Source organism: Aythya fuligula, chromosome 6 (assembly GCF_009819795.1).
Source record: "Aythya fuligula isolate bAytFul2 chromosome 6, bAytFul2.pri, whole genome shotgun sequence".
Taxonomy (NCBI): domain Eukaryota; kingdom Metazoa; phylum Chordata; class Aves; order Anseriformes; family Anatidae; genus Aythya; species Aythya fuligula.
In genome coordinates, this window is record NC_045564.1 from 14,826,122 (window position 1) to 14,970,300 (window position 144,179).

Here is a 144,179-nt window from a genome sequence, read left to right on the forward strand (position 1 = left end):
TTAATACGAGCCAGTTCAAATTCTATTACAATTGTTTTAAAGCACTGTCCTGAAAGTGTTTGTACGGATATAGGAATTTAGAATGGCCCTACATTTTTATTTTAAATAGATATATCATGATCAGCCTTATAGACAAATCTGAGGCAATCTCTCCTTTTGCATTTAGAGTTATTTTTGGAGTTATTTTTTCTCTTTCATTTTTTTTTTTTTTATGAAACAGAAGAAAGTAATACTGAAGCAGATGGTCATGGCAGAACACTGACTTCAAATAGGCGAGTGTGAGTCAGCCTGTATTAAATGCAGACAGGATAGATTAGGGAAGAACAGTGACCTCGTAATCAGGAATTCAAAACCCACATGAAGGGGGAGTCTGTGGATGCTTGTGGGTATTTTGGACAAAGTGGGAAGCAGTGAGGTTGTCACTGGGAGCCTAAGTGAGCAGCACTGCCCAGAGGGGAGGATTTTATGGGTGCTGGAGAGGGGCTGCAGCGTTGTCCCAGTTCCACAAGGGAAATAATGGTGAGAATCGTGAATGGAAGTGGCTTGCTCTGGGAACTAGAGACTTGGACAGTAGGAAAGGAAATCTTAAACCAACACTCACAACCAGCTGATCTGCAGAGACTGGACAGTCTCCCTGCAGCTCAGTGTGATGTGAAATTGGTGCTGTACCACCTGGAGTCTGTGATCTTAGCAGCTGGGTTACCTGGTAGTGTCCTTTCCAGCAGGTCAAATGTACATGACTGTATGGAAGACCAGAGTACTCTCTCCTGGAAACATACTGACCTAATACAAGTTTCTGTAGTATCGGTATAGCAGTTGATTTTACAAATAATCTTTGCAATGGTGAAAGTACATACTGAAACCTATGAAAACAAAACTAAAGGTCGTTTTAGATAACCAGATACAGACCATTTCTAGCAGTAGTTATAGACTGAGATGAATTTATCTTTGTTAATACCTAGAGGAGCACAGGGAAAGAAAAGAAGTGGTGCAAGCTGCAAGGCAGATGTATTTGAAGGACTTCCAGTCCTACAAAAGGAGGACTGGGAATGAGGGAAGATCCATAAAATTTCCTCAAGTACAAGCTTTTTGTGAAAGCCAGGTGAAATAGGAGGCAATTCAGAAATTGGTTAGAGAAAACCATATTGTCCTTTCAGTCAGACAATTCCTGGACATTATGATGAATTCATCTCACAGGTAGCCTTTCCTCTGCTATTCTTCATGAGGAAGTGCACCTATAAATCATGTTGCTTTGTGAGAGCAAGTATTACAGCTCTTGAAATGTTGAATGCAATATTTTATTAAAATTCACACATCCATATTTTTTGCCTTTCAGAAGTAATATATAAATGCAGATAAGGGTCTCAGCTTGAGGAACAGTCTAGAATGAATTAGCAAGAGTTCCCTACCTTAGGTGTTTCTCTGTGCTGTATATTTCTGTGTGGGAAGCCAGAACAATGCAGTATTAATGACTACAAAGTCACACTTCCTCTCTCATGCCTTCTGTAAAGATATTGTAGTGAAGTCTGGATCTTGAAAAATACATACTTTTTTTTTTTTTTTTTTTTTTTTCCTGCATTTACACATTTGTTATATGTTCAGGTTTCTGTATACTAAGGTAGCACATTCAAAGATATTTTGCCAGGTTAGTTTGGACATGGCAGAAAATATTTAAAAGGGAAACAATTAAATATTATTAGAAAGTAGACTTAAAAAAAAAGCAAGTTTCTGTGTTCCAATTTGTCAGTGTATCCATGGAGCCTGAAGCAGAAAGGACCATCAGACACTGCTGTCTCACAACCTGTTAAAAGTCCGTTTACCCAAGGTTTTGAGATATACTAATATGTAACTTGCATTTAACTAAAGCCTATCCTCCTGCAGATCATCCCTTCTTTATCTAAGGGAAACGTGACTATAAGTACATGACCTCCAAAGGCAATTCAGTCTGGTGATTCATCAGATAACATCTAATGTTCATCTAAGGTTCATCTAGCATGCTTCATTTAGATTCACCTGGCTTCAGCTTCCAGGCATTGCTTCTTATGATGGCTTTTTCCACTAGGTTAAAGAACGTGTGATATGAATTTTGTGTTTTTATGTGGCAGCTACACATGCATAGGAGTCAAATCACCCTTTTCCACGAACAGACTGAATTCCCTGCTTCTCTCATTGGAAAGCAACTTTTCTTGCATTCAATCTTGTAGCTGTTTTTGTGCTTTCAATACCCGTTGAAAATGTGGATATTGAAATTGAATTAATCATTTCAGTTATCAACCTTGTAAACACCAGATTCACAGTTAAAATTGTTTCCCTTTCACTTTCCCCCACGTGTATTCAGTGACAGCTTAAGGGTTGTCCACTCTCTGGTTGTCCACTTTCACCCTAATTCTCCTTGAAAGTCACTGCTTGTTCTGTAGGAATAGCCCTTTATCCTGTGTACGTGGTTTGCATTCATTGGCCCTAGACACACATTGCATTTAGATGTATTTGAATATTTGCTTCAGCTGGCCAAGCCTTTTTTAAGATTCACCACTCTATTCATCTTTCTGTCATCTGTAAATTTTGTTCACCATGATTTTATATGTACTTTGCAGTTTGTTGATTTGAATATTCAGTACTGGTAGGAATGGTACAAATCCTTGTAAAAAAAAAAAAAAAAAAAAAAAAAAAAGCCATCATGCTTAAGTCCCAGCTGAAAAGTTAATGCTCTACTGTATCAATAAATCACATACTAGATGGTTTTATTAGACAAATCTAAACAAATAGGTGTCAATAGGAACAGCATGCCAAAAGTCTGATTGAAGCAAGTACCTTTATGTAGTTACCAGCCACATCTTTAAGTTGGTCAGAGACTAAAATCAGGTTTCTTGGTTTCTTGAAGTAATGGGACAATATGGACATTTTCCAGAAGGCTGAAGAGGAATCTTTTTTTTTTTTTTTTTTTTTTTTTTTTTCTTTAAGCCTCGGTCTGTGAGTATAACGCTTCTGCTCATGGCTATGCAATTTCAATATTTCACTCCTAAAGCTGTTATGAAACTAGTGGGTCACTGTAACTGAAAAAAATCCTGTGTTAATTATGAGAAAAAGCCATCTGCAAAGGTTAGCTTTCAGATCAGAGGAGGAGGGAGAGAAAGGGAAGAACTGAGCATCCTTCAGTGGAGACAGCATGACTGACTAGCATGTTTGCTAACACTTACTGAGTTGAATCAGTGTTGGTAAATGTCTGTTTGAGTGAATTTAAGAAATAAGCCTCGTTTAAATGTAACGAGCAATAAGAAAAGTAATAGGAAGCCCACTAGAGATCTACAAGCTGTTTCACTGAAGCCCACTTCAGTCCTGAGCCCTCCAGAGCCAGAACAAGCAAAACAGCTCCCGACTGCCAGCCACCTCAAAGTTACAGGCCACTTAGCATCCCTTGCTTGCAAAAGTGTTCACCAGGGGTTATTTTGATGAGCTGCTTTCAACATGTTTGTGTCTAAGATTTCCGTTAGCTATCAAAGGGCTATACCTACCTTTAATGCAGTATTTGTCAAGCTCTGCCTTTTTTGGATCATTGTTGCCAGGTTTGAGTAATGTTGTGAGAGGGCTCTTAAGATTATTCTTGGTCCTCCTGCTTTTAACATTTTCCTGCTTGCTAGCTTTCTAGCTTCTTGTACCATGTTTTCATACTCCGTAAGTCTTTTTTTTTTTTTTTTTAACTGGCTCATTTTTATTTTTTACTTTTCTTCCCCAGTGAAACAAATGCTCTCTTTTCTTTTTCTTGGAATAAATATTTCTCGTTTTTCTCCTTTTCCTCAGATATAAGACATTATATACACATGGGCATATATAATATGGTTCAAATAAATATGTTTTTATGTGTGTATGCATACAGTCATGTTGCTGACACTATCATGTTTTCTTATATAAATCATCACCAATCTATTAGAACGGACAAACACTAACCCCAAATCAAATGGCTCATTTTCTGTTATCCATCACAGTGATTTTCTAAATAGAATAAATTTATGCTGAACGAAATATCATTTGAGTAGTTGACATTTATGACTAGTTGTTCAAGGCTTGCAGCAGGAGCAATGGTGCAACCTGAAGTATTTTGCAGCAATGCATTAGAGCATCATGTTTCAGCCCTAGCTCATCCTTCCCTTCTCTCTTCTGGTTACGAGAGTCTGCTGAGAACTCTTATCTACATGAGTCAGCATCACACATTTACAACCAGTCCAAAGACAAAGATAGGACACTACATTTGCCTTGATCATTATTTTGTGGGATTTCCTTCATCCCTACATTTCTCTAGGATTAGTGAAGTCAAACTCCTACAGATCCTTTCACATTTTCCTTTTGAACTGAACCAACAGAAGTCGTATCTGCCTTCTGCTTTTCATCCAGAAGCTGATTCAGCTTCCTGAAAAATAAATGCCACAAAAACTAAAATGCTTTTCAGATCAACAGAGTTTTGAGAGGAGACAGCATACTTATCCTAGATCTTTACTGGTAACAAATTAACATTGAAAGTTATAGGTGTCTGATTACAGGGGCTTCTGATCAAATCTAAGGCAATTTTATATCTTCTGTGATGTGTATGATTGTTCTAAAATTTCACAAAAGGCAATTTTATTTTATATAAAATTTATTTATTTATTTTGCAAGATCTCAGTGTACCCTGGCTTGGGACATGCAGGAAACATGATCATCTGTTCACACATTCTTCTGAAAATTTCATTTCTAGCCACAAATAGTAATAGAGTGACAGTGAAATATCTTTAAAAATAAATGCTTAAAGCTCATAAACATTCACATTTGAATGAAGATATAAATTCCTAAATAGAAGAAATAATAAAACTTTTTAAAGAGAGTTTTTATTTAACAGAAACCAAGTAATATAGCCTGTTACATACTCCACAATAGCTAAATCAACCAGTGTTGTGCTTTTGCTCTGTATTAGAGACCACATTTGTGGTATACAAGTAACATAAACCCAAATAGCTGTATACAAGTTAATCAGTATTACTGTTTTTAACCAGAATTTTTCCAAAGTTATTCTCCATAGTAGAAGTTTTGGATGTTCAATTTATCAAGAAGATGAAGGGGCATTCATTGTGAGATTAGACAGAGAATGATTTTTTAAGTACACATAAAATCCATGCTTCATAACTTGGAGGGTTTCGCTGTGTGATTTAGTAGGCTTTTGTTGGAGCTTTGTCTTGGTGTAGGCTTTTGTTGCTTTAAATTTCAATATTTCTTATTCTGACAATTGCTGTCGCGTGGGTAGAGAACAGGACCCTAATTCACACAGAAAAAATCAGAAAAAAAAAAACACAGGGATTAGAAGGCATTCATGCAGGGAAACCAATGTCCTCTCTCCTAGGATTCTTTTAAACTGATACCCACTTAAATCTCTTTAGGCTGCTGAGAGCAAATAAACACTAAAACCTCTTTTTTTTTTTTTTTTTTTTTGTCTTTTCCCTTTTCTTCTCTGTAAATAAGGGAGCATCCATACTTACTTGGGTTGAAACACTGACTATTCATTCCATAATAGCTCTTTCATAGCCCACTGTGGACAATAATGATGCAATTACAATCCTTTCAAGACTATATTGTCTACTTGATAAACTAGCAATTACCTGATTAAACAAATTTTGAAGACCAATATTGGGTATACAATAGACCACAAGTCTGGTCAGTCATACAATTATGGAACCAACACTCACACTGTTCCTAACCAAAATTATCTAAAAGCAGTGCTTTGTGCAAAAAAAGCATAACCTGTCAGTCTCAGTTTCCTTTAATAATATTAAGCAGTAACAGATGTTAGCTTGTGTCGAAAACTCTTTTCTTATTTTGCCCATTTACTTTCAAATTCATTCTAGTTTTACACTAGTGTAAATCTGTTTTACCAGTTGATGCCACTTTTAACCCAATTCACTTGGAGGGATGTGATGGAAGTGTATCCAGACTTTGTAGATGGCTTGTTACTGTGTGAGGTCAGGGTAATCTATCCAGAAGGAGCTTCTTGAAGTCAATAAGCAAGAATGTTATTAACATGCTGATCTTTTTCCCATGTTATACAATCTAAGGCTATAAAAATATCCGTTTCACTAGCAAGTACATTCCCTGTTGGAGACAGATCATTAAAGTGTTGGTAACGCTGAAACTGGTGAGGGTGGCAGATCTGATGAATAATAATTAAAGAGACACAAATGAGCAGGAAGTTTCATATGCCTGACTGAAAAACAACGGTAGGTTGGGCATCCTTTGAACAATTCTGCCCTGCCTTTCCCATGAAAAGGAGTGATAGATGATGAGGGGAGACTGGAGAACTACACAGACCCTGGGTCAGTGCTTAAAACACATGGACCTCCTTAACCTTTTGGGTTGAAGTAACCTGAGGCAACTTCTGCAAAGTGAAAAGATTCCAAGCCACTTCGAACAAACCTAAAAAAAGTTTTACAGTCAAATAAAATAAAATAAAAATCCCACTCAACTCTCCTGAAAAACTAAATTTAGAGGAGAAGTAAAGAAAGAGATTGAACTCCATTTTAGGTCCAATAGGTTCCTATCTTTGTCTATGTTCTTCAGTCTCTCTTCAGTCAAGGACTTCAAGGATTTGGTAGATGTGCAGTCTCTGGCATTATGCCATTTTAACTCACAGCAAAGCTGTCAGGACAGCAAAATTGGAAAACTGGAAGCTGGAAATACGATTAAATACTGTTAGTGTGGGGAAACATTTAGGTAAAGCATTAGACGTGTCACGTAGGAGGAAAATAATTGGGCTGTAATAACAGGGGAACTGAAGGAAAAAGTGACCCCAAATTGGAACCAAGGGAAATGTGTTAAAGGAAACAGAAAAGCAGTATGTCTGATATCCATAGCAGGAAACCTAAAGTAGCATGAGGCATCCCAGGAGAATGTGGCAGGGAAATAACTGCATCATGTGGAGACTGGCATACCCTGAGGAGGATGCTGGGACTCAGGGAACATCCCCACATTGGCAAAAGACTGTCTGCCTGTGGTGGCAGACCTGGGGCTGCGTGGTTAGCTGATGGCTCTGGAAGCCATAGGAGAAAAGTGGCTGGGCATGGGCAGCTGGGGCGGGATCACCACAGTACCTGTCTGAGCAAGTTTCCAAAATGGCCCTGGTGGAATCACCTGAGTTCTACTGTTGAAAAAGTTTCTGTTGCAAACACACTTCACTAGAACAGAAATAATCTGTCATTTTTTCTGATTTTCAAATAGCAGTGAGCAAGGTCAGTGGGAAGAGTAACTACCCGATGCATATGAGTCGTATATCTGACTCTGGGCTGATGTTACTTAGTGTGCCACTGTTACCTGCTCACTTTTGTGGTCTCAGATCACTGAGTTTTACATGCAAGTGACTGTAGTAGGCAGCATATATGAAGATGTGATGAGGAAAGGAGTTCATTTTAATTCCAACGTCCTTTTCTGCACCTGAACCATAATAATAACAACTCTAATAATTGTGCAATCCAACTGAGTTTTTAAAAAACCCTCTCACAGACTTTTTAGTGAGCTGTGTAAGAGAAACTGTCATTTACAAACATATTTTTATAAAGCAAAATCATACCAGCTTCAACGTGAATAGAAATGTATGATCCTGTATCTTGGGATTTGCCAGCATGCTGGGAAGTGCCCCTAGAACATTTCTGCAGTAAAACAATTTCTGGCCTGGGTCTCCAGCTGTATTTGGTGGTATTTCCTATTTGTGATAGAAACAGGCAACTCTCCTACCATCCACATTTGTGAGTTCATGAACTATCAGAGGAAGTTTTTATATTATGAACATCTGTTTTATCCCCATTCAGCTGTACAGCCACAGCTGGGAAAGACATGAACTGAGCTGTTAGTCATTTCTGAAATAAAAATAGATATAGTCTATGACTATAGGCTTTGGCTATGAGCCTGAGACCGTCATCATCTCATTATTCCATTGCATTGCATTATATTAACTAACCTAATTACAGGCTCTTGATTTAAGAAAGCATTTGAAAATAATAGAAGAAAAAGCACAATATTTTATGACAAACTAAAACACCTTTTTAATATGCCGTCTTCCAATGATGTATATTTTTATAGCACTACTCTTCAATCAGTGACTAGCCAAGACATCACAGAAAACTTATCCAAACAGCTGAAAAATTGGCATGCCAGTTAATCTTGTTCTTGGAAACACAGATTTCTGGACGTCATTCCACATAATGATGTAGCAGCTCAGGTGTGTGCTCTCCCCTGTAGATTTAGCACTGGGCAGTACAATGGCATGTAAGAAAAAAAAAGTCTGAGAATCAATTATATAATAAGTAGTGCTGTTTGAGAGCTAATTTCAACAGGGTGAGTAGAAGACATTCACACATTCTTATGAGGAAATAATGGTACCGGGCAAGTTTATCCAGTGAAGACACACAAGGAAAGATTGCTTTCCAGCCCACCCAGATCTGTTGCATTACTTCTTCCTTTTCTGGGAGATCTGGGCATCTCCCTGGTGAAAATGGTATGAGCCAGGAGTGTGATCAAGGAGAACAAAATTATTTTTCCCATGAAACTAGCAGAAAATTTTCAGCACAGTTTAATCAGCCTAGGATTTGTTAAATTCCCTATAAAGCTTCCAAATAGAGGTGATTGCTGGAGTCTTGCTCTGGGTTAATCCAACCGTGGCAGCCTGACTCTCAGTAAACTGTCTTCACTGAATGTCACAAATCTCACCAGTTGCCAGGTGAAACCTCCCCCAAATTCTGCTGAGAAAATCTTCCCATCCACTGATAGCTCACAGCCAATGTTTTTTGAAGGCTATGTTATTTTATTTCTACCTTCCACTTCACTTTGAATAATCCTTTACCTAAATCCAGTCCATAAGTAAACTGGTTTTAGGTGATTGCAGGTGACTTAGGTGTTGCTTTTTTCATCATACTGCTCTCCCACTACTAACTCTAGTGGCAGGAGTATTTTTACAGTTTTACAATGACCAGTGTCTTCAGCAGCCCAAATCAGTATCTTCAAGCAGCCCAAAAGATATCACACAAGGTGCCATGACAGCAAGTATCAGCAATATTCTTGTAAACACAATCTAACAAAAAGATATCTTGTATACCAACAGTCTCAGTTGGTCTCAGTGTTGGACAAGATCAGATGATGGGCCACAGAAATAGCTGTCTGAAAATGGACCTCAGAAAAAGAAGTGTCACTGATCTGTGAAGGAGATACTTCAAGAATTTGCAGACGTGGTGCAGTCTTTGCAGATGTGGTGCAGTCCTATTTTTTACTGGTACAAGCATATTCGTTAGTGATTACATCTATCATTGTACAAGCCAATCAAGTAAAACTTCCTGCTGTCTCTGGCTGGTATAGGAATGTTTCCCGCCTAGACAAATGGTGGCCTCACCTTGCATAAGTGCCTTCTTCTCTAGCTGCATGGAAAACAACAACATGTCTGGTCACAAAACTGTGAGTCTTTAGGAAACATTAACAAAGAACAGAGGAGGGTGGTCCCCTAACCACTCATCTTCCAGGGACACTGTTCCCCTCTCTCCACCTTCCCTTCCTCTCTGGAAAACCCAGGAAGAGGCTTGAGGCTGACAGCAGAAATCCCTACCATAGGGCAAGAGTTCACTTAAGCAGAAATCAGAGCTGCTCTGAGTAATCCCAGATTAGAGGACAAATCCCCACCAAGCAGAACAGCCACTGCAGACCTCGCTGCCCTCTTCTTGGGAGAAAAGTGCAGGTCTGTGACCTGTCTTCTCTAATATAGGCACAGTAAGGCGGACGTGTTTTGTTTCAACAGAGAAAAATTGAAAACTCCCAAGCACTCATTTTTTCCATTAGGGAGAGAAAAACAACAAAAAGAACAGCATGTGGTAGATATTAGTCATGTTACTTAGTACACTACTTTGACTTTTTTATATACTGTGGTGGCAGGCATGGTGTTAAAACTTGTATAATCTGCTTTGAAAATTCACCTTAAAAAGGAAAGCGGGGATCAGCCATTTCTTCTTTAACATTTTCCTGTAAGCGAGTTAAATACTGTTTCTATTTACAAAATGTGTGAATAAAACACAGAGCGTGTGAGAAGTCATCACAGGAGTGAAATGGGAATTTGGACCATGATGAGAGCGTGGCAATCATTTCTACCCACTGGCAAGGATCAGCTGTCCTCCCTCCTCCTTAATCTTCCTCCTTCTGCTCTTCCTACCCCACTTTCTACTCTCCCACTGTTCTCTTATTGTGAATTCTTCCATATGCTTCTTGTTTTTACAATTCCTCCCTCTCCTGGAGATTGAAGATGATTATCTAAGTTAACTCCAAAACTCTTCTCTTGAAATGCAGTTCTTCTGAGGTGCTTACAAGTGACAAGTTGTATCGGGGGGGCAGAATATGTCAGAAAATAAATAATTTTCTTGAGTTATCAGTTACTGTGGATTAGAGAAAAAGAATTAATTGTGTCTAGCTCCAATAGGGAATTTTATTTTGCTGATTATTTAATTGTCTCCTGTCGGCTCACTGAAAGATAACAGACATCGTAAGGTAAAGAAATTAATAGCCATTCATGCACACACTTCTAAACCAATGCGTGTCATCATTTGGAGGTTCTATGCATTGGTACCTTAGCCCAGACCTGCGAAACAAATGTAATCTATGTAATTCAAAGTAGGGTTGTGTTTTTTTGTTTCCCCCTTTTTTTTTTTTTTCCTCCTATTTCAGCAAGAAGCTGTTTCTGTCTTGCTAGCTACTTGCTTGTAAATCACAACACATACCCCCAGCCTATTTCTCTAGCTGAAATGCAAACATGGTGCAGAAGATATTGGAATTGCTTGTGTCCTGTTAACAAGAAGAAAGATTCATTGATAAAAAAACACTTTTTGGAATAATATGGATATATGTCAGCACGGTTGTGTTTCTGTACAGTGTAGCCAGCTCATGGAAGGGAGAAGCTGGCTGGTATTGATGCACTACAGGAAGCTGTAGTGAAAGAAAAGGGTGATGGAGAGAAAATTAGGTGCTACTGCAGCTGTGATTAGTGAGAGCAAAATATGCAAAGCCATGTATTGGTATTTCCTCTGATACATCTGCCTGTATGGCTCCCAAGACTGGAGCATCTGCACAAACTCTCCTGCTTTTACTACCAAGATTACAACAGCTGCTGTGAGAATTGCTTTGTTTTCCTGCAGTATAAAATATAATCTTTATTCAGCCCAGTTATTTCTACCGAGTATTACACAAGGTTTGAATGCCTACACAGATTAAACAGATAGCATTTCTCTGCATATTTATCAGCAGAGCGCACAATGGCATAATGAGTGTGTGGAGCTGCTTTTTGAACAGACGCCATAGTGTTGCAACTTGAAGCATGACAAAAAACTCAAAACAAACATTTCCTGAGGTTCTGAAAAAGTCAAGCTGTCTTTTATGAAGTTGAACTGCTCCTTTTCTTCAGATTCTATCCCAGTCTTGATGAAGACTGTAAGACTCTGGAATTGGAGAGGTAGCATTAGCTTCTTACTGTGTGTGACCTATGGGTACCCTAACTCTTTTGCAAAGCACATTTTGGACAGGGCATATTGCATACCTGACCCAAAGGGAAACATGCACAACTTGCACAGGAACACAGCTTCAATTTCCCTGCTGCAATTATCTCTTCCATGAGCTCCCTGTGGCTGTACCTTCTTTGGATGCAATGGGTCAGCTCTTGAAATCCTGGTAGCTGCAGCCTTTAGATTTTTATTTTTTTTAAATACATCTCTTGATAGCAAAATGAACTGTATCTTCTTTTCCAAAGTGTTTAAATTCCTCAGAATATGGGATACACCGACAGAAATTGCAACTGGGAGACTAAAGAAGCCCAGTCAACCATCTATGGCTTCATCACACAACAGGCCTGAGGGCACCTCCAGAGCCACCAACAGAACTGCCTTGGGAATCCGTAGAGAAACCAGATGCATCTACATGCAGGAGAAGCCCCTAGGCTTCTCTGTGCTCCAAGAGAAAGCCACACTAGGACAGTACATCTGCAGCATCCCTTCTTTATAAAATATACATCATTAAAAGACATCTCATGTTCAGAAGCAGAAAACAAACAAATGGATCAAAAACTGAAAAAGGAAAGTACTGTTTTTTGAGATATTGCTCTTCTGACTACTTAAATAAAAAGACAATGGAGATGACAGGCTCCTTTCAAACTACAAGGAAACATATGAAGCAGAAGAAGGTTCCAGGAAACATTTGGAAATGCTCTGGTTCCTTTTAAAAGCACAGATTGGAAAAAAGGTCATTCCTTGGTTACTGAGGAATTTTATCACCATATAGTTTCAATGTATGAATTATATCCACTTAATTATTTTTTTTTTGTGATGATTTATTTACAGCTGTGACTATCTTATTGCATGAAGATGATTCTTACATTCTTGAGAAGATCTCTGTTGAAAGTAAGAGCTTGCTCTGAACTTTGGTGTTGAAAAGCAGCTGTGCTGTCTTAATCTGATTTTCATCTCTGAGTTTGCTTTGATTTTGGATGTTCAAAATCCAAATCCATCTTTTTGTGCTGTGTTCTGGCAACTAGATTTCTACAGCTGTCTATCATCACAGCCATCACTCATCTCCATTTGTTCAAATGCCAACTTTTCCCCAGTATCATCTCCTAAATCATTCTCTCATATGACCATCAAGAGGTCTCAGATTATGATCAAGGCACATGTCATAGGATTGACTAACCTCTGCTCACCTTTCTGGTTCCCATTGGACAAACTTCCAATGCAGGGTCTTGAATTTTTATTTTTATTTCTTTCTCTCAACAGCTGTGAAGTTGTCCAGCAAATATCAAATACTTTTCCAAAACATAGTCCCAAGAATAGCTCAGATTCATTAACAAATTAACAAATCTTTTAAAAAGGTGTTCTGGGCTGATATCAGAAGAGAATGGCTTTTTCATCTTATGATCTGCAACTGAACATTTTTTGTATGGTCCCTGACCATTTTTCCAAGGTTGCTCAAAATAATTTACCAATTCATATTACAACTATGGATCAAGCACAGTGTATTAGTTGTTTCATTTAAGATTTGAAAGGCATTCATTTCTTTTAAAACCTTGTGAAGTACATGATCCTTATAACTGAAATTGTTGTGTTGGTATTTGTGTTTCATCATTCAAAATATAGTTGTCTACAAAAACGTTCTAAGATTATTTACGCAGATAAATTTCCTGCCAAAACCCCAAGGGTGAAATACTTTTAGAAGCACAAGTTCATAAATGAATTTCTATGAAACTTTGGAATTTTTCCTTGAGTAATGTAGAAAAGACTTTAATCCAGAAAGAAGCTGGTACACTAAATTAAATTGAAATGTATTGGGAACAAATGAGAAAATTTGAATTACTAGATAAAGATTTACTTGAAGCATTTCACAAAACATAAATGTATGAACATTACTTCTAACATTTGTCTGTGCTGCTGATGTCCTGGATCAGAGACTAAAAAATTATCTCAGGCCATATAGAAATTAAAATGTCTTCAGATACATATGGGAAACATCTCTGAGAACAGAGCAGGGATTTGCAGGCTGACATTACTTCCTGTGTAGAAAGAAAATCTTTTCTACAGGACTTGTCCTTGTCCTGGGTGTATTGGTTATAATCTGCTAAAATTTCAGGGAAGAGAATGCTCCTAGAGACATGTGAATAAAATCCAGGAAAATGGAAATGAATGTTTCTGGTGCTGTCCACAAACAGCAATGAAGGAATGTTCACAACAGAAAGCTTGCTGAATTCACCAGCTAAGATGGCTCTTTCCTTATCAACTAACTGCTGATCATCAACTTCCAAAGGAAATGTTTTAAATCTGAGGCTGGTAACATGTGCTTCAAGACCTTTTGGAGCTCCCTCTCAATTCCTGCCAAATTTTACAAATTAAAATTCCAATAAATCATTCTTAAATCTCTCCTAATATACTGTATTCATTGCATGCATAGCATGTTGCACTAACTTCCTTTGGCTGTCTGTTGTATTAACAAATAACACATAGGTCAAATTGTGTTAACTCACAACTCAAATGCAGAGCAAAGGATGGTATTTATATTACCTGTTCAGATCTGTTCTAAAGTGGGCTCAAATCTGCTCCTTATACATGTCAAAGAGCAGCTGCTTTTGTTCCATTTCAGCTAAGGTTAGAGGCTTTATTTTCAACTAACCTGAAGGCTTTGCTTTTGTGCTCTATCATGGAGCTCTTGTCTGAATACGGCAGAGCCATCTAAGTTATCCTGGTATTTTTAAAATATGGGTTTCTTCTTTTAACTTGTTTCCAAAGTTTTATATTATTTGGATAATTTTTCCTGTGCCTACTTGTCATTCATTAGACTTTCATACTGACTGTAGCATTTCTATTGACTAGTTTTCTTTCTCCAAAGAATTTTTTTGAATTTTGTTGCAAAGATGATATCCAGAGATTATATCATTTTTCTTCCTTCCTCTGCTGTATCACTGAAATGTTTAGTCACATGGAATAAAACTGTTTACCTAGCTCAAATAAACAGCAGACTAGAGGCAAGAGAATATGGAAGTGACTGAAGAATATTCCCAGTGTCTATCACTACCACTCATCCTTTCACACTAGGCCAAACCATCAAGATTCACATCCTTCTATGACAACTTGGTCCAGGGTACAATCTGGCATTATTGTTAGGCTTGGAAGCCCCAGGCGAATTTTGGGCTCAGGCTTCTCATCTGCTGGTCACGCTCCCTGTGCCACTTGCTGCCCTGCCAGGCACTCATGCTCAGCCTGAGACATCATTCCCCTCAGCTGGCCTCATCTGCAGGATGTCCCTCTTTCCTCTTCAAGCCATTTAGCTTTTCGAATAAATTCCATGAAATGAATTTCATGATACCTCAAAAAGATCTAAGCTGATGAGAAGGCAGACATGAAAAAATGACATCAAGCTGATACATGGTTTCACTTCTTTCAGCCAATTGCTGGTCATCCAATTTGCAAACTGACTAGTTTTATACACATATCAATGGTCTCATGGTGAGAAAATAAGTCAGCTCCATGCCTCTTTTTATTATACAAAGAACAAACACAAGGTAGCAAGCTGTCTTCTGCTCTGACTTGGTGGTTTAACATCTGTACAGTAATGACTTAAGAAGTTGATTAAAAATCTGGGTTAAGATCAAATTTCCCTGAAAAATCAGCCACCCAGGCATGTCCCAGGAAAGCAGAGCTTTAAGGAATCATTCAAGCAAATAACAAGGTTCAAGGTTCTCTATGTGGAATAAAGGAAAGGAAAAAATGCTCTTCAAAATGACTTTTAAAATCCCTGTTTGACATGAAGTAACTTCTCAGCTCTCAACCTGGAATCTTAACAACCCAATCTCAGTCCAGTGAAAATGTTACCCCTTCTCTCCAGTTTAAGTGACTGAATTATTGCTGAAAGATAAACAATAAAATCTAACAACAAATGTATCAGAGATATGATGCTGAAACAGATAACAGCAAAAAAAAAAAAAAAAAGTATATATATAATGTCCCTTTGCACCTGCACAGTCAAACAAATGTCATTCATTTTATAGCAGTTAATATGTTTGCTTTTTCTGCCTTTAAAACACAAAGCAAACAAAAACCCCACCTCAAAAACAATTTCCAGAAGATCCAGGCCTTCAACCTCCTGAGTGAAACCATTGTGGTCTGTGCATGCTTGCAACAGCAGCAGGAAGCTGTAGGCTGGCAGCGCTCAGGCTGTATTAGCTGGCAAACCCTCAGTTTGAAAAATATAACAGCCTTTGTTATCGCTCCTGTACATACTGAAGTTCCATGATAAGGCATTACAATTGTGGGTTTGCAGGGAAGGGGACTGCTGAGATGACTGGAGAGGACAGAGGAGGCACAGTGCTGTGGCAGCAACCGCTTTCCCACTCCATTCTGCCTCAGTGCAGCTGTCTGGCTATGAACAAAAATTGCCGGTTTCACTTGCTGATAAGTTCAACTTTGTACTTCAGGGCCCACATGGGGAAAAGAAAGTGGAGTAAATTGTTGGCTACCAGTCATGCTGTGAGTTCTGCTAGCTGTTTTCCAAGCAGAACGAAAAGCTCATCCTTCCTCTCAAAACATTGGTGTGCTCAGTAAGAAACAAATACAGCAAATTTATCCTTTGCAGAATGATTTTGTTCATATCGCCGGTACTTGTACACTCAGTAACAAGTTTAAAATGCTGACAAAGATTTATTTTGCCTCACTTTTTCTATTAAAAAGAATATTAACAAGAATAAAACTTGTGCCCACTTGGCACTTTTTACCTCTGCCTCTCAGCTTCAAATTTGGTACCTGAAGGAAAAATTTACGTAGAGGTTTTTCTGTCTTAACACTCTCCTACTGGTTTTGCCACACAGCAGGAAGCAAAGTGCTGTGACTACATCTATATTGTTTGGGGTAGCACAGACAACTAGAGCAACTGAATTGTGCCTGATCCTGCCCGCTCCCATCCCCACAGCTTCAGGACTGGGCCACTGACATGCCCAAAGGCGTTGATGTAGCCAGCATGGGTAGTGACAGCTTGTCTGCCCGGTACTGGTGCCCCAAATAACTCCTCTGACACCACCTCGGCCTAACATGGTGCCAGACGGAGGTGTGCATCAAGTTAAATACGTGCAATGGGGCTAGAGAGTTGGGGCTCTGGGCTGCACAGCAGTCACTCCTGTAAAACCCCAGCAGGACACAAGGTGCCATCCTTCTTGCCTTGTTGGCAATGGGGCGCGCAGGGATAAGGACTCAGCCACCTGTGGATATCTACTGGTTACTGAGGAGCTGAAAAATTAAATGTCACAAGACATGAAGCAAAGCAGAGACATGTGCATCGTGCTACATCTGGATGTGTCAACATGCATCATGTCACGTGGTGCTCCGTAACCTGGTGTCAGGCTGCAGAAGCAGCTTCCTCAAAGCAGACTTAAAATGAACAAAAGAACGGAATTAAAAATAGCTACCAAGTCAAGGAACCCAGCAGAATTTGCTGCATTATCTCTGAGAGCATCAGCTGGGACTGCTCTGCTCACAGAAATGCTGCTTTAGCAAACCACCATTTTGTCTCGCTCATATCTGATCCCTATGAAGTGAGGAGCTGGAGTTTGTTAAGCAGGGGAGGGAAAAGAAATATGATCAAACAGAAGTAGTGTTTTTTTTTTTTTTTTTTTTTTTTTTTTTAATTCAAAATGTTTGGGATATTGGAGGCTTTTTACTGCAAATTGTTCATTTGGCTGCATTTCACATGTATGAATGCACATTTTACTATAGTAATGTTCAACAGACACATTCAAACACTCATTGTTAAAATCTTGAATTTTAATTTCATTTACTTGATGTTATTTGGATTGCAGAACTTGTCTATTAAACATAGCCTGGTGCTTGTTTTTCCACTCAGCATTTTGAAGAAAAAACCCTGCGGGTCTCAAAAACACCTAAAAGGCCCCCGCTGACCACTGAAGCCCATATATCACTGAAATACCTGCTCCGGGAGTACCCAGAACTGTCACAAAGGGCTGAATTAAATGCCGGAAGTAAACAGTAATGCGGTGTGGTCGGGCTATATTTGTGACTGAAAATCGTAAAACCAAACCTTTCTTTTAAAATAAAGACTAATATATCTTTGAGCCCCACATATGCAGTAGAAATGGGAAGGAACTCTGCATTTTTCTCCATTCACGGCATTATTTCGCTGGGTTTCACATGGCAGCGTTTCCTTGTGAGGGCTCTCCCATGCTGTTCTCAGGCTCCTGCCTGCAATTAGCTCAGCCGCAGCCCCAGGGCTTCCTGTGTCCTGAGCAGGGGCACAGGACACCACCATGCAGAGGGACTTTACAGCACTGTCATAAAGCTCGGGGAGCTGCAGAACTGTTACAGTCAGATTATTATCTGACCAGAGTCAGATAATACAGGAGAAGCAGGGTCTGCAGGCAGAGCCAGCACCTTTTATTAGGCCAGCCGCAACCACCAAGTGAAAACAGACACATGTTCAAGCCCACAAGTGTAAGGTTAAATTGAACCCAAGGAAGGATTCACACACCTGCATTTTTGTCCATTTTCACAGAGTGTTTTACATTTCTTTGAGGCGTTCTAATCATAAGTTAAACTTCCCAGTAAAAAGCAAGGCAAAAGCAGCGTATTCCAGTCACGTACAGACATCAGAAAACCTTTTGGTTACCTTTCCTTCCCGGCCTGCCTCCCTTCAGCTTTGGCAGCAGGCACCTCACAGGAGGACCTCACTGTTCAAGGTGCTGCCAGACAGCCCTTTCTGTCACTCTGGAACAAAAGAAACCCCTGCTGTTTTTGCTGTGGAAAAGAATGAAAGCAAACATGTTCCTTTCAACCCAGAGCAAACATCCCCTGTTACTTGCACCTAAGCATCAAGAGTTTGACCCTGAAAGGGATTTTTTCTTCAGTCTCCATGCAAGTGGAAATAGCATGCATAGTATGTAACTGGATGTGTTGTGTTGGGCTGCTTGTTCCTTCATGAGTGTAGATCAGAACATATGGATTCTAACTGAATCCTTATGTTCTAACTGGTATTGCTTTGGTTTTGAGAATCAAAACCAGATAATGTAAAGATATAGAAACGAATCCTCACAAATTCATCACCTTCTTTCAGCTTATTTTAGCATAGTCTCTAAAGAAAATAGAGAAGAAAATGTGGTACCACTTCTCTTTTTCTGCCTTTTTTGTACCAAGAAGTTGCCATACAGTAATGATAGTTTTATGTGTGCTTGTGATAAACAGCTAGTGGTAAGTTGTGGCCAAGGAAGTGGTTTTCTGTTCCATATAACAGCAGGTACAAGCAGTGCAGCTTGAATCAGGCACAGAACTTCTATAATACTAAGAATGAGAAGTCAAAGTGAGTTCAGAAGCAAGAATGTAGAGTTTCAAGAATGTAGAGTTTCACCTTTCACACTGTGAGGAATTTGCTTGGTCCTAGCCCAGTGAAATAAGGATGCAGCCATTACTTGCTTGTAGCAATTGCCACCAAAAGCCGTTTGGTTCCCCAAATGTAACCACACTTCAGTTACTCCTCCCTTCCCCATCCCTGGCATTGCCACATTCCCAGGCTGTGCAAATGCAGCACTTCACACCACCCGGAAAATTCACACATACATTTGCCACCATTTAGCCCCAGCTCATCAAAATATACATGCATGTCTTTCAACAGGATTCAGCTCTGATATTTTACTACTTCAAGACTGTCCCTGTTTGGCTATGTTGTGCTTATTTGCACCTCTAACAGGCCACAGTAAAACCGTAATTTGCACCTTTTGAGGGAGGAAATTCAGAGGCAAAAAGAGAAAGGTGTTACTGTTCAAAAGCTGTCAAAACAGAAACTTAATCAGGGAAATCCATATAAAAGGGAATGTGGGACAGTATGTGATGACAGCCTCTTGTTACAGTGCCTGTGCACAGCATGGGGCTTCTGGATCACACTTCTGACGCAGCTGAGACACACGTTCTGCTTTCCAGGTGTCTGAGCTAGGTAGAGCCTTCTCTTCATCATCCCGCTTCCCCCGTAATGTGATCAAATCCATCATTCCTTTTGTTATCTCCTTTTGTGTTTGCTTTGCCCTGCAGTAATTTGCTAACTGCAAAGGAGGCAAGTGCTCTGAAAACACACCAGCCTGCTGCAAGTAAGTCATACTTATCAGATGTGCTGGTAGTGAATCATGCTGACAGATTGGCTCTGTTTACCTCAAACAAACTGTCAGAAATGTTCAGTACCCGAACCAAAGCATGGAAGAGGCTTTCAAATACACACGCAGATCAGATCATAGCCTAGCGCATCATAGTTTGCATATTTCATAAGGCATCACATGTACGTTTGCATGTAACGGTCTGAACGTGCTGTTTACAGAGATATTCGATATCTCTACAAGAAAAAAAACTATTAAGGCACATGTATCTGATGGTGCCGGAGCAGATTTTCTCCAGCTCCTGCTGCCCAAGCAGTGAGCAGGGCTGTGCTGCCCGCAGCATCCCATCCCCATGCACCCCATCCCTATGCCCTGCATGGGGCTCTGCTGCTCCCTGCCAAACACTGCAGGGTCAGAGCAGCCCTGGCTGCAGAAGCACAGCACCCACTTGCCACAAGCCAGGAGTGGCACTGAAACATGTCTGCTTTACACAGCCTGGGAATTTCCCCCTACACAGCAGTGGGTGTATACAATGATCTTGCTTTTCTTTCTCCGCTTCAGCCTTGCTATTTTGGTGGTAGGTTAGTTTTCCTGGCAATTTTAGAAAGTTTCAAACTGAGTTTAGGAAGACACATTCCCTCAACGTGATCAGGTTTCCAAAGTCATAAACATACACAGGTAAGGGTATGGTTTCTGTCAGCAATGCTTATCAACCTGCCAGAGACCCCTCTGTGCACGGCTGTAGTTTGGGAACCCAAGGTGAAGTTTAAAAAACACTTAAGTTGATTCCATTCCTGGTGCCCCTTTTTTTGGTTTAAAGAACTCTTAACATGGTCTAATTCCCTCAGCAAGACTCAGAATCAAAACTAAAATGATAAAAAAATGCTTGAAATTTGTAAGTGCACAGTTTAAAACTGTAAGATCTAGGGAACTGAACAATTCATATTGAACAACTCACCACAGCCTTGCCCAATGTTTAAATGGAAACCAAGTGGGACAGTCTGCGGTTAGGTAGAGAGAGCTGCAGAGGCTTGTTTTGCCTTTCACCTCTCCTCTTTTCTTCTTTCCTAACCTGCAGTGCTGTCAGAAAGAGTCCCCCTGTAGTTGTAAGCCATCATTTCTAACTTCCCTGAGCAGGGGCAAGGCCTAGATACTCCAGACCTGGCCACCATTTATCATGCATGCAATGTTTCCCATCAGAAGTAGCTACAAGCCAGGAGTTCAGCAGCAGGAGCTCACTGGTGAGCAAGGCAGCGCAGATTACAGCCTCTCCGTGTACACAGGAATTCAGCCAGGGCTGCCCAGGATACCCCCATGCATCCCTGCACTGGAGTGACTTAACAAAAAGGCTCTGCGGGGCTCCACTGTGCTGTGAAACTGGCCTTGGGCTGATGAGCCTGTCCTGTGTGCATTCCCCAGGAAGGAATTGCCTGCTTACATCAATTGCTATTTAACACAGCAAATAAACCACTTGGAGGAGTGCTGTCATTAGACTCACCTCAGGTGAATGTGATTCTGCACATAAATACTCAAGTCTGTGAGGGACACTTCATCTGCTTGCTCCCCCATGGCTTGCCATTAACAGACTCCTTCCTTGCTCTTGTGTGTGTGTTCGTTTAGCCTTGCAGTGCTCCTGCATTGGTGGTGCATCTTCTAGCAACACCTCACCTCCCCCAAAAAGAGGGGAGGGCTGAATTGAGATGGATTTATGCTGATTTGTCAATCAGTAGAAGCTTAATTAAGTTCTCATGGTGTGTTTGAACCACTGACAACCTCGTTCATGACTAACCAATGCTGCTTTGTGTTTGTGATCCAGGCCAGGACTATAAATTGGCATCTGGTCTTGGTCACACCTGACAATAATTAAGTAAAAATTCATTCCCCCAATCTATTTTAGTGCTAATGAAAAAATCAGTTTGTTTACATAGAAACAAAAGGGGGAAGAGAGAAAATTCTTGACTTTCTAGAGAATCTGTTAAATTTTGTTTTCTGCTAGGTGGACAAAGTTCCTGCCAATATTTCTAAACATCTTACACACTGTGTGGTTTTACAGCCGTGTCACCGTGTTTGCAAAAGGGAAGGATACTCTGAGATGATAACTTTGCTATTAATTTTTGCACTTGACTTTCATCGTGCTAGTTTTGCTTCAGCATTACTTCTATTATCTGCAGCCATCACCACTTCAATACTTGCAAAGAACGAGAAGGGAAATGACAAGTGGCACCTGCAGTACCCTGCCTGCTAGCAACTTCACTCCCCTGCTCTGATGAGTAGTGGGTACGCAGGGGGAGACTGCACTGCTAGAGGACAAGAACCAGAGGGTCTAGGGAGATCCTTGTGGGTCTTCCAGATCCTTTCGCAATTGCTGTTGCTTTAAAAGGATCTATGACCTGCTGAAATTCATTACAAAGATAGAAATACAGGCAAGCACAAAAGCTGCCTGAAAGATTTTTTTATAGAGATATTTCTTTCTCTTTGTTTCCAAGGCATTTAGCAGCAGCATTTTATTCTTGTAAATATGGCAGATTTTTTATTTCTTTCTATTTTTGTACAGCTTTTCACCTTCATAAATTTGGAACTGATGTGCCACTTGCCAACTCCAAATGAACACACAACCTTCTGTTCCCTCTTGAATAGTATTATCTGTGCCTATAGTAGGACAACAGGAGCGGGGGAAAGCAGCTTATTAAGACATTCCTGTTGCTCTCTGATACTCAAGCAAACTGCAGCTACATTAAAAATATTCCCTTCAGAGTATTGGCATGTTATATAAAGGCCCTGGAATGAATTGTCCTCAGATGGATGATATTTTTAAATGACAAGCTACAGCAACCAAACTTTCTGATGGCATTGCCAGTGTTCTGTGAGGCAGGGCCTACTCACACCTCAGCTCTGGGCTCGGCAGTACAGTGACCAAACCTGTCAACCACCAAAGGGCCGGGGGCTCTTTTTGTCACCTTGGCTTTGTTGACAACAGCTCACCAGGTCTGCAGCACACAGATGCACCACCTACACAACCAGATGTACGCAAAGCATGCAAAGTAAGAGTCTTTGAACTGCATTTTGGAAATAAAATAAACACAGTTCCTTCTGAAAGGATGACAGTAAAACTGTCGAGGAATATTTGTATTGTAACAAGTATATTTACTGAATTGTTCCTTCCTGTTTTTCTTAGTGAAACCATTTTTATTTCATTCCCTGATGAAACTAGTAAAAACTGAGCTCTGGGACATCAGAATGGGCCATCTTTTACATCAGCAGAGAAAGAACGTGATCAGAAGAAAAGGCTTCAGAACAAACAGTCTGCCGTGCAACGGAGACGCTAGCATCTGACCCTCCATCTCTCTATCTTCATAATCTATAATATCTAGCAGTTTCAGTGGAACCTTTCAAATCTTGTCAATGCTGTGGGATATCACAAGCTGCTTATACAAAAGAAAGATGCTGTGAGTCATCAGTCTCCTTTCCAGGCATGGAGCTGGGTAAGCTCAGAGGGTCTGGCTGACCCCTGGCTTATCAGGTTTCTGTCATATAAGACACAGGAGATGAAAACATTCCGATTTGTTTAGATGCATTACCTAGTCCACTGGAATTGCTTGTGTTTCAGACACAAACTTCCTTGCACTAGCTGGAGATGTCACGTGTCACATCTCTGTTCACGCACTCATCATAGAAGTGTCATTTTTTGCATGTTCTGCAACCCCCTAATTCTTCCTCCCTCCCTCATTTCCCCACCACCACCTTTATAAAGTAGCATTCTGCTTTCCCGTGTTGCTATGACAACATTTACACTTGCCTTTTGAAGGCAAAATATGTGGCTTCCTTCCATATTTTTGTCAGCGTGCTCTTGTGTTAGAGGGACACACAGGGGATGAAGACAAACGCAGATAAAGCTTTATGCTGCAGGCTGCAACTTTATTTCTTACATAAAGGGCATTTATGCAGTTCTAGCATAGATTTACCTACGATATAATTCCTCAGTGTACCCCTAAGACAGCTTCATTCGGTTTAGTGTTCTGAATCTTCTTCCTCAGTGCAAGAGAAAATGAAAGGAGGCACTGTGAGAACAGCCCACCAGCAAAATCCACAGTGGCCTCTGCTGCTAGGACTTGGCAACTAATTCTGGAGGGAGAGCAGCTAAAGGGAAGTAAGGATTAAAAACACGAGTAAGCTACATTTTAAATTAATCAGGAGGCAGAAGAAATGAGAAAAACAAACAAACAAACAAACAAACAAACAAAAAAAAAAGTTTCCTTTGCCCTCATGGTCTCAGAGGAAGTTCTTTGGGAATGTAATTTGTTCCACTACAAAATATGGGAGCTAATGCTTGCACCCGATAAGCGTGACGGTTGTCCCATGGGCAGAGCTCCCAACAGCACCCTCAGTGCCTCTGCCAGGTCGGTGACTGCCAAGGGACCTTCCCTGCTGCAAACAGCCCAATCAACCCACGCCTCTTCACAGGTCTGGTAGCTGGGTAGCAGCTAACCTAAAGCAGAGCCAAAAAAAGAAAAAAGACATGTCTGCAAGAGGGCTTGAAATGATAGGGTCTTTATAAGAAATGCCCAGAGCTAACAAACACCTCCTTTCACCAAATGCCTGGCTCTCCTGTTCAAGCCACAGGACCTGAGTCAGATAAGTGTTATGGGCTGCAGCGCTCTGTTTGGGACATAAAAACAGACAGAGGAATCACATTTCCTCAAAGCAACAGAGACAGGCTGCCTTTGCTGGTGCTTGTTTCAGATCTCTTCACAAATCCTGCAGGAGAAGATACGTGGCAGATAAAATCTCTGAAGTTCTGGCTCTGCTAAGTGCCTCCCCTTACTCAGGCTGGGGGAGCATTGTCCTTTTTTTAACACAGGGTACCTCTGCAACACGTTAGCTGAAGTCAAAGCCTGTGCTCTCTGACTGTGGGAAAGCAGTGAGCTCCAAACACTGCTGACAAGATGCTTAAACAGTGTCAACAGACCATGCAAAAAAATTTGCAAAAAATCCTTTTGCATTTAATTAGTTTGCTAATACATTCCTCGGTGTATAATGGTGTCAGCTGAGTGGGCTTAGACAACTCCCTGCAATAGGTACTAATACGTGTGACACTCTGATATTAATCTAGCTTCTATGTGCATGCCATGACCTCATGCCAGGACCATGAGTACCTCTTTCTCCCACACTGACCCCTCTAATGTCAAGTGATTCCCTATCACTCCCACTTTCAGAGCTATCCCTCAATAAAATGCAATCCACACAGAGTTTAGAATTGAAAATTACCAATGTGGAGCAAGCATGATTTAGCATACTCAGAGGAGGCCAAATCAAGTTTGCAAAATGCTGGCAATGATCACACTTCTGATAGAGAGGCTGGGTACTTGTGATGCCTACTCAGTACCCATCTCCAACTGTGGAGACACTGATTTCTTTGCAAAATAAGAAACAGACGGTGGCTACAGCTGCCTCCGAGGAAACCTGATGGTCTCCGTCCCCAGACCCTGGAGCCTTCATCACAGCTCCTCTTGGCAGCTCCATTTTGGTTGCCCTGTGTTGGTCTATCAGTAACTGTTGCTACTCTGGCCCCACTTTGCGGTATCCCAGCTGTAACCACTGACAGCTTCTTAATGGTTTACACTTTTTTTATCTGAAGAGGTACATGCAACTGAATCAATACTGAGCCCCACCATGGAGGATCGCAAAGCTGCACTAACTCAGCTTCACAACAGATTTACATGGCTTAAATCTATTTCCCTGTGCATCATCAATTTAACTGAAAACATGGGAGTTACAAAGACCTTACTGAAATGGGAATTTTGGCACACATCATTGGCATATAAGGAATAAACTATGGGTGGAGTGGTTCCTGCGTAACAGGAGAACTCGAGGGAAAGGCAAGCAGAGGAGGATTCTCCCAGTGTCCAGGCCTCTGGGCTTGCAGAAAGCCTTCCCCTCAGCAGTCCTCTCTGCACCCCTCAGAGGGTGGCCGTGGCTCTGGGCAGGATGTGCTTCAGGCAGCAGAAGCTCCCTGGTGCCCAGCAGCAGTGGAGGAGATGTGCAGCGTAATCCCCTGCGCCTCTGTCCCACTGCCTCTTCTCCAACATGCTTTTATGTCCCTGCACAGATTGACTGTGACACATTTATATCCAGCAGCGTTCCTCTACAGCAGGGGATTCTTTGTTGTGAATTTATGGCTGGATTACGTCCCTCTTTAAGCTACCTCGTAGGACAAAGCGGCTGTAACACATGGTCCTCGCAGCACTCCCACGCTGGGAGGGAGAGTGAGTGATGGTTTGGAGGCTAACCCAGGCTCTGCTACATTCTGCCACAAGAAACCCCTCTAGATGTGGTATGAAAATTTAGCCGACACCTTTTTCTCCGAGGTAAGCAGCTTTAAAGCTCATACGTCAGCTGAGTTGATCTCTGTAAGAAAATAGGAAATGAAATATGCATACCTTCTGAAAGCGTATTTTCAAAATTCGAGCTGAATGCACCGTTCTAGTGTGCGTGATCATTCCTGTTTAAAACTCAGCTTTAAAAAATCCACTAAATAAGTATTCAATGACTGTTTTTTTCCTGACTCCTCAGTGATATTAATGTGTGCAGAGAAATAAGGAGATATTTATTTGTCCACAGTGCTCTCTCCCAGCTCATTTTTTCTGTCCTAAGAGAGCAGCCTTAGGATTTTAAGTATCCTAAATCAAATAAATCAAATAAAAAGAGTTCAGGCTATGTGCAGCGAGGATTACTGGCTCGTGCTAAGCTCCCAGACCTTAAATGCTTGCTGCTGTGCTACCCGTGACCACACAGGTATATTCCAGACAGACTAAATAGTCTGTCCCTGCAGTTCTTGCCAAACATGTGCACTAAGATCCTGCTTTTGTCCTGATCGGTGCAAAACACCACTCTGCAGTCACACATCTGGGTACAGGAGCTACAGGCAGGGAATGCCAAACCCATTTAGGGTGTGTTGTTTGCTCCTTTGTTTTTATTAATAATTTGGCTGCATTGTTCTGGTTTTAAGACCCAAACAATGAAACTTCACTCATCAGCGAGGGAAAACAGTTCAGAGCCTGACATCCTCTGCGACAACGGCTCTCTTGATTTTCAGACTGTTTTCTTTTCTTTAATTTCAGCTTCTTAATTGGACCAGTGTACGACATGCTAACTAATTTCTCTCCATCATTAGGCAGTAGTCCTGCACATATTTATGCACATGATTAACTTTGTTATCATAGGGAATCTGAAGTGAAGGTGGTAAAGCATGAATGTGTACATGTGCATAGTGTGTTGGGGAGCTGGACCTCAGCGTTCACACTCCTCAGGTATCTGTTGACTCAACCCAGACAGTTATAATCTCTGTAAGTGCTGCATTGTCGACCTACATATTTTGCCTAAGTTAGTTTCTTTTCTGAAAGCAATCCATCCAAACTGCAAAATCAGGTAGTAACGCTTCCTTGTTAGATATCCAGTCTCCTCATTAATTAGGTATCTCAATATGAATGTGACATTCCAGGTCTGATTCCTTCAGATCTGTCCACTATCACAGAGGCTCATTCCCATGGTGTGTCACAACCATTGATGTACATCCATGTTTAGAAAGATACAGGTCCAAATTAGAAATGCTCCTGGGGTTAAGCAGCATATGTTCTGTTTCATGACACTGGCATGGATGTGCATTGCTCAGAAAAAAAAAAAAAAAGTACTTTTTTTTTTTTCTTTTTCTTTTTTTTTTTTTTAATAATGCAAGGGGTGCATTAAATAAGACAGAAAGGGTAAGGTGAGTTGGCAGAGCAGGGCATTATGTATCAGGAGGAAGCAGGCAACTGTAAAGAAGCAGTGTTATTTGCAGTGCTGTAAACTGGAACTCCTATTCTAATGTAATTCAAAGCCTTTAGTGCTTTAAATAAAAGCACTAGAAGTTTCAGAGTTTCATGGCATTTTCCCAATGGGGGAAAAAAAAAAAAAAAAAGCTAAGGAATAAATAAATAGCAATTATATGAATATTAAATAACAGCACCTCAAGCACAGGATGAATTAAATACTCAAATACTTATTTAACCCTTATTCTCACATACTTCTGCCTTTCTGAAACACAGATTACCCGACATTAAAATCTGACACAATCCAGGCTCTGTCCTCTGTCGATGTGCATCATTCGCAGCCATTGCTAGGACTCAGTTGAAATTTTCATCAGGTGCACAAAACCACAAGTTTCTTGAGCTCCCAGCACTGCCATAGCCCCTGCAAACTGTAGCAGGTGGAAAGTCTGAGAGCAAATATACAATGCTGTTTTTTTAAGTCATGATTCTTCTGCACGTTATCTGTTTAAGAGCTGTACTAGCTCTTTAAGATGGCCTCATCATGATAAGCAATGTAGCCCGTCTAGTGCAGCGCCACTTTCCTGCTGTGAGAAAGCACAATTCTGCCTACTGCCACAGCCCCCTGCTGACTTGTTTTACAACATTTAAGCAGGAAACTGTTAAACCTTACTTCTCTTTTTTTTTCCTTCTGTGCAGACAGAAATCTTCTTTCCTGCTGCTTTCTCACTTGTACTAAGAACCGTTAAGAATTGCCCTGGCTTTTACCCTGCATTGCCCTAATTTTAACCTTGGGCAACCGTTATCGTCTTTTTACTCAGATTTTTAGAGGTGACTCATTCAATTAGACATACTATGAAAGTGTCTGGTAAAAGAATAGATTTCCAAAAAGCACGGTAAAAAGGTCACCGCCACTACGTTTTCCTCTGAAGCAGTAGGCAGGCAGCTTCAGTTCATTCAGCTACAGACCCAACCGGGCAAGTTGTGGCTGGCCTTGTTGCCACAAAGAAGGCAAGAAGCAAAGAGGTGGGACTTGGAAATCCTTGCCTGCAACACCAGGCACATGCTCATGCCATGAACCCCCTTCTCACCCACATTACGCTTAAAGGAGGAAGGGAAAAAATTAAGTTACGGAAAGGGTTTGGTCATGCTGAATAAGCACCTTTAAAAATGTTAAAGCTTACACCTAGGAACCTGATACAAGTGCAGGTTTTATGGGTTGCAGTGCTTATTTTGACATAATGAGCGAAGTTAAAGCCAGAGGCTTTTCTGCCATTATCAGAGGCTGTGTCAGTGAGCATTGTAACCTAATTAGTTTCGATGCAGCAAATCAGCAAAGCCACTACTGGTTATGACCTCTGCCAAGAGCACCAGAGACCCAGACAAATGAAGCTTAAGATGTTATTAGTTGTTCTGTCGCAAAGTTCCAGATAAAATATGGCAGGATGTTGTTGCTTGACTTCGGCATCAGTTCTCCAGATGGCGCTCAGCACTGGCTCGCAGCAAGGCTCACAGGGAGGCTGGCACATTTTCTCTGTCAAAATGAAAGTTTTCCAATTACAAAGAGATAATGTGAAGAGATGCAAACTTAATTTCCTGAACGAAAGGTTGCAAGCTGTGTAATAGCAGTAGGAGAGATTTCACATAGTTCACTTGTTTTAAATACTGCTGCTCAGGAAAGCTTTGTCATCCTGCCCAGCAAAACAAAGAGACTGGCCACGCTTGACCCCGGGCATTAGGGCATCCGTGAGCGGCTGCGGCCACGGCACTGCTGCTCTCCTGGCATCTGGGTCTGCTCCTCCTGCTCGTCTGCCCAGGTGAGCTGGGAATAGACACCCCAGAGTTAAAATGACTTAAGACAGATAAAAAAGGAAAATTAAGTACTTTTGAGGTAACTGAGAGACAGTCACTTATTTTTATTTAGTGGTAGGTTAGGTAACTTCCGCCTGTTTGGCTGAGGGAAATAATGTGTTTTCTTTCTCAGTGCTTTATGAAATCTGTCTGGGAAAAAAGGAACAGAATGTCAGGCAAGTGGTGAGTTTACAGGATTTGACACTGATGTTATGAAACATTATCTTTGTATTTATAGTGCTGTGCCAGGTGCGCTGAAGTTATTCAGTAGCCACGGTGACAGCAAAACATAGTAGTGGCCTGACAACAGAAACATCATCTCATTTCAGCATCATTTTGAGCTGCTGGGAAGCACAGGGAATTGCTTAACGGCTAGAAAAAAAAAAGTAGATCCTATCAAGTGAACTATCCTCCATTTGACCCGTCTGCAAACTAACAGCTGAGTGCACGGTGTCCAGCCATACCCAGCAATACACCAGGGGGTAGGCCAGACGGTGCTCCTTGGGGCGCTGCCGCTGCTGACATTCAAGAGCAATGCGTTTTGTGAATGGTATTTGAAACAGTGCAGTGGACAGAGTTCCATTTAAGCCCAAGAGAAACCTGTCATATCTGACACTGGCACAGGCTGCCCTGGGGAGTGGTGGGGGCTCTGCCGGCCTGATGAAGCCTCCAGAGCCTGAGAGCCTCCGACCTCTGGCAAGTCAGCCTAGAAAGAGAGGCAGGGCAAACGTAAAGACAGTGTCATTCGTTATCTGTTTGTAGGAATGCATTTTTGACCCACGTGAAAGTATGTAAATACAGGTGAGTAATACCAAAACATGAAACAGCAGGATTATTTTCAATTCTCGGATTTTTAACCAGCATAAAACCACCAAACCCACCCCACCAGCGCCTATGGCATGCTGCTCACTGCCACTAGGTGGGTGAGCCCTACGGTGGGCCTGTCACGGCACAGCACAGCACCACACAGCACTGCCACACCTCTTCTCTGCCCCAAGATGGCTCTGCCAGGGTTTTAAATCCCTGCAGAGATTGGGACCCCACCACTTCCCCAAGCAGTCCCTTACAAAATTTGACCACCTTAACCATGAAGAAATTCTTCCCAAGGCCCAATCTACACCTCCACGTGTGCAACTTCAGGCTGTTTCCTCACGGCCTATCCCTTGTCACTGGAGAAAAGAGACCAAAACCCTCCTCCCTGCAGCCACCTTCCAGGTAGCTGTAGAGAGCAATGAGGTCTCCCCTCAGCCTCCCCTTCTCCAGACTAAACAACTCCAGTTCCCTCAGTCACTCTCAAGTTTTGTTTTCTAGTCACCAGCTTCATTGTTCTCTGAGCGTGTTCCAGCACCTCGATGCCCTTCTTGTAGTGACGGGCCCAAAACTGAATGCAGTACTCAAGGTGTGGCCTCACCAGTGTCACAAGGGGACAATCATTTCCCTAGTGCTGCTGGCCATCCCATTTCTGGTGTAGGAGAGGATGCCATTGGGCTTCTTGGCCACCTGGGCACACTGCTGGCTCATGTTCAGACTCTACACAGGTCCAAGAATGGCCTCATTTTCAAGGATGTTGTTGTCAATAGTTTGCCTTTGCATGCTGTGTAGTCCTTTTCCCTCTAGAACAGAATAGGACTTCTGCACAGGTACAAGCAGCTGTGACAGGCACAATCACGGAAAACGAGTAGTTACAGAAGTAGGTTACTGAATGACACAAGGCCTTAACCGCAAAGAGCTATACCCTGTTATTTCCTGTTAAATTCAGCAGGAATAGGCTGCTTTGAGAATCGCCATTAATGGAATAGCCAGAGATACTGAAAGCTTGAATCAGATGGGAGATATAACAGCATTTTTCCTGGTTCAGGGTCATATTTGTTCAGACTGCAAAGGTGGAGGGGAAGATTGTCTTATAATTAGAGGATTTGTCTCCTCCAGGGCCTGGAACGCAGCTGACCCAGATTTTATTCATACACCCAGTGTAGGAGAAATGAACCTTTCCCAGAAAGCTGTCCCCAAAAGCTCAAAGAGTCTATACTGAAAATATGAGCTGAGCCAAAAAAGAGGACCCGAAAAAAGCACAAAGCAGATAAGCGACAGCCCATAACTGTGTGCAGCTGGTGCCTCACAGGCAGTAGCAGGTTAGGCAGTGCTTGGCTGAAGGACAAGGGGTGTCTGTGGTCTCAGCGGGGAGCTCCATGGGCACGGTGGGGAGTAGCCAAGGTGATGGAGCTGTTGCTGCAGCAATGCTCCAGCCCCAGCCAGAGCAGCACAGCAGAAACTGTGCCCCACAGGTCACTGCAGCTCAAGCCTGAAGACATTGGATGGGCTGGACATGAAAAGCCCATAAAAAGAAGTAAAGTTCTGTTTGTTTGATTTGGTAGAAATTGAGAGGGTCTTTTTCCCTCAGCATAGCTTAACGCTCCCTCAAATGAGCAGCAGACCAGGGCTGGCCGCTGCTTTCTGTTTGAAAGGATCATGACCTTTCTTTAAGCTAAAAAGAACTGTGAAACACATCTTACCCCAAGGCGTAGCTCCAAGTTCAACAATACAGTGCAATAGAATAAAAGAAGGGCATTATTTTTGACTGCAATAGCAGGATATGAAAATCTCCAGCCTCATTGAAAAAGCATAGAAAGGAAGACTCCATAAGTGCAATTAAAGAAGTAGATAAACGCAAAACGTAAAGAAAGGAAATCAGAAATTCAAGCACAGAAGTGTGAAAATACCTAAAGCAGAACAGCTTGGGGGAAGTGATTCTAGTTTCACATAGGTGTGGATGAGAACAAAACAGCGGTGGGGGGAAACGCCCTACAAAGTGATATACACATTTACTGAAAAAATTAGAAGAGTTATCATCAGTCTAACTCTGCTTTTTTTTTTTTTTCTTGCAAGATCTGCAAAACCTTTTGCCTCTAACCATCCCCACACAACAAGCTTATTTCTGTCTTATCTTTCTGAAACAAAAAAAAAAAAAAATCAATTATTGTTTCCTCATTGAGGAACACAGGCTTCATGTAATCAAAAGTTCTACAAGAACACATGGTTTCAAAGTTATTTTTCATGGAATTTATTGAGAAATTTCCTCTGCATTTTTAGTCAGCTGAAGCCACTGCATTCTGGCTGCCCTTTCTGGGGGTGGTAGCTGTGTTTGGGAATACACCTGTGCAAGTGGTAACATTCAAATGTGGCTCTGATTTTACCCTAGCAAAATGCCTGAATAAATTCCCTTTGATATTCCCCAAATGCATTTTTTTTTTCCATTTCACAGCTTTCAAAATTTCAGCACTTTATTCTGTCGTGGGATGAAAAAAAAAAAAATCTGAAATGTTAGGATCGTTGTTTATTCACAAGCGTGCAGCAGAAGCAGACAACAAGCGAGGTTTAAAATTCTGTTCTGCTTGAAATGATGTCTGGACAAACTTTTAACATGAAAAATTCTGTGGCACGGTTGAAGCCATTGGTTATTTGCAGCTGTTGATGTGTTAATCCAGCAGGGGGAAGAGAAAACTGAAAGGATGTTTCAGCCATAGGGTTTATATTTATATATAAAATTAGTATACAGTTAAAGCTGACAGCATGCTTACATCTGGATCCTGTATGATAGCAGTCAATACATTTAATATGGCAAGTGGCATAAAGCAGGATTAGATAAGGTTTTCTGCTTAGCCATGTTTCTCTTTTGAAAAGAATATTTATAACAATGTTCCCCACAAATCACATAGCAATGCTAAGTACAGCTGGGAAATACTCCCTGCACCAGCTGCACCTCCCCAAAGGTTCTCTCCCTGTGCTCCAGGCAAGCCTGCTGCGAGCTGCCTCTGGGGCAGAAGATGTGCTCAGGAGGATTTTCAGCAGTTTGACCTCAAAAACCAAAACCTGTTAGAGCATTCCCCAAATGAGGTGGTGTGACCAGGCTTGAAAAAATAGGTTGGAATAGGACTTCACACAAGATCGATGTTTAGAGCTAGATTATGAGGAGCTTGAGAAAAAAAAAAATGTGAATGTGAGCTTTGGGGAAGCCTGTACTCCACACCTGGGGCATAGGCCTGGAGGGTACTTTGTGGTTTGACGTTACCCACCCACGTGATGTGGTCCTCAAGTGCTCGCTGACCCTGAAACCATGCTGAGCCCACTCCCACTGCCAGCTCGTGCTCTTTGCAGGCTGAGCACACAGGACCTTAGCATGAATTTTTCATGAAATGCCTAAACGAAATAATGAAACCGTCCCCTTGTACCCCAGTGCTGAGCACCTCTGTGTGTCACCTCCATGCTTGGCAGTGCAGCTGGGGGCTGGCTGCCTGATGCTATCCTCAGGCTAGCAGAAAAGAATAGGTGAATATGTGAAGTACAGGTAGCTGTAGCGTGTTGTACTGACCTCTGCCCACTGCGATGTGCCACCCAATAGCTGGAAGTCATGAGGGGAACTGGCACTGGAAATGCTTTCCACCTGAGAGTCAACAAGGGTGAGAGCTCATGCCTGTACGTACACTGCATGCACTTTTAAATAATAGAGACATGACTGAAGTTAAAGTAGATGAGAGATAATGCCACTAGTCTTTCTCTAGGCTATAGGTATAACATGGGCGAACATTTGTTGCTGTCAAAGAATATGCAATTCACAGCCTAAAGAAAAAAAAGTGTAGCTGTGTTTTCATCTAAGCCCACTAAAGACCTAAAAGAAAAATGGACACGATTTGTGCAGTCAGGAGTAAGCTCTGCTGGAGTCATTCTGTGTCTGAATAAGGGTAAACAAAACATTATGAATATGGAAATAATGAAATACAACAAGATTTATATTAGGAGAGGGATTTTGCTTATATCAATACATAACTTGAGTGCATTTATGAGTCACGTAGTCTAAACGATGAGAGAGTGCAAGCACCACAGACAGGTAATAAATAAAGCCTTTAGAAGTGCACAGTCTGGCACGTCCATCATGAAATGGAAGCATTCAATAGAGAGGAAAATTGGCCAGCCACTGACAGAAGACAGGAGACTTATCTATTAAGGGAGGGGAGATAATATACATGTAGTATTTCATAGATGTTCCTGGTAACTAGTCATGAGGATCCACCTGTGCCAGATTCCCAAGGTAACTTGTTAGTGCCTGCATTGAATAGCACCAGAAAGCAACACAAATGGAAAGAAGTCTCCTGTAATCTCCTGTTAAGCACAGAGCAGCTCCAAGTCAGGAGATAACCTCTCCATCCCGCAGAGCGTGCAGCTCTCAGGTTAGGATGGGTTTAGCTCTCAGCAAGCTGCCAAGTGTGTTGCAGGGAGAGAGGGCAGCTCACTGTCACTGCTGAGCGGAGCAGGCTTCTCCTCACCTCCCTGCCTCTGCTCCAGCTCCAGGCTCTGAAGCCCCATCCACACCTCCTTGACCCTGAACTGAGCAGAGGTGCCTGAATACAGCTGCCCAAAGCTAGGTCTTTTTTGTCTTCTGTCCCCTGACTGCAAGTTTAATGAGCCGGGTTAGCTGGTAGCTCAATTACAGCTCCCAGTAAGTCCAGTTCTGGGTGCCCAGCATGTGTTATAGCCGCCCAGAGGCAGGGGCTGGGGGAAACTTCCTAGCCCTGGTTGCAGCACTTGGGTTCAGCCAAACTTAGCATGAGGGGTGTCAGATGCTACATCAGGCAACTGCCAGCAGCACCAAATTCACTCATATATGCTATTAATACAGAATCACAGAATCACAGAATTTCTAGGTTGGAAGAGACCTCAAGATCATCGATTCCAACCTCTGACCTAACACTAACAGTCCCCACTAAATACCTCATCTTCAGGTGATTTCTTGCATATTTCCTTTTTTTTTTTTTTTTTTTTTCTTTCAGGTAGGGTGATTCCCCACATCTGCACCAGTGCAACACCTGCTGGTTTTAGTGCAGCTAGTACAGGGCCAACAAAAAATGAGACTGGTGATGTCTGAACCTTTCAAAGTCTTTTGTGTGAGACAGCTGGACTATTCACTTTCCATACATGAAGAATCAAAAAAACTCTCTTTTTCTTTTCTTGTCACTTTATTATTTTTTTTCTATAATTTCAGCAAAGATGGAGTTCCTCCAAAAAAAATGCATTCATTTCTTAATTCTGGAGGCATTTAGGAAGGATGTGGAGAGCAAGCAAATTGCCAGCAATTGGTGTGTCTACATGTAGGGACGCAGCCTAAACCATAGCACTGATAACTCACAGTAAAGAAGTGCCTTATTTGGGGAACATTATTTGAGCAGAACTCCTCCTGCTATTGACAGGAGTTTTGCCCACATAAACGATTTCAAATTTGGTTAAAATTGTGGCATTCACTTTTCTGTCAAGCAGCAAACAGTCTCTCAGGGATTTGCGTCTTTGGGAACCCAGCCTGCCTGTGACCACCGCTGCCTCTTAGTCACCCTCTGATCAGCCTGAAGCTGCTGGCAGCTTCCCCCACCCAAAGCTCTTTGTTTCCCATTTCCCCTTTCAGGGGCAGGGCAGAGCAGGACTGCCTGGTGAGGGGTGTCAGGGATCAGGGCTCCGTGCCTGCAATGCTGACTGGGAGGGTGGGAAGATGCTTTTTGCGAGGCTGTTGTCTTTACTCTCCATGCCTTAGGGCAGATGTTTCAGCTTTACACCCTTGCACGCGTGGCTTCAGAAACACAAGGCTGTCCCATGTCTAGTGATGTGGCCATGCTCATCAGCTGTCAGTCGATAATTTTTAGATTCACTATTAAACTGCATTGTGTGTTCCTGAAATGGAGTTTTTCTTTGCCTGGCTAAGACTCTGCAGATTTGGCTGTCTTGTTGTTTGCTCATTTTTAATTGCTCGTGCAACCCCATGGTTCAAGCTAATAGCAGGCGTCTTGAGGTGTGTTCTGAAAATCCTCAGGTTTTGAGAGACTTTTGTCTTTTTCCTGCTTTTTGTGCCAGCCACTGTCAGCTGGGGCTCAGGAAAGGGTAAGGAGGATTTGACATAAGTTGTTCCTGGAAGAACCAGCAGCTCACATTAGCATGAAGACCTAACTGGCAACTTGTGCGGGATAGGGTGGTTCAGTTTTATGTGGTTTTGACACATTGCATTGGGTAACTTGAGTCACAGCGAGGGATGCTCTCTGTGATGGAGAGAAGGAGCAGAAGGAGTAACTGAATTCAGGCAAAAATGCAGGAGCTGGGTTTCCCTGTAAGGCAGAGGAGAAGTAACCCACTGCTGTCTCGAGAGACAGCAGTGTAGAGAGCCACGTTGTGTTTCCATGTTGTGGAGAGCCCCAAGCGCTCTCCGCATGGATGGTGAGTGTCTCTGGTACTGAGAACTGTGTATCGATTTCATTCCTGTGCCAGCATTGTTCCCACCTCTGCAACAGCAGTGCTCCTATCCTAAAACACCTGCACCACTGCTTACATCAGCCCAGCATTAAATCTATTTCTTGTCCTTCGCTGTGTCTTTTCCTGAAACTGCTGAGCAATGCTAAAGATAAATAGCTCAGTAGCTTGGAGCACTGCTCTCAGTAGAGCCTGAGGTATCCCAGGCCCTGGGTAGGTTTAATACAATTATGACTTTGTAAAAGATGGAAATATGGGACTGATTAACATACATGTTGAAGTTAGCATAACATAGCAATACTGACCCACCTACAGGAATCCCAGGAGAATCTGCAGGAGAATATTTAAACCAAAATGTCCAAATTTGTATTCCAAAATGTTATGATGTTAACCTGTTATCAGCATGTGACTCGATTTCAAAGGCTTTTGTGTTGATGCTAATGTACAGACCTGCCTTTACCTTCAACAGATAGGAAAACATTGGAAGTATTAAAAGCCCTTCTCTCTCTGCTGCGTCATTTGAGGAATTCAGAGTGCTAAAGAATGAGCCCAGATCCCACTGTGTACATAATGCGAGACTCTTTTCCTCCTGCTAATCACTTTACATTTAATTATATTGAATTTATTGACTGTTTTAAAATCTGGTCACTTTAAATAATTTTGATAGTTCTTCATGGTCAGCGTTTCTCCTACATGCTTTGAATAACTACAAATCCGCAGCAAACTTTGTCCTCTTAGCATTCAGCCCATTGATTCTTGTTTGCTTTTATTAGCTTCCCTTATCCTGTAGCTGGTTTCTTTCTTCATATTTTAAAAAATATTTCCTGATAAGAGCTTTGCTCTGAGACCCAATATGCCTTCTCTGCAGAAATGGGCTTCTTTAAATACTTTCCAGTCTGCTTACAATGATTTTATTCCTTTGAATGTACTGCTAGGGTACTGTGAACAGGCTTCTTCATTTTCATGTAGTTCTTTTTTTTTTTTTTTTGATTTTCTTTTTCCGAATATGTCTTGGTTTCTGGCGATCCAGTATGGATGCTGAACAGAAGTTTATTTAAGACGCTGTGACAGAGTAGTTCTGCAGAGGCAGAATTTGCCTGCAACAGGCAGGGCTGTGGTATTTCTGTTTTCAGTGCTAGGCTTTGTCCCTGACCCAATGTGGTAAGAGTGATGAAGGGCGCCTCAGAAGGCAGCTGGGGCAGGGAGATCAGCACCTTCCTGTCCACGTCTTTTGTCCAGCAATCAAATTGCCATCGCTCTCCCTGGGAGGAAGCTGAAGAGTGCTGTCCATCTGCTCGTTTGCCACCAGTCAGGCCTACCTCCAGAACGATGGCTTTGTTTTCTCCTCTCCTACTGCCTCGCTCCTCTTGCTTACCAGATATGTCCTGCAGGCCAGTCCAAGCTTTTGGTTTCTTGTTTTGCAGTCAGGCTTTGTTTCTGCCCTGTGCATTGTGCTGGATTTCTGAGCTGGTCCTCGGCTGCTGGCTCTCCATAGAGGAGCCCCACGCTGAGCGTAGCTGGCTCCTCGCCACCTGCTCCTCTGATAAGAGGATGGGTGTCAGAACAAAGCTGGCGGCATGAATTGGCATGATGAGGTGAGAAAGTAGGGTGCACAGTGCTCCAGCTGAGGCTTGCCAATGTAATTGCCCTTCAGGCAATAATTCTTGCCAGTGCGATGGCCTCCAGAGATCTTCTGCACGCCAGCGTAAGCCAGAGCCACTTCTGCTTTCCCATCACTCAGCTGCCGTGAGCATTAACCTTATATTAATTCAAGGCTGAACCCCTAGATTCACATTAGCTAGTCTTTCATAATAACAAAGTGACAGAAATTACTTCTTCTTTCCAAACCCTTTTAGGAAAAGAAAGCAATAGCATGGTTTGGAAGGGTGGTCTGGGAAGAAAAATCTTCAGAGCTGGGGCACATTACCTAGGCCACGAGCTAGGTGTGCTCACCTGGTGCCTGCAGCCTGCTTGGCACTTGCTGCAGCACCTTGGTTGTTTTTAAACCAGCAGAAGCAGCTCCCAAAGCTGCTTTCTCTGTGCGTCCTTAACCATGGCACATAACAGCAGCCACTGGTGTGGCAGCATGAGCGGGACAGCAAAAGCTACCATATGCTTAAGATGGAGAAATGAAACAGGGGCAAGACCTGAAAACAGCAAGTTCGATCCTTTAGCTTTCTGCAATGAAACAAAAAAGTCTTAAATCTTAGCCTCCAAGACAGTCAGATCCTCACAGTTAAAATCAGCTCTAGCAGGGCATAGCACAGGGAATATCCTCTGGGTCCTTTGTATCGCTCCTTTTCCCAGAGCAAAACTTTTCCCGAATTGTGGTGTTTCAGGGCACTACAAAGTCCTCATCCTCCCCCTTCCTCTGAAGAGCTTGGTTGAATACTGAGGACTAGATTGTCACTGTGTTTTCAAATTGGTCTAGTAGTTTTACATTAAGCTTCTAGCCTGATTTTTTATTTATTTATTTTTTTTTTTGAGTGTCATTTTACAGAGTGCTTTGCTCTGGATAACTGCTATTATACAAATAAATCACTCTGTGCTACAAACTATACCTCCTCTCTTGGTAGTTTCCCCTGTAAATGAAAGTTTGAAGGCTCCCAAAGACCTACGGGATTAAGGAGCAGCTGCGAGGTCCACCACCACATGGGAGTGACAAGGAAGTGGTCTCCTGAAGTAGCAGTTGCCTATAAGAAGCTACACTGTGCTGGATGGGGCAGATGGGCTGTGACATGCCTGGGGTGGGGGCTTGGTGCCACGGGAACTCCCCATGATCCTGGCCTCTGCCAAACTCTCATCTTGAAGCCTGGTCTGGCAGGAAAAAGCCTTTTGTGGGGTAGGAATAAATGGAAGTGTGCACTGGTGGAGGTCAAATCTTGAATTTGACCCAAACAAATGCATGAATTTAAAGAATTTTCCCAAATCTGAAGAACAAGGAACATTTACCATTTATTCTTTCACAAATCTGTTATTCTAAATCCAGCCATGAAGAATGAAGAAAGGGAGCAAGACAGAGAAAACACAGAAAGGTGGTGGCTGAGTATAGATCTGACAAAGACAGAGAAATCAAAAAACTCCCAACTCTCCTCCCAAAGGCAGTTAAGCACTGATCATTTGTAGCCATTTTTCTAAGCACCACTGTGGAATGTTCAACTAGTTCACAGTTTAAGTAATCCTTAGCCAGGAAGTATGGTTCCTCTGTGGATCTTGACAGTAATTTTGTAGGATTCTCAGCACATTTGCAGACCTACATCCTGTTCAAAGCTTAAATTCCAATCAGTTTGCCTTTGCAGTTTACAGCTCTGTAACTGTCTTTAGTAAAAATGCTACCACAGGAAACATCTTAGGACAACTGCTATTTCACAGCTTCACTACAGGTTCCTAATGTAATCTAATAAGGCAAACACAATACCTGACATTACCAATGGTAATTGCAGAGGCCTCTCTTTGAACACCATCTGATCTGCTTGCGCATGGCTTTCTTTGCAGAGTGTCAGAATTACAGCGTAGGTTGAGGCCTGAATGATCAATGGCTACTTTAATTGCTCAATGAAAGCCCTTGAAAATCACTAGCAATTGGGTGGATTTAAAATATTTATCCACACATCATTTCTGAGCAGACAGAATTTGCTCAGAAAGTTGGAAGGTAGGAAGGCCCTGCAGAGGGACCTGGACAGGTTGGATCGATGGGCAGAGGCCAATGTGATGAGGTTCAACATGGCGAAGGGGAAGGGCTGGGTCCTGCACTTTGTCCACAACAACCCCAGGCAACTCTACAAGCTTGGGGCAGAGTGACTGGAAGCTCTGCAGAGGAAAAGAATCTGTGGGTGTTGGTCGACGCTTGCCTGAACATGAGCCAGCAGGGTGCCCAGGTGGCCAAGATGGCCAACAGCATCCTGGCTTGTATCAGGAATAGTGTGGCCAGCAGGACCAGGGAGGTGATCATTCCCCTGTACTCTGCTCTGGTGAGGCTGCCCCTCGAGTACTGTGCTCAGTTTTGGGTGCCTCACTACAAGAAGGACATCGAGGCCCTGGAGCGTGCCCAGAGAAGGGCTGCGAAGCTGGGGAAGGGCCTGGAACACAAGTCCTGTGAGGAGCGGCTGAGGGAACTTGGGTTGTTTAGTCTGAAGGAGAAAAGGTTCAGGGGAGACCTTACTGCTCTCTGTAGCTACCTGAAAGGAAGATGTGTGGAGCTGGGGGTCAGCCTCTTCTCACAGATAACCAGTGATAGTACTAGAGGGAATGGCCTCCAGTTGTGCCAGGGGAGGTTTAGGTTGGAAATTAGGAGACATTTCTGCTCAGAAAAAGTAGTCGGGCACTGGGATGGGTTGCCCAGGGAGGTGGTAGAGTCACCGTCCCTGGGGGTGTTTAAGGAAAGGTTGGATGTCGCACTTAGGGACATGGTTTAGTGGGTGACATTGGTGGTAGGGTGTTGGTTGGAGCAGATGATCATGAAAGTCTTTTCCAACTTTAATAATTGTATGAATCTATGATTCTTTGCTACATCCAAATCCTTCGTTACTTAAAGACAACCAGCTGGCTGCTTGGCCTAATTTCAGAGTGGGACTTATGAATGAGTATGTTTTATGAGAATACGAAGACGGACTTCCCAATGCCAGGAGCCGAATGTTTAACCTAAGAAAGCAAACAGAACCAACACGCGGCATTTCACTCCATCTGGGCGCTACCCGCCCATCCGCAGCGATTTCACTTGGGCCGAAGTTCAACTCCTCCGGAACCCGCCCTGGCGCCCAGGGAGCTGGGGGCAGCGCCACGAAGCGGGCCGGGCCCGGGGCTCCCGCAGGCAGCGGCCTCAGCGCCGGGTCACAGCGACACCCGCCCCCAGCGGCGCTGCCTCACGGGCAGGGCCTGGCCCCGTCGTCCCCACATCCCTCCCGAGGCCCGGCTGTCGCCCCCTTTCAGGCTCCCGGGGCCCCGTTGCCCGTCGGCCGCGCTCCCTTCGCCGCTAGCAGCACCCAGCCGGCAGCGCGGCCCTTCCCTCTAGCCGGGGCTGCACTGACACCTAGCGGGCCTTCCTCCGCTCCCCTCCGCTCAGCCCGGCCCCTCTCAGCTCCTGCATTCGGTTTTTGACTGTGTAGAAACACTCGTATCAAGTATTATGCAGCAGGCAAAAGAAAATGGCAGTGAAGCGCATGATTTACTGATGTGGCGCTGGCCTAGGTGACAGACGTGCTCACAGCACGGTCTTCCAGAAGAGCTGCTGCGTAGTTCAGTTCTTACTCGTACTTTAGGAAAGGTAATTCAGGCCGTAGTGCAGTAAAATATCGATGAAATCTGAATGGAGCTTACATGATACCTCAGTGTTTTCAGTTCTTCATTAAGGCCACACTTATGAAACAATTCGGCTGGAAACGGCAACAACCAACAGGGAATAGGATGAAAAATGTTGCTTATGTGCAATAACTTACCATCCCAGCGGTGAGAAGACAGCACGTTAGCTTCACAGCTAACAGAGACACCCATGCAATATTGGAAAAGAATAGGGTGTATTAATGTTTACTTACAGAAACCGAAAAGTTTAAAATAATTTGTCACCTTAATTCCACCACCTGTAACTCACAAACCACATGCTGGTATCCTGTTCCTTGAGCATGCAGCCAGCAGGGTCCCAGCTTGGCCCAAATTTTCACCTGTCAAGACAGGTTCAAATGCTGGAATACATACACAGAGCCACAGACATCTGCACTTGTGAGACGCTGCCTTCCTCAGTACGAGCAAGGCTATCATGAACCCCTGCATTTCAACAACTTTATCCCCCTTCTCCTGGGTGCCTCTCCTTTTCCAGCCCCTTTGCTGCTGCCTATTCCCGTGAACTAGTGTTAGGCTGCAGGTTTCTAACCCACCTGTACACTTCAGAGATACATGCAGTTGCTACATTCAGAAGGATGGTCTCCCCTAGGACTTGAGATTCACCCCTGTCTACCTATATGATAGCCCAGAAAACTAATCCCTAGGATGACAGCTCGTTTAGCACTCTGGAAAATGTACCCGCCCTGAGCTCCGCTTTAAATAATGACCTGACATTTGTTCTGTAGAGGGAGACAAAGCCCAGCCTGATGAAAACAGTTGGCAGCTGCTTTCATTTGTGCCATTCAGAAGCCAGATGATAATTTGTCCTCGGGGACCCATCACTTCTTGGCAGACAGACCTGTCCAGTGCACTTTGCTGTTACTTTTGCTGTTACCTCCTACCCCTATCATAAGCACCGCACGTGGAGAGTCAATATGCAAGGCAGCCTAAACTAAAGCTGACTGTGAAGTGTTGTAAAGGATTTCATGATGCTGAGAATGGGAAGATTATGTCAAAGATGAGTTCAGTGATGATACCAAGCAGCGGATGTTGGAAAAGACATGTTTGTTAGACCTACATAGAGGGCTAAACTATCTATTGCTCAGAAAGAGAGATTCCACCGTTTCTGAACATAGCTTTATGAAAACATTAACTAAGCAATAAGCAGTGGTCAACAAGGCAAACAGAGCAGTAAGAATTACTAGGCAATCAGACTAAACCAGAACACACGATTCTGGATGAACTGAGTTCACCTTTTGCATGCAATGCACAGCTCTCAGTCCCTTAAATTAGCTGGAGCAGAATTACAAACTGCTCAGACAAGGGTGACCAGGATGATCAGAATACCTTTGTACAGGGAGAGATTAAATAAATGAGGACTTTTGAGTCTGGAAAAAGTGGTTACTAGGGGCTGATAATAATGATGATAAATAAAATCATAAACGGGATCAAGGAAGATAACATGCAATTATTCATTATTTCTCACAATACAAAACTAGGTGGCATAAAACATTAATGAGCAGGTTAAATGAAAAAAATCACATGACAAACTATTTTTTACACAGTTTGTAATTGAACTTTAGCATTCACTATCAAAGGACGTTGTGCAGGGTAACAATTTAGGATCATGCAAAGATATGTTTATCTTAGACAGTAAAGTTACAAAATGCATCCCAGTGCTGGGAAACAGTACATAGATAGGGCTGTCAACACATTGCCTGCAGGAGAAGAGCAAGGGCAACAACAATGTGAGACAACATATGCGTGTTACCCATGCATGTGGTCCCACAACATCTTCCATCACTGTAGATGCAGAGCCTGTGCTTGGATGTAGTCACCATGAGGGAATGAGATATGTATATTTTTCATGCTACTCTTATCTTACCTAATCCTGGCAGTTTTTGTTATTAAGGTCTCCCCAACTCTTGCCACAGTGGGTGCTTTCTCTTTTACCCAGTGACAGAGCTACTCACAGTACCGCTCTGCAGACATGCACACAGAGAATTGGAGGAAAACATGCTAGAGCAGGTTTCCCTCTTTAGGAATAGAAAAGCAAAGTGCTGCGAACATTTCAGCAGTCACTTGCCAAGTTCATTATCTGCTCTTCCACCTAAGCCACAGCTGAATGTATCTAATTATCATCAACATTTCAGCAAGGTCAGGCCATAGTACAAGCAGTTGTGCTCGTCTTACTTCTCCCTTTAGCACATATTTGACCCTGATCTCTCCTGGGGTCTTGGGCTCCTCTGCAGCCACCTCCAGCCTGGGTGGCCAGGGAGGGAAGGGGAGCTGCTGGTCTGCCCCAGGAGCCACAGTGTGATATCGATGCAAGCAGTGCCACCATGCAGAGGTTAAAGGGATAATGCAGGCAAAGCAGTGCTGGGCTCTCCAGTGCATGTTTCCCTGCATGTAGCATGGGCTGCATATGTAATGCAATTTCATGGCCCAGTCGCATCCAGTCAGGACAGCCTTGCAGTCCTGTGAAGCTGTGTGGTTCAGGATGCCCAAGCAGGTCTTCTTGCTTTCACATAAGCATCCAGAGCTCCATCTCCATGCTCACAATGCCCACTGCCCCAGAGCATCGCACACAGGGCAAGGGCTGCTGGGCAGCACCGCGGGGCTGCACATTCCCCTTTCCCCAGAGGAAGGGGGGTGCAGAGCACAGCCCACAGCTGACTCAGTTCCTGCTCCCCTTGCAAAGCTGGGGAAGCTACTTGGCTACTTGAAGCTTTCTGGCCCTGAGTGACTCCTTTCCCTCCCCAACTACGGGCCTCAAATGCAGATCAGCAAGTGCAAGTGTCTCCAAAGGCCATGCAAAGTGTAGGGCAAGAGGGGGAGTGTGGTTTATTGAAATGTATCATTTAAATTTGCATTCTCCTGAATGCAAATTCCTGAATCAGCCTGGTGATGGGTGATAGAAGATGGACCTGAAAACTTGAACTGTAAAACAGGATCAGCACTGTGACAGGGTAGTGTCCGGCATTTACCCTGGCACAGCCAGGAAAGGAAACGGTTTGAAAATACCAGATGCTCTTTGCAACTGGCATTTTGGATATATTTCAGGCAGCAATTTCTCTCTTCCCCATGAAAACAGACACACGTTCGCATTTAACAACTAATTGATTTATTTAACAATACAAATTTCTTTCTACTGCATGGTTTAGCAGAGAGAACTTGAGAAACAAAATTAGCTTCTTTTCTTTTTTTTTTTAAAAGTTTAAATGTTTACACAAAAACAACCTTTACTTCAGTAAATATAAAATTTACACACAAAAAAAAACTACATTAAAAAAAGAACAGAATCATGACAAACCAACAAAAAAAAAGAAAAAAGAAAAGGATGGGAATTCAGTGTAAAGGATCCAATTGCAAGGAAGGCAAGATGGGGCAACGCTAACAAGGCATCCCACTTGTACACCTAGGTCTTTGAAGTTGTCAGTACAATACAAAAACAAAATACATTAAAATTAAAATAAAACCTGTATTTTTATACCATAATATTTTATGATATAAATATCTGTAAATTCTGTAGGCAACATAGTTAACATGTGAAATACACAGTTTGCTCCTCACTGGGAAGTCACTGGAGTGGTGTACGAGCACTGCATAACACACCAGTGCACTAGTGGACAGCAGTGAGCAGACTGTAGATATCCAACACGGATGTAATAGCCCCTTGTTTCTTTGCCAATCTGTGCTATTTCTCACATGTTCAATGACAAAATGAGAAACTCTGGTCACCGTCAGCAGTGATTTCCAGCACTTCATCTCCTGGCATTAGTCTGTTACCTGACTTAGGCATATTCACCTGCCAGATCCCCTGTTTCTCATTCCCTTTTGCACTTTAAAACCTGAACTCTAAAGCTATCTTGTAGCTATCAAGAGAGACTGGCTTCTAGGTTGAGATATTTGGGATACGCAGTTCTTCAAGCCACCTTCAGGAATCTGTAGAAATATTTAAAGTAGGGTGGGCAATTCATGGTCAAAGGTTATGTGATACAAAAAACAGGGATCTATATAGTGATGACTAACTTAGATCTAATCTTTATCATTTTTTCTATTGCTTTAATATTTAAACTTAACATTCATTTTTCATATATTAAGTGAGCAGAGCATCTTATTGATGGAAGTGCTACATTATCTCCAAAAACACCAGATAGTAAGGGAGGCAGTGAAGTTTAAAATTAATTGTATTTTTAAAAATCATTTAAAGGGATCAAATCTCTTTTTGTATAATCGATAGCGTGACTGGTAACCTACAAAAGCTTAAATTATAAAACTAGTAGTGACTCTACTGTATGTACTATAAAGCTGTATCTTTGTTACTTACAGATGTTACAAAATTTGCAAGCCAGAAAGTGAAGAGGGGAGAGGGAAAAGTAGTCTAAAAGTTTTACATATTTCATTTTCACTAAGAAAAGTTAATATCCCCCACAACTGTTTTTCTGTTATAACTATCTAATCAAATTTAATTCTACTCCTTTCTTTTCTGGATAGACAAGATAGTGTTTAATCGTGCTTTGGAAGACCATTTTCAATGGACAACTGTAGTTCTCCAGAGCAAGTCCGACTTGCTTTACTTTGACATAAAAGCACCAGACTGTGTGTAACTTGGCCCTGGTCCTGCAAAAAGAGTTTGTAGCAAGACTCGGTTTGTTACAGGAACAGGTCTGGCCCTGAAGCAACCAGCTATGTTAGCTTTTGGAGGAAGCATATGCAATGCTCTCATTCCAACTTGAGAAACAGCTGAGCAGTATTAAATTTAAGGAAATTGTATAAATGACATTTGTTCTGTAAAAACAAAACAAAACAAAAACAAACAGGGAAAACTTAAACAATCCACAGGTGCATTAAACATTTAATAGCAAGCCTTTGCTTATGTATATTAATTTAAAGATTATCCACAGGGATCTGTGATACATTGGCCCTGCCTTGTTACTATAATTAAATTTCTTCAAATATTAATTTAAAATAGGAAAACAAAGAAACTACTCCTTGGGGAACATGTTTATTGTGTTTGAGATGATACACTGGGTGCTCTCTGAGCTACAAAGGGAAAAAGGAAATCCTTTCATTACAAACTGACAAAGGTAAAAGTTAAAACAGTTTTCACAACAGCATGTACCACATATTGGAAATAGATCTGGGTTTAATACAAATGACATAATTCCTAGTAATCTACAGCTACCTTTAATAACTTCATACAGATAATGAATTAGGCTAAAATGCACTATAATATTTGGTTGACTTCAGGAACAGTATCCTTAGTACATCACAAAATACATTTTGATATCCCAAAGAAGCAAGACTTGCAAGTAGGCATTTTAAACATAACTAATCTACAGCTACAAATTTCTACTCTTGATAGCATTTACCTTTTTGGGGGGCAGTATCCCAGTCTTCAAAAGGATAAAAGCAGAGTAGAATCAGTATAACATATACACAGAAGTCCGTATTGTAAAGGCTATAAAGATTTGTTGCACACTGTAAAGTTGCCTTCTGCACCTTCACACTGCACAAGTAGTTTGTCGTTTATGTTGCATATCTCTTGGTCCACTGTCTGGCTATCCTGTCATGTTCTGCTCTGTTGGTCAGATACTGAGTAGCTATGCTTCCAACCAAAGGATCAGCTGTAAAGGGCAGGAGAAAATGAATTAGAAAGTATTTCACAGTAAAAAATAAAAAAAATCCCAATAATAAAACCAACCAAAAAAAAAAAAAAGCAAACACAAAACCAACCAACCAACCAAACCCACCATGATTTAAAATACAGAATCTATTCCAAAATACAGTCTTTGTTAGGCCAGAAAATGCTGTGACATGTAGTGGGGCTCCTAGCATACATTTCCAGGAGAAAGCACACAAAGCACAGCGAACAGAAAAATGCTTTAATCAGTTTCAGTTATCTGTGTGTTAGTGTGTCAGATGACAGGCAGACACCTGTGTTCAAATGATACAGCTATTCTTTTCAGCCAAAACCTGACAAAAGGCTTGGTGTGAAGTTTTGTAAGATCACCAGCAATTCAGATACCATTTCGTCAGGTGCGATTTGTCAATGTTTTTAAGCAACTAATGTCTTGAAAATAAAAACCTTCCCAAAAAGTCTTCCATTTTTAAAAAGATTTAATCTGCTAAAGGAGGGTAAACATCTCCTGGACAGACAGACTTGCTGCCAGCTGGTGGTGGCGAAACAACAGACAAGTGCAACAATTTCCTGGTGAGACACAGAAAAAAACAGCTCCTTAACTTCAAAGAAATCAAGATCCTTGTAAGCAGAACCTACTCTCTGCAGCTGAAAAGCTCCATGCACCTAACTTCAGGATACACCCACCAGCCACCTTCTGCCTGCAGGAAGAATGTCCTGTAAGGGGCAGCATCTCAAGTCTGTCTTAGCATTGTCCCCGTCATGGACAGAATGAGTTGTACCACAACTGCTCGTCCCAGCCAGGCACCCTGCTTCCTTTGGAAGGGCAGCTGGGTGCATGGGGCACTCAGCACGTGCAGGCTGGCATCCTCCCTTCACAGGGCTGGGAGAAGGCTGGAGTACCTTTTGGTGTCAAGACCGTAGGAGACACACTGAGGGGATCCAGTTGTACTGTGTCAAGAGTCATCAGACTTCTGTATCAAAGAGGCTAACCTAATTCTCCCTACTCGTTACCAGCCTCCTGCGAATGACCTGTCATCTTGGCACTACCTCTCAGTTCCTGTGCTGACTGAAAGCAATTAGCATTCATAGCACAGTGGCACTGGTCATACAGATGTTCCTGAGAATTTTACAGATGCCAGTGGAGTTCCTCTCCTCCCAACAGTAATAAGGAACTCTCTCTGAAAAAGGTAATATCTCCCCAAACCTTGTCACCTGCACTTTGGCAAGATTAAACATCTCAATTGCTGTCGTAAGACAAAGGGACTTCCTGTAGTTCCCTTCCAACCTGAATGATTTATGAGTTTGTAATTCAGAGGACTTCGCTTTACTCCTGGATCTACCACTCATTTGCTACAGCCTTTAGTATATAGACCTTCAAAGACACTGACTTATTTTCTCCACCACACATTTGAAATAAATGGGCTTAATGCTATTTACTTTCTGTTGGATCACAGGACTGAGAAGCACCATTAAATGTGGGACTGCATCCAAGCAGAAGTGTTTCAGCCCTGATTTTAAAAATAATAACTTTGATTCAATCTAAATAAGCAAATATACAAAATATATTCCATGGCAAATAGTTCAAATGACTAAGAGTGGATGCCCAGAACTATCAGCTCCTTACCCGGGTTGCAGTCTGTCAAAAGAGAACAAATAGACAGCAGGACCTTTGAAATAGTCAAAGCAGGGCTCCAGTTGTCCTTCAGGATATCCAGACAGATGACTCCCTGACTGTTGATGTTGCAGTGATAAATTCTGGTACGGAAAGTAACCTAGAATTGCAGCACAAGAGACAGAAAAAGTCATTCAGTGTTGCCTAGGAATGCTGCCCCTAGTCCCTGAGGGGCCCTCCCTGAGCTGCAGAGCTTCTGGGGAAGCAGCTCCTCTACGCTCATTTTCTAAAGCAACATTCTGTAATAGAAAAATATTTTTTATTGAAATTAGACTTTGTTTATTGCAGTCATGGCTATTTTTAAGAAACCTACCAAGATCTTCAGTGCACAGACTGCTCTCACACAAGCCCTTTGTCAGGTACCCACAAAAATTAGGACCTACTTTGTAGTACTGGATGCTAGGTTCATGCACACATCACGTGTCAAGAACTGTCTGATCACAAACAAAACTTTACTGAAGTTATTGAAGGTGAAGAAGTAGTTAGAACTTGACTGCATATGCAGTATTAGCTTATCTTTTACTTTCTTTCAAAAGCCCAAATATAGACCATGACATTTAAAATTGGAATGCTGTAATATTCATGTCCAAATTAGCAATGAAATCTTTGCCGTACCTTTTCATTACACAGGATATAATACACACCTAAAACAATGCTACCTCTCTAACCGACACCATCCTCATTTTTATATTATTTCAGACTAATATCGGTAAAATATGTATTATTCTGCACAAGTAAAAAGTTTGAAACATTTAAGTGCCTTAACTATATACAGCACAAGATGAAGAAATTTTTTTTTTCACACTTATGAAAGGGGGAAAAATCCATGATAGTTTCTGAAACTACTGAATATTCAAAAATAACCTAACTCTTAAAAAAAAAAAAAAAAAAAAAAAAAAAAGAGGAATTTGTCTAAATCTCTGCATCATTTCATTATAACATTATTAAAGAACACTGATTTTTTTTAAGTTTCAGGCAAGTGTGAAATACATAAGAGGGTGTATTATTCTTTATACTGTAATCCTTTGGGGAATGGAAAAAGATACTGGATTTACAATAACAATGTTACAGACACAAGAGCCACAAGCTGTAGAAATGTTGTGTGACAGAACTCATTTACTGTTTGTGAATGTCAGCAGCATCCTTTCTGGTGCCCTGGTCAAGATTTGTAATTTGGCATTAAGGGAGGGGAAAAGGGAACATTTAACTTCTTTGACACCTGTTAGTAAATTCTGGTTTCTTAAACAACCATACTAATTCTAAGCAAGGAAATTAAACTTTAATTAAAGTTAATATTGTTTTCATTTTATAAAAAGAACTTTTGCTGAAAAATACTATCAAACATGGCTGGTGATATAACAAGTATAAATATTTTGACAGTCTATAATATAATGGAAGTCATCACAATAATTTACCCAACTCTATGTCACAATATAATACTTTAGCTGTCTAATGTTACTTCTTTTTATCTTTCTGTTATTTTGGTAACACTAATGCATAAGTATATAAAATAGAATCTAGTTTACAGTAGGAAAATGTTTCTTTTACATATACTTTAGTAGCTGGAATGAGATGAAGGAAGCATAAGAAGGTCTTGTGCTGTCTTCTATTAAAATTAGTTTCTTGTATCTTTACTCTTGATCAGAATTATCATGTCATTTATTACTGGGTAATGCTTCAAAATCAGTATTCATTGTGGAATTCAGGAAATAAATTAGACACGTGATTTGCTGAAATTGCAAGCCAAGATTTTGAATTCTTTTGTTTTCAAGTGCCCATAAAAATTTTGATTTTCAGAAGATGCTGAGTAACCTACTACAAGTTAAATTCTTCTCATATGTTAAAAAAACAACAAACACAATGAAAACCTTACCCTTACCTTTGGTGGCTTGAACGGATAGTCAGATGAAAATGTGATATCCAGGAAAAAAACGCCCCCTTCATATACAGAACCCGGAGGTCCAAGTATAGTTGATCTCCATTCATAAATGTTATCTCCTTTAGGGCCGGCACTGCGTAAAAGAAGAGGAAAGGAGAGAGAGAGGATAAAAAAAAAAAAAAAAAGAGCATCAGATCTACCTCTGAGACAGGTATTTTATGGATTTCCTTCTGTATTCATTTTGTTTTGTTTAATGCTACCCACTGGCATATCTTCAACATCTGCCTGATTTTCAACTGATTTCAGGGGGCTCAGTGTTTTAAACAGGCAGTATCTGGGAACGGAGAACCCAACAGCAGCTGGACTGTCAGTCCAAAACACTCCCCCACATCTGTTTCCCCAAGCACGTAGTATGCTCTGAGCTTTTACATGGTATTTTTCCAATGACATGATATCCCTACATGAAAGAAGTTGTGTATCTCAACCACACTCGTCTTTTCCAGGTATCGAATTAATCACAATTTCATACAAAATGTAACCTACATATATATTGATACACATTTATTTCCACTTTTTTCACATGCTACAGAGTGAAATGCAATACCCTTTCCAACTATGGATGGGAGAGGCAGGTTTAAGTACGCTGGAATTGAGCTTCTTATGACACTGTCAATCCAAAAGTTTTCTTCAGGAGATATGTGTATTATGCCTCTGGGCTATCAGCATTTAGGCAACTAGCCCAAAATAGTTTATTTTAAGTACCACACTGAACACATTTCTCACTAGTGAAAGGGTTGTTCTGTAACTAATTAAAACTTTGAAAGGGGGAGACTGTACTTCATGCTATTATAACACAGCAGCCAAAAAAAATCAAAGCAAAATCTCATTTCTGTAAGCAAGTCTCAGTGTAAAAACTAAACTAAGCTCCCACAAGAAAAAGGCCTTGAATCCAAACTGCTGAGAACCAAGCTGACTGCTGCAGACAATAACACGGCTGAGCTCACGGAGGCACTGTGGGTCCATCACACCCAAACACACAAGTCAATAACCCGGCAGGCAGCGTAGAAGATCCTTTCAATTCTCCCTGCCTTACAGCCTCCCAGGCACTACCTACACATTGCAGACACATGGAGAAGTGTCCTTGTCTTTCTCCCTCTCTCCCTCTGTGGTCCAGGGAACAGGCGCTGAGGACTGTCACATGTGATTGTGCATGAAGCAGGGTACTAAGCTGCAGGCAGGGAGTCTGTGTTTCTGGTGCTGCTCAACACACAGAGGAGCTTTCCCAGTGTTAAGGCTCTTCCCGTGTCATGTCGTCTCGTGCATTTGTCTGGCTGCAGTCTACAACATGGCGTGTTGGACGCTCATCCTTACTACGTAGCCAAACATGTGGAGACATTCATCAGAGAAAAGGAATATGAGCAGTCTGCACTACGCATCTACTATTCCCCCAACAAAAATTTGGCTACTTTTTCATTAAGATCATATTCAAGAAATAACCAAAAGCTGATTTTGATTAGGAATTGCCTTTCAATTCATAATTTCCCATAATGTTTTTTTTTTTTTTTTTCTTGTGTCTGCTTCATGTACTAAATGTCTAAACTGTTGCAGGCCTTTTATTAATAGGGTAAAAATAATCATGGATTTTGGCTGACATCCTATTTAATTAAAAACAAAAAAATAATTTGATGGAACCATAGCTATTTTCCTGTTGCCAAAATGAAAGTAGGTAACAACAATGTGCTGGCCTCCAGAGTACAGCTAAGAAAGAAAGACTAAAAGTGTACTTTCAAAATAAAGCTTGGGTCTAAAACCACAGATCTTATCTTTCTATGTGCAATTCATGCACAAAAGTGGAACAAAAACTGTAGATAGAGTTTAGGAAAGAAGGGAAAACCAGAGGCAAGGAGGTGCACCTTCAATGACATAATGAACCATTTGTACCCTCAGTCACTCCAGAAGGTAATTCCATGTATGCTCTCTAAAAAGCAATTAGTGTATGAACTGAAAATATTGGGGCAATAATGACAATATTTAAAACCCACATAGGCTACTGAAATGTTTTAATTAATTCTTGACATTCATCAAGCTTATAGCTAATTAGTATTATGCTTGGAAACCAAGTTTCTATGGAGCAATTCAATTTCGGCGTTAGATGTCCTAATGACTGTTTTATAGTTTAATACAGAGGTTACTGTTCTTGCCTCGTGTGTCACATACCTTTCTTTCATACACCTCTAACGGCTGGATGCAGTTCAATCAGATTAATGAAATAGCTGAATTAAATTAGTGACATATTTCAGCCCAATGAATCAGTCACAATTAAGTGCAGCTATAGCATCCAGGCCGGTGCCAAACTATCTGGTAATCACTCACCCAGTCAGAACAAGGGCATCTATCAGTTAATAGCCAGAAGCTAAGTGCAATAACTCTCTGCCTGTTACTATCTGCTGTCCTCTTCTGTGCTGTGACTAGTAATACATAAAAGGATCAGGCTATAATGTGAGAAGTGGGATTCTTCTCCTTGTAAGAGGAAGAAAACGCTGTGTTCAACTTGCTACTGAGAAAAGATTGCTGCAATGTCAAAAGTAATACAAGCAGTAACAATAAACACACTCAGATAAAGGAGAAAATTGTTAAATCGAACAATTTCATTACACCTGATTGAGGTTTGTGAAATTTCTATTTAACTGCTGAAGTGGTGTCTCACTTCCAGTAGTATTAAAGATAAACCTGCTTCATTAAGAACCCCCAGCAATTACAGTATTACTGGCATGTGGAGACGAGATTAAAGAGCAGAGATGAGACACCACACTTGGCTTCTACTACTTGTGTATTTCCACTCCGGACCACATTCAGACAGCCACAGACTACTTTGTGTTTTGTATACATACCAAGATAATCTCTTTTGGAAGCAAACACAACAGCACTTGTTTCTCTCAGAACCTCTTTAAGGCTCAGCAAAACAGAGCAGAGCCATTCGGGGCTGCCTCAGCCTCCGCAGCGACTTTCCCCAGGACAGGAGCGTGGGGTTACTCTGACATGGACAAGCACAGAGCAGAGCAGATGGACAGCCCGGGTTCCAGCAATGCCCCCTCACACCCCCAGCACTGCAGCCCCACTGGGACCAGCGCCTTGACTCTCTGCCACTGCAGAGCATTGCTCAGGTGCTGCTGAAAGCCACACGGACAGAACCGCCACTCCTTGGTGCAAGCCCAAGTCGTCCTTTCCCGTGGATGGCAGGTAAAGCCCTGGGCTGAAAGCTGGGAATGAGGAAGCATCACGCTGTTGCTTCACTGATGCTTCACATCCAGAAAAAAAGTACTCTCTTCCTTCTGGGGGCACTGAAGAGGCTGGCACAAGAAGTGCTTCTAGCAACTGTATTTGAGCTCTTTATTGCTGGAAATTCTCCTGCTATTTCAGACACTCATTCTCCTATTGCAAGCGTAGGCTTCAAGTATCTCACCTTAAATCTTTACGCTTGAGGTGAGTGACAGCCTAGAAGTCTCTCTCACTGCCACACAGGGCAGAGCACTGTGATGGGGAATACGACATTTTCCTTTCCTGTTTCTTCATCACTGGAAGACCCAGTTCCTTCTGACTCCCCCAGATGAATCAATATTGACAAAGCATCTTCTTCCAGTCTGCCCTTTAAAATATGAAATCCTAATGGAGCAACAGATCTGATGATGACTTAAGTGTTTTGGCTACACAGCACATGTTCAGTTGACTGCTACCAGCCTGCTGTCCTCCTAAATTAGCTACAGAACATCACAAATTCCATAAAGGGACCATCAGTATATTCTCAGCAAAAGAAGCACTCAATTTCTTTCTTTAAATCCAGGCTAAAAAATTATCAAACAAAATAACACAGCAAATTAAATGACAAAATATTCTTTACAAAATTAAGGACTTTCTACTTAATACATAGAAGCTGCATTGATTTATTATTATTTTGTTAAATAAAATAGACAAATTGACAGAATAAAGTTAACCAGCTACATCTGCTTCCTAAGCAAATATTCATTATGTGCTTCACTGAGGGATCTATAACTGATCAAGATAAGACAAAGGATTTATAACAGCACCCCATCCAAGCTAGTCAGCTGAACAGATTTAATTTACAAGTATGACTTCAGAAGGTGAATTTGAGAAGACGTGAGGTTAAACTCTAGGGGCCTATGGGGTCACACCAGGTCCTTTAAACCTAACACTACTGAACCCTGACTCTCAGGTTTCATGAAGACGAAGAATGGCTTTTCCAGCACAGCGCTATGAGCATCCAGACAGATGCAGCAGCATTTACACCAGTAAGGATTCTGTTAGACTCCTGACAGGGTGGTTACAGAAATCAGAATTTAGTATTTATTACAATTCACTAAATCAAAATGCATTAAGGCTGCCCACACGGAACCAGCTGCAGGATGAGAAAGTAGGACAAGAAATTTCCAATCTGCATGATGCTAGTAGCATGCTGCTTTCTGTACTCACTAACTGCGCTTTGACTGTCAACAGTGCTCTTCTAAAACACAGTGCTCCAAATTTGGTGACAGAATGTACCTTTATAGCACTGAGGCTGTGATAATTACAAGGAAAGAGCAAGAAGGAAAATGTAATTTACCTAGATTTGATGTTGATTCCGTATTATGCTTTATTATGAGAAACAATCTGGGTCTGTAATAGGACATAACTGAAGGGAGCTTCCGGATAGTGAAATTATGAGAAACGTGGTTGGTACCACGGAACAAAAGATCCTGGTCTATGACCATTGGGGGTGCATGGCAGCCACAGCACAGACTGAAGTGGGAGACCCCCAGCATGTGCAAATCCTGATGTATCACAAAGCTCTGGCAGAGGAGTGACTGACTCCTGGATGACTAAATTCCGAATGACTGCGTATTTCTGTGTCTGCCTTTCAAAGGTTCCACCATTACAGGTTCCTCAGGCTCCCCAGGTAGACAGCCACTAACAAATTAAGTTGGGTGCATGGAGTGAGAGCTACATGTATGTAAGAAAAAGGAGCCCCTGCTGCAGCCTCACCGAACTCTTATAAGACTCAGCAAAAGTAAAAATTCTTAAGCTCTTCACAGACTGCTCAGCCACAGTGAGTCTGTTGCAGTGGTTTAACTATAAATTATACAGCAATATAAGTGCAGGCAGTGCTTACTTACAAACAGAGTAGGATAACTTTTTTGTTTTTTCCTTAATTCACATGAAGGTACTAAGGAAAGGAACAATTACTACACTTGAATATGCTCTGCAACTATGTACTTGAAAAATCCACTTCAAAATTACAAGGAGCATCCAGATACCCCCTAACTCACAGGTTTGCCATCTCCCTCTGGTGACATCTGCTTTTCCCTGACTGTATGTGGCACTCGGCTCCTAACTCAAACCTCCAGGCTTGGTACATGTGAAAACCTTCCTCAAACTCCATGCAGTGAGAAAGGGTTGTCTAGCACTGTATTCATACACCTGCCATGCTGCTGGTAATTCAGAAAAAAAATTAAAAAAAAAATCTCACAAGGAATCAATGATCTCTGTCTAGTGCAAGCTTAGTTCATAGCATTACTCTGTGAAACCTGGAGACAGCACAAATCACATACCAGTAGTTATATTTTAATGTTAAACATGCGAATGAAAATATGTTTGTTGTTGCTCACATTAGTTGCCTGCTTTGATATTTTCAACATTTTGAAGAATATTTGTCCATTAGCATCTTTCTTAATCCTCTTTTCCCAGTTTTGGAGGTTCTCCTTTGTGTTGTTTATAGTGCACAACAAATTAAATGAGCGTTAATTAAAAGGCATACTTTTGTGGCTTCTAGTACTGTTTTTAAGTATCTTAGAAAACTAACAAGCATGGACAACAATTTCCATTTTCTTTGTTTTTCAATGCCTAGTGTACAAGGCTTTCTGGAGTACATATTCTCAGCGTCTGTAATATCAGTGCCAGTGCCTTAGCACCTGTTCTTCCAGCATCTAAGCAGTACACCCTGTATGCACAGAAAGTGTACTGTTTCATTAGCAAAAGCTTCAAATATAACCCTAATTTTTGGATTACAGCATTTTGCTAGGGTAGGACACATGTGGGTTGTCTACAGCAATGTATGAAATTCCCGTTGAGATTACTTTTTGATAAGGTACTCACTATTATTAAGGCTCCCAGGTTACGTGCAATTTCTTACACAGAAAAAGTTCCAGTCTATTGTGTTCTTTATATAGCTATAACCTGTATTATTTTATCTGCCACTGAACTATCTGTTACACCTGTTTGCTGAAAAAGGTTATTTACTGCTTCTAACAATCCATAGAGGCTCCATGTAACTGAAGATACATGGAGTCTCGTTCACTGTACAAACCTTTTCTTCTGTCATGTCCTTAAAGTCTATCATGCCCTTAAGACTGAAGTCTAGAAATTACTGCTAGAAAAGCCTATTTTTAACTTAGGGATCCCCTGATAATTCTGCTGGTTGTGAAGCAGCACAGAACTTGTGCCTGAGGCCATGGTTTGATGCAACAGTAAATCCAACTTTAAAGCTCCTACTACCAGATCAAAAGCAGTGTGGCTACTTGGAGGAAAGAACTGATACAACGTCAACCAACTTTGCCAAACCACACATGTTCCAAAAAGGTCAATGGATTCACTTTGCAGCACCAGGCTTTATGCCTGCTCAAGTATCATTTGTCCTCCTGCTGCCAGCATAAAGAGCATAAACTTCTGATTGCATGGTCCGGGTTAAAATGTAATCTTGTGCTCCCACTTGGTTCACATCAAATCATACCATTAGGGGAATCTAAAACAGATTACAGATCAGCTATTAATCACCCTAAACAGAAAGATGCCAGATTACTGTGTTTTAGACTATTAAGACCTCCAGTGCTAAACTTGCTATTGTAGAAGAATATTCACTGCTGTTATTAAAGAAAGATGGGTAACAAATCGTTGGATAATTCCATCACAGATGTTATACCCCAAGTAATGCATTTCGGAAAGTAGATATTTTTCCAATGCCAAAAAAAAAAACATTAAACTAGTTAATTGCTACAATAGCTCAACATTACTTTCCTATTTGTATTCCTGATAGTTCCTAGGACCTTTCTTGCTGCTGTTAGAAGCCTACTCAGGTTCCCTCCATTTTCCAGAACAAACATAGCCACTTACAGAGGTCAAATTCCCACACCTTTTGTTTTGAAAAATAACTATCCCCAGAATGAAGTTTGATAAGCTAAAACAGAATTACTGGGTTTAAAGCAGGTAAGAAAATTTATTGGATTGATCCTGTCCATGCTCTTGACAGAGGAGCTGTAAATAAATACCTACTATGCAGGCAATATATAGAAAGTTTTCTAAATAAGACTAGTCTTTTTAAAAAGAAAGACATCACAGAGCTCAATGGCATGAAGAAAGTCCGTGCTGAATGTTAGGTTTATTTTAAACATCTTGAAATCTGCATGGAACTCCTTTTCACACACATACACCACAAATACTACCCATACTTCCTACCAAAACATAGAGCAGGCCAGTCAGTAAAAGGAAACATTATCTGCTATTTCAACATGTGTTCATAATAAATTCATAGTTTAGAATAAAATAAAAGATGAGCTCCCTGTCATCACAACTGAAACACTAGCCCGACTAGTGGTAAAATGTGTGCTATTTTCTTCCTATTGGTATAAAGCTCAGTTTGTACTAAGGTCAAATCACTTTGCCAAATAAATTAGTCTACCAAGTATAATTCAAATTTTCCTTTCACTCAAAATTTCTTACTGATGAATCAATATTTAGGAAATACAGCAAATTTTGCTCATCTTCCATGAGACAGGATCCTTCTTAACTCCCTAACACAAACAAAACTCGTCTGGTATATACCTGCAATTATTTATTTATTTATTTATTTATTGTAATGTATTATAGCCTCCATCCAACCTGATGCTAGCAATCCATACTGAAAGAATCACACAGTACCTGAGGACTCATACAGCCATAGTTTAAGGTGTCTACCCACATACACACAAAATTGAAGCACCAGACACAGGATCATTTGCCTAATCTCATCCAGAAACTCTGTGGAGTATGACTGCAGGGTAAATCTCCCAAATCCTAGAACATTCCCTTACATGCTGGACTGAGACCGTACTACTAGTATCTCATTCAGTAATTCTGTGGCACCCACATATTCCACACATCAGTCAGCTCCCATCATTCACTGAAAAATTTCAAAGTCAGGAGGTTAAGTGACACTGAAGAAACAAGTTTAGGATTTCCTAACAGTATTTTCAATAAAACTTTAATGTCAAAAATGAAAATGTATTCTCAGCATCCTTACACACGCACCTTAGACCTGGGAAGAAAGAACAGTTAAAACAATCAATTTCACCACAGGACCTAATTGATCTAAAAATACAACTGGCTTTAAAAACGTAGTCAGCTTACAAAGGTTCATGCCTTCATGCCTATGAACAATAACCGGGAAATTTTCAACAGACTGAGGCCAAAAGTCAATTAAAGCTGTTAAAAATGAAGTCCCCAGCTGTCTGCCCCAAATACCTCACTGTTAAGCAATTTAAAATACTGACCAATGTTTTTTTTATCCCCCCCCCCCCCCCCCCCCCCCCCATAATCTCTACCTATAAACAGTGTTTTTGAACAAAGAAAGCACATTGGTTCGTTAGAGAATTGTCACAGTCTAACAATTCAAGTCTAAAGGCAAACTAGGATTGGTGTCAATGTCATGAATGTCAAGGATGAACTTTTTTCTAAAAAAAAAAAAATAAAAAAAAAATAGTGACTTCCTGAAGGACCAAGCGAGAGAGAATTGCTGGGAAGTCACGCTTGCAGCAGCCACCTGTCCAAACGAGCACCCAACGCTCCTGGTGTCAGCGTGGCATAGCATCCTCCTCCTGGCATGTGAAGGACTGGGCTTCTTTACTACTTCGCAGGAATATTGCTGCCCTTTTCCCTCTTCAGAAATCAGCTTTCAACTTCAGCAATGAAGTTACAGCTTGCCCACACACAGATGGAGGAGAGAGAAAAACAGCCAGTCAAGACAGCCTGCCTACATTGAAATGCATTAATACTCTGGGTAAGGAGCATCCACTCAGAGATCTAATACTCTTTTAACATATGCGTAGTAGTCTTATGCTTTTAGTTGTTTCACACTAACTTCCTGAATGCTGCCCTGTATCCATGCTCTTAAATAGCAAGCACTGGATATTTTCCCTCAAAAGAAGCCTGTATTGTCATCTTCTAAGTCAGTTCACAGTTCAGCCTTCCTAACTATCCAGAATATACTTTCTTCCTAATGTAATTCTGTTATTCCTTTTAAACACTTCCTCCCTCTTGCCTCCTTTCATTTCCACATCAAAGGCTTTACAGACTAACAAAACAGGAAAAAGTAGTGCCATAGCTCCCTATGTAGGAGAGCTAACTTGAAATCACAGAAGTCTGACAGAAGCCTCTGTAACTAGTAAAAGGCTCTATTTCTCAAAAATAAAATTGACCCTTCTCACTTCATACACAAAGACATTCCCCAACTGTATCTATGCCTCTTTAACACAGACTTTATAGCAGTAAAAACAGCTTAGTTAACTGCTTTTGGAAGACGTTTTTTGGGGAAAAGCTCACACTTGTACAATGCAACTCTCAACAGCAGATGAAAGCAGGTAACCATGTAGGAATTCTGAAGAAAAGTCTGCCACCTCTGTTGAATCCACATACAAGTCATCTACTTCAGCCAATGAGCAAAGTGATGTGAATTTCACCCACAGCTCGACCTTTTCTGTACAGTCAGGAGTTGTTGCATCCACAGTTCTCCTTCATCATTGCTGAAAGCTCCACATTGGAAAAAAGTACATGAAAGGTGGTAACAGAAGCACTGACACCTGGCAAACGTATCTGTAATATGTTTCCATATTGGTTTAATCGTAAGAATAACTTTGCCGCTTACTTTACAAGTGCCATTTGGTTGGATCTGGATGACAAAGCCATTCCACCATGCTCTCAAATGACGCTGAGCATCTCACAGAGCCCACGCTCACATGATCAGCTCCCAAACCCACTTCACATTTCTTTCTTTTCAGAGACACCAGTGTGACTGGGAGTCTAAGAGGTTCTCCAAAACCAGCATGCAGACCTTGCTACCAAGAAGACAGAGCACTCCTGGTTTAAACAACCGTAAGAATTGTGGTTTTGTTTGCAGCTCAGACTTTTAAAATGAAAGAGGCAGGAGACTGCAGCTGGAGTCAGAAAGGGCTGTAGCTGCTGCAAGAGGCAGGGGCTGGCAGTTGCTAAATGACCACCTTTTAGCCACTTCTCTGAGTCTCTGAGCTTCCAGACTACCTCACTGTTTCCTGAAGTTCATTACCATCAAAAACAGACACAGAAATGCTGTGTCAAGTCAAGTTCTGTTACACTGAAGTCTAGAGAGCAGCTTCTTTGCCTTTAAATTCTCAGTTTTGTTGCACTGATGTTCTCTACTAAAAGAAATCCCCTCAGCCTTCGAGGCAAGACACTAAGCAAGAGCCTAAAGTAGGGGATACGGATGCTCTGCTCTTCGAAGTGCCCTTTGTCACCGCAACACATTTTTTAAAAACGTTCTTCCTCTCGAAAAGACACAAAAATGGAGTGCTTGAAAGCTGTCAAAGCAGCAATAAATTTTGAAGTAAATTCAGTGCTTAATGTGGGCAGATTGACAGTACTTGAAAAGCAAATGCTCTGTTTCTCCACTGAAGACATACAGCACGGGTGTATTAGGCAGGCTTCTCCTCAGCAGTTAGTCTGCTTTTACAGCCGATGCTGTAGGGATGTGATCTCCGGAAGACCTTCAGATATGCAAAGAAAGAGAACTGCTATCACTTCCACTTACTCAGCATACCACTGTAGGCAACACAAGTTTTAGGTTATGTCAAAAAGGATGAGTCCTCAACTCTGGCTCTTTCCGGGACATGGCTGTGATTGCAAAATGGCTTTTGTCACTAGCTGCTTTATCTGCACTGGAAAACTTCACTGTTTTGAAGGGGTGTGAATCTGGTTACCAAAACCCAAGAACCCTGCTCAAGCCAACAGTGTAACATTCGGGCCTGTCTTTAATCCCATTTAACAAAAATTGGCAACACTGATGGTTGATTATGTATTGGTTATGCTTTTCCACAACTTTTTCAGAGCTGTAACTGTGGGCTCTAAACTCTGCTTAAAGCAAAATGATGACAAGCTTTGCATACAGTGCTGTGCACAAGGTCATCTCCGTCAACATTTTCTACGTATCTGATCTGTTAGGGCAGTGTGGCAGCAGCGGGCATAAAAGTGGGCTTAAAAGACAGTGGGATTCATGCTGTGAGAGTGCACTTCCAGATCCTGAATCCCCTGTCTATACAAGCAGAGGCACAGGATCCTCCCTCAATCTCTTGCCCACTCTGCTCCTTGTCTGTTCAGCATATAGTATACGGAGTGGCCAAACCCCGGGAGCTGTAACCATCCTGGAGCCATGAGACAGGAATGATCTGGGTGCTAAAATGCAAACCCAGCACCATTGTACAATTTCTTAGATGAGTACATCAATTTGGAGATTCAACCTAAAAGCAGTTGAAGAAAGGAACCTGTTTTGTATATAGCAGAAATAGAGGAAAACTGAACCAAGATCTTGTATGGAGTAAGATATAAATGCAGTGTGCATTGAAAGCATTGAAAAAAAACACCATGTGAATAACAGTTTTAACTCCAAAAGCACAGCAATTCAACGAGCCTGAGAAAGCACCATACATACACAGAAATCAATTTCTGATATGAAAGCTTATTTTACTGTACAAAAAGGGTACTGCATCAGAGAAAAATATGAAAATAAGAATCATTCCAGAAAAAAGTCAATAAACATCTAAGTGAGACAAGTCTCAGTAAAACCTGTTTATTGAGAAAACAGCTTCATCCCAACTGTAATTCTCTCTAACAATGTTAATTTAATTAGTAGAGCTTCCCAATGAATGTTTATAGGCCTCCTCCAAGAAGCTGACAGCCACTAAGGATGAGCTGGGAAATAAGAGACCTGCTCAGAGCTTTGCCATAGAGCTTGAACTACTGGTTCACATGGACTAAGATGCGCTGCAACTTCACCTTTCTAGACATCTCTCTGTAACTACAATCAAAGAGAAACATAACTTTCCCCCACTGCCCAGATTCAGGTCGACCACGGCAGCTGTTAAAACCACAGCAGCTTACCACCTGTGCTAGGATACAGCAACTGAAGACTTGGGCAAAGCAAAAGCACATGGATGGCACCGACCTCTTTGTGGACGTGCTAAACCTTTCTTTTCAGCAGATACAGTTACAGCACCAGTTGCACTGCATCCAGGAATTAGATCCAGCTACAGCATGAGCTGCACAGTGGCTGCAATCTCAAGAACAACGGCTCAGGCTGTGTATGTTTGTTCATTTGTGACTGCAAGCATGATTTACCGGTAGAAAGAACACATTTGACTGCTATCATTGAAAAATTCATCAGGTTATATACAACTTATATTTAATCTCTTCCAGCATGTCCTAAAATTATCTGTTGATATATAGCCCTACTTCCTTAACATTTCCAGTCACTCACATAATTTGGTGAACATCATTACCACGCATTTGCTTACATTTGCAGTCTAAGAAAAATAACATTCTTTCTGACAATTCATCTCAATAAGGCTCTTTTTAATTTTTATGCAAATGTTTTATTTTCAAGTTTAAAGCACATCAATACTAGGAGAATTAACTTCAGACAGACTGCCTGCAGATTGTACTTAACATATTAAAAGCTGAAAATGCAATTTTTATTTATTTTTTTTACTAGTAGTTAGCCTGCTGGGATTGATTCCTGATATTTAGATGATTAAATATTCTCCCCACTCTCCCCCCAAAAATAAAAACAAAACCCACATAATTCTGATATTAGTTGGTTTTATTGTAAGTCTCTAAAGTCAAGATCAATATTCTGTTTTACAGGCAGAATAATAAACATGACAGGGCAATGACTTCCTGAAAGTGATTGTGTAGGTGAGGGACAGAAGTGGGCACAGAAGCAAAAGTCTCCTGAGTTTCCGGCAAGTAACCAAAGCACCAGGTCATAGCAGTGCTTCAGGATTAAACACACCTGAGTTTCAGAAACCACACAAACACACCTTATTCTATAGACTCAGTGTGGAAAGGTGCTCCCAAGAGGCACTTTATAAAATGAATCCAAAAAGAAAGTTTTCTTTCTTGTTTGAATGTTCCTTAAGGAATTTTTAAAAACAGTGCTGGAAAGTAACAGCAGGAGTAACAATAGCAATAATAATGATAAAAATGAAAAGCTTGAGTCCTGCGGCCTGGTCCTGAGTTCCCTGTGTCCCCAAGCTCTGCTGTTCCTCTCCTGACAGGGACCCCAACAGGGCACACAGCCCCAAATCCAGCCCTGAGCACCACGGCACTTGGGCTGGGCAGGGGGACGCTCCTGCAGCCCCCAGCTGCCACATGGTCCCCATGGGGCACGGGTAGGCTCAAATAGGGAAAGTCATAAACAGCACCTCCATGGCCTGTTCCCCTTCCCCCTCACACTAAGCAAATAGCAGCAGGAGACAATCCCCCAAATGGAAAGATACCAGGCATTTTTAATTTTATTTTTTTGTAGGAGGCAGGCTTTGTAAACTGTACCCAGAGGCTTCAGTAGCCCACTGATAATTTGTGAACACAGAGACCTAGCTTCTCAGGGTCACATTTCACCTCCTTCCTGCTCCCCCTCCAGTTCAAGCAGCGGCAGTAGCTTTCACAGGGCAAAACTCCATAGGAGCTGGAAGCTAATTACCAGATGTCTTGTAAATCTTTCCAATCTGCACAACTTCATCCAGTCCCCAATGCTTAACAACAGCTCTTCTGGAACCTTTTCATCCTTATTTTTGTGTAACAAATTTTCAACAAGCCAGGAGTTCTTTGTTCTCTCCTAATAAAACAACCTAAAATGTTAACAGTTCAGCATGAAACTAATGAATTAAATGCACTTTTCTGGAGATCCGAACAGAAGTATGTATGTGAAAATGTATTAATTCTGGAATCAGAGCTTTGGGCTGTTTCTTTAAAATAACTTCAGAACTACAAAAATGAATACAAACAATGGTTGTAAATTATTTACATAGCTTGCCAAACATATGGCCACTAAAATACTAAACTTATTGAAGACAACTTAAATGAAAATCTTACAAGGGGCTGAAAAAAAGAAGTAGACCAAATCAGACATTTCTTCTGATTTTGCTAGATAGAAATTCTGTCCACAAAGTTTTACTCCAAATAACTGCCAGCAGCAAGGCAAAGATATTCTGCAGAGCATCAAGCATTTGAATCTACAATTTACATGAATAGAAATGATTTCCAATCGCCTCTTCTTGAGGTGGAATAGTGAAAAAGATTAAGAGTGAAGAGTTGGTCAGTTGAGCATTCCTGCTCCTGCAGCAGTGCTGACAAAGGAGACTGTCAGCTCTCCCTCGTCCATTTCAGTGGGATCTGTACCAAGTAACCACATGGATGTAGTGTGAAGCAGGAACAGAGACCCCCACGCACAGGAATCCTTTGGTTGACAGAGTTGGGAGGGCTTTGAAACACCACAGGAGCAGGCTGCTAACACAGGGGGTGTCTGACCTTGCATGGGAAGGAAGGATGGCTCCGCACTACCTAGGGCAGTTGGGGCCCAAACAGCCCCCAGGCACAGCCTTCAGAGGCCAGAGAACTGCTCCAGCTTACACCCAGCGCTGCTGCGTCTAAGACTGATGCTGTGCTGTACCCCTGCTGTCTCCCTGGAACCTGTCCTATGCCCTGGGCTAAAAGGATTGGTGACACATGGCTTTTTGCTAGCTGTATAGCAGGAACGTCCCCTTTAACATCAAAGCTGCCTCATTTAAACCTCTTTGGCCTAAAGAAACAAAGCAACAACTTTCACCTAGGGTGAAACACAGACTGCTGGATTCCACATGTTCTGGAAAGAGTCTGTCATGACTACAACTGGAAGAAGCATTTTGCTTTTATTTTGCACAAATTCTATCCTGTAGATGTTGCAAATTTATTTACGTGAAAATAAATACCCTTTTCAGCACTCAATATTATATTTGTTCAGATGCATGCATTTTGGATAATAAGCCTACTACACTGTGTATTCTTGCTAGTTTAAAAGCATCTACTACAAGCAGCATCTTTCCCCTCAAAATACTAACTTAAGTACCTAAAATATTTTTCTCAGCAAATTATATTCACGGAAGCACAAGAACTGGGTATGATTGCATTTAGCAAAAAAAGTTGATTAATATATAATGAAAAAAAAAAAAAAAAAAACAACCCAAATTAAATTCATTTTTAAAGGTTCGCCATTTACATAGAAAGAAGGTTCTGCTGCCCTAAATCACAAGAACATGGATAGACCAGAATTAGGGCTTTTCAAAACAGGACTGCACAACTTAACTGTTAAAAATAAGGAGTGCTTGGCTTTGCTTAAACATTCACACAGTTAAACTGCAAACTTTCTGAGACTTCACTTGTAGAGCTTCCTTTCCATAAGTTCACCCCTTTTAACACTAAACCACACATGCATAAAACAGAAAAAAAACACCACCAAATAACCAAAACAACTGAACAAGAGAAAACAAGAAGAATGACAGAGGGTAAAGGAAGGAAATATTTGAAAGGAGAATGGATTTACATACTTTTCCTTCCTTCTTCATCCTTTTGTAGGGGAAGAAAAAAAAAAAAAAAAAAAAAGGAAGAACAAGAACTTTCACAATTATAAGTAAATAAACCTTGATTCAAGGCACACTTTCAGAATTTCCACCTTAAAAAGAGAACGAGAAGAGAAGATCCCAAATTACATCCGCAGAACTGATTTTTTGACAGGAAGCCCACAGGGAAAGGCTTTCGCAGTTGAAGCTGCCCACTCACACCCATTTAAAATACTGAGCTGTGCTCTACCCAGTGACAGGCCTGGCATCTGCCTCCCCTGCTGCCTCTGCCGCCCCTGCCAGGCCTCCCTCAGCTGCTGAGCGCACAATGCCCAGCTCCTGGCATTGAGCAGCCCCTTTCCCAGGCTCTTTGAGGAGCACACAACAGCGACAGCCCTGCCTTGCATGCTGCCAGCCCTCCCACCTGCCTAAAGGCTGCCTGTCCCGTGCAGTGGTGGCCAGTGCCAGCAACCCCAATTTTCCCAGAGCAGACAGTGCCATTAAACCTGGGTTCCTTGGGGATGAGGTGCAGCCTAAATACCAACACTGAAGTATTCTGTGAAGGAACAGTAAGCTGCTTGCCCTCTGCGAGTGCAGAGGGGGGATTTCCTGTTCCCCTCTAAACTGAAGACTGTTCTCAAACTGCATTGTTCTGTGAATATCACCTCCTGTTATCGGATCTAAAAACCCAACTGTTAGTGACTAAAATGACGAGGTACTGCTGACATTTTCCTCACCACTCAGATGACACAGAACTCAAACATAAAAAGCTCCATGAGTACATAGCTCTTCAACAGGGAATAATGCTAGGCAGCTTTTGAGACAGGTATGGTTGCTGTATGAATCAATGTCACACATGAAACCAGCCATGGTCTGAAGCCAAGATTCCCATTCGGCTTATCACAAGAAGTGACCTGTTGCTGTTAAGGAGGCTTTTTATTTATTTTCCTTCAGAAGAATACCTAATTACTTGATTTTGATCTTCGCAGGAGAAAGCAAAGTCTGTTTTAAAATCTCATTTCTACTTTTACTAAATATTTCCTGAGGAATCTCAGGTGTCTTCAAGACTATACTCTGCCACACAAACCCAATTCTCTGAAAGTTAGTGCAGCGCCCAAAATGACCCAGTGTGTGTGGGTACTGCAGGTACTTTGTTACTTGCTGTACTGCACCAACCATAGGCACTCACACAACCGTCTTCACATTACAAATGTCCAAAATCCACTGAAGGGAACTGCTGTTTCTTAACTAACTTCACAGATTTCAAAGTCAGGGCTGGAAGTAAAAGCACAGAAGCACCTGACTGTAATATGACTTGTGCTGGGACTGTGGGACCAAAAGTATTTTGGAAATGGGACTTAACTCTAAAACGATCTGTACAGTTAAATAAATTCAAGTGTGTTCCTACTGTGAACAACAGAGAAGTGTCTGTGTTCCCTTCTGGACAGCCACCCAGGAGGGCTGAGGCTGCACGAAGCTCCCATTGCACCTTGCAGCTCGGCAGGCGCAGTGCCCGTACATGCTCCCTCCATTGCCAGCACTCCAACAAAGCTCAGTGAGAGAAGACCGGACCCTTCTGCCACACTACATTCCTGGTGCCTTCCGAGGAAAGGAAGCCGGAGGTCTCCTTCATTGGAAAGAATTCAGGGTAACAACACATAAGAGTTGCTCCCTTTTATAGATGTAAAATTACAATCCTGAACTACAGAAATGTGATGAACTGCAAGCCGACATGGATATGCCATATGTGAGCCAAAAATGTAATGCTACGGCAGCAGCAGTGTTTTTTTCCGATCAGACTAAAAGCAATAAACTGTTCAAAATATATTTTAGGAAGGAAAGTACTGCAAAATCTGGTACAATGCTGCTGCTGAGAGTCAGTGCTGAAGTGATGACACCAGTAATTCCTATCTGACTTTTTCCATATGCTTTACTTACACTCAACAGGAACAGTCACTGTTGTCAGCTGTACGGAGCCCATCCTAACTCTTGTGTGATAAAAATAAAAAATATTTACACTGTCTTCCTCCAGGGCCCTTAGCTATCTGTGCTATCCTACCTACCTTAAACACTTAAGAGTGCTTCTTCTGTTTAAATGTTAACAAATTCCAGGCAATTTTATAAGAGTGGCTTTCTAAAAAGATAATTTTAACATGCTCTAAAACAGTAAATCTAGAGATACCTGTAGGTGTCCCAAAACACTACAGAGCAGAGCACCTGGCTTTAAAGGTTTGCCCCAGAGAGACCTCCAGCACCCAGCACAACCTCACGGACCACTGGCTCATCCGAGTTGTGACAGCAGCAGCAGTACAGCTTTAATAACAGGCACTAAGCCACTGAAGGCAGAAAGATGACCATTAGCAATATGAAGTAGAGTGCACCACAATGATACTTCCTAGCTTTTTTCTTTCCTAAGTTTTATATATTCTCCACAGAATGGCATTTCTGTGCTTCTCTGATCAGCTCAGTGGCCATGCCAAGCAGAAATAAACTAAATATAATTGTCCATTTCACAGCAGAAAGCATCCAACAGAAAAATAAATCCCAAATCTCAAATACCGACCCCTCCACCTTTATCTACTCACTGTTTGATTAATTTTGACAGATTAGATCCACAGAAGTAAAACTTCTCAGCATGTTGTGATAACCACATAACAACCAGAAATAAGTGAAAGCTACAATCTTTTTTTCTTTCTGGATTTCTAATCTTTTTGAAAACAAAGATCCTCTTTGTGTACAGTACAAGACTTCTTAATTGGTTTATGTCTATTGCATAATGATATAGCAATAGTCTATCCTGTTTTTACTATAAACTAAGTCCAAACAGGATGATACACTGCCTCTAGCTGTTTTCTTGCTAATCTCAAACTATACGGATGCAAATCTGTTATAGTTACCTGAAATACTTTGATCTGTTACAGTGCTTGTGTTCCTACTGTCAACCTTTATTTTGCCTTAGAAATCTTTCCTTTTAATATAGAAATATGTCAATAGTGAAGAAGGGAGATCAGAAAGAAAAATGACAAAGGAATATTAGGAGTTGGATTAAATATTCATAAACCAGGACAAGCTAAATTTGAAGTTAAACATGGCAACCTTAATTCTAATCTCACCTACACGTTCCTAAAGTTTCTTTTATCTGCATCACTATACACTCTATCTTAAACGCATTTATTTTATTTTTTTTTTTTTTTTTTTTACAGTTTTAGAGATGTCACCTTTTAATAAGACAGATATTTTGCATTTATAACCTATAGAGCAGATTGTCCTTACTCAACATCCTGCCAGTCAAAAACACACAAATTCTAGTGAACACCTTGGCTCACAGGCTGAGCCAAGTCCACCGGTAACACACCCCATGAAATAACTAAATAACTCCTAGGAGCACAGTTCCACTACTGCAGTGAATTATGAATTATATGATTATAGTAAAGAAAAAGTATTGGAGAATATATATATGTATATATTTATACAGAAGATGTCAAATTAATGCTAGTGTTATAACATAAAAATTGTGCAAATAAACAAGAAGTAACGTATTACAGGATGTATTAAATGTGTATTAAAATACAGACAAAAAAGCACCATTAGTTTGAAAAACAGTAGTTTAAAGGAACCATACAGTATAGGACAGCTGTGGATGTACACACAATTTTAGAGATACTGCACAGTCTGGTTAACATGCGATGAGCATGTATATACTTGGGCATTTGTACAGTTATAAAACAGCAGCAACTTTCCTCCTGAATCCCCCCTTTTTTTTTCATAAACAAACTGAAAAATGATAAGGCATTAAAAAAAGCCTGACTTCTTCACTGTACATTCTCAGCCAAGCGCTCGAAGAGCTTGCTTGCTTGCAGTCCCTTGGCCATTACATTTTATATACTTGTCAAGCACAAGACTGTTTTTTTTCCTGCCTCCTCCTTTCTTTCAGCTACATGGCACTGATACTATTTTGCACCTTGTGGCTAAATAAGATGCTTGTTTCTTCAAAGATCTTGAGACAATGTGTGTCAATACTCAAATAACGAAGTATCCATAAAGAAGACAGATGATGGAATAATTTATTCTGCAGACCCATGAGAGTAAGAATGGCTTTTATCTGTAAAGAAATCATCCTACCTTCCCTTCAATAAATATAGCTGCCCATTTCTTTTTTAAAATTTGTAACGTACACAAGAGAAAATAAACGGCCCCATTCATACAGTACATCTGCTTTCTTTGGATTTACTTTTCTCAAGCACTTCATTTTTACTTAAGCTGAGGGCACAGCTTCAAAATATATTTGTATCATTGAAGACAACAAAAAAATGCATCAAGGAACAGCACATCTAATCCTAAACCAGCTCTCCTTGACGGACAAAGAAAGTTCTTTATCAGCTTGAGGCTCGATTCTCTATGTTCTCAGCACAGATACACCTACCAAAGATGGATTGGCAAATGCACCTAAAAAGAGTTAAAACCTCTAAAACATTCTCCAAGATTTCTGCATAGTTACAGAATCATTACAGAATCCTTGAAGCACAATCAGACCTCAGTGGCACAGAGAAGCAAATAGTAAGAAGCAAGACCAGAAGAAAAACTCCACAAGTACATGGGGAGCATATCTAGCATGGATGAATATTAAAATTGCTTTTCCCAAAGCTCACCAAGCTACACTGCTCTGGGAATATACACCCCATCAGTATACACCAGTGAGAGAGGCATCAGATGCCTTTGTCTGTGATGACTCTACAAACTGAGCTCTGAAACAAGGCAGCTGCTGTTTGGATGCAGAATCAATCCATTTTCCCTCCTGTCCTAAGATATGTAATGCTGACAAGAAGTTAACATTATCTATGTGGTGGTTAATGATTCAATCTCTACCAGCTTGACAGTGTCTGTGCTGTGCCCTACTCCACAGCTCAGGGGAGTTTTTGAAGTCAAACACCACCTTCAGCCATCAACAGATCCCATGTGTATTACAGAAACAAAACAAAAGCCAAACAGCAAACCATAAAGACCTACATCCACAGAACTAAAACCTCAAACTATTTTTTTTAGAATCATGCTTTCCTCAGAAATGCCAAAAATAAACTCTACTGATGTAGGGGGTAATTTGTTTCTTAGAAAAATCAAAACTGAATTTGTCAGAAAACTTGCTGCTAGAAAAGTAATTATAATCCAATGAAGGTGCTTTCAAAGGATTAGAAAAGAAAGAAAAATCCATCTGGTAAAAGGGCTCTGCGATGTTCCCTCGTCTTGGAGGGCTGCCCCTTATGTTCTGCAACAAAAGGACTGACAGCGTGCCCTACGCTAGACCTGTCACTGATTTTAGATTGGAAATACCTATTGGAAGAGAGGCCACAGATATCTTTGTTCTGACAGAAATCCCAGCAACAAGCAACACAAAGTCTGAGATAACAACTCCAAGATGGCATTCAACTTCTTTTCTGTATGCTAACTCTATGTTAACTTCTGAAGGCTAATTATGATCATTGAAATTTCAATAAAATTACTCCACTGTTGAAAAACAAACTGAAACATGCTACCATACAGGGATTTTTTCAACACAGCCAAGGATATACTTGGCACTTCCCACTTTTCTGTTCATTTCAGCAGGGTTGTTCCAGAACAAACACACATTCAGAAAAATTTAAATAATCTGGAGCAGCTGGATGCAATCTTGATTTTCACTTAGGAGAGCAGTGTTCAAAAGTCTGTCCAAAAGCAAATGAAAAGCAACGCGTTCAGGTCCAAACTCAAAAGGGGAATTCACATTACTGCTGAGAAGCTGTCAGCAGCGGGTTCTTGGGATGTGGTGGAGAGGAGAGGACCACTTTCCTTGTGGTTACGGCAAGTCAGACAGCAGCTCAGTTTTATTATCTGGGAAACATTACAAATGTCAGCAGCAAGAGGTCAACTAAAAGGAGCCTTAAAATGATAAATGAGATCAGTGTAAAACACAGCATTACCTTCTGTTCTTGAAGAGAGATATTTTATGTTGGCTGAAGTAACCTTAGAAATATCCTATGGCAAACGCATTACAGGAGGATATTCTACTTTCCCCTTTCCTGAAGACTTAGTTTGTCTCTACACATTGTGATAAAGTTTGACAGAAATATATCTGAAGTGTAAACTACCTTGGGTAATTCTGCAGAAGAATTCCCACGTGTGCCAGTACAGCAGGGAACTCACAAAGTGCATAAAACAGTTCAACTACTGTAACAGGAAATAATCCTGGAAGTCGCCCAGAAGCTCAGCTCTGCTACCGTCCTTACTCTCGGTGCTGCCTCTCACAGCCAGTCCAAGCCGCAGGAGCTGCAGCTGAGCCGACGCGGCTGGGCTGCAGGTCTGCAGGGTGCGGGGGGCACCAGCCAGGGAGAGCACCGTCCCCCTTGGGGAAGCATGGAAAGGATGATCTGGAAATCCAGAGCCCTTAAACACATCCCAGGTAATCTGGGGAACCTAGCAGGAGGAGCTGGTTTCTCAGCTAGTCACAACCAGCTGGGTGAGCAGGTCCAACTCTGGAGCTGGTGATGACTTGCAGTTACCAATCCCAGAAATGTGCCACCAGGAAGGAGAGATGCAACGGAGACCACTCAAAACTCAAGTCATTTAGCTACTGAAACATTTTCTGGACAGATGCTACCCCTCAAATTTAATGGAGGAAGTAGAGAAACAAAAATTTAAGCAGAGCTATTTTAACCTGTAACTTTTCACAGGACACATGCAGGATAGGAGTCTTTTATACCAGGTGGTAATATTTGGTTGGTATAAGAAGTATTACGCTAGCATTAGGTATGTAGAGCACTATTTAACGTGCACAAACGTGCTTAGCCCCTCTGACTGAACTCTTCTCTCAGGTAGTGTTCTCTGAGCCTTCCCTAATGTCCCTGAAATTAGTGGAGGTGCTTTTACCAACACAGCACTGTGTTTTAGACACTACAAAGTGCTAGTATGAATTAACTTGCTTAACTCAGAAGATAGAAACTTTGCTTTTATCTAAAAACACATACATAAAAATAAATAATGCTTTAATGTGTTGCTAATGAATTAACATTAAAAATTAATATTTAACAATTAGCAATAATTAGCATTAATAATATATAGCTAATGAATTAGTATAGTTAATGAATTAATAAACAGCATAAAAAGCGGTAACAAAACTGAAAATGAAAGACCTTCAATGGTTTCAGTAAAAATTGATTTCTGCTTTGTTCAATTTTAATATTTTACAGAAAAATCTCTCTCAGAATCTTTCCAATCTCTTAAAATAAGATACAAAATCTCTTCATACTAATTCATTTTTCTTTTGTGCAAAAGCAAACCCCACGATCTTATTATTTGAATCTCTTCATAAACAGATTAGATCCGCATACACAGCTACTGTGTTACATATGCATGTGACAACCTCTGGCATATTGCTCTAGCAGCACTCAAGCACACATCTCTCTACCAGTTAAACAATGTTTCCTGAAATAAACATATCTTTTCAGTTATCACAAGCTATAAAACAGTTCAAGAACCCTGAAATAATCTTTTCATTAGCCTGAGATGCTTAACCATTCCAGTATTGAGACATCCCATATAAGCCTTATGAAACAGAGAGAGATAAATCCTACCCTCCCATTTCCTTAATGAAAACACCTAATAAAAATGTAAACCAATTCTCTTGGCTGCCACTATCCTGTCTATTGAATGAAGTCTTCCTTTTCTCCCTTATATATTTAACTTTAAAGCTAGAATATCAATATGGTCATCTGAGATCACTCATCCAACATCGCAAGATGCCACTAGTTTCTCACCTTTCCTCATGTCCTTTTTTTTTTTTTGTCTTGTCCGAGACCAGACAGGCTCAGCTGCCCTGCTAGCAAAGGCAGCCTCTTCAAGCTGCTGCTCTAAGAGCTGCACCAACATTCACCCTCAATCAACACAGCTAGCACAAACCCCTCAGCTCAACACATTTCCTTACTGAAAATGTGTTAGTACATTTCAGTCATCTACTTGATTATAAACATGCATATGCTTTTAAACTCAAACATGTATTAAATACATTTAGACCATGCTTTTCTCTCTCTCTCTGGAAATGCCTCCTTATCCTCCCATACACATATACAGAAGGCGCTGCCCCTCAGCTTGTGTCAGTGCTGCCAGCTGAGCGGGCACTTTGCCTCCTGCTCTGCTCCCACAGAAGTCTTTGCTCAGCCCCTGCCCTGCGTCCCTAGGGTCTCTCACGGGAAGCAAGAGGTTCAGACAGGCAGCAATCTGATTGTCGAGTAGCAAAAGGAAGAGAGTGGAAATTTCAGTCATTTTCATGCTTGACGTGGAAGCCAGCCAAGAATGCCAGAAGCACCTCTGGACAATGTGAAAAGCCATCAGCAAATATAAACTAAAAAAACAAATCCTGAAGCCTCCAGCTAAAAGCTGGGGGTTATAAGAGAGATCTTGGTAACATTGGGGTGCTGGAGAAAAGTTGTCTGGAGAACAAGACAGGGAAGGAGCCAAAGCAAGGGCCGCTTGGGGACACAGCTGGCAGCGACCTCTGACCACGGAGCCCTACTGCCAGCACCAGGCTCTTGCCACCATCATCGGGCCATGAGCAGGACTGCGAGATGCTTCCAAGGCAAACAGGTACCAGGGTGGAAGCTGCCAGAAGGAACATGCAGAAATTGAGACTGCTGGAGAGATGGCCTGCTTTTCACCATGTAACGCTGGAAATGAAATCATGCTGATTTGGTCCTGAGCAGCTGCTGCAATAGCTGCAAAGCCTGTGGTAAGGGAGCACTTCTCCAAGCGCACTCCCGAAGACGCACACCTTGACGGTGACCCTAACAGGAAAAGGCCACAAGGAGCTCTCTGAAGGGGGAAAGCGATAGCCTTCCTCCGAGCACAGAGTTTAGGGACAAAAGCTGCAGCAAATCTTGCGGTGCAGAAAGGTGTCTGCCCTTCCTTCCCTGCTGTTCTTGTGGCACAGCGGCAGGTGAAACAAAGTGCTTGGGCCTCAGCTAGCCCAGGCTACTCGTAGGAGACACAGCTGGACAAACGTGCCTCTAGGTGCGTATCTCTACATCCTCGCTGGCTGCCCTCCCTCGTACTGCCCCATGTTTGCCAAGTCACAGCCCTGGAATTAGCTGGCAGGCATCTCAGCTTGTTTCTGGCTCGCCCAGGTAGACATCTCGCTGCCAAGATGTACTCTTCCTGGAAACAGCGATCCTCCTCCTCGTCTCACATCCAACAGAGCCAACCTTGGCCAAAGAGCAGCCTTCCCTGCGGAGAACAGCGACACTTAAGAGTGGAGCACCTGTGAATGGCCCCATCTAGAGAGAGCAGAAAGTAAACACCACCACTCCTTTGTGGGTTTGTACAACAGGAATTAGACCACTTAGGAGACCACCTCCGGCTCATTTGTTTATTATAAGGTGCCTAACACATAATTAGGCAGGGGGCCCTGACCTTCAAAGTCCTTCTCACGTCAGTCTGCGCTCTAACCTTTTGATGAAAAACAGACAGAAGAAAGGAACTGGATGTGTTTAGTACATGTAATATAAGCAGGTCTGGTGGCATGCTGATACTTTCCAGTCTCTAAGGAGAGGATAACAGCTGTCTTGCTGCTTCAGCCTCCTGCTCCCGTTTTGATTCACGCAGCGTCTTAAAGAGGAAAAAAAAAAAAAAAAAAAAAAAGGAAAAAAAGACCACAGACCAGAGCTCCGTGCTGGGGACAGGCAGACAAGAGCCTCTCGTGCATGCTTCCTTTCACAGCTTTACACACAAAGTGTCCCACGTGGACTGTACTATCCCCAAACAAATCCTGGGTGTTTTCTCCTGGCAAGCTCCAGTCTAACCTTTTGCCTTTTTATTATTTTTTAACCACTTTGTTTTTATGCAAAAGGCTTATATTTCTTTCAATTCTATGGTTTTCTTGGAGCACTGAAAGAAAAAAAGACAAGGCAAGAGCTTCTCCTGATAAATACTTTGCTGGACTTCCTGTTCCAGGCCACTTTTGTCATCTCCATGAAAGCACAAAATGGTGTGGATAGAGGTGGTCTCTCACTGAAGCACCAATTCTTATCTTGACTGTGCCGCTCTCTGGAGCATGAAGACAGCTCCTCCCAGGATCCAGTGACATTTCTGCACTGAGCAGGCAGCCTTCCAGATGAAGTTAGGTCAGTTGATTTTTCTCTATAGTATTTGTTCTTCTGTATGATTCTGCCTCCTGACTATTCCTGCAGTGCATTTTGCTGGGCTCAGCAGCTCACCTGCATTTTGTGCTCCTCCAAGCTTCCCCTGGCAGTACAGGAGGGGAGGCTGTCAGCCACGCTCAACCTGGTCTTGCTTTTCGCATTTCTGGGAGCCAGACCCTGATGCGCGCAGACAGCGGCTCCCAAGGGGAAGAGCAGATCAGGGAAGCAGCGCAGCAGCCCTCCACATCCCACTCTGCCAGCTGCCTGGCGCCTGCAAACCTTGTCTATGTTTCTAAAGCCTGCGCCATATTCCACACAATACCTCGCACTTCACTGTAGCCCTGTCCACGTAAGGGCTGAAGCAATTCTCAGCTACAGGTTTCCGGCACTTCACTTGACCTTTTTTCCACATTCACAGAACAGATCCAATAAATGTTATCCAAGCTCTTTTTCTCTGAAACAACAGTAGTGGGATGAAATCAACTTCAATTTCAGAAAATAGTGTTTCAGATGCTGAGGGCAAGCTAAAGGATTTTTGATTGCAACTTACTCAAGGCAAAGCAGAGGAATTCACATGCCAGGCACTAGGGTAAGACACTGGATACATTTTATAGGATCTCCTGGAATGGTGACATTATACCCTGCAGTGCAGCTTTGCATAGAGGAAGATGATTTCTGCAGTGATGTCAGCCCCTTGTACAACAAATCCTCAAACTTTCTTCTCAAAACCACTAAAAAATATATTTGCTTCCAACTGACATTTTCCCACCCTCCTGGAAACACACTGTAAAACAGATTTTTTTTTTTCTTTCCAGAAAAGTTGTAATTTAAAATAAACACACAAAGCCTCCTTTGAAAATGAGAAGTTAATTCCAGCTCCAGTGAGTGCACAAGTACTAAAGGACTGCTCAGCACCAGCCCTGGCGGCTCAGCCATGGACAGGCAGACATGCAGAGCAAACCTCCTGGCAGTGGGCAGGTGTCTCCCTCTGAGCATCTCCAGGCACTGCCTCTTCCTGCACAGTGCCTGAAACGGGCCAGCCTTCTAGGGGGCAAAACAATCTAAGGTTCATCTTCGCTCATCACCATGGATATGCAGACATCTCCTATTCAAACCAGAGCTGCCAAGGAATAAAGCAAATGAGGAGAATTCACAGCAGCAGTTGCTAGGGGTTTTAAGCTGCTCTCGCAATAGAGGAGGACAGCTCAGAAAGACACTGACTGAAGAACTTACTTATTTCCCCACCCGCCCCTTCAGACTGTAGCCCAAAGCCATTGCAGCATACTGCTTCCCCTGTCCCCCAGCCTGGGCTGCTGCCCGTTTACATGCCCAGCTAACGACCACATCAGCTGCACATCAGGCAGCACAGAGGCAAAAGGGGGGTTGGGATCTGTGACTGCTTCATCTGGCTTGCACCTGCATTTCCAACATACGTGCAAACTGCATCCAGATCACACTTTCTTCATCTTGGATAGGGACCACAGGAATCACCTAAATCACCGAAAGGATGTGCTCGATTGACTTCTACCATGGATCAAGATCCTCTGTAAGACACTGAAAGGGGTGAGTGCTACTTCCTGAGCAGGATAACGGCCTGAGCTCTGCATCCTGACCTGGAGGTCATCAAGACAAGCCATCCAGCCCTGTTTCAACCAAGCAGCAAAACCAGTAGTTAGGGCTGGCAGAGAGGAAACTGTCCTTCTGAGTGTGCTTGTGTTGGGATTGGCACAACAGAGTCCCCTGGCAAGCATTTCCAGGTGCTAACTGAACACCACGAACAACTGTTTAAAAATGAAAACAACAACAAAAAGGAGGTATTTGCAGAGTTTAGGAGGCCTGTACAAACAGACAGTGAACACGAACGAGAGCCCACGCTACCTTTTAACCCCTGCACTTACTGGGTAGTGCTAGGGACTGCCCACCCTTCTCCCACACCTGAGCCCAGAGACACTCCTGCTCTGAGCATTATGCCCTTCAGCACTTACTGGCGACAAAAGAAGGTGCAGTTTACACTTACTTTTACAGCTCCATTAAAAGGTGACCTGCAAATAAAAGAAAAATCAAGTACATTTAGTATTATGTGCCGAATGCCCCCCAAATAAACAGGGTTAGATGAGCATTCAGCCCCCATGTAAAAATTTGGAGGAAAAAATGGCGCTGAATGCACACTTTGGTTCTCCAGACTCTCATGAAACTGAACCTTCCTAAGAGCGATGGACTGAGCAGTTCCTGACAATCCCTGGCTTTCAGATTTCCATCCCAGAAAGAGTTCTGGGATGGAGGTGTAATTCCTTTGAACGGCATATTTCTGGAACAGCCACAAGAAATCTGGCAAAGGCCAGGCCGTGATGTGGGGACGGACAGCAGGCAGGTCCCACTTGCCCTGCTCAGGCACAGAGAGCCATGCTTCTCAAATGCACTGACCTGACATAGGGCTAAGCCCCATCTGGAGTGTCCAGTGAATCAGGCATCTTTGACGGCAAGGCTTTGAGATCTGTTAAAAAAATATTAACAGTGCTTCGCCGAGCTGTAGGGAGAGCTCTCCCTTGTGAAATACTTCCCACAGCACTCGAAGGCTGTAGCTACTCCAGGTCTCGATCCCCGCACTGCCTTCCCCTCCTTCTGCCTGCATGTGGCCCCGTTTAGCTGACTCCCTTCCCTCTGACCCCAATTCAGGAAAGCACTTCTGCGTGTGCTTAAAACTCACCGACTTCAAAGGGAGATAAGCACATGCCTCTGTGCTTTACTGAATGGCGTGTTCAAATGAACGTAGACCTCTGCTACTGATACTCTCTGGTAACTTTTGTACCTTTATTACCAATTACCCTGTGTAAAGTGTTGAAGAATTAGCCTGCAAATGCTTGGATTACTTCATAGTGACTCCTATTCATTGTGACTTATAAATATATAGGCATGTAAAAGTAGATTAAGGGTTTTTCTGTCAGGCAGTCTTATACCACTCGCCCCTCATATGAGCAGAGCAGGCTGTTTGTTAGCCACCGTGCTGCAGAGCTCTCCAACAACCTTGTTCTCTCCCCAGGTCTTATTTACCTTTTTTTTTTTTTTTTTTTTTTTTAAAAAAAAAAAGCAAGACTTCATCAGAAACCACATTAATCTACAGAAATACACTGTAGGGGTGTTCAGAAAATTGTTCAAGTAAGTTCTAGCACCCATCTGCAAACCTCTGAAGTAAACAGTAGCTTTGGTGACCCACTGTCATCACAATATATTATGGTACAAGCTAACTGTTTGCTTGGTTTGCTTTTTTTCCTATTTATTTGGCTTTCATATTTCTCATTATTTTGCATAGTCTGATACTGTTTTATAGGTCTCCAAGCTGTTAATGCAAATCAGCAACATTATCCTACAACTAAGCATTTTAAAGTACTGTTTTGTAAATACAGGTGTTAGAGCAACCAGGAGAGCGCATGCTCTCCATCTCAGTGTAGAGTTTCTGGCACACTGACTGATAAAAAGCATTATTTAGACTATGAAACAAAACAAGTGAGTTATAGTAATTCCTGCTGATAACAATTCTTCACTTTTTAGTGAACTAATAAATACAACTGCTATGGGTTAAGAAATAATTAAAAATAATTCTAGTTTTAAGCATTTAAGATCATTTTAAATTAAGTGCTGGTGAACCAGAAAAAGGACGTAGATGATGCTGAATTTCCACTTACATTTTAGAAGAGGTAGATGATGGAGTTGAACAGGAAGCACTGCACAAAAGCTGATTGGGTTTATCCTTTCCCTTTGCCATCTTCCCTGAATAAATCCACCTACCTGTCATCTTTCTGCTTTTAGCTAAACACGTAGCTGGCATTAAAGGCAAGTTTCTTCTTGCCTTGCCTGGGAAAAAGCAAGCCAGTGACATGCCTGAGGCATGGCCATGCCCCACGTGCAGGCATGGTGTTGTCATGCCAGTGCTGCAGCCAGGAAGCACAACTGACCACTAACAAAGCACAGGAAACCAGACAGAAAAATAACACCCAGTGGTTAACACACAAAAATAAACAACAACAACAAAAAAAAAAAAAGGCAAGAAAATAAAAAAGAATGCTTTCATTGATTTCACATTCCCTGCAATAACAGCAGACATCATACTTTATAAGAATATGCCTTCTGAGGAGCTTTCCAGAAAGTAACGCTTGCTGTCATCTGAACTAACATCTTCCAAGCCGTCCCTCTGTTAAACTCCTCTAATTTTGTGCTGAAATGTTAATTGTATACAGAGAGAACCATGCATGAAAACGTGGCATGGAGTCTCACTGAGCCTCAGTCCCTCAGCAAGAGACCTCAAGAAGTTTTCAAGTAAGGCAAGGATGAGAGCAGAAACACAGCAGAAACTACAGCAGACTGCTTGCCTAGGAATTGTACATGCAGCAATAACACTTACATGAGGCACTCTCTCCTGAGCAATTAGAAGCGTGATTTAGAAAGGAAGAAAACCAAGACATGCACAGTGAAAGATTTAAATATTTTGGAATTACTCTGTCAATTTACATTAATGTTAGCTACTTTCACAATAACACTTCACTGTTAGACTACTAGGCAACGCCATCTAGTGATGAGAGCTGAAAGGAAGTCATGCCTCATCCTTCATTAAAAGGTTCATTCTCGCAGGAGGAAATTCATGTCAGTGGAAATACAGTTTCAATAAGTATAAAATTTCCAGTACCTACAAGCACTTTCAAACCTACATTTATCAAAAAGGTCTGAACCATTTTATTTACCCCAAAGTAATTTATGTATCTTACAATACAGATAGAGAGCTGGGAAGTCACATCAGAAGTTAAACATGCACATCGCGTAGTCTCGAAATGATACAGGGATACGGTGCAAAGCCCAATAAATTACCTTCTGGTTCAAGGTAGAAGCTACAGATACTATTTGTGTGATAAAATGATTTACATAATTTTTGAAGGTCTCTGTTGGCGTGTGTAAAATAACTGCTTAAATAATTTAACCCCAGCCTTACAATCTCAAGGCGAAAAACAATCCCTGTGCAGGTTTAAACTCACTGCTTACTTTAAGGGGGGGGACTACTCGGTCAGCTGCTGGTGAGAGCTGCTAGCTGTAATTAGCTTCTGGCGGAAATTGCCAGCAGACGCAAGGAGAAGTTTAAATCAATTGGCTCTGCTTCCTCCTTACAAGAAAATTGGCGTTTCAGGGCTGCATTCCAGCATGATGGATCTGAGAAACCAAAGCCAATTTGACAAGAAAGGGAAGTGTCCCTTTTCATGGCCTGCTTTAGCCCTGAACACTCTGCATGTTCCTGGAGAGGATGTCTCGTTTTCTTTTTTTTTTTTTTTTTTTGAATCCCCAGAGAAAGCAACTACAAACACACAACAAATATTCCACCAAAAAATCCAGTGTTCAGCCCTAGTGATTTTCACTTCACAACTGTGAAGATGGGAGAGGGAGGAACAAGATGCGAAAAGTCGGAAACTGAGAATGAAGGTGTAAGCACAGGCAGACTTGCAGGAGGAAGCAGAGCCCTCCGCATGGAAAGCTGAGCAAAACCCTCAGGCACAAGCACCACGGTCAGTCCAGACTCACCCCAAGCTCACGCCGCCAGTTCTGTGTTTTGATGGCACTGTTCTGCACCTTCCCACAGAACTGCAGCAACTGCTGCACGGGTACCTGCTCTGCCCCCGATCCACTTCAGGCCGTGCTGTCCCCCAGTTTCAGAGGCTGCCTAAGTTCTCCATTTCAGCAGCACACCCACCTTATCCAACCAGGTGGCACGTACATACTAAGAATTTCTTTAAGGTACCTTCCAGCACCAACTTTACCTGCACATTTAAAAAAAAAAACTTAGCTGATGATGTCTTTAGATTCCCCAGCAAGTACTGCAATTCAAGACATAAGAAACTCACGTGTCAAATATACTCAATACAGCACTTATGGGAAAGCTTAATGGCATAAGGAAGACTTTAGTCAGGCAGAAACTCAGGCATGGGAAAGTGACCTTTTTTGACACTAGATAGACTGGTCACATAGTAAAACTACCAGAATTATGTAGGTCCTGCCACAATGAAGGGTTGCCAGCAGCTGTTGTGATGTGCTTCCTGAAAGGACACGCAGCGACAGCACAGCAGAAGTGCCACAACCACTCACCCTCGTGCTGCCCAGTGTGTGCGCAGCGCTCTCCTGGGTATTGTTTAATGCTCCGCTACCGTACTTACACAGGGCAGCTTCTGAAAGAGGCAGGGGGTGCATTTGCCAGAACTCTTCTATCAGATTAACCAGAAAAAAACATGCATGCACATGCTTGGGTATATTACACATACACACACACAATACTGCAGTTTCCACGGAACAGGTTTAAGAGCACTCCAACAATTACCTCCTTTTACAAAGGCCCATTTTAATATTAAACATCTTCAAAAACGCTAGATGGCTTTATCCAAATGGGTTGTTTTCCCCTCTGATTAAGAAGAAAAAAATCTGTAGATCTAATCCTGCCTACAGGCTATCTTTTCCTCTCCTTTTTAAAATGCCAACACTTACTACTTAATTATAAATCTGGAGTTCTGCACAAAAACGGGATCTATCTTAAAGCTCTCTTCTGCTCTGTGCTCCTCTGACCTAAAATTGTAAAGCTGTTTCCTAAGACTTTTATCATTTCCTTCTTGTTAAACAGCTAAGTCTTCTTATTGAACAAGCAATAGAACAAATCCTGATTTCTTAAAGCAGCAGAAAATAAAAGTTTCTGCCAAAAAAAAAATCTACATAGCCAAGAATGTCAGCTAATGCACATTCATGGCTTCTGAGGTGAAAGCACCGGAATCTCACCCAGGAGCTGAAATTCCCCAAGACACATGCTCTTTTGAGAGAGAGTGAGGGAGATTAATAGCTCTGCAAAGGTGAGCAGGGAGAGCTCTCCTGGATTCATACTTTGTCTGAGGCTTCCCCGCACACTCAGGCATGGTGTGTTCAGCCCTCCAACATCCTGGGTTTGCACCGCGCAGCTCCATCCCCCAGCCCATGCGGGGCCAAGACACAAATCAGTAGTTCAGCTCTGCCACGAGTAACGTGAGCCTCAAGTCTTTCCTGATGGAAAGCAGACGACTGCCAAACCCAATGTGCTGCTTACAGCAGCTGCATCATTCGCTGCCTCTCAGACACCGCTCACTCAAAGCCCAGCACCGATTTCACTCAGAACATCTGAGAAGAAATACAACCCTTGATCCCTTGAGATCTCAGCTATCTCTGTATCCATGCTCTTTTCTAAGGGGCAGAACAAAGAAAACATTTGGCTTTAAAAATGCCTCTGAAACTACAAATGAAAAATTACATGACGAATGTACAGCTTAATTACTTCTCTCAAGGGGCTGGGATAGCATTTCTGCATCCTCGTCTTGTCTTATGGAAATACATGAGGTGACCTGCGGTACAAACATCTGTATTCATAGGAAAAAATGACCTGCACTGCATCCTCAACAGATCGTGTAAATAACAGGATGTAAAGTCTCACAGAATTAGTTTACATTTGAAACATTTTCAAAATATTGTTTTAGCTGGGTATAATAGACCACCATAAGATGTGACACACAGCAAACACAGGGCTTCAATTAAACAGCTGGCAAACAGCCAGGGAGAGATAAAGGCCCAGGCTGTCACTCGCTAGACAATATATATGGCTATTTTGGCAGCCAAAACTGAACGTGATAATTGAGCCATGACACATTGAAAAGGCACACAATTTTCAGGGAAAGAGTTCCTCAGCACTAAGCAGAGATCATCCAAAGTGTGCTTACAGCAAACCAATGTTTAGGAGCAGCACTGAGATCTGACTGATTACAATTCAGTAGTGCAAAGCTGACCTCATTTAATACACCACACCACTGTGAGCAGCTATATACAAATACAAAAACGAATGTGTGAAGTCCACTAAGACAGTCAATACCAGAAATGCGGGAAATCTGAGGAGTGTGTGGCATCAGCTTGTTTTGCTTTTCCTCTATATTTCTAATATTAGGAATAATTTTATATAGCATCACTCTTATACCCAGAAATTACAGTGCACTTGATTTGACTTCCAAAGGAAAAAGTCCCGATCTATATAATTCAGTTTTTAAATAAAAATATATAGTAACACATGAAGAGCAAATAACTCTTCAGAATCAGAGATTTGCTGTAAAGAAGAATGACTGTTTGGTTTAAGACATGAAGAACCTTAACACTGACAGCAATAGCCATTTGGAAGACAAAGTCTAGGAGCTTTTCTACTGTTTCACTGCATGTTTTATTAAATAACCTAAGGACACGACAATGAACAAATGTACCAAAGGAAGACAGGGTTCTGAGTTAACACCCAGCACTTATGTAAAGCCTCCTATAATTGCACTCCATCTAGCCAACACGCTGACACCAATTGTGTTTCCTTCTTGAGCAAAGGACTTGAAGCCTATACGTGAATGGAACTGCTACTCCACGCATTCCCAAACCTCCCACAAAATGCAGGTACTTCATGATCTAACATTATCCTTATATAAAAGGGAATCTAAATTTAGGCCTCGTAATAGGAAAATCCGTATGAAGAGTTTACTCCCTAATCTTATTCTAAACTTAGCCCCATTAAAGATGTATTCAAATTAAGAAATGGCATGTGTACCTTCCCAGCCAAAAGCTGCCACCTACCAAGAGAGCTTGATTCTGAAAATCCCATTCCAGGCCCAGCAGCAAGAGCCATGCTGAGCACATGGCTGCACAGCTCTTCACAATGCCAATATACCAATGAAGCAGAAACGAATCCAGTAACACTGGCAAAACTTTTGGAAACATTCCCCTGCATTAAGTGTCAAAGAAAAAGTGGGAAATACAGACACGTTATGAAGTGGTACTTGAAATTTCACTGATTTCTTAACAAAAAATATCAAGGTGCTCTAATGCATGTTGATTTTCCCACCCCAGATAAGCTCCTTACCACCTCAGATGTTGAACACACTTCATAACTAACAACCAGAGCAAACTGACACTGCCATAGTAGGCCAAAATGAAGAATCAGCATCAATACTTCATGCTTAAACAGTACAACAAGAAACTGTAATTACATAATCTACTTTTGCAATGTATTATAAAATTATCTTTAATGGCTGTGATAGTAACTTCATTAAGTGTCAGTAAAGGAAATGAAAAAGCTTAAAGATGAGGTCAGAATGCGTACTTTTGGCTGCTTCCTCGGGAGACACATCAAACATTATTTCTGTCTGAGGAAGAGCAGACTTCTGAGGGTATTGGTCATGCAGTACCAAAAAGATAATGAAACCATGATATGAATTTTTCCACCTCCAAAATGAAAAGGAGCAAAAGGGGACAATTGCAAGGATAAATTGGACAGTTTATCTTCATCTGAAAATTTCATATAATTGCAAGTAATAATGGCATATTAAAATAGCTAAATCTATTAAGAAAGGTAGTCTTTATTTTTTGTCTCAGGTACAGCAGCAGATGTGTATTATTCCAAGGGCACTGCCAAGTGATGTTTAGTGGCAGCTGAAACAGGGCCAATTCACGCTCCCTTCAGAAAAGCTGTTACACACACACAGACACACGCTTTCCTCGAAAAGGTGAGGAAAGCATGGTGTGCTTTTTCTGACTCAAGGCCACAAACCAGAAAGGCAGTAATTAAAAATGCAGAAATGAAGAATGAAGAGAAGCAAGTCCCACTGAATTAGCATAGCTCATACACTTGCCCCTTGCCCATATATTGCATGCAATCTCAGTAAAAAGAGAAACACCTCTTCTCTTCACAGAGCAGAGAGCTTATTTGTATGCACGCATACATTCACACCCATGCAGATATATATACAGTTGCAGTTATGCTTTCTAACCCTAAAAAAAAAATAAAAATAAAAAATGAAGCTAGCTGCTTTAATCAAGATACCGATGTACCTAGTAAAATACCTGAATAAAAGTGCCTTGACTGCATGGGGCAGCCGACAGTGACCATGACAGGATGCGAGTGCTGTGGGAAGAAGATGCTGTTTGGGACCCAGGGCAGTGGAGTAGCTCCCAGCTACGCACATGAAGTCACACGGGAGCTGGGTAGCAGCAGCGTCCATCCAGCACCTGCCCACACTGCGAGCACTGCCCCTCTGGGCTGGGGGGCTGCAGCTCTGCAGCCCTGACGTCAGGTAGCGAGCAGAAAGGCATCTACCCGTCACTGCCCTTCGCCAGGAAGAAAGCTCTGATCTGCTGGCATTTAAATACCTGCCAAGGAAAAGCTTTAGATCTCGCACCAGAAAATGCAGCTTCAACAGCCAGCATCCAAAGATCTAATGCTAAAGGACCGATGTTAGTGGGGAGAGCGCATAAATTCAAGTTTTCAGAGTAGCTTTACAGCTGCCAGAAAAAATAAGTTTGCAAAGTGCAGAAATTACACTTCTTTCATGGATCTTGTATTCTGGCCTGACCATGAACAACCAGTTATGAAAAGGGCTCTCATGGAATTAAATGTCATCCAAAAAGTAATTTTTCATACAGACTGATGGAAAGTATGATGGAAAACAGTTTTAAGACAAGAAATAAACACAAATAAGTAGTGTTGCATTTTGTAGTTGGCCATAATTGCAGAAAAAAGACTTGGTCTAAAAGCACAAGGAATTGTAGGTAGAAGATTTTAATCTTTTGTTGCATACAGTAGTAACTGCAAAAAGGTGTGTCCCAGTATAACACAGAGCACTAATCCTCCCCACCAAGCAGAACACCCTGGAGTAGATAACAACATTCTCTGCAAAGTAAATCCGCTCTTTATTTATACTCTGGTATAGTTTCCCAATGTTTACATTTATTCAACAAGCCAAAAAATTACTCACTTTTCCTTTATATTTCATTTTTTGAAGAACAGCAAAGCTCTGAGCACCTGGACCATAATTAAATCTATAATTCATCCAGCAGCACGAAGACTAATGCACAAATAAATTAACTCCACCTGCCAGAAGAATTAATAACACAGGGAACAACTTATTGCAGACATCAAATATGAGAACAGAAAGGTTTTAGAGTACAGCTTCCGTCTTTCAAACTACACTTAGGAAGATCTTTTTCCCAAATAACTATTTTAATGATATTGGAAACTCCACCACCAAGACTCAGCACAAGACTAGAAAAATTAGGGGAACTGCTAACTTAGAGAGGCACAGCATTGCTTAGCACACTCATTTTGAGCCACACTTCGAGCAAAGCATGGCTATCCAATTAACATGCTGGTTTAATAGAGTTTTTCCCTGGAAGAAAGAGGTGACTCCAGCTAGTGCCGCGCTGTTGGCTCTAGAGCACAGCTGGGACACCCCGGAAAATCATTTGCTCCTATTGAAGGCTGAGGTCACTTAGGACCACGTGCAGGTGGTGCAATGTCAAAGCACTCAAGACAGTAAAATTTATATGGTCTACAACAGCCCTAGGACTGTGAAGCACAAAGGTTTGTTTCCCTGCCCTGTTCTGCATACAGGTGGAATAAAATCCAGGGTCTAGCTTAAAGACCATGGCTATGCACTCCAGTAGTGCCAGGGTGACTCAGAGCTGTATATTCTGCCAGCTGTCTTTGCACCTAACAGAGATTCTGCATAAGCAGCTACTGCGTGGTGTCTCAGCCACTGCTCATCAAGCATGCACCACTAATGACTGCAGAACTAACTGCAACAGGTTCCTCATTTTCGTGATCAGCGACCAACTTCAGAAAATGATCGATACAATTACTTCCAGAAACAGCTTTCGCTGTGCTATGTGGAGTACTCTCTACATGATTTATTGTTCCTTTTTTCCGCCCAGCATCAGACTTCAAAAGTCCATGGATCTTTTAAACTTAAACCTGGAATGCTTCTGGACATAAGTGGATTTTGACTGAGACCTGGGGCAATACGGCCTCTCCAAAGTATCTGCTCTTCACTGACTTTTTCGAAGGAGAATGCCAAACTGATTTTTATATTGGTGCACTATGATTTGATAAACAGCATCCTGAAACTAGCTGCTATCCCTGAGGTGGGCACAGGCTACCTTTACTGGAAAGTTTCCCAGCCTGGTTGGCAGATTTTAGAGGAGAGGCATCCAGATTATCTCAGATGCAGGAAGAGCTCTGCTCACTGTCACTCCTGTCTTCCTACTCCCATGTTTAAAAACAAAAGAAAGTGCAAGCACAGCAGAGTCTGATAATTCAGATCAGAGATTTCATTAACACTTACTCCTCAAAGGTCTGAATCTGAATGAAAGAGTAAAGAAAAGTTAAGCGTGCCACATCCGTGTGTAACACTGCTACTGCTGGTGGAATCTCAAAATTGATTCTGGCCAAAAGCAGTGCATTTGAGTTACCCAAACCTCTCCTACGATCTTACTTGCGTGAAAATTAGGCAGTAGCCATTTAGAGCACGACATCAGACACCACATGGTCCTCAATTAATGAGACCAAACACAGAGAGAGCAACTCAGAGGAGCTACAAATGGCTAAGTAACGTCCAGAAGATGAGGAGCCCCATCCCTCCGCAGCATGACCCAGTCCTGCAGGCAGCTGGCACGGCAGGCAGGCAGCCTGCTGGCACTGCCTGCTCTCTGCACAGCCCAGTCCAGCCCAGCCCAGCCAGGTGCTCCGTGGTGAGCTCTGTACCAGGGAGATGCACGGCGAGACGTGCCCACAGCCACGCCAGCCAGCAGCCAAGGAATCCGGAACAAAATCCCCACACTGCCCCTGAGCAGGGTCCCAAGTCCAAAGATGTATTTTGTGATGTTGCATGTAGCCTGGGTACGTGTGAGGACAGATAAATTTTGGCTTATGATTTCTAGGCTAGCAAAGCTTCACCTGCCTCAGCCTACAGAGGGGAAAAAAAAAAAAAAAGTTTATTTCTTCAATATTATCTTTTTAAAAAATCTACTACTGAATTTTACATAGGTTAAGTACAACTTCAGTGCTATGTCATGGCTACACAGAAAATTGCAAAATCTCATATAAGTGCATCCTGCAGCATCAGCTCCTCCTTTTTGCCTTCTTTAAAACACCGGGCAGAACAGCACAGACCACCATCACACATTGTTAGGCCAAATTAAGCAAATAATTATTTCTAGTTTTTGTTCAACATTTTATGTAAAACATAGAACAATCACACAAAAGACAAACAAGTGCAATTCATAAGAAATAACAGTTCTCAGTTCCTTCTACCAGATCAGAATTACCATTGTCAAACTTCAGGCATGTCCTTACAGAGCTTGCTTTCTTTACCAAAAGAAAATAAAGCGATGACAGAACGTTTATGCAGTTAGTACAACTCGTATCTCTATTTCCTCCATCCCTGCCCCCCTCTTCACTAATTTCTAATAAGGCACACCCATTTTATGGGAACTTTGCCCAGAATGCCCTTTATATCTAGGAGAACCACACAGTGCTCAGCCTGCAATAGTTGTTTTAGTATCAACAACTGCTACCGTTAGCTTGCCTTCTAACTGATAAGAAATTATTTTGTTTCAGTTATTCCTAAGACAAAAAAAAAAAAAAAAAAAAAAAAATCAACTCCAAAACCAAACCAGTTTAACAAAAAACGAACAAACAAAAAAACTTGGAAAACTAGTGTTTGAAAAGTAATTGGTCTCTCCACATTGATTTAAGATTTGATACTGTGTATTATCAAATGAATCATTGCACTCCTACTGTTCTGCTTTCGTTGTGACCATTTCACTTTACTAACTTGTTTCTTATTTAAATAACGAGCTGTGGTGTGTTTGCTGTGGCGGAAGCAAGAACACCATCTGTGACTATGGCTTTCAGTCACTTCATAGAAATAAACAAACAAACAAATAAATAGAAGCAAACCAGACTTGAAGATGCGACAGCAAGGTTGCTCTTCAAACTCTTTGAATGACCACAGCACTCTGTGGCAGAAAGGCAAGCCACATGGCACTACCTGGCAGTGTAAAATCTGTAGGGATTTTACTTCCATACAAAGTATCTACTCCAGGCAAGCAAACACTTCTGCAGCCATAGACTGCTCTTCACACAGTTTATCATGTGAAGATCACCCTCTCAGATTTGATTACTGTTTAATCAGGCTTGCAGAACTTCAGTTGGTACTGTATTTCTTTCCTTTGGCATAAGAACTCAGTTTAATCACTCAGACTATGCTTAATGTGCAGTAGGTTGTACTGGGTAACTTAGATCACTTAAATTTGCTTCCATGGGAATACAGCGTTTGTTACAGAGCTCATTACAAGTAGATTTTAGTCTCCCAAGACTTCTCCCTGCTTTTGCTTTATAGACTAGAAATTAAACTGAATCTCATTTCTTTCCCAAGATGCTGAAGTTGAAAACACCAAACATGAAACTGTTTAAGTGGGCTGTGCTGTAGTGGGCCTGGCTCCCTAGGCCCCTAAGGTGCCTGCTAAGGAAGGAGTTAGTAAATCCTTGATGTCCCACCATGGCTGTGATGCCCCTCACAGCTCCCGACATTGGCGTTACTGACATGGACACAGGCACTCTCAAAGCATCCACGAAGAAGTCAGGACAAGCACAAGGTACACCTCCACCACGGAGCACAAACACAGCCACAGTGGGTTCTTCACCCGGTCTCTGGTGCTGTGGCACCAGGCAGAAGGACAAAAGCTGGTTAAAGTGCGAGCACACCCCAGGCAGTGACTGCAGGCTGGACAAGTCCTTTGTTTGTAAGAAGAGGTGCATGTGCCTGGGGAGGAATCTAGCTGCCCATTGTCTGCTGCAATAGCTGCTGCTTCACAGCAAGGATCGTCATCAGCTGCACAGATCTCCTATTGCGCAGCCACTGATCTATTGCAACACTTTTTTTCCCCCCCCCCAAACTCACTCTGCTCAAACCACTTACAAGCTAAACGCTTTACTTAAATTTCAAACAAAAATAGCTTTCCCTACAGAAAAGAAGACCCTAATGTTTCTGTTTGCTGTTTATTTTTCACTTGTGCCATGGAATCTGACCTGCTGATGCTCTGCTCTACAGACTCACCCAGTCTTCAATATTTTGGTGACTTCTTTGCCTAAGCTTGAGACTGAAGTGCTAACCTGAGTTAAAAACTGCCTGGTTGCAGCTTCAAGCTCAATGAACTAATGTGGCATGACGGTGAGCCCACTGCTTCTTGCAGCACCCTGTACTGCTAATCCAGTGGTGGGGTGGCAGGAGCGTTGGGCACAGGTAGCAGCTACCTTTGCTCAAGCTATGCTAGCCAAGCACAGACAAGTCAGGCTAACTGCACTGAACACATACCTTAATTTGCTTACCAATTTCCCGTGCTGCCGCCAGAGCTATGGAGAGGGCTTCTGGCATGGGAGGATCCCACCTTGAAGACAATTGTGTTGTGAATCCTTGAGGCTGGCCTTTAGCTTTGCCGTCTGCTCTTTGCCTTTCTTGGCTACTTTCCCAGTGTCTGCACCCTTCTGCATGCCTCAAAGAGGAACTACTGGAGTTTATAGCAGCATTAACTCATCAGCTGGAAACCTGCCAGGCTGCTTACAGTTTCACTACAATCTTCTGAGCCCTGACTCCTGAGGGTGCTTAGGGATAGGATCCATGGTAGAGTCTTGGTCAGGGGCAGCATGCTACACAACTGTTTTCTGATGCACTTGATCCACTCGGCATGCATGTGCACAGATGCATTGAGCCTTGCATATTGACTGCATCTTGCCTCTGTAAAGCAGGGAAAAAAACATCCCTTGCTTTTGTTTATCTCAGTGCTAGATGTACCTATATGACTGTGGAACAAAAGCTGAAACTCCAAACACGGAGCACAGGACACAACCAAAATCAAGATCTACTACACAACCAGTGTTATTAGTTTCTCACAGTGGTGATACACCCCTGGAGAACATCAGACATGTGTCTAGCTTATTTCTAGTTATCAGCAGAATATGCTGACTGTGCAAGGAAAGTAGGGTTGGACACAAACCGAAAATGAAGCTACATAGAAAAAAAAATAATTAGCAGAAAAATCACTAGATTTTTTTTTTTAAATTGACAACAGGGCTAAAACTGTTTCCAGTGACTTTTTAAATAATTGCTGTTACTGCTGTTGCTTGAAATGACAGAACCCAAGTTCTATCAATAGAGAAATACAATAGAGAGAAATATTACAACAGAGTTTTTAAATGAGGGGAAAATCACTTCCTGATGAGCCTTCCTTTAACACTGTTACTTAAATCCACTGCCACAGATAGCTTGGTCAAACTAGTCCTTAAGTGGTCACTTAGTCTGTTTCCTGCTTAAACACAGGATCAGCTATACCCAAGCAGTCCCTGACAGTTACATGTCTAACCTTTGTTCTTGAAAACCTCTGGTGATGCAGAGCCACCACCTCCTTCTGCATACTGTCTTTATAGCTAGGTACTCCAAATGTCTACCCTACATCTTCCTTATAGCAATTTAAGCCGCTCCCATAACCACCCGATAAGACTAGCAGTAATTGCTGTATCTCCTTTGCAGGAACTTTCTTATACATCCACAGATTATTCCTTCTTTCTTCTAATCTGTATTCTTTCCAGCTAGCCCATGCCGTTTTGCAGTGTAGTGCTTAAAACTGGATAAGGTACTCCAGCTGGCCTTTACTACTGCTGAACTGAATGGGATGAGTTTATACACCATGTCTCCAACACTTCTTTTTTTAATGCATCTCCCTACTGTGACCGCTGTTCTATTTATTTCTCTTGCTGTGGTCTAGTAGTATTGTTCACTCCTGAAAAGCACATGATCCTCAGGCCTGCTACACCTCTTCTGAAAAACTGCTCCTTATCCAGCCTTTTTTTCCCATGGATTTGTGCAGCCCACTATGCCTACTAAAGGGCTGTGCCTTGCAGTTCTCATTATTAAATTGTGTGCTATTGCATGTATTTAAGGTCACTTCCTACATTTGCCCATGTCACTTTGGATTCTAGTCCTGTCCTCCAAAGCACCCGTAATCACTTCCTCTTTGCTGTTACCTGAAAATGTAACATTTATTACATGCTCTAGTATGTAGCTCTAGTCCAGCATCCAAGTCAATAATGAAAACATCAGTGACGAAGGACTGCAGGACGGTCCTCTAAAGACCCTCCCTACACACCCTTCCAAACTGAACACAAGCTACTGGTAACTGCAGTTCTGAGTGGTGTTTCATCACGGCAATCTCTGCCCCTCTTGCTCCTGGAAGTGATGCTAAACTACAGCAGTTTCAACACTGTCAAGTAAATCTCGATTTGAGCTCCTAACAGATCTGACCAGCCTTTTTTAGAGTAAGTGTTATAAAATTAACAACCACTTCAACCACAGCTCTGAACCCGATAATAGCATAGAACGCTCTCTGCATGAGGACACTGTAGAAAATTAATCCAAGCTAATGCAAGCAGGTTAGGACTTGTTCATTGCTAGCAGTTACTGGCTCAAAAAAGGCATCAATTTAAAGTCACAGTGTAGTCTGTGGCTAGTTTAATGGCCTGCATTCTCCCATCCCAGCCAGTAGTTGGATATCCTTGCTCCTGCCTGCTTAGCCTAACTCAAAACACGCTTACGGTATTTTCATCATGCCTGTACTACCTGTTTCAGAACGTTCCACATATTTGCAAAGCACAGTTACACCTGTCGCAGGAAATCTCCACCCATCAGTTTTACATGAAGTAGATGACGAATTCTAAATAAAGGGTTTAACATAGTTTAGCTATTTCTCATCTACTTGCACTTCATTAATTTGAGTTAAAATTAGGTGTCCTAAGGCTGTAAAAGTAAATATCAGATCAAAGAAGGGTAACTGACACACACAGACAGTCAGTCTGATGGCAAGGTGTTCAGTGCGCTAGGACCTTGCCATGTACACTGTTTATTACAAACTAAATATAACAGGTTGGCAGTGAGGAGCAAGGCACAGCTTGAATGTAAAAAGAAATATATATATAAGGCATACTTTAATTAGTTTTATCACAGAGCCTGAACGGGCTTTGTGCAGTTATACAAATGGATATTTGAAAAGCAGATTTGTCCTTACGCGTAAGGACATATTACTCTGTGGTTTTTACAAATTTTTGCACAACAATGCTTAAAGAATTGTTTAAACAGACTGGTCCATCTTGGGCTCTTCTATTGTTTCCAGACAAAACTTAGAAATAATGAGGATCAGTTTTGTAACACCAGTAGCTGAGTGAAAAGCGTTTGAACTATTTTTGCAGCTCCAGAGTAGATAGATGGCCGATTTTTTTTCTCCATTTTGAAAGTACTGCTAATGAAAACTGGTGAAAGATTTATAAGACCTTACGACTAACATACAGACATTTAAGAGCATGTATGACAGCACTGTGGACACTGCTTACACAAGGGCCTAATCTGCAAATTTGCAGGCAGAAAAACTTACTCCTACGAGTAGAAAAGTTTATTTATATTGCATAACACTGTCTTAATTATGCTGCTCACATTACTTCCATGAGAAATTCACTGTATGGGGGTTTTTGGAAAAAAAAAACAACAACAACAACAAAAAAACACCAAACAAACAAACTTGGTTTAGAGCTCAAATGAGGTCAACACCAGGACAAGGTGAAGGAAAAAAAAACACACATAAAGCAATTTTAGTTAGTGGATCTCTCATCCACTCTCAACTGAAAAGAAAGTAATTTAAATATTCTCACAATTCAATACATACAGGAGTTACACAATCTTCCACTGCTGCATTATTTTTTTTTAAATGCATGTTAAATAACAGTGCACTCCAGCAAAACTTAACACTTCAGTGTTTTACTGAAATGTCTTTCTAGATTTGTTTCATTCCTACTCCTTAAGCAGTTTCACTGACTACTGGCAAATAAGGTAAAAGCCACTCTGCACACACATAAAGATAGCAGAATGAGGCTGTTACTACAAATGGACAAAAAATACCAACTTCTGATTGCTGTGCTAAATTACACCACTGCTTGCTAGCCTGACCTAGACTAGACTCTTCTTGTAGGAAAGGGGGAGGGAAGAAAGAGCAAGGAAGAAACTGCTTAGTAGAAATAACTTCAGATAAATCAAGGTTATCTTTAAATTAACAGATCTTTAAATCACTATGAGCCACTGATTTACATTCACTGACTAACAATGAAGGAACTGCAAGTCTATGTTCAAAGCTGGACAATTCTGAAAAGCAATATTTGAATATTCACTTGAGAGCTACTTCAAACATGTTCTTACAGGATTTGTGAGCCCTCTTAATGGCATTTTTGCAACTGCAAACTTCTGTACAGGGAAGGAAGTGTTAGAAATAATTTTGTGGGTTTGTATTCTCAGAATCATTCTGCAAACTTCATCTTTCTTTTCTTGTAGCATGGATTTATTATATTTAGTGGCAAGCAAGTGCGGGGGCAAGAAGAGACAGAATAAAAAGTACAATGTAGCTCGCAGAAGATACATTATGAAGTAGGGTTTGGATTACTTTTTCATTATTTTAAATTTTGCTCCTTCAATTTCAGCATGGGCATTCTTGCGTGCATTCCTAATATAATGTCTCTTACCTACCTCAATCAACAGCTCCTCCTGTAGGGAACCATTTAGTGTTCACAGCTGGGGTTTTCACTACAGAGGTGAAAACAAGCCAAACTGATTTTTTTTTTTTTTTTTTTTTACTTGATACTCAATATTTAGCAACATGAAGACATTTGCCCAATAAGACATGAACAGTACCAATGCAAAATTGAGGAGATTGCCATTGATCTGAAAAGCCAGAAGCTTGATTGGAAGAATTCTATGAAATCCTATTCTATGAAAAAAACACAACAGTACATGCGACGACCTAGGCATGCATTTGTGCTGCTGTATTTGACTACATTCAGAATATTCTTCCTCCTACTGATTTCAAAAAAGTAACAAAACTAACGCCTGGCTTTGTCAAAGGAGAGATGGAAACTTACTACATTTGAGAGACAAAGGAACGGATTGACTTATTCACATCCTGATGTGTCTGACAAAATGCTTCATGTGAACAATGCCTACTCTGAAGAGTGGGAGGAAAAATCCAGCAGAGTTCATTTCAATCACCTATTTAAACCATTTAAGCAAACTTGGATGATTTTTTTTTTCCTCCCCGTGGGTAGCACTATCAGATGAGCCAGCTTCACTTGCTGACTGGAGTAGTCACCCCACATGGCAGAACTGGAGCAAACCACAGCTGTGCAGTAACATCTTCAGCAGGCACGACTGTTTGCAGAGTAAACATTTGCCTATAACCTTACTGTAGATGGAGTATGTTAACAAAAAGAAAGGCTTCTACCAGCTTATCTGAGGCACCTTCCTCACTAACACAAGGCTGTGGAAGGGTGCTCAGCCCAGAGCTCTCTCTGCACATAAAGGAACCTGCACCACCGGAGCAATTGTTCATTGCTTCTCATTGTTTCAGACACCTCAATTGAAAGAGCTTAAATTGCTGGTCTGAAGAATACCTTCACAATATTGCTTTAAATATATACTGCAATGCTTCCTCACTGATGGGGTAATAACCACAGTGAGACAGTTACAAACGTCTGGATTCGTGGGTCCATAACTAAACCAGGAAAAGCATTTGTCTGCCAGGGGTTTGCAAGCATTTCTCTTTGTGTCGAACTCCAGACCATGGGGTTGAGTTGGCAAAACTGCAGCACAGAATTAGCCCAAGATGTAGCAAATGCAATCCTCTGGAAGCACAAGAATGCGGCACTGAAACGAAACCCCTACGTCTTCTGCCCATTGTGCTCAGTACACATACTCTGGAGTGTTATTTTAAAATAAGTAATTTTAAAATGAGCTACTCATAAATTATCAACATACTTGCAAGCTTAGATGAGGGTACAAACAGCAAAATCATCAACTGCTACCTTCTGTAGTACCGCTTGAGAAATCACATTAGTATATATTAGAGTACGAGGCCTGAAAATAAATAGAGATAGTAATCCCTGTTGAGAAAAATCTTCTCAGCAGACTGATCAGGTTCAGTCAGGCACTCACTAGGAAGAGGATGAAACAGAGCAGAGAGCCTTTGGGATGATCCAAGAACCTCTGTCTTGGTAAGAAATCACATCTCCCAGCAGCTATAAAGGAGGAAAGCTGCCTCTGACTGGGGCTCTACAGCACGTGCTTCGTCTGGCCTTTTTCTTTTAACCACTTGCTTTCAGATGTCTGATCTTTAATTTAACAAAGAGAAGTGATTAAAACCAACTGACAGAATAGACCGTAAAATGCTCAAATTCTCACACTGACATGGGAAAGGCACACTATCTCAACTCACTTCTTTCTAAACCACATGAATCAAGCTCTCAGTGGATACACTGATTTTAGTTTATGCTTTCATTTTCTCCGAAGTTTACACCAAACTGAATTTGTTGCAAAATAGGACATAAACTATAAAATATGCTGGCATAGGTGTTACTAAATACATTTAATATTGGGTCGAACTTCTACAACCTTCTCATGAAGAAGAACAATGATTAATTTTGGAGTGGAAATGAGGAGTGAGGAAAGACAACAGGGAGTACGTAGTTTTGCTAATGTGGATCAGCAGAGCAGCCAGGAACAGCTAAAGGAAGCTGCTGTAAATCACAGTGTCCCTGGGAATGCCTCACTCATGCCAACGCTACAATCCAGGGAGCACAAGGAGGGTGGGATCCAGCTGTGCCCTGCTCCACCTGAGCTGCAGCCCCCAAATCTCGCAGGTCAGAACAGCAGCCTCGGATCTAACCTCAGCTACAGCATGCTGCCCTCTGCTCGGAGCAGTTTTATGCCACGAACTGAAAATAGTTATTCCAGATATGTCAAACCTATTTAAGAGCATCCCTGCAGCACAGATTTACCACGCATTACGTGCAAGATCTTTGCAATATTTTTCTGAGAATGTGCAATGGTGGGTTTTGGCATACTTCCCTACCTTGAAGCATGTATAAGCGCTTGGCCATGGTTTGAAATTGAGCTGCCCAGGAGCAATAGGGCCAAGACCTTTTTAGCTGTGCTTTATGCTATTAAAAGCACAAAAGAAATTAAATACAGCACACTGCATCAAGTAATACAACTTTGAGTTAAGCCAGCAAAAGCAAGAAAAAACAGGATCAGATACTTGTGACCTGGATTTACCTATCTGCCCGGGTGCTACAGCTGGACACCCACTGACTCATTCTGGGCTCTTCTGTTAGCCAAGAGAAAACACAAGGAGAAAGCAGTACTTAACTTCTTTCCCATCATCTTTAGTGGCTTAAGACCAAATCTAGTTTTATTGTTTTCAGTGCTCTATCTTTCTTGGAAATCTCACCAAAATCCACAAGAATTTTGAGCATTACTGTATGTTAAAGAGTACAGCTGTCAGCATTAAGATTTTATACATGGTACCCCCCAGGATGCAGTTTGTTTACCACTCACAAACACAACAACGTGACTTTTCTAACAGTACATTGCCCAATTAACTGAACAGAATCAGAAACCAAACTCCACCGTTGAGATAAGCAAGCAAAAAATGCTTTTTAGACATTTTTAATTTGCCTGTCATTCTGCTATCCCAGTTCCTAAAATAGAACTTAATGCACAGCCCAGGCCTGCTCAGCACACCCAAGAATGGGGCTCTCTTGGGGCTCTGGCATTTTAACAAAACAGATGTTATAGTAATAGATGCGACTGTGGGAAATTTAACTACTGAGGAAACCTACGCATCTCGTGTGTGAGAATCACAGTGCAACCGGTTGGTGTCATTTTTAAGTTGCTAACTCAACCTCAGATCAGTCTGATAGAAGTGGATTAGGGAGCAACTCTACGTGCAGTTACACTGGCAGGTGAGAAGCAGCAGCAGACACCAACACGTACCTCAGTACAGGAGAGTTCAACACACTCTTCAGTATTTGCATTGTACTGAATTAAAATTACATTTACTGTTTTTTGTGTGCCTATATCATATTTATTTATTTATTTTTAATTACTTCAATAACTGGGCAACCAGAAGGACTATCAACCACATCAGCTAGCGATTATCTTCCTGGGAAGCCTGCAACATGTGGACTGCAAATGATAAGGGTGCATTCTGGAACTGCAGGAGAAACAGCTTGGCATGAAGAAATCCCCTTGGGAGAACTTACAACACAGGGCTTTTTAATTTTTAAAGCACACATGAATATGCCCACGTTCTACAGGCTTTTAAACTTTTTTTTTTACTTACTTTTTATACACATTTACAAGAAATGTAAGAAGTAACATTCTGCTGCTTGTTGCATGAAGAGTGTCATATGCCTGCTGCATCAGTTTGTCTAATCTGTGCTACTGCACCCCACAAGAAAGCATGTTGCAAGCCTTTTGCTTCAACTGCTCTGCAAACTGCACAGCTACATTTACCTCCAAAGGATATCAAAAAGGCTCTTTCTAAACCTTAAATTCCAGTGAAATGGTAATCCTTTGGGTAGTGAAACTCTGTTCAAACTGTTCATCCTGAAAACCCAGAATTTCTGTTAAAGAAGTGAATGTCTCTTGTAAATATGTTTGTGGAAGGTAAAAATACACTCATCATACAGCTGCTCTTGATTAAAGGGTGATTTTCTCTTCAAAAATACTTGCAAGAAAAGAAGCACTGGCTTCCTCACTGACAATATCTATCTATCTATCTATCTTTTCCCCTACACTCTGTAGGAGAGAAGTTACAATAATTTTAGACACATCGAGGGTTTTTCATCATTCTCAACAGCATTCCTGGGCAACTGGTAGCACCAGCTCACAAGAAAGATTGTGTGCAACACTCCTGTGCTAATACCAGAGGAACATGCTTTCCCAAGGAGCTAAACATCAGATGCGATTGGGAAGTGTGAGGGGGGAGGCTTCTTTTTCGAAAAGCCAAGCTATAGCTTGCTGAACCTGAAACCGCTACAGTAATCTTTTCAGCATTTATCTAACAAGGAAAAGCATTAGTGTTTCATTTCCTTCATAAATTTTTTTTCCTACTATGCCTCATTTAGGGGGGCAAGCACAAAATTAATGACAAACACAGAGCTAGATCCCAGTAAGAGGACAATTATTAAAAAGCAACAACGACAAATAACAACAACAAAACCCAAACAAACAAACAACCCCCCACATTTTCTCGCTTTACAGAGCTTGCCTCTACTTAAGAGGGAGACCCCGCTGCCCCTGCATGCAAATACATCAGACTGCCATAGGCAATCTACAGCATAGTCCTCAGGATAAGGCACCTTTACCGCAAAAACAGTGAAACGCAGCTCTGGTTAGTCCCTGCCTCTCCCAGCTTGTTAAAATAGGATAACATCACACATTTTACCAAATTCACAAGATCTGCACCAACCCCTTCCAACTATTGAAAATGCCAAACAATTCTAACGTAACATCAGACAGCACTTCCAGCATTTTTTTAACACGTGTACAATGCTTGCTGTTACATGAGCTATTAATCTGAAGAAACCTTACAGTCAGAAAGCTTACTGAGGTGCATCAAATGAAAGCAACGTTATTAAAGTGCAGTTTTAGCACAAAACTTAATGCTGGATGTTCACAGCTAATGAGAATTTTTATGCATCTTTTAAACAAAAGTAAAAAATGTAAAAGATTTAAAGAAATTAGTCAGCTATGCTACTATTTAACTTTCCTACAGATGAAGTGCTCCAGTTACCTTCACTTCAACTAAGACTCTATCACTCAGCCTTCCAAGCCTATGACTTTGCTTTCTAAAAACCAACAGACATCTCTCAAGTTGGGAGCCTCCTTAAAAACATCCTTTATCAAGCAACTACAACTCTGACCAACAGAACATAAATTTAAAGGCAATACCTCTCATCTAACTACTAAGCAACGTACTAAGAGAACGCCTATAAGAATCAAACAGAGTTCCTTTACTTTTGCTTCAGAACAAAGCGATAACTCTATAAACCTGGCACTCAAAAGGCCAGTTCAAACTACACGCAGACATAAAGTCAAAAGCTTCCATGTATTTTGAAGTTCGTATAATCAATGTTTCACAAAGACAGGGACCAGCCACAAAAAAAATAAACTGAATATATTTTACTATGTACTTAAACCACAAATGACTACACCTACAACATGCAGATGAAATACCAGAATTCAATATCAGACATTCCCTATGCTTGTTCAATCCACTGTATGCAATTTTTGTCTAATAGTCACCAGCTGTAAACACGAACTTTCCCATTTGTTAGCCTGAGCAGATTAATCTCCTGCCACTGTCCACAATTTAAGAAGCTGTTACATACCTGCAGTTAGGAGGAGGATCAAGGGTTATTTCAGCTAGCTCCTTCTGGATTCTGTTGGTGAAATGAGAACAGACACAAAGCATTTGAGATAGTCTATAGAATAAATCAGGGAATTACACTGCCCTCTACCACCATGCAGTTAAATGCAAGATTGGCTTTGCCTTCAGTAATGCTAACATGGCTGCTTCCTCTTTGTTCTCAGAGGCATAACCCAAATCCCATAGCTGAGAAACTTTGCAGCTTTTTCCTGCTCGATGCTGTACACAAACAGAACACTCACAGCTGAGTTTGGTAGAAATTCCCTACGAGTATTCAGAAAAGTGACTCTTTTTCATATCTGAGCACTTTTTACCAGAGAGATTTTCTTTGCAAGCTAATATGCAAATGAGGCGGGGGGGGAGGCTGTACAAGCACATTTGACAGTGACTTAAAACCAGTGCAACAGAGCTGTGATCGAGGCTGAAGAAGTGAACCATGCTGTCAGCAAACACATTCCTTTGACAATATTTTACCTCCCGCTTTGCAGGGTGTTTCAAAAGTAGATTTGCAGATCTGCAAGTCTGTCTCTGTTCCTGAAATGATCTCTCCAGATCAACTTTGCTCCTCTCCACACCTTCTCCTGCCTTTCCTCCCCCAACCTTATACAGTAGCTGTATTTTACATGATAAAAAGCGACATAATAACTCAAAATAATCTGTGCTGAGCTTTACATTGTAACAACCATTCCAAAGGCGTTACAGTCCAGAAAAATGAATACTGAAAACTTTTGGTGGATTTAATAATTTATTCAGACACATACAAGGTGTAATTTTAAAAGACTCATGGCAAATCCCTCTTTAAAATCACAACTAAGAATTCTCTGGACCAGAAGGCTCACATAAGCAAGACTGTTCTTCCATACAAATAGCGAGTGGTAAAATGTGAGCTGACAGAAACCGCCCTGAAAGCCCCTGCACTAGTCCCGTTAAGTCCGATCAGACTGCTGAACTATTTGAGATGTATGGAATTGGACTTACAATAATTAACTGAAACAAAGGCAAGAGGAGAAAACTGTCTAGGGTTTCTACATGACGAACCTCAGGCATTTCAAAAAAAGATAAGTAACAATAAATCGCAAAATCTGCATAGCATTTCCAGAACTCTTCCTTCTTTAGCCAGTCCTATTTTATAGGGTTTCTTTAACAAGACAAAAAGTCACCAATGTCACCCAGTTGTATTCTGCAGCAATTCCAGCATATTTCAAAAAGTATTTACCAAATTTAAGTACAACGCAAAAATACTAAAACATTCCTACAAGTCTGAACCCCTGTATTCACACCAAATAAGCAAAACTCAAAGCTACTATGGCTACTCCACAGGTCTTCTGGCTACAGTATATTTGTAAATATTTGTACAGAAAAGGACCTCCAGGGAAAAGACTGGAAAGTTATGTTTCTTCTCAGAAGACAACTGGAATCAAGGGATTTAAAGTTTGCTTTATTTCACCACAGCTGGACTTACAGAAAATGATTAAAGCACATGTCTTAAGAGCTGGACTGTCAGAAAACTTGTATGCAAATAAAAACGTAACAGATAAAACCGAGCGAGGTTTCTTAAGATTTTGATACTTAAAGGTAGAGGCTACCTGAAGAACCCTATGGCTCGAATCTGCAGATCCTGAGGGAGAAGACTTGCCTAACTTTCTCCCGAAAGAACTCCAGGAAAAAACAGTGACTTGAAGGTGTGCAAAGGCTCTACCGTACATTGACGCGAGAAGCTAGTCAGAAGGCCCACAAAAGTCACTGGTGTTTTGCGACTTCTTTAATTAAAGAGCACTGCTCATCATCAGGCTGCAGGCTGAAACACACCAGGAGGACTCCACCCTATACCAATAAGGGATGGAAAACTAACTCTGCAAAAAAGACACCTGGAGCTGACACACACTTATTCATTTCTAGAAACGTGAAAGTCACAGAGGTGCCCCACAGCTGGCCTGTAAGTTACCAAGTTCTCAAACAACTCCTCAAAAGAAGTACGGCCAGCCTGTGTAATTACCACCCCAACAAGACTTGGATTACCGAAGGCACTTCCCAGAAGACTCCTGCGCTACAGAAGTTTGTACTTCACTACTTCCCATACAGCTTTATAAGAATCCCTCTGCCTCGAAAAGCGCAAGCGAACACCGTGACTCCACGCACTGTGCAAAACCACCACGGAACGCTTTACTGGCGCATTTACCTTTTAGCACTAGTGGATAGCTTAGCAGTAGTTTTGCTGGAGAGTTTGGTGTTCTTCTTCTGCTGGGTTGCAGAAGGTTTTCTTTCTTCTTGCTCTTCGGGCTCAGGTGCTGGTGGATCCCTCTGGTCGGCATCCGAACTACCACTGCTGGTACTTGGACTCTCATCGTCTGACCTCTGCCTATCACTGGACATCGTGGGGAACTTTTTGGGGGAAGGAGAAAAGAAGAGGCAGAGTTAGTACAACTGGCAGGACGGTCTCTCGCCATTCCCCAAGCTCCAAGGAACACTTAAATTGGAGACGAGTCAATTTCACTGCGAAATTGACCAAGATCGCTTCTTTGTCTCCTCTGCAAGGGCTGCAGCTTGACAGCTACATCGCAGTATTTACACTTCTGAATATACAGATATTTCCCATTTTTAAACCCACTCGCATTTTTTTCATACTTTAAACAATATGCCAATTGTCGACTTTGTTCCGAGGCATGAGACAGATTTAGCAGGGTACTTAGGCAATCAACATTAATAACTTATGACACATTGTAAATAACAGACCTCACTGAAAATGTTTTTTAAAAAGTCACTAATACCCTGTAAATATTTACACTGGAGCAGAGCATTTTATTGGGTCCAAACGCCAGATTCCCCCCTCGCCCCCTCTCTCGGGGAAAATACATTGCCAGCGAGACTTGGGCTGCGTTCAGAGCGAAACATACACTTGCTCTGTGCATTTAAAGGGCTGGGCGCCGGGAGGGGGGGGGGGGGGGGGGGGGGGGGGGAGAGAGAACGTGGGCCGCTTTTTAAAGGGGAAAAATAAAAAAAACCCTGGCAAAACCCACCCCGCGCCCCGACCCCGCGATGCCTGCGGAGCGCCCCGGGCGGGGGCAGCCCCGGCGGCTGGCAGGGCCCTGGGCAGCGCCGGGCGGACCCCCCCCCGGGCCGGCAGCCCGACATTTTGCGGCGGCGGGGCGGGGGGCGAGGCGGGGGCGGGGGGGGCGCCGAGGAGGAGCGCGGCGGGGAGCTGCTGCGGCAGGGCTGGGGGCCGCGCTTTGTGGGCAGGGAGGGAGGGAATGAGAGAGAGAGAGAGAGAGAGAGAGGGAGAGAGAGGGAGAGGGAGGGAGGGAGGGAGAGCCCCGGCCGGCCCCGCTCCGCTCCGCTCCGCACCGCTGCGTGTGTGCCCGGAGCCAGGCGTCAACTCGGCCCGGCCCCGCGGCCCCGGCCGCCGGCAGGCAGCGAGCGCCGAAAACAAGAACAAAGCTCCTCCAGCCGCCCCCCCCCGCTCCTCCCCGCCTCCCCCCACCGCGCTCGCCCAGCCGCCGCCGCCGCCGCCGCCGCCGCAGCCACCTCGCCCGCCTCTCCCTTACCTTCGCCCGCGTCCTGTCCCGCTGCTGGGTCGGGGGGCCGGGGTGGCGGGGGGCCGGGCCGGGCCCGCGGCGCCCGAGGAGGGGGACGGAGGCGGCCGGGGGGCTATACGGCGGCGGCGGCGGCTCTGTGGCCGGGCGGTGTGGAACATTGAGAGCCGGAGCAGGGGGGGACGGGGGGAGGCGCGGTGCGGCCCCGCGGCCGGCGGGTGGCGCTGGCGGGCCCCGGCGCTGCGGCGCGGGCTCCCGCGGCGGGCCGGGGGGCCGGGGCGGGGGGCGGCGGGCGGCCGGGAGCGCGCCGCCGGGGGCGGGGGAGAAGCGACGGGAGCCGGGGGGGGGGGCGCGCCGGCGGCTGCCCGCCCCCGCCCGCCCGCTCGCTCGCCTGCCGCGGGGCTGGCGGCGGGCGGGGGGAGGGAGGGGAGAGGAGAGGCGAGGCGAGGGGGGCGCTCGCTCCCGCCTGGCGGCCGCCGGAGCGCGCCCCCCTCTGGGCTGGGGTGCGCGCAGGCGCTCTCCCGCCGCCGCCGGGGGCGCGCGCGCTCGCCGGGCCGGGCAAGGACAAAGCGGCGGCGCGCACGGGGATGGGGGGGGGGAGGGAGGCTCTCGACGGCGGTCCCGGCCCCGGGTGGGAGCGGGGCTGTGCTGAGCCGCCCCCAGCCCCACGGGAGCCGCCGCCGGCTTGGGCAGGGCCGGTGCCCACCGATGGCTGCGCCGCGGGGCCCGCCCTGAGGAGAGCGGCGGGGTCGCCGCAGTCACCGCCTCGCCTCGTGCCTCGCCTCACCCCTCACCTCACCTCACCTCACCTCGTGCCCCTCCTCTCAGCACGGCCAGGCTCCGCAAGGTTTTATCAGCTCCCGTCCGATCCCCCCCGAAACCCCCGCTCACAGCACGGGCTGAGGCACGGCGGGGCCCAGGGGCTGCAGCCGGTGCCACCCGGCTCATGGGCACGGCTGCACGGGGAGCACCCGAGCACTCGAGGTGCCGCTGGGCACGGCAGCCCGCAGTAAGAGCACGTTGAGGAGCCTGGAGCAGGCGGCCTGCCGCGCTCTGAGGGGTTCGAGGGGCAAGGGGGTGATCGGTTGCAGCAGCTGTCACGGGAAGGTGGTACAGGATGGGAGTGGGATTTCTTGCCCATCATAAATGTGCCGCTCTGGGGCGTCCCTGAGAAGCGCCTCACCCTGCATCTACAGGGCACGCAGTGTGGCAAAAGCCATCCGCAGGTTGGAGTGATAGAAATATTCCAAACTCAGGGTCTGATCGTGCCAGTGATAATGTCCACTCATAAAAGAAGAGTTATTCTGTTTGTGAAAAGCAGACAGGCTTGTGAATAACTTGCTACAGCAGAGGTGAAATTAACAAATGTTGTGAAGTTTTGTGTAAACGCTAAAAGCAGGAATTTACATGAAACCGCTGTCCAGCACTTGGGCTTGCACCTCGATGGCTTTTACCTCAAGGGCTTTCCTTATCAACAGCCTAATGACTTAAAACTACTGTATTTTTTTTAGGATTAGCAGGATCGTGGGGCCAAAGGGTCTATAGTGTGCTCTAGAGGGACTACACAGCCAGCGTGTCAGGGAGTACAGCTCTGTCAGTAGCTGAAGTTAGCTCAGTTGAAAAGTATGCTGAAGATTTGGTGAGAGAGCTGAATGACGTGATGCGGAGGAATACTGGAGGTTTGTTTGTTAAAGTAGGCTATAGAGAATTCCCAGATCACCACTACAGGCAATTTGCCCCTGAGGTATGCTGTAGAAAATTCCTAGCATAAACAGTATCTGGCATGATGAGCAATCTGGGCATAATTAGTAAAAGGGAAGCATGGCAACATCAAAAATCTGTCAGTCAGCAGTGAAAGTTTTTTTTTTTTTTTCCTATTCTGTTGATGATGCCCAAGATAAGGCTACACGTGTTTTGGAAGTCAGGAATAAGTGTTTAACTTTTATTTTATTTCATGTGACAATCAACACAGGACTCCAAAATATGATTAGCAGAGTATGCATCTACATCAGAGTGTAAGTAGATTGGTCAAGGGTTGCTCACCGTGACAGCTACACGTTGTGTGGCTTCTATGGCTTTTAGGATACAAAATGAAAATAATGCCCATTTAACAGAGGCTAATTGAAAAATCAGTCTAGATTTTTCCCCAGCCTTTTGTACCTTATTAAAACACCTGTGGATATAACAGGTGTTTATTGGAATGCATATTCATTCATTTGACATCAAGGCACAAAGGATGACAGTTTCTTCTTAGGAGGTTGTATTTTCCTAGGGTATGTTTGTTATCTTGTCAGCTGTAGAAAAAGTACTGCACTGAGATCTGGTGCAGTGGAAGCAGAGGGAGAAAATGCTGATTTCAATAGCCATAGTTACATAGCTACATATCATGATCTCTCCGACTTTTCATACTCATTGTGATGTGACATCAGTGTAATTTTACCTGGTGAACCTCTCATGAGTGCTTTTTCTCTGCCAGTTTATTGGGCACTTGAACTGCGAAAGTGCAACCAGTATCGTGAGGTGCATGCAGAGCCTTCCTAAGTTCAGACTTGTCTGAATAGTCTCGGGCACTCAGGCATGGGTGAGGCCTGCTTTTTTTTTTCTGCGATCGGATGCCCTATTTTTTTTTTCCCTGCAAGCCCTACTCTCAAAGGCTGTTGGTGTTTTTTTTCAGAAGCCCAGTATCTCTTTGAGTATGTCTCCATCCCTGTTCTGTCAGTGCACAGGTATGAAGTTACTGTCAACATGCAGAGGTTTAACAGCTGCTTTGGGCTGCACAGACATCTGAAAATATTTTTCTGGGTTTAGGAATTCACAGTTCAGTCTCCTCCATCTGACATGAAATGCTGTGATAGCAAACAGCTCAATGCCTGGCACCAGAACTAGGGTGAAAGGCTTTTTCTGCTTCTCACAAGTAAACTACGAGGGATGGAAAAATCATTGCTTGATCTCCTTGCTCCTACCATTTTAAGGGTGTACAGATGGTAAAATAAGGCCAGTGAACGTTTTTCATGATTAAGAGCAGCACAATTGAAAATACTATTTAGTGTTTATAGTCATATACTCCGTCTTCTTTATCACAAAATCATTGTTTCCTGACAGTAAATACATCTCCACCTACCAATGCATCTTTCTGTTGTGTGTGTTCCCATACCAGGCTGTGTTGTTAAAGCACCTGTTGGAGCTCTACTGTGATGCTACACTACAGCTGAATATGTGCAAACTGCAGAGCCAGGAAATGAATAAAGTCTTTTTTTTTTTTTTTTTTTTTTTTCTTCTTTAGTGGATGTGATAAAATTTAGATTGTGTTTTTGTTATTAATTAGTTCCACAGTAGCAACTGCTGACCCTTGTAAGATAGATCACGTGCAGATACCCAGTGTGTCTTTTCCCCAAATAATTTACAGTTTTAGCAGAGAGAGCTAGTAGAGTAGGTTAGATTAGAAACAAAACCTTGAGTCGGGAAGAGATGTAGTGATTTACAGAATGGAGCTCAGGAAGCCTGTTACAAAGTCAGTAATTACAGCTCATCCTGTGGTGCCTTAAACTTAAAATCACTACAATAAATAGGATTATTTTTATGTTGTGATGCTATGGGTTCATTTGGGTGTGTGAATGCAAAATAAACCCCTAAAGAACAGTCTTCCTACTGTGTTTCAATTAATTTATATCCTCAAGAATTCATAAGTAAAGTAGAAGTAATTTTTTGTTCTCAAAACAAGAGGTAAAGTAAGCATGGCACTGGGCAGGATTCAACTGTTAGAAAACCATTTCCCTGTCTCTTTGTCAGCTAGTGTTTAGCCCATCTGTTGGTTTTGCATTGACACCTTCCAAATAGTGGCTCAGGAATGTGGTGGAGGAAGGATGGGGAGGGAGGGAGGGAGGGAGAGAGGGAGGGAGAGAGGGAGGGAGAGAGGAAAGAAGAACTGTAGATGAGAGCCAGAACACTGCTGTGCTTCAGTTGCTCTTGTTTAGAGAACAACTTTTTGGAAGCTCTCGTAGCTGAGGAATAATCCTGAGACTGCTCTCATGCAGATTGCCACAAGGCCTAGAATTTGGGACACTTAGTTTTCAGGGTATCTTTAGTTGCTCTGGATCCTTACACGTTTGAATAAAGTCAGAAGGAGAATAATGTGACCAACTGTATTTTAGCACAGGAATTAGCAAGTTAGCCAGGGTTCTTCATAGTGTTGAACTGCTGTACCTAAATCCATAGAAAAATAATTAACATCTTGAAGCACTGCAGACATTAGTTAATCTTCATCATAATCCAGTGAAATAGATAGAAAGTTCTCCTGTATGGTATGCATTGCATTTGGCAAACATATTTTACACAGACTAAATGGACAGTTGGGTACTAGGTTTTCTTGGGCAGATTAGCATTAAGCACTTAAAAAACATGTCAGGTAAATGGATGTTTTTGTAGCACAAAGTCATGTGGAAACGTTTTTATTTCAGGGTTCCCATGGAGTCCTCATATTCTGTTGTGTAAATTCTTTCCTTGTGTGTGGACTATTGATGCAAGAAAAAAAACATAACAGCCCCTTCTGAGTTCCTGTAGTCATTCATATTAATCCAGTGTCTGTGCATGTCAAATAATTATCAGTGCTTAAAAAAATCCATTTTTTTTTCTTGAAAGCAGCTTGTGCTAGTCAGCTTTTAACCTCTATAATTATTGTTTTACTTGGAAGGCTGTGAGCAGATGGAGAAAAATTAAATAGAGACACTTCAGGTGGGATTGGTGTGTCGACTGGACAATAGTAATTTGCACTTCATAAAGGTATTTCTGTCTTTATAAATAGGTGTCATATCAGTGAGTATTTGTCTGCAAGCAATATCATGAAGTGAATTTTTCCCTTGAAATTTTAATTAAAAAACGTAATAATCCTTGATGTACTTAAATTGGTAGTTTGAGCTTGCTTTAACACAGACACAGCTTTTAGTACACTATCGTCAGTGTTTGACTGTAGCAGAGGAAGATACAAAATACCATCAGCCTTTTACCTGTAGCAAAGTGTATGAATGAAGTGGCATCTACAAGCCACTTCATAAACTCTAGAAAACTATTTTTTTAGTGTACATCCAACAGTGTAGTGTTTAGATCATAAGTTAGGGAGAACTTGGCTCTACAAATATAACCCGGGCAGACCAGCATTCTCAGAAATCTGTGAGAATCTGCCCAGTTTCTGCACACAGGATGTAGTAAAATAATGCCATCGTTCTCAGTGTGTGATATTCTGTTGTGAAAGTTGTAGCTGTTGTAGCAAATACTGTTGAAGGCTTTGTAAGCTTCTAATTTCCCTGTTACAAATAGATATTCCACCCCTAAACTATCTCAGATTAAATTATCTATAAGTATATACACAAGCATATATATTAGTGCTATCTACAGACTGCTCAGATTGGAAACCTTTGGCTCCGTAAAACCTTTGGCTCTAAAAGACCAGCCTGTACTGTTTGAGTGAAAGGAGAAAGTTAATAGGCTGGTAGTAATAGAGCTAATATGCCCTTTCATGCCAGCCAGAAGAAGGCAAGATAATTACAAAGTCAAGCTCACTTGACCGAGTTGAGGTCAGAAAGAAATGCACACATGGAGCAGGGCAGTATTCATAAGCTGATTGATGGTTGTTTTTATTTTTTATTTTTGTTTTGTTTTTCAATATAGTAAAATTTACATGACTAAATTGGTTGATCCTGAAGGGGTTATTAAATACAAAAGGATCCTGGACAGCTCCTTCAGTCTGGCTAATGTACTTCTCTGAGATTAGGTGCATAAAAGATTTCCTCTGTCACTCAGTGCTGGTGACAATTGGCACAAACAGCTTTGTCTAGCTTGCCTGCCCAGCAATTTGACACACTTCTCTCCCAACAGGCTCCTCAAATTTTGGTTTCTGCCATCCCATCAAAGAGGAAGGAACTGGTCAGCATTTAAAAAAATTTTACAAATCCCTGGGGGCAGTCACACCCCTCTGCGATGAATCACAGTGCCTTACATCTGCCTGCCTGGAAAGCCCATGACACTTCTGAACGCGCCCTAATTATAGGGTAAGGCCCATACATATTTCCTATTATCTCGTCTGCACTGGATAAAAGGCCAGCTTGGCTGACTGCCTCTTGTACAATAAAGAAGCAATGTCTTCTTCAGCCTGTAAAGATCAGGATTACCAAATACTCCAGTAGAATAGTATTGCAGCATCTTGCTTTTTGACTAGGAGCATTACTGTCTGCGTTTCTGCACTCCTACAAAGGGACAGGAAAGACAGGTCAGGGGCCTATCATGATAAATCACCATTTCAATTTGGGCAGGGCTGATCCTCCACAGCCTGCACTCCTGAGCTCCCTGCACAGTCTCTGTAGTAGGAGTAGGTGTTGCAGTTCCTAGCTGTTCTTGTGCCCCAGTGGGTGGGAGATGTTCCCACAGCACTCATAACAGGAGCAAATGTGTGTCAGGAAAGGATCCCCATGGTGGTGGTGAGGGCTGAGAATGGAGGACAGTCTTGGCAGAAGAGCTTCCATGTATTTTATACTGTTACCAGCCCTGCTGGAGCAGTCACATCCAAGTAAAGAGCCTGGGTAGTACTGTCTTAAATACTTGTAGCTACAGCCATTGGAGATGGAAAGTCAGGCCCTAGAGACACACTGGGAAAGTCAAGGACAAAAGCAGATTGAATCCTGCGGGAGGGAGGAGGGGGTTATGTTTGTCACTGAGTATGTAGAAAGGTTTCTATGAAGTTTGTAAGTGGTAAAGTGGTGCAGACTTTGAAATAAGCTGCTTTTAGTGTTATAGTCATATTTTATCACCCCCATCTGTGTGATGTCAAGACGTGACTGTCTTCAAGTAGCTCTTCTCGTGTCATCAGCCAGAAATCTTTGTACAGGAAAGGAATTATGCTTAGCAGGTATGAGGTCAGTCTGATTTAGTTTTGTCCCATGGCTTCAACAGTAAACTCTTGTTTCACCATTGATTCTTTTTGTAATGAGCATTTCTATTTTACACTTTTGAACAACTTCCTTCTTTCAAGTGAAAACTGAACCAGGCTCACTCTGGAGTCTCTCATTAGGCTGGTTGAGTAGTGGCTGATGGATGAGTGTCCTTCCTGGCCAGCCACGTGCATTGCCTGTGCCAAGCTCCCAGCAGAGAGTGAGAGATCAAAGACGTCTCCATGCCCCTGCAGAGCACAGCTGCACGGCCAAATGCAGTTATCCCTCAGGTGGCTTTTCTCTCAAAAATCCACAGTGTCATTTCCCTACCTTTATTCACATGTGTGTCAACAGACTGACTGTTGTGTGTTTTCCAGTGCAGTAATCCCAGCTGCTCCTGCAGCCCTCCTTCACAATGCAATGTGACACTGTTGTCCGTGCTTCTACTTATAATGTTTAATAAACATGTGAATTAACTCTGTCTCTACAGGTAGGAGAACTGTATACCTGCACTTCTGTATCACTGAACACACAGTATCATGAGGCAGTCAGAGTGTTTGCTGAAGTCCATCTTTAAAGTGTTTCAGGTTTTCCAACCTGAGTGAAGCTAAAATGATGTTTCTGTGTTCTGTGAAATGCAGGTGAGGAAAACTAGAAAAAGCAGGTTTATCTCATGCCACCTCTGCTTGCATTGATCTAACTGTAGCACTGCCTATTCATCTTTGAATCTCTAACAGTTACCTTTTACTTCCTCTTTACTATGTTCTCATTAATGCTTAGTGTGAATATTAATATACTATGTTTTTAGGAGTGATTTCTGGTTAAATAAAAACAGAAGAGACCATACTATGCCAGAACAAATATGAACATGGTACTAACTTCAAAACAGCAGAAAAAATATGCCAGGGAAGCTGCTTCCACACATCTAACATCAAAAGATTTCTTTACTTTGTACTGTATCCATGATCTTGAAAGCCATGAAAAAAAAAATGTCTCAGGGGTATTCTTATTCCTATGTTACCTTACGTTGTTTTAATTAATTTGCTAAATGGAGATCATCATTCCTGAAGTCTGCTTTTTTTTGTCCCTGTTTCAACTATGTGTGAGAATGAACTTTTGGCCTTTGCTGTCAGGCTGCTCGTGATTTTAAATAGTAATGCTAGTAGTCTGTATTAATCCTACTAATGGAAAAAGGAAATTTAGAGGTCAATGGAATCAAATTCATGTAATTTAGCATTGAATTGGGACACAGGTATTTAAAGTGAAGCGTCTAAATCCCAGTACATAAACAGGTGGCCATATTGTTTTTTAAAAAAAGCTAGTAACTCCCATTGATATTGTACATATGATATCTTCTCATCTCCAATATAGATATGACATTCTGGTATGATACTTTCCTATCTCAGCATCAAACCAAGGATAAAGGAGATAGAGAACCAAAATAGTTCCAGTAGTCTGAAGTGGTTAAAGCATATCCATTTAAAAATGGATGTTTTGCGGTGTGCATTTTAACTCTCCAGAGTACATTTTTTCCTTATTTAATTATCTTTCTCAAACTTATCTTTGAAATAGGATGGTATAACATAATTCTAGATGAAATGCTTGTGTCATGTGTACTTCTTTCTATGAAGAAATACAGTGATATTAAGATTCATTTTATCAAATTAATAGCTATTAAACTTTGGCAGTATGGATAAGTGATCAGAATGTGTAAGATCCTGAAGCAAACAAACAAACAAAAAAAGACGTGCAATGATACATCATTTTGTACCAAGAAAGCAGCAAAGTCAGTATTTACATTCCAAAATTCTTCCTTCAGAGAATCCTACCCTACAGAGACATGTATGTCAGAAAAGAGGCTTTAAAGTGCAAATCAACTTTTTTTTTTTCTTTGCATTGTTTCTTAGCATTTAATATGCTATTGATGGGTCATTCTAAACTATCTAAAAGGACAAAAAATAGAAGAAGAAGAAAAAGGGAAATTGAGAAACAACTGGGAGAAAGCACTCATCTTCCACTCCACAGGATTCAGATATATAAATCTCCTTTAATGTTGTCCTCTACTACCCTGTGATGCAAGAAAAGCCTGACAGAGGTGAATAAATGCATAATTCTCACGAGTAATTATATGTGAATTGATTATGTTTGTTTCTTTTTGTACTACATGAACAGAAAACTCATGCTGTTGAGTGAAAGATCAAGAACTGCTGAATTTTGACCTCAGTGCTGAACTACAGCTCTACCCTGACCTGCATTAAGAAAGCCAGATCAGATGATGCCAGCTAGCCAAACTCAGTCCACCAGGCTGTTCAAAACCGCAGGGAGAGAAGGTACACTATACTATTCAGCCACAAATGGTAAAATGGTAGTAATATTATTTGAAGGCATCTGCCATCAAGTCAACTCTCAGATCTGTCCACAACAGAGAGGTCCCAAGATTGGTGTTTGCAGGTTTTACACACAGACCACACTCAGACATTCCCAAATTGTCTCTCCAATCAGTCACATGATTGTCATTTGGATAACCAGCTTGGCATGTATTGATCACATCACAAACACAATTAGAAACTTAGGAATGGCCTGAAAAATAAAGTTGCACATCTACTCCGCTTGTTTGCCCTTCAATCTGAAAATCTTTAAGTTTAGGTGATTTAAAGTATCCACTAAAGAGAAAATCATCTGGTTTTGTTTGTTGTTGTTGTTGTTGTTTTGTTTTTCTCTGAGAATGTGGGTTCTCCTGCAGGTGACCACCACTAGGAGATTTGTCTCACTTTCCTTACTGTCTCTTCCTCTATTTTCTTGACAGTATTGTCAGATATAACAGGAATAAAGCAAATTGGAAAATAGTTTGAAGGTATAATACTTGCAGATGTCCTGCAATATCCTCAGCTATATCAATGAGGTTTCAACAGTCCAAAATTGGCTGTCTGTAGTATCTTGGGACTGTAGATTAATTTCTCACACTGGGCTGAACACAGCAAACCATGGAAGAAGGACCGTACTGTAAGGAAACAGGAGCATACTTAACAGGCCAATCATCTTGGCAGGCAACAGTCATGCAGCAAGCACAGGTCTTAATATCCTGCAAAGATGTCAGCAAGTTTCTGGGAAAAGGTGCTTCCTAGAAATATGGAGTTAAACTAACGCCTACTTTTGATGAGGGTTGGTTCCTGTCCACCTCTACTGCAAGATGCTTCAGGCCATGACAGAGGGTTTATGACATTGTCAGGACCATATCTGAAGAGGTAAACCAGTGTTTTGTTTGGTACCTTGCTTGAGTATGACCAGTTGTCCTGACATTTCCACATACAACAAATCTTCCCAGTAACAAATAAATACTTTTTCCATTACCCATTAGAAACGGGAGATTTCTGTTCTGTCTTCAGGTGTACCTGCTCTCTAATAGTTACCGTGCTGCCTGGGATCTAAGAGGTTTGCTTCCCTGTGTAGGCTGGCCCTCCACAGAATTTGGGTCAGTTTCAGAATATCATTATTAAATTTTAAAGCTTTGTTTTCCAAGTCACTACCTAGAGCAGCTCATTTTCAGACGATGTTCTCTCCTGCCATCTACTTTACTTTAGGAACAGCACTTCTCCTAACCTCAAGGGTAAGTCTCATGACAGTAGAAGACAAGGGTTTTTTTGGCAACAGAGAAACCGTTTTGAACCCCTTGCTGAAACAGATAAGAATGATCACAACTTTCACAGCCCTCAGGGTAAAGTATAACATGTTATTTTAGCCCTGCTATCCTCACCATGAACACAGCTTAAATCTGCAATGAAGAAAAAGAGGAAAGCAGAAAAGGTCAGAATGAAGAGTGAGAAGAGGAAATAAGTTAGATAAACCCTGTCTGGGCAAAGAGCAAATTTAGGCTTGTGGCCTGTTGTAATATTAGTTATTAATTCTTGAGAGAAGATCATATACTGTGGGAAAGGGCAGCAGAGACTGACAGATGAGATAGATAGCATTGCTACCCTGTGACCCCAGCAGTCACAAAACTGATCTGTGTCAGAGTTTCCTCATCTGTAAAATGAGGAGAATTATTCTAACTTACCATTCAGGTCCTTGAAAGCATTAATAGATACTTATTGTTAAGGTTCTTTGAGACCACCAGTTGGAAATACAGAATAACCTCTCTTCTGGGTTGTCGTTTGCATCTCATTATATTCCAGCCAAATTCATTTAAAAGACAGGTACTGTCAATTCAGTGTTTCTTGGAAAACGATCAACTTTAAAAATGAGTAGAAAGAGTTGTTATGAAACATATCTAATTTTAAAGCAGAGCAACACTACTAGTGCAGTTTCCTGACTGTTTGCTGTGGTACCTGCCCCCCTCCCTCCTCTACTTCCCCCCCATCAAGAACAGCCAGGCTTCAGACACTGCTCAGGCTCCTTGTGGGACTGTTCTCCAGAAACAAACCTAACTTTTTTTTTTTTTTTTTTTGAAAGCAAGAGATCATTTATTTACAAGAGCTGAAAAATAATATGCCAACCTTGTCTATCCCTTCCATACCACATACTTCTCTTAGCACTATAAAAGAGGTCTGTGCAGTGGCTGCTGTCATGGAGCTATGTCAAGGAACTATGGTATTCCTTCTGGAGAATGTGCAAGGGAGCAGTGGAGAGGTCTCCTCTCTGTAGAATTAGGTGGTGCAAACAAAACTGTAGCTCTTGTGCTCCTGTGTAGATACCTGCTTTTCCACAGTTATGCAGGATGTGATTTGTAAGAGTGTCATGTACTTCTGAAGTCTTTGGTGAACATGGGCAGTTATGAAGATGATTGCCTTTTACATCATCTTCAGCACCACCCACCACAGTGCTCCTGTGAGCAAGGAAAGTACTGGAGCTGAAGAAACAGCCTGGCCTTTATTAAACCAGTTTCAGGAAAGGATTAATATCATCCAGATGCATTTCTAGGCTTTAAATTAACTTTAAACCCTCAATAAATTACTAAATGAAACTGAAGGCCTTTTCATCCTTAAACCAGGTTAATTTTAATCTTTAAAATTATTTCCATTTTTATAACATTTCCAAACCCATTATCATGTCAGTGGTTACGTACTGTTACTCATTATTAGTTATTAGCTGTCATAGCTCTGTAACTTCTGTCACCATGACCTCTTTTCCAAGCAATCCTGGAGCATAAGCCCTCTTTTACTGAAGTTTATTTTCAAATATCATTCAAATATCAATGTGCTGCACTCTGATTCTTGTAGTTTGCAGTATGCAGCATTCTTTATTTGCTCCTTCTGTTCCATCTTGGAGAGTATCAGTGACATCCAAAGCTTCTGGTCACTGCCGTCCCGTGACATCTGAAATATCAAGATTTTTTTCTTTTTGCAGTTTCTAGTGCTGGCATCATTCATGTACATGAAGGTGAATGAATTCCTGCTTGTAAATAATTTGAGAAGATGTCCTCCAGAGGGACTATTTGCTAAGTAGTGTCAAACTTTTCTCCCCAACAAGCCTGATACTACTTTCCATAGTCTCATCCATTGTTCTGTTTTCATGCATTTATTTTTCCTTCTCCCGTCCAGTTTTCTCCCTCATCTTTCCCTCTATTTGCATTTTTCTGCTTTTATCACTATAAATTCTCATTTGGTAGATTGGTCGCTGTTGTGGTTTAACCTGGCCGGCAGCTAAACACCACACAGCCATTCGCTCACCCTCCCCCCTCCCTCTCTGCGATGTGGGAGAGAAATGGGAAAGTGAGGCCTGTGAGTTGAGATAAAGACAGTTTATTAAGACAGAAAAAAAAAATAATAATAATAACAATAATGGTAATAATAACAATAATAGTAATAATAATGATAATAGTACTACTAATAATAATGTGTACAAACAAGTGATGCACAATGCAATTGCTCACCACCCGCTGACCGATGCCCAGCCTAACCCCGAGCAGTCTGGCCCTCCACCCTGGCTAGCCACCCCTATACATTGTTCAGCACGACCCCATACAGTACGGAATACCCCTTTGGCTAGTTTGGGTCAGCTGCTCTGGGACTGTCCACTCACAGCTCTTGCTGCACCCCCAGCCTGCCCACTGGCAGGACAGAGTGAGAAGCTGAAACATCCTTGGCTTGGTGTAAGCACTGCTCTGCAACAATTGAAACATCAGCATGTTATCAGCACTCTTCTCATCCTAAGCCAAAACATAGCACCCTACCAGCTACTAGGAAGAAAATTAACTCTGTCCTAACTGAAACTAGGACAGCCACCCACCTCATTGCCTCATTTAACCTTTCTTTCTAGATCAGCTCTTTCCATTCTTGAATGCCTTCTTGTCCAGCCTTGACAACTCATACCCTAAAAATCATCAACAACAACAACGCTGTTTCTTACTAGTGGTTTCTTCATCTTGTTTCAGGCCTTGTTTCTTGGGGAAGCAAAATTTCTGTAATTATACCGTATGAATGCATATTTTTATCCTTTATCTTGAAAAACTTACAAAACCATGACAAACTTGGAAGAGGAGTAGAGGGATTTAAAGCATCTCCAATTTTTTTTTTTTTTTTTTGAAGATGGCCAAAGAAGAAAAGGAGTTTAATGTCTTCTGTAAAAGAAAGAAGGCAGATGGAGCTTATTCCTACTAGACACTAGAAAATCCGTGCAGAGGACTGTGGGATTCTTGTTATATTAGCATTATTAGAACTTGCTAGATCTCACTTAAAACCTGCTGTTAGAGCCTCAGTCTGGATTTCTGTCCTTTGTGGATTCTCCAGATGTAAATTCTGATTTCAGCTTTTTCCATAGTTGCAGCCTTTCTCTCCTGTGTGTATTCTTTGCTGACCAATAACAGGTGAACTCATGGTATACCATTAATATTATTCAGTAAAGCAAACAAAGCAATCAATCACAAAGTAAACACTAACAGAAAGAAGACCTCATGGATTGTAATACTTGCAGAACTGCTATTTAATGATATTTGTTTCTTAATCTACAGTCTGTGCATTGTCTATTTATATCAAAAATATTTGGGATAGACATCATCTCTGATTTTTTTTTACTACTATATTGTATCAGAATAGTAAGCAGTGGTTATAGTTAATCAAATTGTTCTTCTAGTTTTTAAACATTTCTGTATATTAAGTATGTCTTAGGAGAATTAAAGAAAACATGCTATTTTGCACTATCTGTTGACAGTGGTAAGTTGAAGCTTCCTTAACACATATGAGTTTTAACACATATTTGAGTTTTAACTTAATACTGTGGAATTCTTTATACAGACCTTTCTCAGAAATACAAAAATTTGAAATCAAAGCAGCAAATAGCTAAATAATTAAAAAAAAAAAATACAGTAAAGTAGCTGTGCAGTGCGTGATGATGAAAGTCTGCAGTAGAATGGGCTTGTCTTGCACCAGGCTAGCCAAAGTCCTAGAGGAATGGCAGGGAATCACTCCTGAACAGAAATATGTAATCCGAAAACATCTGAAAACATTTAAGAAAAAGAACAAAAAAGAACTGTTTTTTGTTTGTTTGTTTGTTTGTTTTGTTTTGTTTTGTTTTTTCTTTTCTTTTTTGTAAAGAGATTTTAATTAAGTTGTTTGTAGAGGAATGCTGGTGCACCTCTGTAACTCATCCTATTTTATCCTGAATTTTATAAGACTAACAATTTCTGTGGAATAAAAGACCCAAAAAAGTAGGATATGAAGAAAATAAATAAATAAAAGGAAATTGTACTTAGGTGGATTTAGTGAGTTAAAAATGACTCTGAGTAAGAATGGGAAAATTTTTGCATCCTGTGCAGTCTGCTCTACACTCTGTGTCTTGTGTGTAATTAATCATTTACACCTGTGTGGAATGTCACAATTCTTATTTGGTAACAGTTTGCACTGGGATAAATAATACAGTAGCTGCAGGGGATCGGTAAATAAATGACTTACCTTATTTACTTATTATCTTTTTCACTACCTAGAATATGTTAAACATGTTTCAGAGATCTGAGTTAGTTTCAGGTCTGAATAGGCTTTCAATTGCAAGAGCATATATCTTATTTGAAGGTGTGAAGAAAAGAGAGAAACAATAAATGTTTTAACTTGAGTGTACCATTTTCGTGCTTCAGCATACTTCTGTCCCCTAGGTGTCATGTAAGTGATAAATGAGCACTTTTGACAGCAAACATATTTCTGTATAACCTTCTTCACAGTAAGTGACTAGTTATCAAATTTAATTCCTAAGTATTGTCTGTCTTTGACTTTTTACCAAAAAGCAGAAAATCAGCAAAAAATTCTTGAGCAGGGAAAAAAAAGGCCTGAATAGATTCCAAGAGCAAGAAAACATGATGTATACTGATTCATTGTTAACTAAGTGATTATTACAGATGCTTGCAAATATAGTGTTTGTTTATACACGCCCACCACATTCTCAGCCCCTAACTTCAGTTAATAGGTTGCTTTTCATTTGAAGATTCTTTTCCTATAGAAAAGGAGATGGAGATGTTCCATGTGGAAAATTAAACCACAGCATATTAACTCTTTTTATGGGGCTACTGGTTGACTACAATGAGAGCCGAATCCCTAGCCCTTTTCATTTCAGCAAGAAAACAAAAGTAATGATGATACCATCACCAGTTCAGCACCTCCCCAAGCAACACATAAGAATCATTAAGAATCCCCAAATGGCTGTTACTAGCTGTCATCTTGCCATGCTGTTGATAGCACTTACATTGACTTGTTATGGTGGGGGAAAAAAGGCTCTTTTGAAACTGATGCAAAACACAGAAGGATTCAACTCAGATATAGATGAGGTGGGTGATTTCCATGGAGTTGCAATTACATTGCAGCAGGTCTGGATCTGGAAACAAGGTCTTTGCCAAGAGCTGTTGTTCTTCCAAGGTTTCTCCAAGGCAGTGCATGTCTGCTCTCTATCCTACTTTGTAAGCTTTTGGTGATGCCAAATTGCCAACCTGTCTTGGTGCAGAAATGTAGCTCTGTTCCGGGGATGTTCCAGCTTTATTTTACTTAAATGTATGGATGTCATGTGCTGTTGTACTTGCCTTTGGCCTGTTGCAACAGTGAGAGAACTTAGACCTTCAGCAACAGAAACATACCCCTATGTTAAGGTATTCTCAACTGATACCCTTACTAAAAATGAGATTGTGGTCTCTACTTCTAAGTTCATTCTACATTGATGTCTGTGATCACATCCTCTCTACCCCAACCAAACCTAAATTATTCTTTTCTTTGAGGACTGATGTGCAAATTGAACTCAGTGTTTCTGATGTAAAAACTTTAGTCTGAGTGCCTTTCTGCCACCTACCTTTGAAATCTTTTTAAAGAGTGGTGCTGGCCTGCATATTCCTCTCGATATTTCTCATCCATTGTTTGTCATATTTAATCATTATCCAAATGTATAAAATATAGCCAATAAGATTTGTACAAAAAGGATTTGACCAAGTGTGGTCAGATCTTCCCGACGATAAAAGTCAGACGATACGATAAACTACCCACTTCATAGGGAAGAAACACAAACTCTCAGTTGGTGTATTTTTCATATGTATTTCTTTTCTGATTATGCAAGAAACAGCTGTGCTTCTTTAACCTTAAGAAATGTAAAATATCCAACTTACCTAAAATGGGAAATCATCATTTTCTGTTAACAAATGCTCTGAAAGAAGCTTTATGCTAAGTGTGTTCTCCAGGAATCAAGATACTTGTTCCATATGAATTTTTCAAATAGCTGTTTGAAAATATTCTAGTCTTTAGTGTCTATTAGTCTGTATCTGCTATTTATACAGGACTTTTTCTGTAGATTGTTCTTTTCTTTGCATATAGAAAATTTTTCAAATGCAAAAATAAGAAAATGCAATTTTTATTTCAGTATCTAATTTCTATTATATGCAAACATACATATTCCATGAAAATCCCTTTCATATTGTTTCCTGAGTAGAACTGAAAAACTGCATAGTAGCAATGAGATTGCATTAAAATTTGGACTCCTTCCCCCTTCCCCCTCCCCCCCAGGAATGTGTCTATTTCAGCCAAATGATCTCTAGTGAAAATATAAACTGCTTGTCCTTACAGAATAACACATTGAGGAGTGATGATGTAGCTTCACAAGTCACCACATCATCATTCACACATCATCTCCTGCTGAACTTCCTACTTTATCTTTAAGAGATAAATTCAGCATAATTGCAGGAAGAGAGATTTATGTTAGACATCATGAAAAACTTCCTAGCAAAAATAGGGTAGGATGTCTTGTGAGATTGTGGAATTACTGAGGATTTCTGAGTAGAGGTTAGAGAAAATACCTGTCAGAAATAGCTTTATCCTGTTCTGGAGTAGGGAAATATATTCCTGTAATTCTAGTCATGATTATCTCATCATGACCAGAACAGCACAATTCAACATAGACTCCAAATAAATAAATAAATAAATAAATAAGGCATTTGTATTCTGAGTGAAGTTTTGACTTCACTCTTTTAACCAGAAATGAAAATACACATTAGCTGTGAGAATGGTTAGCTTTACAGTCTTCAGGTGAAACAGGAAAGAAAAAAAATGAAGGCTTCATAGAGTACTTCACCTTCCCTTAGAGGGTCCTTTCATAGTTGGAACAATAGAATTCTGTTGCACAGGTGTGGCTTACTTCAATGAATGGTCTAGCACTTGAATGCCAGAGAGCCAAGGTAGACCGGCATCGCTTAGTGGCCGAGAAGAGCTAGCACCAATCTGTGGCCCCTGCGTATAGGTCTGTAGGTGAAAACTTCTTGCTTTTGAAAACAGCTTGTAAAAGGGAAAAATTCTCAAGGACAGATTCATGGGCTTTCTTGTCATTTCCGCTGCATTTCTGCCAGGGTAAATCTGGTCCTATGTTAGCATAAGGTTTTGTACACATAAGAAGAGGAATTGTTTCCCAAAATACCCTTAACTTGTGCTTACATGGTACATTGTATTGCTGTGTATGCTGCTTAATTTGATCATTTAATGTGTGCACTACTTAGTATGTTAATCTCTATGCCTAGGGCAGCATTACAAGTCTTGAGTATATCATAATTTTTAATTTTCTGACTTAGGTTTGTGTAAACTTTGAGCTGCATTCATCATATCTACACTTCCTTGTTACTGAATCATCTCAATCTCTCTCTTAATACAGGAAGTATAATATTTATATACTCTGATTCATCAGACATGACATTTCCCTTCCCATTTTATTTTCTGAATTGTTTGCTATTATGTTGACAACAGACTTGAGATATTTAAGTTGAACCAAGTGAGCATTTTAAAGCTTTTGCAAAAGATTTTAAAGTTAGAAGCACCTGGGTAGAAAGATTTAGAAAATGTCTTCTCAACTATATCTTGTGTTGCTATAGCAATGTTATAATAGTGCCTTATTAATAGCAAAGTACATAAATGTTCCTTAAAAATCTGTGCAAATTTGTGCAATAAGTTTATAACACCAGTACTGGTAACAAACTTAAGAATCTGAAGACACAAGCCCCTTTGATTTGGGATGCATTAAACCATCACAGAATGGTGTCGTACAACAGAAAAAGTTTTGTAGATGACCAGAAAAGACTACTTCTATCTTGAATTCCTATTTAGATGTATCAGCTGTATTCCCTGCTCTACACATCCTTTTCAGTTCATAGCGTTCCCTAAGTAGTTGTATTGCCTTAAGTGATGCCTAGCTATGTCATCCCCTGTTAGAATGTCAATTACAAAATGATTTGTTACCTCTATGCCATGTGCCATTTTTTATTTTTATTTTTTATTTTTTTATTCTTATCCCTTCATGTGTATTTGTCGGTACATAAACTCCTGGAACTGAATTGAACCTAGTGGGTATTTAACCACCTGGAAATGAATTGAACCTAGCCATCAAACACAGCAGCATTCCTCTACCGTTGGCCAAAGGATTTTTTTTTGTTGTCTGTTTGTTCTTTCTGTAGCATTTCCTATTCCTGTTACTGAACATAATAATGAATAACGGCAGGTGAGTTGTCACACTGCATGAGAAATTAATAAACTTTTCACACTCTTCACAAAAATCTTTTGCATGTCTACCATTGCTTTGAGATAATGTCTTTTTAGGGAGCAAAAAGACCATCATGATCAGGAAAACAATTTGTTCTGAGCCCTTAAAAGCAGTTATCTCAATCTTTATTCATAGGAGTTATTGTAATCTTGATGTTTGCTGTTGTGGCCATTAGAATACAATACATTGTAAACTAGCCCACTTTTTCCAGATTTTAATTACTTATTTTTCATACTCAGCTTGTAAGAAAGTAAGGCAAAAGAAAAAAAAAAATAGGAAAAAAAGAGAAAAACTTCATGGCATGACTCATTGATTTATCCAAATTCATAAAGCTCAATAGTAAAGGGTAGTACCTTTTTCTGTATTGAAAACAGGCAGTCAGAATATAATGTTGATAATAGTCTCAGTGAGTCTACTCACTATTTGAAAAGTTAAGTACTGAATAAGATAAATGTGTTTAATTTTGTCTTGCAAGATTTTAAACATTAACTAGAAGACATTTAAATCTGTTCCTTAGAATAGGACAGCTTTTCAGAAATGTCCTTCTGACTGATCAGACTTTTTTTAAACATTGTCATTTTTTTAATATAGTGAAATCACTCTACTGATTTTTGTCAGTGATCTTATTTAACAATTTGTTGTTTGGCTTAGATTTTTCCCCTTATGTCCAGGATGTTGTCACATGGTTTCTGAAGGTGATGATCAGACACTTTATTTAAATAATAATAATAAAGTAGTGATGGTATGAGAAATGATTATTTTAATCTTCATGGCTTTCAAGATAAAATTCCAAATAATCAGCACATGTGATGATTAAGGTTGATTGATGATTAAAATCAGTCAGGTGGTGTATGTTTGTGATTGAGGACTTGCAGAGGGAAGAAGGAAGAATTTCTGTCTGACAGGTATCAAATTTCTTCTATGGTAACTTTAGATACTTACTCTTTAGATTTGCTTTAAATGTTTTCTACAAATTTAATAATCTTGGTTTATCAGTAGATTCTGGTTCAGATAAAATTCCTACTGCTAAGGGAATTGCTCTTGTGTGTTCTTAGATATTTGTTCAGTTGTTTTTCTGCATCCTCTGTCTAATCTCTGTAGTTTCTTCATTTCTCGAGGGCAGATCATTTTGAAAAAGATGCTGCTTATATGATAATTTCTATGAGGTAAGTCATTTATGTTATGAAGCCTTAATTATTTTAAATTGCAGTTAAGTTCATTTTCTCTTGATTTGCCTAAGTTTTTCTTCTGCTTTGTGTGTTTTCATTTTTCATGAGGCTTTTTTATGATGCTGTTTTCTCCATGGAATTAAGTCATATTTCAGTTACTGTTTAGTCTAAAGGTTACCTTCAGTGCTTTTTCCTTCCTTTGGGGGCAATTTAAGTACTTTGTCATTCTTTTTCTTCTGAAATTCAGAGAATTAGAGGTAAAAATCAGTTGTCAATTATTGACTTAGCTGTTGAGCACTTCTGTGTATTCAATTTCACTTTTTTTTTTCCTGTCTTCATGTTTGCACAGTTTCTGAAGACTTACTAAAATTTCACACATTTGAAAATATATGAGTATTCATCTGAACATGCATGTCAGAAGTGTATTTTTCTTTGTTATTTCATTTCTATTTTATTTGGAAATTCCAATTCATCCTTTGAGATCGGAAATTTTGGCTTGTGAACTAAATGATCAATTATGTACTATGAATAGTCAATATGAGCAATTTGCAACAATGCAGAAGATTGTGGCATGCTTACAAAGAAGTAATTTGCTGTATGTCTACAAGTACAGAAAATCTGTTCACAAATGATTCATGAACACTAAACTTATAGTGAATCTTATTTGCAATGTGTAATTTGACCTGGTATACATGATACCAAATTCCAGCTGACTTTGCTTAGCCTTTTTGTCAGACTTAACATTCAAGCTTCCCTTAATGACAGCAAAATGGATTTTATTTTAGAGCTCATCCTTCATAAACTGTTTCAATTTTAACTGAATGACTGCTCTATCCAGCTGCATCCTATGTGTTCTTTACTCACAGTATATGTAATTCCTATCCTTTAATATAATTAACTCATCCCCTGTTATTTCAGAACCCTCTGCATTTTCATTTCCAGTCATAATACATCTGTGTCCTTCAGCTGATTATATGCAAGCACTTAATGCAGCCAAAAATGTGTGTCTGGACTGCACTAAGGATAGTGGAATAGTGAAGTCTGTAGGAGGACTCTGTATCTGTTATGGGTGTGGCAACTACAGTTGCTCCACTGCCTCTCTGAAGCATTCTGATGCTGTGCGGCCAAGTGGGCCACACAAATCTCTCAAGTGTGGCTCACGTTGCGTCTGCATCTCCTTTCTTGTCAACAGTTGATTACATGTACACCCTGGGATAAGTACAATATTGAGATATTTGGTGGGGTCTGAATTGGGGGTTGCATTTCCAGGCCATATTTACTAAGGAAAACTGAAATGGGTAGTTGGAAGTTTTCAACAGCCAGCGTTTAGAGATTCTGTGCTGGTCTGCAGCTGTCTTTTTTATGTAGTTTGGCCTGTGATTCCCCAAAAAAGCATTCAAGGATATTTCTGTAATTGGGAGACAAAACTGCAGGGAGCTATCTGGTAGGAAATGGAATTTTGTAATGGCCAATAAAACATTCTTATATGCTGTAAAATGACTGAATTTATTATGCCACAAATTGTTAGGAAATGGTATATTTATTAGAATTACTGTACTCAATATGAATATTACTTTTTAGATATCATAGCAGCTATTATTTCTCCTAGTAATTTTTTTATGTTAAAGAAAAACTACTGTCAGTAGCAATTTTGCATAGAAAAACAAAATGCTTTTGAAACAAAAAGCACTTGGCATCTAGAAAATTGCTGATTACAACAATATTTCTTTTATGTAGGATAATGTTACCAACATGACTTGTGTGCCAATAGTAGCATTTTCAGGAATCTTTTGTGATCACGCATTACAAAAAGAGTTGGCAATGGCATTTCTGACTTCCAAATCTTTAAATGTTGACAAACACAATCCTAGCCATTGTTTTGTTGTGCCTATATAAATGTATATGCAGGCATGCTCTGTTAGCATGTATGTTGATCAAACACTGTTTGTTCTATGCGGGTAGTATTTTTTTTTTTTTAATGAAACAGGCATACCTAGCTGCTATGCTCCCTTTGTAACAAGTGCTGTTCACATAAGGGAAAGAACATCTTGCATTTTACATGCTTGTTCTGTGGGTGTCAGAGAGTGAGAGAAGTGAGGGAAGAGAAGGTGAAAAGGAGTTCCTTTTTTGTTTGTTTGACTGTTTGTTACTTAAGCATTAATTACCTTGAAAACTTAACTGGTTCCTCTGGAAATAGGTGGGCAGGGTCTGATGCTCAAAAGGGGCGCGGTGTAGCAACTAGACATGAAAATCTATGAGACAGTACTGTGATTCTCCTCTGCTTCCTCTGTACCTCCCACTGGACATCCTTAACAGGTGAACAAAACCCAGTTCAGTTCAACTTTCTGTGATGGATTTATGCATACATATATGGCTTTAAAAAATAGTCACTATGCATCATTGCTTAATATTAGAGCACCTCTGAAATAACAGAAGAAAATATGCAATCCTGATATCCAATTATTACACAATTGTTAAGTATTTGTTTGAAACCACTTCCTCCATTCACTGTGGCTCAGCAACAGTTGGCAATATCCATATAAAAATCTAGAGGAATATAAGTTAAAAATAAAAATAATCAATACTCATTTATCATTTAATTTATTACTACTCTCTCAAATTCTGGAAGAGTGCTTGATATAATCAGCTGAAGATATATCAGGATAATTTAATACATTAATAGTTAGAGGCTACAACTGAAGCTTCAGTTTCTTTCTGGGCTTGATTATAGATCTGTAAAATATTTATTTCCAGCTACATTAATTGGTAATTTGGCAGAAAAAAATACAGCAAGTTAACCTTTAATAATCACCTTTTGCTGAATGTGTTTGTATCTTCTGATCTGAGTATAAAAAGACAGAAAATTTAAGTGTACTAATACTAGTCCACAGAGTATGCTACTGAGACTGTGCCTCTGGGACCCCTGTCTGGACCCCAGCTCTGGAACCAAATGCTGTGTCCCATGGTTCTAACTCAGTTAGGTGTTGTCTTAACTTCAGTTGTCTTGAGTGTTCCTGAATTCAGTCTTGCACCTAATTGTTTGGCTTCTTCTAGACTCAGATTGAAAAATTGGTTGGTGAGTCAGATGTTGAGGCCACAGAGTGAAACACACCTTTAGGATTCAGGCACCATCTATGTTTTCTGGTCAGCATATGGAGTTTGATGGTCTGAGTTTGAGACTAGGTCTGTGGATCCATGCATTAGATAAAGTCCTGCTGAGTCTAGGGAGCCATCTGGATCCAATGAAACCTATGGAGTCTTGCCATGGAACTGGTTTATTACTTACTGGGTTGGTCACTTTTACTCCAGAAGCTTCAGACTTCATTAGAGCTCCTGCCCATGTGCCCACTGATCCGCACATGTACTATGGTTTCACTGTTGAAATGGGCTTTATGTTTATGTGCAATCCCTACATGTTCAGCCTATAGCTGCCCAGTTGATAGGTTCTGATGCCAGACTTGATCATATCACAGTGCATTCTAACAGATGCATGAAGACTAATGCAGTAGTTCCTGCTTGCCCAAGCAGGAGTTTGCCCAGCCTGTCAAATCCCCCACATCTAAATCCAGTCAAGTCCCCAGGGTTTGGGCTCTGGAGTTGGCTTTATACGAATGTCAAGATACATAGTTAATCAGCCTCTGTGGGGGCTCAAGGATGTGTGGTAACTGTTTTATGCCCCTGCAGGTCTGGACCTTAAACTTTCATGCACTTTTAAAATAGACTATTTTCTTGACAGAACTCAGTTGGTGCTGAATCAGGTAAGTTATCTGTCATCAAATACTCACTGTGTTTGTTTCATATCTGTGAGAGACTGGACTTCTCCCTTACTCATGTGTAATTAAAATAGAAACTGTAAACGTGATGGCTAGAGGAAGAGGACAACGATACTATATATACTTCAAAAACTTAGGAATGCATTTAAAGAATAAATTTAGAGTTGAGGCCAAGCTACTTCCTTAAGGCCCAGAAAATGCATTCCTCTGTTTGGCTGTGATATTAAGAAAACGGTAAGAATCAGATCAGTTCAAAACATGGTGTCACTCATAAAATCTACCCTCAAGTAGACTACTTCTGTGTGTAAGTAGCATTACTCCCATTGAGAATTTTTGATGGAGTGGACTTATTTGCATGGGGAAGCACAAAAAGATCTATAAATCAGATCTCAAACAGTCCTTCTTTTCCCAAAATTGCAGTAGATTTTCAGAGTTCTATAAAGGTGTATATTTGGCATGAAACATCATTTCATGTGTAGTGACTAAAGTTTCAGTCTCTCCAGTCCCTTCATTCATACCTAACAATCTAGCTGTTGTGATTTTTTGAAACACTTTAGTTCTAAGATAGAGGAAAAACAGTATGCTTTCTAATAGATGGGAACTTTCCAACAGTGTCAACTTCTTTATCGAAATCACTATTTTTTCTGTCATTGTGGCCAGATTCCATTCAGTGTTAGTAACCTAACCTGTCAGCAAAATAATGTGGAGTATGAAAACATCCACTTTTGGATTTACCTTCTGCTCCAGGGCTTTAATATCTTGTAGTATAGTTTGTAGAAAGATCTAAACATATTGAAGTGTCTCTTCCTTATGCAGACATGTACTGTGTGCTAAAGCCTTTGAACCTCTGAAAGAGGAATGTCTATTTGGAGTTTGTCTTCTGGATGTACCTTCCACAAATTGTGGACACATGTAAAGTTATCCTGATTCTCCTTTACCATCTTTGTGTAGCAGATGATGAAGAGGTAGGAAAAAAGAGAGAAAAAGCTGTCATTTGCCCTATATACATACGTGTGTGCGTGTGTGTGTGTATATATATATGTATATATATATGTGTGTATATATATGAACAGAATAATGCCAAGGCAGTGGGGACAGTTCATCTTCCTTTGTTTTAAGGAAAGAAATTTGTTTCCTTGGAAAGGAATTTCAGCATTTTTCTGTGCCAGAGGGTATTCCTTGGGGAGCTGGGATTCTGCTTGTTGAAAAGGTTCTGTCTAGTGCATATGTTGAAAGGACATGACCTAGTGAGCTCTTGTCAAGTGTGTTAATTCTTTCAAAATAAGGAGGCCCTTCTTGGAATAATTCATTGTGCAAATAGGTTTTCGTAACAGGAGATAAATCTGTGTGTTTGATTAAGACATGATTAGTTCTCTCTGCAAGGCAGCTGTCAGTCTCTGACATCAGTGGAGAAGGAAGCTGTGCTATCCAGAGATGAGATCTGTGAATGATCAGCTATGCATCTTGGGGACATAAGAGAAATGGGCATCATTCTGGGAACTGAGTGAAGGAGTGGACAGCAGCAGATGGGCCAAAAGACTGGCTAATGTTTGGTGAAGGGCTTTCACTGACAGTCATATAATAGAGAAGCCTGTCTCTAATTACATTGTACGATTGTCCATTCTGAAATTTCACATGGCTTGGGGGCTAAAGTCAACTGCAGATGTTCAAAGGCATGCAGTCTGTATGTGGAGTGCTTAAATTGTGGTGGCAAAAAGGGTATCTTGTACAATTAGTGGATTCCCATCTTGAAATCTTTAGTGTCCCAAAGCTGAAGGAGAGGAGAACAAAGCATTTGGAATTTCACAAGACAATGGAAGATATGACAAAAAAATATATTTTCTTGAGGAGACTTTAGTCTCAAATAAAATGCTATGGAAGATAATAAAGCAGGAGAACTATCTCCAGCAGTCAGCAAGGATGAAAGAATCTATGAGAACATAATATGTTGAAAATTGTTCAGCAAACGTATGTGGGAATGCAGATCTGACTGATTAACCCAAAGAAAATGGTTAGCAATTAAAAACTTAATTAGTGTTATCCTTGTGTGGTAGGTGACCAGAGAAAACACTCCATCCCCAAACTATGGGACTTGGATGGACTTTCAAAAAGAAATTTAGGACTGTATTTCTCTATTTAGGATATGACAAAGACTTAATATTTCTTCTTTCTCCACGCAGTATCTTCTAACTAACATACAAAAGACAGGAATTCCCCAAATGATCTGGGAGCAGGTGAAGGAAAACCTGATGGCTAGACTTTCTCCAATAGCTGGGAATGATTAAGGAAGAACACATTACTTTCACCATTCAGTATCTGCCAGATTGTTAGTGGGTAAGCTAAAGTAGAAAAGTTACATTTTAATAGGCCCCATTCTTTTTATTTTTGTATATTTACATGTCTGGGGCAGTTGCAGTAGGTGACAATCCTGAGAAACAGCATGGAGGAGGTGGAAGAACTAGATCAAAGGTACATGGCAATTAGGCAATGCTATTATTGGCAAGTTAAATAAATAACCAATTTTGAGTTAACTTATTACAAAAATTTATAAGCATACAGTTTTATTTGAATGAGATAATTGCACCATACCGGGACATAACTGTGTATGTATCAGAAGGCTGAAGTGAGAGCTCAATTATTTTTATCTTGCCAGTTTATTATACATTAAGTTTCTTACTCCCTGTGTAATCCAAGTTAATTCAACGTGCAACACATAATTCGTAACAGCTTTAAAGTACTTGTCTGTATCTTTTTTTTTTTTTTTTTTAATATATATATAATTAAATGTTGGCTTTTCCCCTGCAGCAAATACAAAGGTTTTCTATTATGTATACTTACAGTATAACAAAGCATATTATTTTTCCAGATCTGATGGTATTTATGCTGGAGTTTGGAGTATCAAAAGCAAGTTGTAACACTTAGAGTAATTATGAATAGATATGTGGTGATATACAAACCTGAGAACAGCACGGAAATACTCTTCTTTGCAGTATATGATGTACAGCTATACAACAAATGCTTGACTGGAAAAACACAAATCTCCAGGCCATTTGTTGTACTGAATTTGAGTGAACAATTTTAGTGGATTACAACATGTGCTAAGACCTTAGCCATTCAGATATTGTTAATGTTTTAATATGTTGATTACTGGAAATATTTTTTTTTCAATGATTTCTGTAAATAGTGCAGCCAACTAATTTGATTGTCAGTGCTTGAAATGAACAATTTTATTGGTTAGTTTTGATAAGAGTCAAACTTTCTTGCGTAAATATTTTCCCTGAATGAATAAGTATACTTCACAGAACAAAGGTTATAGTGCAGGTAGATTAAAAAAATAAAAGTAGCCCCCCTAAAATCCAATTTTTTATCTAAATTTTTTAAGGTTTAAAAAACATGGTACCACTGTTTAATGCCAATATTCACTACTTTCTGAAATAGTTTTTTTAGTGCTGCTGGCAAGGCCATATATCAGGCCTACAAACAGAACCAGAAAACATTAAAAATGTGAATGACTATTCCTTGAAAAACGTTTGCACTATTTATGTTAAGTCTAATAATGAAAACCTTTGACAGCATAAACAGTCCAATTCATACTAAAGTGATTCACACTGAAGAAATATTTCTGTGGAAAAGATGAACAGAATAGCCAGAAATAAATTTCTAACAGCTATGAAGACTGTAACAAAAAGCATGCACTGTGGCAGTAGAAAACAAATTGCCAGCTATTGTAAATCCTATTATTTTCTCAATGTGCCTAAATAACATACTACCAGGACTCCCACTGACATTGCTGGCGTAGAAATAGAATATTATTGTGAATGCATTTTCAAAATGTTATAGAAGCCAATAGGGTCCACATAATTGCCTATAAAATATGCAATGTAAGCTATCAAGCGTTCCATCTCCTTTGATGTCAAAAAACATGTTTTTCCCTTTTTCTGTCTTGCAGAGTGAGCCTGATTTCTTTTGGTAAGGCCCTTGTTTTATCACAGTAAATATAAGTACATGTGACTAGTGCATATCTCATAGGTTTAGAAGATGATGTATTTTTTTTCCCACATGATTCCTATTTGACTTGTGCAGTCTGCCACAGTTTTGTCACCAGATTTTTCCTTACATGAAGTATATTGTGACAAAATGTCACATGTCTTAGCTGAGCAATATGTCCGTCCGTTCATGGTTACCCATGAACTGCTGGAGATGATTCCAGGTCAGTTGTCTGCAATACCAAACACGTGATGTTGAGCACTGCAATGATGCTGAACAAAGTTTGTTCTGAAGATCTGTAGTAAAAAAGAAGTGTCTTGGCTATATTTGTCATATTTATGAAAATTCTTTCCTCTCCCAACATTAAAATATTGTTTTTTATATTGGTAGCTTTTAAAATAAGTGAGAGGGATTTTTTTTTTTTTATTCAATTTTTCTACTCCATAGTTACATTGGAGTAAGTAATGCCTCATAAGCCAAACAGTTCCTTTTATTAGTAACACATTGAGGAAGATATGTACACATGCATGCATGCACACACACGTTGTGCATTTATGCTCTAGAAAACTAAGCTTGCATTGTAACATTTTGAAGAATTCCTGAGTTATTTAAAAGCTTTAATGATCAAAAGAGTTTGAAGATTTAGATTTTGAAGTGATTAGGAAAATAATGATTTTTGCAATAGAAGTGGAAGTAGACTCAAAACACAGGCAAGTATATAGTAAGATTTTGGTTCTTCAATAGATTTGTAAATTCAGTTGTTCCAACTCAATTGTTTTTGCTGTTCTATGACACTAGTTTAGATGTTAGCATTCACCGTGGGAGTTTCACACTGTATTACCTGATATGATTTTTAAAAAAGTTTGCATCCAATGTTTCAATAGTTTGCTTGAAACTTTAGAAATAAGATTAAGAAACCGCTACTAGTGGTAAAATTTAGTCTATTTCAAATCCTTGTTATAATTTGTACTCTGATATGGGTTTCTTACATGATCCTAGAAGTTTAAATTTTCCAGCTTTTTACCTTAATTTACCCTAGAAGTTGGATGGGAAAAGCAAACTTAAAATTGTTCTTTAGAATACCTAGGTAACTTGTTTGAGATATAATGAATGTTAACTTAATGACTTTAGTAGTTCACGTTTCTCCATAATTTCCAGTGTAGAAGCTTTAATGTCATTGTCAATGAGTTGAAAGAAATGAGCTTTCTCTAGTGGTGGCTGATTTTTATTTGGTCCAAGTGTAAAAAGCCTTACATTTACAATTCTTGCTTTGTAATTTTAACATGAATAATTTGTTGAAGTTTAAAGTCTTCCCATGAGTATTTGCTACAGGGAGTTGGGGCTGTGAAAACGTCATACATATTAACACTTGTGAATATTGAGAATTGGCAGTACTGTGTTTGAGATAAGTTTTTACAATATGAATTTCCAGAATATAAATTTGTCATACAATAAATTTGTCATTATGATTGTCAAGCCTGTAAAAACTTTCTAACATGAAATTTTTTATGTGAAAGTATATTTCCACGTGGAATTTCATGCAAAATCATATAAAGATTTGAAGAAAAAATCTTGCTACTGTTGTAGGTAGGTAGAGTTTTGATAAATTCTGTAATCTCCAAGATTATTCTATCCATTTGTGCATCTTAGTCTGTGTAGTAAGCACATGCTTATACTACAGTGCTACCTTCCTTTACTTTGCTAAAATCTGATCTCCTGTTTACAGTGAAATTTTCATAGAATACACGTTCTGTGAAAATCTTGTGGGAGAGATAAGTGCTAGCCTCACAGCAAACTCAGTGAAATTTTCTCATCGTGTAGCTCACATTTCTCAGCATGCCTATGCAATCTGGAGCATTTAATACAGTCCCTACAGCACACCTGAGGGAAGTGCAAATATTCACACAAATGGCAGCATGCATGCAGTAACAACTTCATAATAGACAGATAACAGGCTTTCAATATGCAAAGTTTAATACATTTTAAGTAGAACGATAACAATTTCACAGCCCATTCAAAAAAAATAATACAAATTTAGTAGCATAAGTTTCATGCTGCTCGTCAAATTAATCACAAGCCACACATGATTCATCTTTTACAGCAGATCTTGTGCTTCTTAATGTTGCTGGAACATTATGAGCCAAATTCCATACATTCCACGTCACATCTTATGTTTCAGAAAATACACATTACATTGCTGCTTAAAAGCTTCATGGCGAAACAGTGCTAAATCCTGTAACACAAACTTCAGAGAATCAGTATGAATTTAACTGAGCAAGACAATCTGTACTATATAGAATAGCTTGGATGCTCTACAGCTGAGTGAAACCTTAACTGTATGGATGGAGTCAAAATAAATGATATGAGATTATGTCATGCTAGTACTTCTAGGAACATCAAATATGTACCAGCAGTTTTCTCATATACCAACCGCAAAAATTCATTGATTTTTACATTCTTGTACATCCCACGCCTGCAAGTACACACACACATCTGCCCACCTGCAATTTCTTTATTTTATTTATTTATTTATTTATTTTTAAAGAGAGACAAAAATTGTAAAAAGACAGTCATGAGAAATCACAGTAGTCCAGATGGCAGTCAAGTAGTGTTTGGATTAGGAAGTGGAAAGCCACTACAATACATTTAAATGCAGTTAGCTAATGTATCAAACAAATTTCAGCAGGTTAGTAATACTGGTAACAAACAATGCAAATTCAACAAGTGTTATGAATAATTCAGAGCATACACTCAGTGCAAGCACTCCTGCACAATTTTCTAGCTTGACACAAAGGCAAATTTTAAAGCATTTGTACAACAGAAGTTTCACAGTATAAAAAACTCATATTCAATAAATGAAGATTATCTCACAGAGACATTCTACACAATTTAGCTGAATGTGCAAACTGCGTTTTGCAAAGCTTGCATGTATAATAGCTCCATCAGTTAGTTGTCTGTAAACCTTAAACCTTGACTATAGTTCTCTATTGGTATGGTTTAATATGTAGAATCAAGAAGTGTCTGCTGGAAAAGGATGTCACCTGTTCACTAGCGGTTCTTTCACACGTATGCTCAGAATTTATTTGCTCCTCCTGCAACTTTTGCAGTCTTGGTAGAAGACAGATTTTGAAGAGAACATCACTGAATGTGTGCCATACAACATATTTGCAATTTATGTCGTGCAAATTTCTTCATGACTTGATATAAATTTGCCAACCAAAGAGGCACACTCTCAAAGATAAAATTGAGAATTAAAAATAATAATAAAAAAGAATGTATTTATTATTGGCATGTATTTTAACTGTGGAGGTACAAAGCTGTCTTATCAGTACGTAATCTTGACACCAGCCTTGCTAGCTTCTGGTTCTCTCTGACTAGTAATTCTGAAGAAGCAATGAGACATACTAGAATGTGTTTCCTCCTGTCAGCTAGCCAAAGGATTAGAGTTGGAGCTGCTATTCACCACCCAACCTTAGCATCAAAATGATTTTTTTTTTTTTAAAGAAAAACAAAAACCAAAAACCGAAACTGAGGTTTGAATTTGCTCATGACAATTGGAACTCCCAGTGGATGTGACAATCATGAGATAATCAGCTTTAGAGGATTATAGGACCCCAAGGGTGTGATTAGCTCAGGTTGGCCAAGCCCTCTGTCACAAATTAATTCAGAAATGAATATTTGCATTCTAATATTGCATCTTAGTGGAAATGATTTCCAGCCTAAGAAATTTTATTATTTTTTTTTTATTATTTTATCTTTTGTTATGAAAAGCAATTCATATTGTACAAGACAATTGTCAGCTGTGGCTAATGAAATGTGAGATGATTAAGCAATAAGGATCTGAATTTTGTGTGATTTACTTCTGCCAATGATCTTTCAATGCAGAGAACATGCTCATTGTTATTTTTAGTCAGTCTTTTTCCTGCATTTTTGTTAAATTCTTGATGGAATGTTTTCAATTCATTTGATTCTATGGCTGACAATCAGATAACTTTTCCTTCCATAATTAGCAATTATCAACAGTACAGAAATACTGAATACTGTTGGGTTCGCATAATAAACAGAAAGCAGAAGTGATGGTAGCAAGTTTGCTGAACTGAAAATACATCTTTTGTGCACTTGACAGCTATTTGGGCATTTGAAATGGTGCTACATACTTAGAGATGCTCTAGTGAAATGGCCTATATGTCTGACAGTTACAGTAAATCCAAGCAGGCAAAATTGCCATCTGACACAGATTTAGCCAATGTATTTGATAAAGTAGGCCAGAGAAACATAATCTGAGAATGTAGCAGTAATTTAAATCTGTTTTATCAAATAAAGGAAAGTAATTCTGTGCAATGAGAGAAACAGATACAGATTAGTCTGGCTACCTTTTTGCTCTAAGAGAGTTCATTGTATGTACATAGGATAATAGATGAACAGCAACCATGGGGGCTGCTTAGTATGACTTCTGTGTGCACTCTCTCGCTCCTTTATATCAATTTGCCTGCTGGTTACACAATCTGTTCTTCAATGGTAGCAATTTCTTGGATATAGTTTTTTGTAATCTACTTGTTCAGATCATGTATAGCAATTTCCGTGCCTATAAAATGAAGATGATAGTGATGATCACTCTCTAAACAGTGCTTTTAAATTTAGTTACAAAAAACCTTAAATACCATCAGTGGAGACAACTTTTTTATTTTCTTGCCTGGACTTTTATTTTAAAATACTTTTTCTTCTCTTTGGGAAAAATTGTGAATAATTCTGTTCTAGTACTCCCCATTTTCCTATAAGAAATTGTTTTTTAGCTGAACAAAAATATATTTCTCATTTCTGAACTTTCTGCTTTATCAGTCCATTCTTCTGTCATATCCATCAAATTGTATGTCATCTGTTTATAAAGTGTTGCTCTTTGCTGAATTTTGATAGATTTTTCTGTAATGTTCCCTGGGAGAAAATTTTAATTTTGTTGCTGTTGTTCAATTGTCTCAATTTTCTTCTTAAGTGCTTCAAAGTGTTTAGCAAAATCTGAACTTTTATTTCTTCACTAGTAGTAGCAATAGTCATAGCTGTAGTCCCAATGACAGAAGAGTGATAACATTGTGTAAAAGCCAATACTTAAGCCTCTTAGCTCAAGCATTACATTGTCCTATGCAATGTGGACCTGGAGAAAGGGAAAGAATAGAGATTGGAGTTCATGGCTTTCACAGGTTTTGTTGAATTCAGCATGTTAATCCAAAACCTGAAGGTTAGCTGCTACTTTGTTCTTAACATTTGCATTGTTTCCTTAGAGCACTTTTATACTTAATATCATTTATTACCATTTTAAAAGGAAATTTTAATGGTGTGTCTATGTTTCTGTATCCCTGTTGAGATTCTCCTTCCTTAAATCCCTTTGCAACCTCTTTTTCTCTCTTTTGCTATTAATCTCTCCTTGTGTATGCTCACAGCCGCTGACAAATTTATTTATTGGTTACACGGTTTTGAGGATTGTGCTTTAAGAAAATGAAAGTCTAAGTGGTGTGGTGCATATCTTGTCTTACTGCTATATACAGCTATAAAGCACTAAACATTAAAGTAGATTTCTTGTGGTGTCATTAATTGCCCAACTATGAAAAAAAATTAGACATATTTCCCATATGATTTTAAGTGGACACATAAGTGTCTCCATAATCCTGGCCCCGAAAGATTGCTGAAGAAAGAGCTTTGAACTGTGAATGGTCTTACCTTAGGTAATGGAAAGCAGTCAGCAGCAAAGACAACTTCATTGATATCATTGCAGTACTCCATCCATATTCAGTACAGTACACTGCCAATAAAACTGTATTCTGCATTCAGCCTAATAAACACTAACAAGCACACATCCATTGTATAGGCACAGTACCTCTCTAAGCTGCATGTTACCAGACTCAGAGGGAGAGAGCAGAGGAATAAATGGGCTCCTTCCAACATGACTGCAGCCAAAGCAGTGACTATTTGGGGTGATTTTTTTTTCCCCCAGCAGCCACAGTCAACAAACCCCACAGAGCCACTGGCTGTCAGAGGATGAGCTGCTTCTGTGCACAGCTGACCAAGAAACACTGCCAGACTGACAGTGCTTTGCACAGCTGGCCCTCTGCCCCTTCAGAGCAGCCCAGGGCTGAGTCTGCTCACATCCACACCAACCACTGACTTCACGAAGAAAGGCTGCAGAAACTGCAGAGGAGGAGGGTATAAGAGATCTCCCTGTTTTCTATATTGGCTGTTTTTATGCGGGCAAATGAAGGAATGGGGGAACCAAAACATAAAGAGGGAAGCAGATGTGTCCAGCACAACACTCATACTGACAGAAATATGGGTTGAATGCATGTGTGGGGACTTCTAAAATTCCTTAAGTTACCTCTGTGTTTTCAGGTGCTGCTGTGTCTGAAAACTGTGGCCTTTAATGTTTCCATTTCAGGTGTTTGTTTTTTTCTTTGCAATTCAGCTTGGATAATTTGTGCTATAATATTTTTAGGGTGATAAACAACTGAGCTGAGTATATCTTTCCCCTTTTCCTTAAAAGAGTTAAAATGTTTTAAGATGAGTTTTAGCCAAAAGAAGAAGAAGAAAAAAAAAGCATTGGCTGCATAAAATCAAATAGCGTAAATAATAGGTCACTGAGCCGAATAGATTCTTCTGAGACCCCTGATGCTATGACGAGCATGAATGTGCAATTTCTGCTGTACATGTTACAGATAATGGATTTTCAGCAGTCACTCAGAGGAATATCCTTTCAGATGCTGCATTTTATTTACAACAATAAAAACCTTTAAATCGTTAATTAGAATACATTTTGTGGCAATGTTTTAGTAGGTTTATTCTGTAAATGCTTTCTAAGCTTTGCCAGAAGGGTGGCTAGATGGTAGCAACGAAAAATATGGTGGTACCACTGAGTTTTATAATGGTGATGTTTTATCCATACTGCTGTTTCACAGCAAGAACCATAGGAAGTGTTATATTCAGCATTCACTGAAAGTGCAAGAAATGCAGCTTCTTAACTAATCTAGGTCTGAAGTCCAGGGCAGATTATAAAAACACCTATTCTGGATTTTTTTTTCTTTGTGGTGCTCCAAGTTTCTATTATTGCGCAGCTCTCCCTGTTACCAGCATTTGCCAGAGAAGGAGAAAAAGTTGCTTCAAGGCATCAGGTGTTGCACTGACAGTAGGGACCAGCAGCTGAAAAGCTTTGTGTGAGTCCTTGAAGTTCTCAGCCTGAGGTCACTTCCTGAGACCATGTCTACTTATTGTGGTTAGCTCTCATTTCTGCACCAGTAATATGTTCAGCCTAGCCCACATATTGAAATTTTTCTCTTTTGTGGTTTCATGGATGAAATGGGTACAGAGAAGGATTGAAAAGACAGGTATCCTGACCAAAAACTCAAAACATGCATTAAAGCCTCTGGTCCCTCATAGCATGATCCAAGGTGCACAGCCTCTCAGAGGAAGTTTGCAGACAACCTGCAGCTAATGCTCCTGAGATGGATCTGAACACTTTAATACCATTTCTGTGGCAAGGACTGAAGTTTGTTTTGGTAAGGCAGGAGTTGACCAGATTGGCTTCCTGCAAAAGTAACTGTCTGTATGCATCCACTTTTAAAAGCTTCTGCTCTCAACAAAGGGCTATAGAACCATAAAGAAAATGTCGTAACAATAATACAAAGAAGGCTTAGCTATTCCACACACATATTCCACAGTTTTAGTTATCTGTATTTTCCCTAGAAAATTGGTAGGAAGGTCTTTTAAAGACTCCTTTTCAGCTGTAAGAAGCTGCAAAGTTTGGATTTTGTGCACTGTTCTTTGCACTGTTTGTTGTATTCTTTCTTTACACAAAATAATAATTGAGTAAGCATCATGCACACTTAATACACAGTCCAACATCTGCCAGAGTTCAAATGCAGATTAACTTGCATGTGTTTTATTGCATTTCTGCCTCCTGGAAAAGGAACACACAAAGTCATTTCTTCACATTCCTAGATTTTTCTTGACTAAAATTTAAGTACAAGATAGCCTGTTATTCCATACGTAAACACAAAGCTGTAATTAATACATAATGAATTTCAGACCTTGGACACAAGTTCAGTTTGTTTCCAGCAGGCAGGCAGAGCATATGAATTTATGTGTCAGATTTGTAACATGAATATTCCCACAACACAGTCCTCTAGAGAAAAATGCATGCTTGTTTTCACTCCTGTAAAATTTAAGCATGTCCAAAGTGATGTTTAGCATGGAAACAACTCTGCAGTGTGCAGTGCTGCTGTGTAATTATGAAGCATTTTAGAAAGTAGTTGCAGTAGCTATTTTCCAGATATAAATATCCATTCCCTCTCACAGCAGCAAAAGTAATTATTCTTCTGTTGAGTAATAAGTGCTTGCTAACTTCCCCATCACCCCTAGATAGAAGTTTTGGTTTAAGAACACAACAGGAATGACGTTGCTTGGCATTCTTTAATTTATTTCTAGGAAAAGATTTATAGCAGTTTTTTTTTTTTATATTTCTCAAAAGGATATTCAAATGTTAGCTTCAGTGACAAATTAAACACCTTTTAATGAGAGACATACATGTATTGCTAGGCGTGTGCATGTCTTACAGAATCTAACAAATATACTTAAACTTAAGTATATGCATTGTAGAGTAATTTCAATAAAGTTCCTGTCCTTTGTCAATACAAGTCTTCTTTTAAACAATTCAAGTCTTTGGAGATGTATGACCTTGAATAAGATATTGCTATCGGCCCACGCTCACATTGAAAAAAGGGGCAGATATAACACCAGACAGCAAAGCTGAAAACTAGATTTGATAAATAATTTTCCCCAAAATGATTTAACTGGAGGCTAACTGCTTATTTTTCAAGGCTAGACTCTCTCAGGCTTTTCTGAATTTATTTTCTGTGATTTAATTTTGTAATAACAACTCTGTTCTAAACATTCTAATTACCGTTTCTATATACAAAAGCATAATTTTAAGGAAAGCTATTGTTTAAAGATAGTGGCCGTATGCTTAGGACTTTTGGATTATATCTCTACTAAAATTTGAGGCAGTAATGAATTAGTACAATAGCGCACACAACTTGCTGATTATCATCTTACTGATTCATACTGTTACCTTGAAAATTATCAGTGCTCTGACTTTTATGAATGAAATTAAAACATATTCATATTAATGAATTATACAAAAAATGATCTTATGTCTTGCAGTTATTCATAAATTGAAGTAAGGAATTATTTTCTGAACAAAATATGAATTACTACAAAAGAGCCAACAAAATCCAAGGCACAGAATGAAATATCCCTCACCCTGTTGAGGGAGTTCAGCCACAACTTTGTGTACATCAGGTTTCTTTTGCATCAATTTAACAATCTTCTTCTTGACAATCAGTTGGAATGAAGCCTGACTTTATATGGCTAGAGTTTATATTGGCCTTAATCTCAACAGTTAAAAACAGCAGTGATGACAGAAAAGAACCTGCTTAAAAAAATAAACCAACCATCTTAAGAAAACAAACAAACAAATAAAAATGAATTTCAAAGTCACTGAGCAATTTTAGATAACTCTGGCATCTCAATTTAACCACCATTGTTTTTAAGCTTATTGCATATACAGCTTTGATTTTAAACCGTAAACTACTCCCTTGTTTCATAAAAAATCTGGATTTAAAGCTTTTGTCCCTAAATGTAAGATGGATATTCTGTTAGCACAAGTCTGGCAGCAGACCATGGGTAATGTTATGCATGGTGTAGTGTGGGCAGAAGATAGCTGCTAGGGGTAGCTATAGCCTGCTCTAGTCAGCTGGACCAAATGAATCCTGTAACATGCCCAGCAGTTTACATTGGCATTCAAGCTGGCTGCAGGAAGGCAGTTAAACGATGACTTCTTAGTGCTGAAGCCATGGGCCAGCAGTTTTCTGGGAAAGACCCAAACCAATGCTGATCTTGTAAGTTCAGAGAGCTTTACTGCTGTCATCGCTAGGGTAAGGCTGTGATGTTCTGTATCATACTAGCATCTAGTCATCTTTTACCTGCTATCCAGTTTGTCTAGCAATAGTATTTGACCTGAAATATGAAATCACCATGGAAACTAGTTAGTGTGTAAAGTATAGAGGTAACGTGGATATTACAGCTTTCTTGTTCATGCTGTTGCAGAACAGGCTTCTGAATATGCAGAGTACCTCAGTTCTCTCATTTAGTAAAGTTATGTTTGATCAGCAAAGGATGGTATTTATTGGAGGTGACTTTTCATATGATAGAGTGGTGTTTAGTCAAGTGTGAGATGTGTTACCTTGGATCTCAGATAAGAAAGTGAGGTATTAAACTCAGAGTATCTTCAAGTTTGGTCCTAGTTCTAACATGCTGAAGCAGGAAAAAATGATACAAACATGAATAAATGTAGAACAGAAAGTAGGAGAAAATGTTTCTAAGTCTCATACTAGAGAGATTCTGGAAGAGCTTTCCACTAATACTAGGACTGTTTCAAACATGGAACTCTGTTTCTGTAGGGCATTTATTTACAGTAAAGTTTCAGTGTTGAATGGCTGGCCTTGATTAACTGAGAATTTCCTTTCAGTATTTTGGAGGCTGCAAATGTGCAGGTGGACATATAATAACTCTCATCTGCACTACAGTAATAA

General features: G+C 40.9%; 1 protein-coding gene across 1 annotated transcript; it reads right to left on the bottom strand.

Moving 5' to 3' along the window:
• Positions 1-46,905: 46,905 nt before the first annotated feature.
• On the bottom strand, positions 46,906-105,903 carry UBE2E3 (ubiquitin conjugating enzyme E2 E3). Its single transcript, XM_032190191.1, has 6 exons — positions 105,730-105,903; positions 104,367-104,569; positions 102,150-102,200; positions 51,112-51,244; positions 49,185-49,332; positions 46,906-47,543 (listed from the first exon to the last, which is right to left on the bottom strand). Exons 2-6 carry the CDS (start codon positions 104,558-104,560, stop codon positions 47,446-47,448), a joined length of 624 nt encoding a protein of 207 aa, XP_032046082.1. The 5' UTR covers positions 104,561-104,569; positions 105,730-105,903; the 3' UTR covers positions 46,906-47,445.
• Positions 105,904-144,179: the final 38,276 nt, after the last annotated feature.

Bases quoted from the DNA above. Each gene is read 5' to 3' on its own strand.
- UBE2E3 (XM_032190191.1), bottom strand. From the start codon at position 104,560: ATGTCCAGTGATAGGCAGAGGTCAGACGATGAGAGTCCAAGTACCAGC. The intron at 102,201-104,366 runs GTAAATGCGCCA...TTTCACCAACAG, and splicing joins CTATCCACTAGTGCTAAAAG to AATCCAGAAGGAGCTAGCTG. The intron at 47,544-49,184 runs GTAAGGAGCTGA...TGCCCTTTACAG, and splicing joins TTTGACAGACTGCAACCCGG to CTGATCCTTTGGTTGGAAGC.